The sequence below is a fragment of the Clupea harengus genome, chromosome 3 (assembly GCF_900700415.2).
Source record: "Clupea harengus chromosome 3, Ch_v2.0.2, whole genome shotgun sequence".
NCBI lineage: Eukaryota > Metazoa > Chordata > Actinopteri > Clupeiformes > Clupeidae > Clupea > Clupea harengus.
This window is the reverse complement of record NC_045154.1, coordinates 5,760,138-5,904,316: the sequence shown is the minus strand read 5'-3', so window position 1 is coordinate 5,904,316 and position 144,179 is coordinate 5,760,138. Positions and strand designations below refer to the sequence as shown.

Here is a 144,179-nt window from a genome sequence, read left to right as displayed (position 1 = left end):
TGATGGGCAAGGAGAGGACGCCCGCTAGGGTCCAGAGAGCGATGAGCCAAATGCACTTATGCCGCCTCTGCAGCCTCTCCGTCAGCTGCCGGTTGGTACTTTTGTTCTTCATTATGCTGTGGTGGTGCAGACTCATGGAGGTGACGGTCAGCACACTGGCATACAGGCTCCAGTTAACCAGATAGGAGAACAGTTTACACATCGGCTCTCCCAGAGACCAGCCCCAGAGCAGAACGTAGATCCAGACGGGAATCGTCAAAAGAGACAGAGTGTCACACACGGCAAGGTTCAGCATAAGCTTCAAGGTGAAGCTCATGTTCTTTCCTGCGATTTTGTGGAAAATGGCAATGATCACTGCAATGTTGCTGGGCAGACCCACAGCGACACACAGGCCCAGAAACACCACAGGGGTTAGCTTCTTTGGACCCCAGGTACTCGAGTTGAACGTAGTGGTGTTTAGTTCTATCGCACCTGAGGTGTTGTGGTCGAGGTTATATGTATTCAGCTCCATGATATCCCAGGTACTCTGGGTGAATGTGGTGCTTTCCTGATACATAGTCATATCTGATGGGGAAAGGGGAAAAGAAAATGTCTGTGATTTGTCATTGCATACACCACCTTGATTCCACTCAAGAAATGTGGGACAAAACAGTTCAGTTGGTTATTAAGCTGGCTGGACATTCCTACATTGGAGCTTTTGTTCTAAGGGTGTTTTTTGTGAACAAACTAAAATGTTCAAAACCCATTACTCTATAATGTTGCCTTTCACAGGGTAGAGGTACACAGAAATGTAAAATAATCCATATCAAAACAAGCCTCACAACACACTTTCTCATAGAGGAATATCTCATTTGATGTCCTGTAGTCTATTTCCTGCCAGATGACAGATTGTCTAAAAAATATTTCTTTACAAAGAATCTCAGCAACAGTATAATTTCTTACTTCCGAGAACTGTGATTCAGATTGCCTTTCTACAAAAACATCCATCTATTTAGCCATCATATAGTAATTCAAATATGTGTTATGTGCTCACCTTTATATCCTGTCTTTGCTGTGTGTCCAGTTGCGACTGTCTTTCTTCATGAATTATCTCCGTGTCTGAGTCTCTGCTGTGGCTTCCTCTTATGTGAAGTGGTGTGGTTTGCTCTTCTGTGACTTGGCATAAAAACTATTTTAAGGGAAATCATTTTCAACTAGACATCCGGCATAGGCGTGCATAATATGACCACTGCATGAAGTGAGAAAATGAGAAAGATGTGTTTTTGTGATTAAGTTTCTGGCAACAATAGGCTAAAAAGTTTGTTGTATATCTTATTCTGAGTGAAACTTTAAGGAACTATAGTTTGTTGATGTGGAAGCTGTACACTGACAGGGTGTGAAGCAGTTCCTGTGAGTTACATTGTGATTTTATAACAGATATATTCTTTTTATAACAGATATATTCTTCATTTTGTGATATTTACATGTATACATATGCAACAATATAATAATGATGTAAAATGTATGATTATTAGGTGAAGGCGAGATTATGTTTCTAGATCAGCCTATAATCCTCTCATTTATTGCTGTTACCATTGCCAGTGGTAGCGATAGGATAGAGGAAAATATATATCTCTGTTAAATACAGTCAAAGATTTGATCAGGTGTCTCGCACGGATGTATGGCTTATATGCCATGTCTGTGTAGACTTTATATGTTCTCATGTGATGGTCAAGTTCATCATTACTGAGATCACAACACTAATGGCACAATTTCTCTACATGAGGTGGTGTCATCATGTAAAAGCTGCTCTACAGAGATGCTTGACATAAGATAACAACTCAATGGCTCATAAAATCTCTGCAATCCCCATTTAAAGCAGCAATACGGAGTTCTGTTCCAAAACTAGTAAGCTAACTACCTAAAAGGCATGCAAAAACCTTGCAAACACCACCAACAGCCCAGCGGACACTGATAGAAGCTTGCCAAACATTCACTGGTGTCTTTTGGCAGTATAGCTGGCAATGTCATGCGTGTGAAAGCTTTTCTTCCATTTTTGCAGGGTGTTCCAGCCCGTTACACAGAACTACATAGGGCATATCTTTGATGGCTGACAGGTGTTTATCTGTCCTTCACATGACCATATGCTATCAAAATGAATTTGAGGATGGTACCAAAACTAGTTACCTATACAACCATACCTCAAAAAGTGTCAAATTGTTGCATAGTGTTACTTTAAGAACTGACTGATCAATGTACAGGAGCCACATGCTTTTCTTAGTAAGATGTCCTACTGCCACCTATTGATGTCAAGTGGAACTGTACAGTATTTTCAAATGTGTTACTGCAAAGATACCGATTACTTACCATCCCTTACACAGATTTTTAGCTACTGGACTCAACTCCTGAAATGTACCTCAGTCAACAGCCATCAAACGTTTTAGGTCTTCAACTTCACCTGGATTGAACTCTCTTAGTGGTCTGCACATAAATACATCATGCATTTACACCATAGACTTATAAACCAGTGACAAGCGCCAATTTAACCAGGGACTTAAAATGATGTTTTAAATCGGCGTTTTATGGCAAACAATCAAATGCCAATCATCATTTAAGCACCTTGCATGTTTTATAGGTAAATTACATCTTTAGAAATCAAACTTAGTTATTTACAGTTTAAAGAAAGTAGTTCCCAGCTGCAGCAGGAGAACGTGACGCCGTCTGTGTTCGTGTACGATGAGGACTTCCTCCACTGTTCGCCTCATGCCAATCTTCTCGAACTCCTCGCGCATCCGTTGGAACCGAGCAGCTACAGAACTGGCTTTCTCATACAAGGGTTCTTTTGTGCCAAATGTGTAATTCGTAATTCGTAAGAAAGGATAAACGAAATAACGCTGGTATGACACACGTTAGAGGCGTAATCACTTAGATGGAATGAAACAGAGACCGCCTTTATCAACAATAAATGTAAGTTATAAAGTTAGCCTAGCAGCTAACACTTGCCAACTGGCAAATATTACCAGCTAAAAAAGACAGAACCATGCATTCATTTTCATGCATTCGGGGTTTATATTTTTCAATAAGCAGTAACAGGAACATTTACTTATAGGTTGATGGTTCTCTCCAGGGTAACAGGTTTGGCCGGTGGGATGATGTATTTACTTCGAATTGATTGACTCCATGGGGCCAACCAGTTGATATTAGGTTGGGTCAAATTAATGCTACTTATATGTGAACTATTGACTGCACGGAATAATTAGAGAAAAATGCAATTCTACAGCATGTCAGTTCATACTGATTGCTTTTCTCACTGAGGGTAGTCTGATATCTGCCTACTAAGGAAGGTTAAAGATGTTATCAGTAAATCAGTAAAAAGATGCATTGATCTCTCTCTGCCATCACATCCATGTCAGTGTAGCTCTCGTGTCCTCCTAATCATGCAACGGTCACAGTGTTGTCATTATTAATCCCGGACGAGTAATGTGTGTATCCACATACAGCACATCATCGTTTCTCCCCACGAGGTGGTAGCACCATCTAAAAGCTGCTCTGTTAAGGCACTTGACATGAGATAGCATCTCGATGGGTCATACATTTCTAAAATCCCCATTTAAGACTTGAAAAATCAATGTACAGGAGTCCCCTTTCTCTAGGAGCAGCTGTGGTGATGTGCCAGTGCCACCTGTCTTTCTAAATGTGATGTTCCACTGCCACCTACTGGGTACCAGTGGAGTTGTATAGTGTTTTTGATTTGCCGTACTACTGTAGTACCACTAGTGGGCGCAGCTGGTTGTTCTATACCGCTGGAATGGAGACTAAAATGTGCGTCTTTCGTCATACCTTTTAGGGTAAAGAGGAGTTTGAAAAGAATCAGCGGACATTATTAAAGAAAGGGAACATTATGAAACACAACAAAACTCAGCTGGAGCAGCAACAGGTAAGAGATCTGATGTGTATGTACATGTGTGTCTGTCTGTGTCAAGGTGTGTTTAGGAGTAGTATCCATTAACATGCTTATCTATAATAATGATCATATGTGTTCATTTAGAGCAATTCAGTGTATATTAGAATCAGTAACCTGTCTTTAAATAGTGGAAAATTAGTGAAGTTCAAATGTGATAACAGTAAGGACAAAAGCAGTTTAAAGTGTGACTATGTTCCCCACTCACTCTGCTTTGTCATCTTTTCCCTGATGCAGCTGAAGCAGTTTGAGCGGCTAGAGCAGGAGGTGAGCCAGCCAATCAACCACGACCTGACGGGCTGGACCCCTGTGGCACAGCGTCCGCGCAGCAATCTCAGCACCGGCGACCGACAGCTGCTGCTCTTCTATGCCGAGCAGTGCGAGTCCAACATCACCACACTCACCAACATCGTGGACGCCTTCTTCAACTCGGTGGGCAGCAACCATCCGCCCAAGATCTTTGTGGAGTACAGGAAGTCCGTCATCCTGTGGTAAGCCATGTACTCCATTCAAGTATAAATTATATAAGGGTATGTATCTTAAAATCTCAAGACTCCGGAGTTGTAGATCAGTATATTCAGCAACAATTGACGGGCTCACTCACAGCACAAAGATAAAAAAAAGTGAAGCAATTTCACAGACATCTTATGGTTTATCTAATTCTGACACCGTAAATGTTTCAAATGTCAGCAAGAATAGCCACGCTTGACTAAAGGTCCTCTTGTGTCATCTCAACTGCGCTTTCTGTCATGCAAGGATGTCAGTTTTTCACAGGGTCAAACAAGCAGAGTTCGACCCTTCTTATCACCTCTGAGCAAACCAAACATGGACAAAAGGTTCCTTCTTTTACGCATATAGCTCACATATATATAACACATATAACACATATGCAGACTAAGTGGAGTCAGCACCTAATAATCTAAGTTACACACACACAGAAACACAGAAAAGCCATGTTCCTGCCTAAATAAGGACATGTCCTAAATTTCCCTCTGGATAAATAAAGTATCTATCTATCTATGATTCATACAAGGTAACTATTAATACAAGGCACTTGATAAATACATTCTTAAATCATGAACAATGTTTCAAAATGAATTCTATCAATTCCTTAAGGGACTGATAATTGATTGAATTCAACATGGCCTGTCATTTTCACATTAATTGCTTTTCACATCCTGTCAGGTGGTTAACTGCCCAATTCCGCAGAACTTACAGGAGGAACTAGACCAGGATAATGTCACGTATCAACGATGAGCGATAGCGAGCTGCTCTGCTCAATCACACACACAGTGAAAACAGAAAGCAACATATACTCCTATGCTATTAGTTTTAACAAGACCTCTTTTAAAGAAACTACAACTAACTGTACATAAACAGAGGGAATGACTTAAGAGACTTAATAACAAATGAGATTAATAACAAATCAACATACCTTAAAATAATAATGAGTAAGTTAGTTATATGCAACACAATTTGTACAATTTCACACAAAAAAGTACCATCGTAGATGTGGACTGCATAGAGTGTACAGACTAGAATAGAAAAGAAAAGCCTTTATTGTCATTGTATTTGCATACAACGAAATTTGGAGACTATAATTAGACTACAACTTTAAGACAGTTCTCATACCATCAGTCTATCACAAGTTTCAATTCATTCAACAAAATAAGTTTCTAAATTTCCGGGCTTTCTGGTTTTGACGTTGTGTTTTCAGTGGGCATCAGCAACAGCTCATGTTCACACATCATCTCAAAACAAATCCCACTACACCTTACAGGAAAAAAGAACTCAGTTCTCCTAACAGCTTGGTTTTTGTCATACCTAGTCATACTTGTGATTCGCGGGTTTTTGGATTAGATACTTTGCTCCTGTGTGGGCTTTTGCGAAGAGAACTGCAAGAGGACCTTGACGCAACCGCATAGAGAAATGGGTTCAGGCAGCAATTCATGTAAGACAGACTCTTGGCGAAATCCCCTACAGTCTCCTGTACATTTTTTATCACCTTGTACATTTCAGGGTGAGAGATTTTAGTCAACGTGTTGACAATGTCCATGATGTTGATAATATATATTGGGGTCCAAAACACAAAAAACACCACCACAATGCTAACTACAAGTCTGGTCATTCTCCGTGTACTTGTGAGATTGGCCTTGGGTACTTTCTTGTGCAAGCACAGATAAGAAGTCAGCAAGACAGAGGCGGGGATGGCGAAGCCGAACAGAACCTCGTACAGAAGCACAGACACTTTCTCCCAGTCTGTCCCAGACATTTGGCATCTCAGACCACTGTCTTTAGGAACAACGCTCCGTGTTGGAATGATGGGCAAGGAGAGGACGCCGGCTAGGGTCCAGAGAGCGATGAGCCAAATGCACTTATGCCGCCTCTGCAGCCTCTCCGTCAGCTGCCGGTTGGGACTTTTGTTCTTCATTATGCTGTAGCGGTGCAGACTCATGGAGGTGACGGTCAGCACACTGGCATACAGGCTCCAGTAAACCAGATAGGAGAACAGCTTACACATCGGCTCTCCCAGAGACCAGCCCCAGAGCAGAACGAAGATCCAGATGGGAATCGTCAAAAGAGACAGAGTGTCACACACAGCAAGGTTCAGCATAAGCTTCAAGGTGAAGCTCATGTTCTTTCCTGCGATTTTGCGCACAATGGCAATGATCACTGCAATGTTGCTGGGCAGACCCACGGCGGCACACAGGCCCAGAAACACCACCGGGGTTAGCTTCTTCGCACCCCAGGTACTCGAGCTGAACGTAGTGGTGTTTAGTTCTATCGCACCTGAGGTGTTGTGGTCGAGGTTATATGTATTCAGCTCCATGATATCCCAGGTACTTTGGGTGAATGTGATGCTTTCCTGATACATAATCAAATCTGATGGGTAAAGGGAAACAAAATGTCTGTTATTAGTCATTGCATAAACCACCTTGATTCCCCTCAAGAAATGTGGGACAAAACAGTTCAGTTGATTATTAAGCTGGCTGGACATTTCTACATTGGAGCTTTTGTTTTAAGGGTGTTTTTTGTGAACAAACTAAAATGTTCAAAACAGGGGGGCACTGTTGAGCGATGAGGAGATAAGACGCGCCTTGCTGTAGCTCCTACAGATTTCATGTTAAAATTACATTTAAAACAAAACCTATGCAATTTTGAATCTAAAGTTTTTTGGATTTTGCATCTTAAACACTCATAGTACCTGCTGTTTAGTTAAAATGCCGAAGCAAAAAGGACAGTCCAAGGCTGAGTCGAACGACGAAGGAGGCCCGACTGAAGCACTGAACCAGAGTGGAAAGGGTAACCGGGAGGCGAGCGTGCAGAGTGCTGACAACCAAGCGGTATTGGCCGCTATAGCATCACTGCAAGCGGAATTATCCCAAGCCAAGTCAGACATTTGCGACAAAATTGACGAAAAGATTGCTGACGTGAGTACAACTTTGAGAGGTTAAATGGCCGCTCTGAAAACAGAAAGCGACACTGCATTTTTAGCAGTAAATGCTCGATTAGACACCCAAAATGAAAATTTGGAAAGTTTAGGTGAGTCAGCTAATGTTACCTCAGACACAGTTGTGGAACTCGAAGCTAGGGTAAAGCAACTACATAGCCAAGTTGAACAACTTTCAGCAAAATGTTTGGACTTGGAGGGACGGTCTAAATGACAAAATCTGAGAATTGCTGGAGTTAAAGAGGGGGAGGAAAATGGTCAGAAAACCAGGGATTTCGTGGCACAACTGCTTATGGACGTTTTAAAGCTGCAGAAGGTTATGAAGACCAAACGCCTCATTTATCAAGGACAGCAAATTCAAGTTTTAAGAGACTTTCCATCTGAAGTAGTTAAATGCTGAGCTGCCTTCACTCCAGCCAGGAATTTGCTGCGAGACCAGCCTGGAGTCAAATTCGGACTCTTATACCCAGCCAAGCTGAGAGTGACGCACAACAGGAACGAGACCACATTCACAGACCCCAAGGAGGCCCGTCTATAGAAAGGTTTTAAATCTGATACCAGATATTTCTAGTACTAATCTAATAGTTGGTGGCGATTTTAACTTAGTGTTGGACACTTATTTGGATAGGTCTACACAGAGGGTGGAACCTTCCAAGGCATGCAACCTTTTGAAATCTTATATTGAAAACATGAATGTCTCTGATGTATAGCGGATTTCTAATGCTACTGGAAGAGAGTATTCCTTTCATTCCAAAGTACATAATGTCTATACTAGAATTGACTTTTTCTTAGTTGATGGCAAACTATTACCACTTTCCTATAATGCAAAATATCACAATATTATTATTTCTGACCACAGTCCAGTATCATTTTCACTAAAGCTTGGTGAAAATGTGCCTATCCAGAGAAGCTGGAGATTTAACCCCCAGCTTACCACAGATGCAAAGTTCTGTGAATACCTAGAATCAAACATTAAGATATATTTTGAAACCAATGATAAAAATGATACCTCTCCTACACTACTATGGGAAGCTTGTAAGTCTTATTTGAGAGGGTGCATTATTTCTTTTCCAATCTTCTCTCAAGAAGCGCAACAAAGCAATACAGCTAGAACTTGAGAAAGAAATCCATCAGTTAGACATAGAGATATTAATGACAGATTTAGGCAGTTCTATGAAACTTTGTATACATCTGAATCAACTTCTCTACCTGAAACAATGCAATCATTTTTAGACGAATGTGAACTCCCATCACTAAGTCAAACGGACCGCGATGCCTTAGAAGCAGACATTACATGTGAGGAATTACTAGCAACCATTGGGTCAATGAAAAATGCTAAAAGCCCAGGACCGGACGGGTTTAGTATTGAGATATATAAGAAGTTTGGAGGATTGCTGGCCCCCTACCTAGGCAAACTATACACCCAGTCATATGATGATGGCGTATTGCCTCAGACGCTGACTGAAGCCACCATCATTCTTCTCCCAAAAAAAGGGAAAGACCTAGAAGAGGTGGGCTCATATAGGCCAATATCATTGTTAAACACAGATACAAAAATTCTAACAAGACAATGGCCAGAAGACTTAATGCCTTTATGGGTAAGTTGGTACACCCTGACCAAACTGGGTTTATTCCCAATAGAAACTCCTTCCACAACATTAGACGTCTTCTAAATATCATGCATTCTCCCAGACTTCTCAAAAAAGACCTTATTATCCTCACTTTGGATGCTGAAAAGGCATTCGACCGGGTTGAATGGCCATACTTATTTGCAGTCTTGCAGAAATTCAACTGTGGTGAGAAGTTTGTGTCCTGGACTAAGCATACAATGGCCCCTGCGCCAGGATACTCACTAACCGGACTCTTTCTACTCCTTTTCAGCTTGGCAGGGGTAATAGGCAGGGATGCCCACTTACTGTTTGCTAGCCATATAACCACTTACTGAAACCATTCGATCACATCCAGAAATCCATGGCTACAACACAGAGTTGACCAAAAATACAATATCATTGTACGCAGACGACATTTTGTTATATGTTACTCAACCAATGATTACAATTCCATCAGTACTGAAAATATTTAATTTATTTGGTACTTTTTCTAGGTATAAGATTAACTGGAGTAAAAGTGAGCTACTACCAGTACAATTTGAGGATCAAGACTGGCTCAAACAGCTTCCCTTTCATATAATATCGGACAACTTAACCTATCTGGGGATAGTAATTACCAAGAATTATAATGCTCTTTACAAGGCTAACTTCCCTGTGCTGTTAAACAAGCTAGAGCACAATATTCAATTCTGGAGAACACTCCCTATCTCCCTGTTGGGTAGAGTAAATGCTATTAAGATGATCTTCCTCCCCCAGCTACTTTATCTTTTTCAAAACTTGCCTATATACCTTACAAAATCTTTTTTTTAGGAAACTGGACTCTATTATTCTTCCCTTTATATGGAACTACAAGTCTCATAGAATAAAAAAGGACCATCTCTGCAAACACAAAACCAACGGGGGGCTGGCACTGCCTAATTTTATTCTATACTACTGGGCCACCGGAATACGCTCTATTGCACACTGGTTGGATGACACTCCATCACCCTTCGATGGGCTAGAGATGGAACGGGAGGATTGCCTACCATTCTCTATTAGAGCAGTTATGCTATCACCTGTACCAGTCAAAAGAACCTGTTTTAAACACAACCCTATCATTCACGACACAATTAGGATATGGAAACAACTAAGAAAACATTTCAAACTTAATGCAGTGTCTTTTTTGCTTCCTATAGCAGCAAACCCCACCTTCACTCCCTCTGTTCTGGATGGGACCTTTAATACCTGGAAGCAAATAGGAATTTGTAATGTTGGCAACCTGTACATAGAAGGGACTTTTGCTTCTTTCCAACAACTCCAAGAGAAATATAACTTGCCAAAGAATCAGTTCTTCAGATACCTTCAGATTAGAGACTATGTCAGAACACATCTTCCTAACTTTGAGAAGGCAGTGGCAGACAAGTTAGAGAGTTTTATTAAACTGTTTGCTAACTCTCGTTACATAATTTCACAACTGTATGACACACTACAAAGCATGTGCCTTCCCAAAATGGACAAAATAAAAGAGGAGTGGGAAAAAGAGAATGGGGCCGTTATACTTCCTAATGTGTGGGAGGAGAGTTTAGAATACATCCACGACTGTTCCATTAATGCCAGACCAGACCAATAAAACCAATAAAATCCTGCACAGGCTACACTTTTCAAAGACAAAATTGCATAACATTTTTCCAGAAGTCTCACCTTTGTGTGATAAATGTGAGTCCATGGAGGCTACCTTATCACATAGTTATGCTCTTTGCCCCAAACTTCAAGATTATTGGGGTGAAATATTTCGGTTTCTTTCTGTGATCTTGAAGGTTCAGATAGAGCCAGACCCTATTTTAATAATTTGGGGAATATCTGAAGAGCTAAGGAAATTAAATGTAGCACAACAGCGTCTTCTGGCATATGGTCTAATAGCTGCAAAAAAGCTGATCTTACTTCTCTGGAAAAAGAAAGAGGTACCCTCCTTTAAACACTGGCTGACTGACTTGACAGATACTCTACATTTGGAGAGAATTAGATTCATTCTGAAAGACAAGCTGAGGGACTTTCAGAAAATTTGGCAACCTTTGATCTCTCATCTTGATAGAGAAATGAATTGACACCCAAGTAAAATGCACTCCTAGGGAGGGATGGGTGGGTTATGGTAAGGGAAGGGAGGGGGGTTGTGGTGGGAGGGTGTCTGTTTTGGGTGGGGTTTTTATTTTGTATTTTGTATTAAATTTTTTGTATGTTGTGTGATGTTTGTTTACATTTGTCTTCTCTGTTGTTTTTGTTTGTGAAATGAAAAAGGAAACATGTTGCTGTCAATTGCCAATTTCACTGCTGTATGATGTGTTTCCCAATAAACATATTTCAAACGAAAAAAAAAAAAAAAAAAAATCAAAACACATTACTCTATAATGTTGCCTTTCACAGGGTAGAGGTACACAGAAATGTAAAATAATCAATATCAAAACAAGCCTCACAACACACTTTCTCATAGAGGAATATCTCATTTGACGTCCTGTAGTCTATTTCCTGCCAGATGACAGATTTTCTAAAAAATCTTTCTTTACAAAGAATCTCAGCAACAGTATAATTCCTTACTTCCGAGAACTGTGATTCAGATTGCCTTTCTACAAAAACATCCATCTATTTAGCCATCTGATAGTAATTCAAATATGTGTTATGTGCTCACCTTTATATCCTGTCTTTGCTGTGTGTCCAGTTGCGACTGTCTTTCTTCATGAATTATCTCCGTGTCTGAGTCTCTGTTGTGGCTTCCTCTTATGTGAAGTGGTGTGGTTTGCTCTTCTGTGACTTGGCATGAAAACTATTTTAAGGGAACTAATTTTCAACTAGACATCCGGCATAGACGTGCATAATATGACCACTGCATGAAGTGAGAAAATGAGAAAGATGTGTTTTTGTGATTAAGTTTCTGGCAACAATAGGCTAAAAAGTTTGTTGTATATCTTATTCTGAGTGAAACTTTAAGGAATTATAGTTTGTTGATGTGGAAGCTGTACACTGACAGGGTGTGAAGCAGTTCCTGTGAGTTACATTGTGATTTTATAACAGATATATTCTTCATTTTGCGAAATGTACATGTATACATATGCAACAATATAATAATGATATATAATGTATGATTATTAGGTGAAGGCGAGATTATGTTTCTAGATCAGCCTATAATCCTCTCATTTATTGCTGTTACCATTGCCAGTGGTAGCGATAGGATAGAGGAAAATATATATCCCTGTTAAATACAGTCAAAGATTTGATCAGGTGTCTCGCACGGATGTATGGCTTATATGCCATGTCTGTTTAGACTTTATATGTTCTCATGTAATGGTCAAGTTCATCATTACTGAGATCACAACACTAATGGCACAATTTCTCTACATGAGGTGGTGTCACCATGTAAAAGCTGCTCTACAGAGATGCTTGACATAAGATAACAACTCAAAGGCTTATAAAATCTCTACAATCCCCATTTAAGAACTGACTGATCAATGTACAGGAGCCACATGCTTTTCTTAGTAAGATGTCCTACTGCCACCTACTGATGTCAAGTGGAACTGTACAGTATTTTCAAATGTGTTACTGCAAAGATACCGATTACCTACCAGCCCTTACACAGGTTTTTAGCTACTGGACTCAACTCCTGAAATGTAAAAAAAAGTTGTAGTGAGAATATGTTTGCTGGAACATGTCTAACAGTACCTCAGTCAACAGCCATCAAACGTTTTAGGTCTTCAACTTCACCTGGATTGAACTCTCTCCCTGGTCTGCACATAAATAAATCATGCATTTACACCATGGACTAATAAATCAGTGACAAGCACCAATTTAACCAGGGACTTAAAAATTATGATGATGATGTCGACAGTGATACAGGAGGTAGAGAAGTCGTTTAGTAATCAGAAGGTAATCAGAAGGTTGCTAGTTCGATTCCCTGTCAAAGCGTCCTTGAGCAAGACACTGAACCCCTAATTGCTCCTGATGTGCAGTGTGCCATCAGTGTAAATGTAAAATGTGTATACATCCTTGTAAGTCGCTTTGGATAAAAGCGTCTGCTAAATGACTAAATCTAAATCGGCGTTTTATGGCAAACAATCAAATGACAATCATCATTTAAGCATCTTGTAATTTACCTATAAAACATGCATCTTTAGAAATCAAACTTAGTTATTTACAGTTTAAAGAAAAGTAGTTCCGAGCTGCAGCAGGAGAACATGAGGCCGTCTGTGTTTGTGTATGATGAGGACTTCCTCTACTGTTCGCCTCATGTAATTCGTAATTCGTAAGAAAGGATAAATGAAATAACGCTGGTATGACAAACTTTAGAGGCGTAATCACTTAGATGGAATGAAACAGAGACCGCCTTTATCAACAATAAATGTAATGTAAGTTAGCCTAGCAGCTAACACTTGCCAACTGGCAAATATTACCGGCTAAAAAAGACAAAACCATGCATTCATTTTCATGCATTCGGTATCAGGTTTGGGTTTGAAGCACAAGCGCAGACAGCAGGTGAGATGTAACAAAGTTTAATTAACTCAGAGTTCCTTCTTAGTACAACGGCAATATAATCCACAGTATATATGTATATTCCTCTTGACAATACAATCCACAGTATATAGATTTGTTCCCCCTTGATAATATAATCCACAGTATGTCCAGAGTATATCCACCATGGAAAAGGGAAAGTTCTTCTTAGTTTCCTGTGTGCTTCACCGATCAGAGCAGGCAGTGTAATTCCCACAGGATTTAGTACAGTTCACGTCGACGGTAGGCACCAGTATAATCCACAACGGAAAAACAATAATCCAAAAATAGAAACGAAACTCACGTTAGCGGCGGCACCACTAACTCACAGTCACTCAGTAGCTAGGCTGCTACTAGGCTAGCTTAGCCAACGGCAGTTGAGTGCTAGCTCCAACACAAAGGTAACACATTGTAACAACACAGTCAGCACTCACAAAAGATTAGAGAGATCGCCAACACGTACTCACTGTTACTCATGTGAAGGTGGAGGGACACCCAGTGTTTAAATAGGAAGTTGAAATCACCGCGGGTGAACCCCCAGAGCCCGGTGCAGGTGAAAGGTGAGTATTAGAGTATCTAGGAAAGACGTCGCCCTCTAGAGGAGCGGCGACAGTGCACGGACGTGACACCTGTCGGCCCAGGGAGAGAGTTCTGTAACTGTTGAATGAGGGCTTTATCCACAATGAACTTGGCTGGAACCCAGCTACGTTCTTCCGGTCCATACCCTTCCCAGTCTACCAGGTACTGAGTGGACCTCCCGACCGTGCGCCTATCCAGTAGCCGCCGAACGGTATACGTGGGACCTCCGGCGATGAACTTGGGTGGTGGTGGAGCTGGTGGGGTGGGGCACAGGGGGTAAGAAGTGGCTGGGCGTAGAGTTGATCGATGGAAGACGGGATGAATTCGCAAAGAGCGCGGCAATTCCAAAAGGAAGGCAGTTCGAGAAATTCTCTGGAGGATACGGAAAGGACCCATATAACGTGGGGCTAGTTTCCGGGTCTCCCCCTTCAGGGCCAGGCCCTTGGTGGACAGCCAGACTCGCTGTCCTGTCCGGAGTGTCGAACCTGGTCGTCGTCGCTTGTCTGCCTGATGTTTCATCTGCTTCTGTGCCTGGAGTAACGCTCGACGAGCCTGCTGCCAGCGGGTGCGAAGGTGGTTCACCGAGCTGCGTGCTGCAGGAACATCCCCCTTCTCCAGAGAGGCAGGGAACAAGTGTGGAGGGTAGCCCCACATGATTTCAAAGGGAGAGTTCCCTGTGGCTGCACTCCCCTGCTGATTGTGGGCAATCTCGGCCCACAGAAGATTCTGGCTCCACTTGGTGGGATCTTTAGATGTGTAGCACCGGAGGTATATCTCTATACCCTGGTTAACCCGCTCTGTTTGCCCATTTGACTGGGGGTGGTACCCCGAAGATAGGCTAACTGAGGCTCCCATATGACTCCAGAAGGCCTTCCAGAAGTGGGCCACGAACTGAGGCCCCCGGTCGCTTACCAGATCTTCAGGGGGTCCATGATATCGCACAATTTCTCTCACCAGGGCTTCTGCAGTCTGTTTGGCTGTGGGGAGTTTAGCCAAGGCGATGAACCGAGCGGCCTTGGAGAAGCGGTCTACCACCACGAGGATGGCTGTATTCCCCTGTGACGGGGGAAGCCCTGTGATGAAATCCAAGGAAATGTGAGTCCAAGGGCTGCGTGGAATCGGGAGGGGTTGCAAGAGTCCCGCTGGTGGACGGTTGTCCGGTTTTGCAGCCATGCACACGGTGCAGGCTGCCACATACTCTGCCACATCCTGACGAATCTTCGCCACCAGAACCGTCTCCGGAGTAGCTCCTGGATGGCCAGCCAACCATGAGGAGTGTGCCCATTCCAAGGCCTTAGTGCGACAAGACCAGGCACAAACAGCAGGCCCTGAGGGGTCTCCATCGGAGCCTGGATCGCTACTTGTGCCTGAAAAATCTCCTCCTCCAGGAGGCATCGTACAGAAGCCACGACCCTAGTGGGAGGTATAACGGGTTCCTGAGCTACTGGCTCTGCCTCCGCCGTGTGGAGTCGTGACAAGGCGTCGGCTTTACCGTTCTTGGAGCCTGGACGGTAGGTTACCACATAGTTGAAATGACTAAAAAAACAGGGCCCAGCGAGCCTGCCGGGGGTTGAGTCGCTTCGACTGCCTGATGTACTCCAGGTTTTTATGGTCTGTGTAGATGAGGAAAGGGTCAGCTGCACCCTCTAACCAGTGCCTCCATTCCTCTACGGCTAACTTGATGGCCAGTAGTTCCCGGTTGCCCACGTCATAATTCTGCTCTGCCGGGGAGAGGGCTCGGGAAAAAAAGGCACATGGGTGAAGCTTGCCGTCCTCCACTGCACGCTGAGAGAGTATGCCCCCCACTCCAGAGTCTGATGCGTCCACCTCCACCACAAAGGGTTTGGATGGGTCTGGGAGCGTGAGGATGGGCGCAGAACAAAACCTCCGTTTGAGGTCCTCGAAAGTCTTTTGAGCGGCCTCAGTACACACCAGCCGACGGGGACCTCCCCGAAGCAGTGATATGATGGGGGATGCCAGGGTGCTATAATTTTGATTGAATCGCCGGTAGAAGTTGGCAAACCCCAGGACACTCTGGACCTTTCTTACGGTGGTAGGTACTGGCCAGTCCTTGATGACTTGGACCTTCTCGGAATCCATAGACAGACCTTGGGGTCCGACAACAAATCCTAAGAAGGTAGTAGAGGAAGAGTGGAATTCTCACTTCTCCACCTTGCAGAACAAACTGTTTTGTAAAAGGGCTTTCAGGACAGCTCGAACATGGCCTACGTGATCTTGAAGAGATTTGGAAAAGATCAGGATGTCGTCTAAGTATACGAACACAAAGATCTCCAGGAACTCACGTAAGACATCGTTGATTAGGGCCTGGAAGACCCCCGGACTGTTTGATAATCCAAACAGCATGACCAGGTATTCATAGTGACCGCTGGGTGTTATGAAGGCGGTCTTCCACTCATCCCCAGGTCGAATGCGCACAAGATGGTATGCATTCCTAAGATTCAATTTAGTGAACACCGTAGCTCCCTGGAGACGTTCGAAGGCGGTCGACATGAGAGGCAACGGGTATTTGTTCTTTTGCTTGTGATGGTGTTGAGCCCACGATAGTCGATACATGGTCTCAGTCCACCGTCCTTCTTGCTGACAAAAAAGAAGGGCGCTGCAGCCGGAGACAAAGAAGGGCGAATCAGCCCAAGGCGCAGCGCCTCTTGGATGTAGTCGTTCATAGCCCGGGTCTCCGGAACGGAAAGAGGGTAAAGACGCCCTCTAGGGGGAGAGGTTCCCGGCAAGAGATCAACCGCACAATCATACGGCCGATGAGGGGGGAGAGTGGTCGCCCTTTGTTTACTGAAAACCTCCTCTAGGTCGTGATAGAAGGTCGGGACCTGAGCGAGATCAGTCTTGGTAGGAGGAGCCAAGATATTGGCAGTCTGAGGAGCGCCTGCCGATCGAACAGAAGACAATGCGGATGAGAATGGAGATCTGGAAGATGATTCAGGCGTGGAGACGCAGGAGATGGAGGATTCGGCAGGTGTGTTGGCTGGAAGATGGCCCGCCGTGGTGCAGGTAGTGCCCCAGTGGAGTAGAGAGCTGGTTGCCCATGAAAACTGGGGTTCGTGGACCGTTAGCCATGGGTAGCCCAGCACCACGGGGTCCTGCTGAGTGGTGGTGAGCCAAAAGTGGATAGTCTCTTGGTGGCCATCCTGAGTGGACATGATAAGAGGTGCCGTTACCCGGTCCAGCTGCCCAGAACCTAAGGGGCGACCATCCAAGGCCTGGACTAGCTGTAGAATGGCCACTGGCGTGGTTGGAATTCCCAGTTGTTTCGCCAGGGTGATGTCCATTAGGTTCACCGCAGCGCCGGAGTCCACCAGCGCCGAAAGGCAAACTATAGGCGAACTCTTGCCTATGTGACAGAGGCGAATGGGGATGGAAAGGCGGTTGGCGGCACCAGGAGTCTCAGCACTTCCACTCACCAGGGGCCCTGGACCCCCTGACGAGCGTCCTCTTTTCCCAGCAGGTCTGGGCACTGCTGCCGTTGATGACCTGCGGACCCGCAGTACATACAAAGGCCTCTTTGAAGGCGGCGGCTGCGTTCGTCGCGGTTCAGGCGGAAGCGGCCAAGCTCCATAGCAGGTGGCAGGGTTGGTGCCGGTGTCGAACCTGGTGTAGTCGGCCGTGGCAGGAAGGCCGCCATTGGTGCCCGGGTCTCACGGCGATCCAGGCGTCGTTCCTGGATGCGAGCATCCAGGTGGATCGCTAGGCTGATCAGCTCGTCTAGCGTCTGGCCCCAGTCCCGGTTGACCAGTTCATCCTTCACGGAACCCTGCAGACCTCGGTAGAAGGCAGGACGCAGAGCGTGATCTTCCCAAACACTCCTGACTGCCACCGTGCGGAACTCCACCGCATATTGGGCGACAGAACGGTTACCTTGGCTGATGATGAGGATGCGTTGCGCCGCCTGATCTTCGGTCTGCTATGTGTCGAATATCAGGCTCAGGCGCTGCAGGAATGCTTGGCTATCATTAACCTCAGGCAGTTGGCGCTCTGAGACCGCGGTTGCCCAATCCAGGGCTGGTCCCGAGAGACGGGAGATGATATAGCCCACCTTCGCCATTTCGGTGGGGAAGAGATGTGCTTGGTGTAGGAACACCTGGGAGCATTAAAGCACAAAGCCGCGACAGGCATTAGGTCCCCCAGAGAATGGTTGTGGGGCAGAGAGGGTAACCTTGAGAGAGGTAGGAGGAACTGATGGTGCAGCAGAGGTGCTGGAACCTGCCCCACTGCTAGGCTGTGTAGCTGGTGGTGCCGGCGGAGGCCGTGCACATAGAGCCTGCACGGTGGTGGTCAGCTGCTGTACTGCTTGTTCCACACGAGTCAGTCGGGGGCCATGAGCATTTATCAAAACACCCAACTGGGTTATGGCATCTGTGATTTACTGCATGTCCGCTGTGCCTGGGTTTGAAGCACAAGCGCAGACAGCAGGTGAGATGTAACAAAGTTTAATTAACTCAGAGTTCCTTCTTAGTACAACGGAAATATAATCCACAGTATATATGTATATTCCTCTTGACAATACAATCCACAGTATATATATATGTTCCCCCTTGATAATATAATCCACAGTATGTCCAGAGTATATCCACCATGGAAAAGGGAAAGTTCTTCTTAGTTTCCTGTGTGCTTCATCGATCAGAGCAGGCAGTGTAATTCCCACAGGATTTAGTACAGTTCACGTCGACAGTAGGCACCAGTATAATCCACAACGGAAAAACAATAATCCAAAAATAGAAACGAAACTCACGTTAGCGGCGGCACCACTAACTCACAGTCACTCAGTAGCTAGGCTGCTACTAGGCTAGCTTAGCCAACGGCAGTTGAGTGCTAGCTCCAACACAACACATTGTAACAACACAGTCAGCACTCACAAAAGATTAGAGAGATCGCCAACACGTACTCACTGTTACTCATGACGGAGTGAAGGTGGAGGGACACCCAGTGTTTAAATAGGAAGTTGAAATCACCGCGGGTGAACCCCCAGAGCCCGGTGCAGGTGAAAGGTGAGTATTAGAGTGTTCTCCTCTAGAGGAGCGGCGACAGTGCGCGGACGTGACATTCGGGGTTTATATTTTTCAATAAGCAGTAACATGAACATTTACTTATAGGTTGATGGTTCTCTCCAGGGTAAGAGGTTTGGCCGGTGGGCTGATGTATTTATTCTGAAATTGATTTACTCCATGGGGCCAACCAGTTGATGTTAGGTTGGGTCAAATTAATGCTACTTATATGTGAACTATTGACTGCACGGAATAATTAGAGCAAAAATGCAATTCTACAGCATGTCAGTTCATACTGATTGCTTTTCTCACTGAGGGTAGTCTGATATCTCCCTACTAAGGAAGGTTGCCATCACATCCATGTCAGTGTAGCTCTCGTGTCCTTAATCATGCAACGGTCACAGTGTTGTCATTAATAATCCCGGACGAGTAATGTGTGTATCCACATACAGCACATCATCGTTTCTCCCCACGAGGTGGTAGCACCATCTAAAAGCTGCTCTGTTGAGGCACTTGACATGAGATAGCATCTCGATGGGTCATACATCTCTAAAATCCCCATTTAAGACTTGAATAATCAAGGTATAATATGAATAATCATAGGTATTTTGGAGAAATGTCTTCTATCGTTTTTGGCAAGTAACCGTATAATGAGCGGGATAATGTATTGTCCGTCGGTCATTATGTAACTCACACAGGAACAGCTTCACACCCTGTCAGTGTACGCCACTTAGTCTGCATATGTGTTATATGTGTTATATATGTAAGGGGTAATGTATTGTCCGGAGGTCATTATCCAAAAATAAATCCTTTCAGGACGAAACAACACCCCTCCGTGCGCGTCGGGGTGCTGTTCGCCCCGTCGGGATTTATTTTTGGATAATGACCTCTGGACAATACATTATCCCTTACATATATAACACATATAACACATATGCAGACTAAGTGGCGTCAGCACCTAATAATCTAAGTTACACACACACAGAAAAGCCATGTTCCTGCTTAAATAAGCACATGTCCTAAATTTCCCTCTGGATAAATAAAGTATCTATCTATCTATGATTCATACAAGGTAACTATTAATACAAGGCACTTGATAAATACATTCTTAAATCATGAACAACGTTTCAAAATGAATTCTATCAATTCCTTAAGAGACTGATAATTGATGTTATGTAAGACGAATTCAACATGGCCTGTCATTTTCACATTAATTGCTTTTCACATCCTGTCAGGTGGTTAACTGCCCAATTCCGCAGAACTTACAGGAGGAACTAGACCAGGATAATGTCACGTCTCACCGATGAGCCATAGGGAACTGCTCTGCTCAATCACACACACAGTGAAAACAGAAAGCAACATATACTCCTATGCGTCTTAACAAGACCTCTTTTAAAGAAACTACAACTAACTGTACATATACAGAGTGAATGAAGACAGAGCGTGAACACAATTTCTACAATTTCACAAAAAAAAGTACACTCAAAGATGTAGACTGCACAGAGTGTACAGACTAGAATAGAATAGTAAAGCCTTTATTGTCATTGTATTTGCATACAATGGAATTTGGAGACTACAACTTCAAGACAGTTCTCATACCATCAGTCTATCACAAGTTTCACTTCATTCAACCAAATAAGTTTCTAAATCAATTTCTGGGCTTTCTGGTTTTGACTTTGTGTTTTCAGTAGGCATCAGCAACAGCTCATGTTCACACATCATCTCTAAACAAATCCCACTACATGTTACAGGAAAAAGGAACTCCAGGGTGTATATTTATCTATAAAAATATTATTCTGTGGTTTTAATCAACATAACATAAAAAAGGCCAAGCCAAGGTTTGCATTGCAACTGTGTGCAGCACAGTTCTCCTAACAGCTTGGTCGGATGAATGTGTGATACATTTTTGGTCATACCTAGTCATACTTGTGATTCGCGGGTTTTTGGATTAGACACTTTGCTCCTGTGTGGGCTGTTGCAAGAAGAACTGCAAGATGACCTTGACGCAACCGCATAGAGGAATGGGTTCAGGCAGCAATTCATGTAAGACAGAGTCTTGGCGAAATCCCCTGCAACCCTCCGTACATTTTTCATCTCCTTGTACGTTTCAGGGTGAGAGATTTTAGTTAACGTGGTGACAACGTCCATGATGTTGATGATATGTGTTGGGGTCCAAAACACAAAAAACACCACCACAATGCTAACTACAAGTCTGGTCATTCTCCGTTTACTTGTGAGATTGGCCTTGGGTACTTTCTTGTGCAGGCACAGATAAGAAGTTAGCAAGACAGAGGCGGGGATGGCGAAGCCGAACAGAACCTCGTACAGAAGGATAGACACTTTCTCCCAGTCTGTCCCAGACATTTGGCATCTCAGACCACTGTTTTTAGGAACAACGCTCCGTGTTGGAATGATGGGCAAGGAGAGGACGCCCGCTAGGGTCCAGAGAGCGATGAGCCAAATGCACTTATGCCGCCTCTGCAGCCTCTCCGTCAGCTGCTGGTTGGGACTTTTGTTCTTCATTATGCTGTAGCGGTGCACACTCATGGAGGTGACAGTCAGCACACTGGCATACAGGCTCCAGTGAACCAGATAAGTGAGCAGCTTACACATCGGCTCTCCCAGAGACCAGCCACAGAGCAGAACGTAGATCAAGACGGGAATCGTCAAAAGAGACAGAGTGTCACACACAGCAAGGTTCAGCATAAGTTTCAAGGTGAAGCTCATGTTCTTTCCTGCGATTTTGCGCACAATGGCAATGATCACTGCAATGTTGCTGGGCAGACCTACAGCGGCACACAGGCCCAGAAACACCACCGGGGTTAGCTTCTTCGCACCCCAGGTACTCGAGCTGAACGTAGTGGTGTTTAGTTCTATCGCACCTGAGGTGTTGTGGTCGAGGTTATATGTATTCAGCTCCATGATATCCCAGGTACTTTGGGTGAATGTGATGCTTTCCTGATACATAATCAAAAGGAAAGGAAAACGAGTCATAAAAAATAAAAATAAATCTGTTATTTGTCATTGCATAAACCACGTTGATTCCACTCAAGAAAGAAAAACACATTACTCTATAATGTTGCCTTCCACAGGGTAAAGGAATGTAAAAAAAAAAAATCAATATCAAAGCAAGCCTCACACAGCACACTTTCTCAATATTCCCCATTTTCTGATTCGGATTTAAGGGCAATGGGGAAGGCAAAAATGTCAATAGAGGAATATCTCATTTGATGTCCTGTGGTGTATTTCCTGCCATGCAGATGACAGATTGTCTAATAAATATTTCTTCACAAAGAATCTCGGCAATAGCAACATTTCTTACTATAAAGTACTGTGTTTCAGATTGCCTTTGTACAAAATCAGCCACCTATTTAGCCATCTGATAGTAATTTCAAGCTATTGTTTTCTTCACACTCAAGACATATGATTAGACTATGTAAAAATATTTGTTATGTGTATACCTTTATAGCCTGTCTTTGCTGCGTGTCCAGTTGCGACTGTCTTTCTTCATGAATTCGCTCTCTCTTTCTCTTTCTGTGTCTCTGCTGTGGTTTGCTCTTTTGTAAAGTGGTGTGGTTTGCTCTTCTAACTTGGCATGAAGACTATTTTAAGGGAACTAACTATCAACTTTACATATGGCTTAGCAGTGCGTAATATGACCATAAGTGAGAAATGAGAAAGAATAAGAGAAGATATTTTCTGTTCCAAGAAAACTGTGTTAAACTAAGTTTCTGGCAACAATAGGCTAAAAAGTTTGTTGTATATCTTATTCTGCGTGAAACTCTAAGGAACTATAGTTTGTGGATGTGGCCGGCCGCTGTACACTGACAGGGTGTGAAGCTGTTCCTGTGAGTTACATTCTCTGCCCCGCTTAGTTATTATGAGGATGAGTGTGATTTTATAACAGATATATTTCTGTGCTAAATTTGATCATTTTGTGAAATTTACATGTATACATAAGCAACAATATGACTATGATTATTAGTTAAAGGCATGAATATCTTTGACAGCAATACTAAATTTAGAGTAAATGCTAAATATAGGCCTACAAGTATCAACATTTATAAGACAGGAGTATAGGCTACACTTTTTAATGATTTTGTTGCTGTTTCGTGACTTCCGCAAAATAGTTCCTCACGCAAATAGAACTTTCAAGTTTCAGGTGTTGAGTAGCAACACATTACTTGCTGACTTCCAGTTACAATGAATTTCCGTTACGTTAAATGACAGGACTACTAGCGGAATGATATGAAAGATGTGAATTAGAAGCACGACTACAGAGCACGATCAGCAGACGGTCAGGTCCTTTTGGATTCCTGGTCTGTAAAATCTGTTGTGCGGTGGCCGTCTGTTGGTCCCTGTTCTGCACTGTAATGGCTCTTGTCCAAATCTCTAGTCTCTTGACCCCTCTGGTCTCCCAAGTCGAATCCCACAGGTTCCATTGCCATTTGGCCTTCTTCACTACTGTTACCCCTTTCCATTGGGTTGGTCAAAGAATGTTCCCCACAAGAATCTTTACACATCCAACATGCATCGGCATCAACACAAACATAATCAAGACACAATTTTAAAACAGTTACACCTTCTGGCTTTGTGTTTCCACATGAAAAACAAACAAAAGTTCTGCTTTTCTGATCTGTTGTCTTTGCAGTTCCTTGCTATGTGTCCCTCTTTTCCACATGAATGACAGACAATGCCTTGATGTCTTCCCCCTCTGTCTTGGCAAAGTATTGCGATGTGACCCCCTTCTCCACATGCATAGCAAACTAAGTTTTCATACCTTCCCCCACTACCTGGGCAGTGTCTCGCAATAAGCCCATCCTCTCCACATGTATAGCATATGATAACCCCCACGAGATTGCTTCTCCTGAAGCTTTTACCTCTGTGTTGCCAATCAGAAGAACTAGAGTATTCTGGCCTTCTTTGTCTCCTGCTCTGTTGGAAAAGCTTACATTTACATTAACATTTAGTCATTTAGCAGACGCTTTTATCCAAAGTGACATACAAAGGAGAGAACAATCAAGCTACGAGCAATAGCAACCTAGTGTAACAATACATACTACTTCACATAAGAAATAAAAAAAAGTAACTACTGTAAGTGCGAGTTAAGTACTAGTTAGACGATATAGCATTAGAGAAGAGGAGAGGTATAGGAAGGAAGATGAAGGGAGAGCTTACTTCCTATAGCTGCAGCGGGCAGGGATTTATTAGAAGTGGCCTGATTATTGTAAAATGGTGTCATTTCAGCAAGAATTTCATCATAGTCTGAGAGATGAGTCACAAGCATTTCTATGGCAGGGCGAGTCTAGGGATCACTTTTGTTGATCAAAGCAAATTTTAAGCCAACATCCTCAGTCATGAGGTCAGGGTACCCACTGTATGTTTTAAAAGCTTCCTGTAACCTATCTGCAAATGCTGCTGGATGTTCCCCTATCCTCATTGTCACTTCTGCTAACTTTTAACCTCTAGTAGTGCTTTTTTCAGACCTGATTATTTCCCATCCTATTCTTTACTCTATCTGCCAAGGCTCTAGATAATGAAGATGGAAGGCACATGCTCAGTACAACCCAAGAATCAAAATCAGTCAATCTGTAAATGTCAACGTAGGTCTCCAGACTGGTGAGGAACTCTAGAGGATCGTGTCTGCCAGGTTAAAATTACCACTGCTTCTAACTCTGAGGGGGTGAGGCATTTGATGATGTGTGACATCACCTCATCTCCACTTGCTCCGTTACACACAGTTGTGGAGTGAATTGGTGCAATTGGGTATTTAACCGTGGCACTTGAATGTTAGCACAGACTACCCCCTGAATCTGAGTGTTTCTCCCAACATTCCTCATTTCCGGCCTTGCTGCTGCAAATATCAGATATGCAGTTGGAGAACTGGCTATCCTTATGTAGGGTGTTTTTTCTAATGTAATTATATGCAGTTTTCACCTCCTCTAACACCTAACAACACTTCCACTGTTGATTTCAACATGTTGTTATTAGCCTTGAGAGTTCCCATTTCTTTCTGCAACTGCACTTTCTCCATTTTCAAAAGCATGTCATTAATCTGAAGATTTTTTATGTGTGCCGCTCCGTCATTATGACGTGATAAGAGTGAAATATTCTCCTCTTTCAGTCGCTCACTTGCTCTACCTCGTCTAATCTTTTCTTGGTCATGTTGTATGTGGAAAGAAGTCCTTGAAGGCCATTGGCAACTTTCCCTTTTTTGTGTTTCGGTATCTTGGAATAATTCTCGAAAAGGGACCGTCCGTGTTCTCTATTCCGTCAAACATACCCTGCGAACTGTGTTTTGTGATTTACAATTTTGATGAACAATTAGATCTTCCATTTAAAGTTTTAGAAAAAAACATCACCACAAACAACCTCGCTTTTTTTGGCAGTCTACTACTCTCTGTTATCCAACCAACTTATTTTAATACTAGACCACAATTCGTCGGGCTGACTGACTTCTTCAGGTCGTATTTAACACAATGTCACACTCGCCTATACATCGGCTTATCCTGGGCCACAGTACTTCGGGCACAAACCACACTACTTCAGATTTTTTAACAACTAATTTCAGTTAATTTAGAAACAGTTTGCGGTCAGGGCCTCTTTGTTTCGGTTCCTTTAGAAACTTATTCCGCCACAATTCTGTCACCTCACTACTTCGTGCTGATTCAGTTACTTTATAATTGTTAACAAAATGGCACAGAGCTGACTCACAGCCGGACACCTCCTGCTTATTAATGGAACAAAGATTAGAAGCAGATGATTCCCATCCTTAAACCTCCTTTATAGGTTGTTTGTATATGTAGATTTCTTGAACCAGATGAATACTCAAGAATTCCCCTTTTTTTCAGAAATTGCAGGATGGGTGGCCCACCAATTGTAAGAAAAAGGACGTTTCTTTTGTGGTTAATGCATCAATCTGTCTTTATTCCAGTATAGTGCAGTAACGAAGCACGTAGAACATACTCCGGATTCAATGGTGCAGAGCATCTCCAACTCTAGCCATATATGGGCCATTCTACCGAATTGGTGCAAAGTGTGGTCCCACAACAAGAAAAACTATTTACAAAACAATTAAGTATTCAGACATAGATATTTACTAAGAATATGTTATGGTCTATTTAAACCCAAGACATTACATGAGATAGGGATAAGCTAAATATATACAAAATCATCATTTATAGGGTACTTTCTATTGGGAAGTAGCTGTCCCCAACCCTGGCATCTAAATTTCAATGTCTGTAAATAACACTTTTTTTCAATGATCTTTATAATTAAGTTTAAACAGAACTTGGAAGATTTAGATTTATTGTGGGTTTAATTTAAAAAAAAATAAACTATACTCAAAAAACCATAGTTTTCATGTCACTACCGAAACACAGGAGTTTTAGTCCATTGGCTGAGCCTGTTTTTTAGCCACACCCCTGCATTTATAACCAGGCAGTGATACTGCATCCCTATCCCTCATGGCTGAATGGTAAGTAGCTAGATCGCATACTTTTGATATAAATGTGTTCCAAAGTCTGAAAATCAGTGTGTAACCTTAAGAATTGTCACTACCGAACACATATTTTCTTCAATTAAGTAAACTTTTTGGAGTTTTTTTGCAAAGTATTATGTTTGTTTGTGTGTACACCTCTTCAAAGATTTGTTTGCTAGCCATGTGCTTGCTAAAATTATTTATTTATGCCCAAAGTTAGCTAGAATTGTCACTACCGAAACAGTCACTACCGAAACAGTCACTACCAAAACATATGGTAAAGTTTCGGTAGTGACATGATCGTTTCGGTAGTGACAAAATGGAATGGTAAGTAGTTCAATCCCATCATTTTGAAATAAATGTGTTATGTGGACTAAATGGTAAACATGTAGATAATGCTGATTTCTATCTGAAATTGTTCAGGAGAGAAAGAATCATAAGACACCAAAATGCCAAAAGGAAAAAGTGGAGCAGAGAGGCTGAGAGAATACCGACAAAGAGTGAGGGATGACCCAGTGAAACACCAAGAATATTTAAGGAAGGAAAGAGAGAGAAATAAGAAACGAAAGGAAGAAGGAAAGTTGAAATGTATCAGTGATTTATCCAACAGGGAGCAAAAGAAGGTCAGAAAATCACGGAGGAAAAGACAGCAAAAGCACAAAACATTTGTGTTTTTAATATTCCCAACCTAAAGCATGGTATGAGTTAAGATTAAGCAATAAGGTTGAGGAAATATGATACAACCTTGCAAACAAAATACTGTGGTCACTACCGAAACAGTGCAGTCACTACCGAAACACTGGATGTTTTGTAAAAAATAAAGTATACAACTAAATCAACTAAAATGTTATGATACTGATTGGTTTAATGTATGTTCTATTTCATCAATCATCAACTCTGGAATCAATATGATCAGTATTTTGCATTTTACAAAGACATATTGCACTTAGATTTGGATGAATTGTATAAATAGAACTTTGAAATTTGGTAACAATTTCATTTTTATTGATTTCATTGTGAAAACCTTCAAGAAATATTTGTAAAAATACTCTTCAGAGAAGGGAAGGAAACACAATCTGAACAGGTTAATAATGATACGTTTTTACTATAGTTTATTACTATGTTTCGGTAGTGACAATTTTTGGGAGAGGAAAAACATTCCAACACATTCTGAAAATACAATATCAAAATTGAAGGTTCGTTTACTAGATATGTGTACTTTAGATATGGTACAATATATATACGGACAAAGTTTTGGGGAAAAAACATACAAATTTTCAAAATATTTCCAACCTGACTTTGCACCAATTCGGTAGAATGGCCCATATACTGTTTAAGACACCTCCTATGCTTCTAATGCAAGCAGGTCTGGCAACCTTTTGCTGTTCTGTATGATAATCAGGTTTCTCTGACCTGCTGCCTGAGATGGTTCTCAATGGCCTACCCCCATTCCCATACTATGATTAGTTGCAGTCATTCACACCTCAGTTTGCTTCCTGACTCCAGCTGTCTGAGCAAATCCAGTGTGGGGACCTTTCCTTTGTTACCATTATAAGATGATCATTTTGGATATTATGCTGGCCAACTTTTGTTGGTCACAGCAGCTGCTTGATCATTAATCTCATGTTCACTCAGAGGATATACTGCAATTTCTTACAACAAAGAGATGGGAAGACTTTAAAGAAGTAGTACCCTAGCTTGTACCCCTCAACTCTGCAGTAGTCACTGATACTTCTTACAATCATATCAAAATCATTGTCAAGTTCTCAGGTGTTTTTTGTCTACTCTCTGGCCCAACTTGAAACGGCCTGGTGCACTAATCCCAAAGGACGCACGGGACAACTCGTTCCAACTCAGAATGATTCTTTTATTTTTCTCTGTTCGTTTAGTCTGGTTGGCTCATTTAGGTTGAAAACCAGTGGCTCCTCTGGTTGCACCACGAGTAGATCCTTTGTGTTTGTGTGTGTCTCTCTCTTTTGAAATGTTTGTTGAGACCTTTCCCTCACAGGTGCTCCCACTCAAAACAACGAGCAGGCTGCACTGTGCAGCCAGGTGCATTGTGGGACTCGCAGTTTTTTAAGCACAGTCAACCGAAATGTTCATTTCACCTCAACAATCATATCAGTTCATCCAGGGCTGAGGCCAAGCACTGCCACAAGCTAAGGATTGAGGAGCACTTCACCAACACCACCCCCCAAAACAGTGATGCCTCTTTCCCTGACGAGCTTAACAGCTTTTATGCACGCTTCGACAGGAACAACCAGGAGGCTGCCATCAAGACTGTGCTTACTTCAGACAACCAGCCCCTAACACTCTCCTCCACTGACGTGTGTGCCGCACTGAGCAGAACTAATGCACGAAAGGCTGCTGGCCCTGATGGCATCCCCGGACGCGTGCTCAGGGCCTGTGCTGGGCAGCTAGCTGAGGTCTTGACTGACATATTCAACCTGTCACTGGCCCAAGCTGCTGTCCCCACGTGCTTTAAAACCACCTCCATCGTGCCGGTGCCAAAACACTCCACTGCAGTGAGCCTAAACGACTTCCCCCCTGTTGCACTGACCCCCACCATCATGAAGTGCTTCGAGAGGTTGGTCCTGGCTCACCTCAAAACCTGCTTACCACCCACACTGGACCCCTTCCAATTCGCCTACCGCAAGAATAGGAGTACGGAGGATGCCATTTCCACGGCATTACACTCCGCCCTTTCTCACCTGGACAATAACAACAGCTATGTGAGGATGCTGTTCATTGACTTCAGTTCAGCCTTCAACACAGTCATCCCCTCCAAACTGATCACGAAACTCAGTGATCTGGGTATCAACACCTCCCTCTGTAATTGGATACTGGACTTCCTATCCAACAGACCCCAGTCTGTTAGGGTAGAGAACCACACCTCCTCAACCCTCATCCTGAACACCGGCGTGCCACAGGGCTGTGTGCTAAGTCCTCTCCTCTACTCCCTCTTCACCTACGACTGCACACCTGTACATGGTTCTAATACCATTGTCAAGTTTGCAGACGACACAACGGTGATTGGCCTCATCAGTGACAACGATGAGTCGGCCTACAGAGAAGAGGTCCAGCACCTGGCGGTGTGGTGCGCCGACAACAACCTGGCTCTCAACACCAAGAAGACCAAAGAGCTAATTGTGGACTTCAGGAAGAAAGCTGGCACACACATCCCCATCCATATCAACGGGATGGAGGTTGAGCGTGTCGCCAGCTTCAAGTTCCTGGGTGTCCACATCTCTGAGGACCTCTCTTGGACCCTCAACACCTCATCCCTGGTAAAGAAAGCACACCAGCGTCTCTTTTTCCTGAGGAGACTGAAGAAGGCCCATCTGTCTCCTCAGATTCTAGAGAATTTCTACCGCTGTACCATAGAGAGCATCCTTACAAACTGCATCTCAGTATAGTATGTTGCTTGCACTGCTTGCACTGCTTGCACTGCAGCCTCACAGCAAGAAGGTCATGGGTTCGATTCCCGCATGGGGCGCTGTTGGCTCTGGGGGGCAGGTCCTCCCCAGAGTGTACAGTGCTCAAGTGGGCTATCTCCCGGGCCTTTCTGTGTGGAGTTTGCATGTTCTCCCCGTGTTCACAAGGGGTTTCCTCCGCTAATAACCCCAACAGAAAAACATGCAAAAAGAACAGAACAATCCTGTCCGTCCCTGACCGAGACGGACGGTTCACTTGGTCCCCGGGCGCTGAGAAGTTGCCCACTGCTCCTGGAGGATCCTTTTCGATGCTGCGTGCCCTCCACAGACATCTCTTGCTCTGGACAGCCTCAATGGTGGGGAGTGAGGAACTGGTGATGCGTTGGGCAGTTTTCACCACCCTCTGCAGTGATTTACGGTCCGCGACAGAGCAGCTGCCATACAACAAAACAAACAAGGCTGACTGCAGTCAGTTTTTTATTGCACGCACAACTCACAGCAACACACACGTGTTATATATGGAGGCGACCAGGACACACTACACACACACTTATTACACTTTACATATGCACATACTCTGCACTTTTTTCCATTTTGCACTTCTGGTTGGATGCTAAACTGCATTCCGTTGCCTCAGTACTTGTACTCTGTGCAATGACAATACAGTTGAATCTAATCTCAAATGGTTGATGGAAGGTGGGAGTGTGGGCTCGGCTGAGTTGCATGACAGGTCAGGTGCTCTACATCTTGATATCTCAGCCTACCAGTAGAGAGAAGACCAGACCCCCTTATCCTCAATACCAGTGGCGTTTGTACATTAGGGGCACTGGGGCACTACATTCGGGGCACTGCCCCACCAGATCCAGATGGTGCTGTTGTGCGAAAGCTCAATACATCTGTGGTTTGTGGCAAAATATATCTTATTTTATTTAATATGCAAAGTAGCGTGAATGTATTTGTGAATAAACTTGATTCACAAGCATTATAGTCCTGTTTTGGAGTAATTTGATTCGTGTGTGTTTCTGTCTGTGTGCTTGCTCTGTGAAATGCTGCTCTCCGCTGTCCCTCTCTGCTCTGTGGGGCAGCGGCGCAAGCTTAAGACTGTTGCCATGGAAACACCAATGAGCGTGAACCACACAGGCCAAAGTTAACATTGGGAGATGGATGGGGCACTTTCAGATGTGCCCCAACGAAATCTGCCTAGCAACTCAACTCGAATATTGCCAAAAAACCGCGAGAACTGTACCCCGTGACCAAGAAAAATAAATATATACAGTCAGATCATAATCAGACAGATCAATGCCAGTAACGTTACTGCTAGTTAGCTATCGCTAGTTTTCGAGTATTTTGGAAGTGTTTTAATTCAGCCTACAATGAATAATGTAGACTATTTGTTGAGGGTTCAATTTAGTACATTGTCTTTGGAAGAGAAATTAGAAATTAAACGTTTGGGGCCACACAAAAGGATTAAGACATTCACAAGAAACACTATGGGACAGCAGAGACTGAACGCCCTCTCCATGCTTTCCATTGAAAACCCGTTCGTTCATTGACTAGTGGATTTAAACAGCAAAGTCATCGAGAGGTTTGCTCTGAGAGGTTTGCATTGGTGAGTCAAACCTTTTATTTTTTTGGAGCTGATGGATGTATCAATGCAATCTGCAAGGGCATCGTCTTTTTACAAAGTTTTGTTCATTTAGCAGCATGCTGTTATTTGTTTCAGTTGTGCCTTTCGCTTCATATTGTATGCCACACGTGTGCCACAAGCTTAATAAATGAGTCAAGTTATTTGAGCTATGTGTCTCTAATCTTTCTACTTTGTTGCAATCATTTTACTTTAATGCTGTATTATAGGCAACATCTTTGTGTTGCGCTGAGAGCTGAAGCATGTGAAATGTATTTGAAATAGGATTTCTGCTCCCTGCTGGCACTCAAAATGGAGCCCATAGCATATCTTACTTGTCTATTATAGGCCTACTGCTTATAATAATCAGCTACCTCTATTTTTGTGACGGTGACATGACGTCATACAAAATTCAATTTGAAAAAAACTAATTTCAGGCTAAAATCGCCACTGCTCAATACCATAAGAGGCTATGCAAAGGCTTCTATATGTGCTGAAAGTCAATTACACTTACTGGCTGTCTATAGTTCCCAGGAATCCAGTCATACTCCCAGTTAGGCATGAAGATAGCAACAACAATATGCAACCACAAGACCAAACCAAGCTGTTACAATAAACAAATCAAAAGATGAGACAATAAAATGAAATAGTATTCCTACCTATTTATTTTAAGTCAATTCTGCATAGCTGGCTGCTAGCTTCTGTGTTAAAGTTAATGCTAGCGATTCTTATTTGCATACTAATACACAAGATAAGCTAAAACTGGCCAAATCCAAAATTGCCAACATCCCGATTAAGTGACAGACATGTTGATCATAATAATATAATAATAATAAAACTTTATTTATATAGCACCTTTCATGCAAAAGAATGCAGCTCAAAGTGCTTTACAGCAAATACATAATATGCACAAAGAAATTACATGCACATAAAAATAGACATCAAAGAAACATAACTCAGATTTAGTGCAAAAAAAATAAAATTATAATTATAATTATAGAGATATATTTAATCTAACCCCTTAATATCACCAGTAGAGATTTAAATTAAATGAAATTAAATTAAAAGTATTTATATATATATATATAGTGCGAAGTGGTAGCTAGTTAAAGGCTAATGTGAAGAGGTACGTTTTTAGTTTTCTTTTAAAGATGTTAAGCGAGCTGGCTTCCCTGATGTCTATAGGCAGTATGTTCCATAGCACTGGGGCGTAATTGACAAATGCTGCGTCCCCGATTTTCTTACGGCTTTTGCTGGGAACCTCCAATAAACCAGCATTCGATGATCGCAGTGTTCTTGAGGGCAAGTATTTGACTAGGGAGTTTGCAATGTAACTTGGTCCTAGCCCATTAAGGGCTTTGTATATTAGGAGAAGGACCTTAAAGTCAATTCTAAAAGTTACTGGAAGCCAGTGCAGAGCAGCTAAAACTGGACTAATGTGCTCTCTCCTCTTGGTTCTGGTTAATAGCCGAGCTGCAGAGTTTTGAATGAGCTGAAGTCTCTCAGTTGGTTTTTTTGGGAGGCCAGTAAGGATCATGACCTATTGCCAGTGATGTAAACACCAATCATCGGCCTTCAAATGTATTTGCGTGATGACAGACACATAAGTGGACACAGTGGATGCAGCCAAAAAAATCCATCTCCTTTTCAAGCACATTATTCAACAAAAATGAATCCAAAGACACAATCTGCTGTTGTCACAATTTTACTTTCAAGATAGAATGGAAAAAAAAAAAAAATGTATGCACAAAGCGTACAGAGTTACAGCTGCAGGCACCAATGGCTGCAGCTAGTGGAGAAAAAAAACAAGAAAATGACTGTTTGTACAGTCAGTGTTTTAGCTTTCTCTTCTTCTGGTCTCCGACATATCACCCCATTCAGTGCCTGTAGTCCATTAGCCTGTACCGTGTGTTGCTGGAGGGGGTCCTCAAAGGAGAGCGCCTCTCTTAGAAAATCAACTGCAGACACTGAGTAGGGTGTCAATCAGAAACCGGAATCATTTTCTACAGTTTCATTAAAGTTATTGATGTGATTTAATACATTTGGATCAAAGAAGATCTAAAAATAGGGCCCAGGTTAAAAAAATCCAGAAGTTTCCCTTTAAGTAGTGAGTAAAAGTAGCCAAATTAGTTATGTTCCACCACTGATAACAAACATTTAAATACAGCAGAAATAAAGTTAAATATAGCTGCAAGCAGCGATGCGGATTCCTCCAAAGATTGCGAAACCAGGGGAAAATGTATATTCTTCACAATTTGTCACCGTATAGAAAAATCCATGCTGAAGACTTACCAATGGGATATTCAATTTGAAATGCAACTAGAAAATGCATTTCCTGAAGGAAATACCAGTGCATGAAATGCAAAAGTTAAGAAAGGAAGAAGAAAAGAAAGAAGAGTGAAAGAAGGAAAGAAGAGTGGAAGAAGGAAAGAACACACCAGTCAGGATTCACAGTTCAATTTGTTTATTGGATTTTCCGTTGAGGATATGAATAGGACTGTATGGATGTGTGTGTGTGAGGAAGGCTTGGGTGTGTGGTTTCTAGCAGGGAATGAGAAATGATATACAAATCAGCTCCAACATATTACATTGTACAAAGGATGCCACAGCATACAAAGTGCGCTCAAGTCATACAATACAAGATAAATCATACAATGTGCCACATAATAATAACTGTACAACATAGTCTCAGCCTACAAAGGCAATACATAAGCAAACAAACTTAGGAGCATTTCCATTAAGGCAACAAATTAAGGTAGCAAACAATTCTATAAGCACATCTTCCGTCTCTAACTAAATCAAGCTCAGTCCATTGAAGTAATCACCAATACACTTACATTGTTCAGATAACGCACACAGGATGAGCACATGCAACAGCATTCAGGTTCTTTGTGTCTGGGTGAAAGGAAGGGGCTGTGAGCACAGGTGTAGCTTATAAGGTTATAAGGTTGGTGGCAGGGTGGCAAGTGATCAGGGCTAATTGGAGCTGAGTGAAACAGAATGAGGAAATTAACAGGCTGGGAAAGGGGCGTGGCCGTGAGTCTGTGAGGGAAGCGAAAATCTTCCAAACATTAGCGATTAATGCAATTTGCTTTATATCAATCATTTTTGAAGATATGAAGTTGCCTTTGCACATGGGAAGGAAATACCAGTGCATGAAATGCAAAAGTTAAGAAAGGAAGAAGAAAAGAATGAAGAAAGTGTCTTGTTCAAGGACACTTCGACAGGGAATTGAACTAGCAACCTTCTGATTACTAGACGACTTCTCTACCCACTGTACCACAGTCACCTGAAGATGCCTTTGCGCACAGCATTAAAGGAGCAGAGAGTGAGACATTACATCGAAATTCACGCTGGCAACTAGCGATTTGCAATTTGCTTTATATCAATCATTTTTGAAGATATGAAGTTGCCTTTGCACATGGGAACATGTTGTAGTGTCTTCCACGTGCATACCAAGTTTGGTGTTGATATCTGAAAGATTTGCTGAGATATAACTCCACTTTCTGTTTGGCTGCTTTTCTACTGAATTTGAGTGGCTGTACCGGACAAACGGTTGTGAGGATCAAAATTCTATGTAGGTTTTTTGTGAGGCTTGGTCTGAAGATTATCTCTGGTGATTTTGAAGAAGATTTGACAAAAATTGTAGGAGGAGTAAGCTTTCAAAGGTTTTTGAGAAAAGCGCAAATATCAGAAAATCTTTATAACCGAAAATTGGCGCCATTGAACGTTGAATTCGTCTTGATCCAAGGAATCCAATGGTACCTCATTTTTGAAAATTGGTCAAACGGTTCAAAAGTTACAGTGTTAACAAAAGTCCAACTTTGACCCGTTGGTGGCGCTAGTGTAGTCTAGTGGGAGACATGAAACTTGGTGTGAGTGAAGAAGGGACTGTCCTTAATGAGTGTGCCAAATTTCAGAAAAAGTTACCATACGGTTCTAGGGGCTGCCATTGACTCCCATGGTACAAGAATAATAATACCTACAATAACAATAGGGTTCCTCCTGACGGAGGAATCCTAATAACATGTTAAGCATATTTGGTCACAGGCAAAATATTGAAGAGAAGATATAATTTTAAATAAAAAAAAATATTTTATTTTAAAAATGTAAACATTTTAAGATGCCCCTTCAGTAGTAGTACATTAGTGGCACGGCGTCTGGCAACCTAAGGAAAAATCAGATTAAAAAGTACACCTGGCCTTCATTCGTACTATAAAGATGCACACATAATTGGCTAAACTTTGTTGAACTTGTTTGTTGAACTGAGCTGAAGTTAACCTTTTTCTGCCTAAATAGGAGCTTCATAAATGTGGGTTGCTTCTGTGTTTTGGTAGGTCAGATTCTCATTGGTGCCCATCTTTGACCTTATGACGTCCAAAGCACATTGGTTCAGGAACACATACTGGCCCTGTAAACAACACAAAGCACAATCTCCTTAATCAATTATATCTTCATGTTCAACTATGCAGCATGCTAGGCAGCTTAGCGTGAAGCATATTGGGGTCAGGTTAGGTATATCCCACTATCAGCACAGTTATGTTAAATTGCATAAAAACTGTGTAAATAAGCTTTTCAAATAAATCCCACTGTCGGTGTGTGTGACTGGCTGGGTGTCCCTCACCTTTGTCTTCACCATGAACGGCCGGTGCATACGCATGTCATAGACAATGCCAAACACATCCACCATGCCTTCACGCTCTATCTATTCTATATAATGCGATCGAAGGCAATGAAGGTTCCTGTCCTTTTCACTCCACCACTGAGGAAGGTGCAGAAAAACAAAAAACACAGTTACAATTTTAAAATCTCTGTAAATGGTAGCACTGGCTTAGATTTTGTAGTTGAACACAGGAAGAGATGTTAAATTCCTTAAACTATTGATATGGGATTTCCCACAGCAGTTAGACACTGAAGACAGGAGGTGGCAGGTTGTGAATATGTAGCACAGCAGATCGCTGGAGCCAAAAATGAGAAGAATGGATAAATAGATTGATGCATGAAGCCTGGCTGCATACTGTAGATTCTTCTCCCACTATTCTGTTTTAAAATGCAGTATGCAGTAGCATCGCTGAGTTATGCCTGCTGTCTGAGTCATGTGTGTCTGAGTCCCACCTGCAGTGCACCACGGTGGGGGAGTGGAGGGAGTACTGGTCCATGTGCTCCCTCACGAGGTGGCGGAAGTTAATCAGGAGCTCAGTGCTCTCAGGGACGCCGTGATCAGGCCAGGCCGTGAAGTGGAACTGGCGCACAGAATTAGTTTCTGCGGTCTTCACCTGGAATCAGACACAGTGTTGAGTGTGTGATACAGATAGCTGTCGTTTCATCATATTACCATTTTCACTGAGCCATTGAATATGGTTGTGATGGATAGACATAACATAACTCTTCATGCTTAATGTTTTGTCTGTATGTTTCATACCGTTTTCATGACTTTACTTCATCTAAATCTAAATCTGCATGCATTAGGAGGAACTCACATTTTTGACTTCAAAGTCTCTCAGGGTCCAGTCATCAAGAGTGATTTCAGAAGTTGTCTTGATGATGATGTCGTTGTAGTGCTTACTCTCAGCCGGCCAGTACTGTTCACATTTCACCTAGACAGGAGAGTGGGCTAATTCTGTTACAGTTTACACAATGTAAATGACCAGTTCATCGTAATTATGTTGTTTAAAAATGTGATTGTCAGTCATTTGTTGTTATGTTACACAGTGCCTTGACCATTTTTTGCCAATAGATGTCCTCATTTGTACCTTTTCGTTTGTTTTGTATTTGGTCTCTCCTTGGTGTTGATGGTTATCACCTCTGCCTTGTGATTGGGGGTTTTCACCTGTTATGTATTCTTTGTTAGTGAGTTCGTTGTCTTCCTCCAGTTATCTTTGAAATTCCTGGTGATTTTTTTCTGGTGTTTTTTGACCTTTTGCCTGTGTTTACGGATTGTTAGAATGGTTTGTGATTTCGGGAACGGTTGCCTGTTTTTCGGACCCTTACTGGATCTTTAACTGTGCCTGTATTTTTTCCATCACGCTCTGAGGAACACGGTTTTTGGATTTGCCTGCCTGATCTTTTCGACTCAGTTAAGTCTTTAAGTTTACTTACCGTAATCTCTCTGACTGTATTTGGGTTCTACCACTCGAGTTGGTTCAGTGGTTTGTCCCCAGTCTCCCACTGCCACTACCATTGCTCAGAGCCTAATTTGTTGTGTCATTAGTGTGTGTTCATCATGTGTGTTTGCAGTGCGTATTTGAACTCACTTGTCCCTGCTCGTTGCACCTGGTCAGCATCACTATAGTCCTAATGTTCTTCTCCCAGATCATCCTCCAGAAGTCATTCACCGTGGCAAGCAGGGGAGCTGGCTCGCGATGAACTCCTTTCTGGAGTACGCCCCCTGCAAAGCCACACGACAGAGCTCTCAGTTTTACATCAACTTCACTACAAACTATTGACATAGGCAAGGACATAGAGGAAGGACCAAATATGGTTCAAGAGTCACTGGAATGTAGTTTGCATTGATGTATTTATCAAACTGGCTGCCAAGGATGGATAGCTTCACCCTGGATGGTTCATCTGCATGGTAAGAATAGATGGCATTAAAGTATTATCAGCTAAGGTAACAGCACCAGCCTGTAATGTAATGTGCAGACTGTATAATTCATATCATCAGGAGTGTAGTGCTTGCCTTTTAAGGCAAATAATCATCATACCACTGATTTAAATAAATCCTAGTAGTCACATGAATTCAAAGACTTGTCCTAAGCTAGTGGGGGATATCAATACTGAAAATGATTTTTGTTATTAGAAAAATAAGCTGTGAAAAGTTTTGATCAGTCAATTAACTCAAAGTACCACAGCCCTGAAGATTCAGAAGGACAGTTGTAGATGACATGTTTCTATGTCTGTTTTCATCTGTTTCCAAATGTTCACTTACATGGCAGTACATTGCTGTACCGGTTCTTTGAGTTGTTCTCGTATGCACTGGCAGTGGCTGTAGACTGGGCCGTACCAACTGGCTTCAGATCCTGTTCAGAGGAGGAGAAAAAGCTCCTTATTATTTCAGTTCCCTCAGAAGAAACTTAATAGAAGAAAGAAACTATTTGCTTTGAAATCAGCATTGTTCTGAAAGTTCAGGTTTTACTTTGGTTAGTGTTCCACAGACTTTTGAAACTTTGATGTTAGTTTGACTTTACCTCAAACTCTTCTGCAAAGCCACATTTGGTGATGGCAGATTGCTTCTTGGAGTATGCGTCAAACTCCTCAACCGGCACAGGCACAGTACTGTTTAACCAGACAGATAGAAGGGCTCATTATCCCTCTGAGTTATACATGGACATTTTACTTCAACATGCTGTCAAAACACAGATATGCTTGGGTGTAATGCTGTGTAGCTGTGTTTTGACAGCATTTATATATATATACAGTATATTCCTTGGAGATAGTAGGTAAATAGATGGAGACACATTTTTGCTCTGTAACAAACCAAAAGACAGAACAAGAATGAGTGTTATCTCTTCAGCAGCTCAACAGAAGGCTTTCTTTGAAAATGTTGCCAATTATCTATCAACTGTGGAAATTTAACAATCACCTGATGGTATTAATTGGAATGTCAGAAGCAGGTCTTCCAGAAGCTTTCCTGGAAGAAATGGAAAAAATAGAAAATGAACAAGAAAGCTCCTTTATCAGAATCCTTCACCTGATCCCGAAGGTTGAGCAGATGGTAGGATTATCAGAAGCGTAGGTGTAGGACTACTCACCTCTTCAAGAAGATGATGACAGCTATAGCAATAAATAGACAGACGGTCAAGATCCCACAGGTGGCTCCAACAGCCGTGGTGATGACCACTGGGGGCAAAGGTCATTGTTAGGCAGACTATACATCATACACAGAGACTAAAGATAAATAGAATGCCTGAAAAAGAGGATTGGGACATACGTGGGTCTTGTTTAAGATATACAGACTTGTCTGGAAATGTGGATATGGAGCAAATGGAGTCATGAATGTCCACACGTTTATATTTCATCTGCAGGGCAGTACAGATGACAATTGCAAACCTAACAAGAAACAATGGTCAATGGAATGAGAAAAAGAGTCAGAGAAAGAAAGACAACAGATAGATTAAGATAGAATAATGAAAAGTAAGAAAGGAACAGTCTCTCTACTATCATTGCTAATTCCATCTATAACTCGCTCAGCCACTTCAGTACCTGTATGTTTTAGTAGGGGTCAGAGGGCCATTTCTGTATGCTTCCCGCAAAGTGCTGTCTTCTCCCATAATGATAGAGATCTTGTCCATTTTCATTTCATTTTTCTTTAAAACGGCAAGGTAGTTTAAATCCTGATTTTTCTGCCAATCATCATAAGAGGTAACTAAATCTTCTTTCTTGAAAGCGGGGTTTTCACCTGTGCAAAACAGTGACAAATTACAGAAAGTAAATATTTATACTGGCACCTTGCTTGAACTTATAATATTAATATAAACATGTCATGGGAGTTAATATGCCTTATCAAAAGTTGTCTTCACAGTTGGTGCCCAGTGATAAAAGTGGCATTTTAGCATTATCATCATAAACTGTCAGGAGAGCTCTCAAAATGGTTGATGTTTACTTACAGGAATGTCATATAGACTGGCATGACATACAGAATTCAGTTACAGGTAAAAGTAACATACCACTGTTATGTCTGTTATTTAAATGATTCTCTGATTTTATTTTTTTACTTTATGTTATTTTTTTTATACTTAATTGAGTTGTTTAATGTGTTTTGTTTATTTATTTTGTCTGTTTTGTTTTGTTATGGTTTGTTTATTTATTGTTCTTCTGTGTTATGTAGCCTCAATTAGGGCATTACTGCAAAAGAGCCCTGTGCTCAGTCAATTCTCCCTGAATAAATAATGATGATGATGGTGATTACATTTACATTTACATTTAGTCATTTAGCAGACGCTTTTGTCCAAAGCGACGTACAAGGGAGAGAATAGTCAAGCTACGAGCAATAGAACCTGGTGTAACAATAAATAAATACTACTTTACATAAGAAATATAACAAAATGAAATAAAAAGGAAAAAAAGAAGTGCAGAAATGTAACTGCTGTAATTGCAAGTTACGCACTAGTCGAAGTGCCAGTTAGGACGGGAAGTGCTCTCTGAAGAGTTGGGTCTTCAAAAGCTTCTTAAAGGTAGAGAGGGACGGCCCTGCTCTGGTAGTGCTGGGTAGTTCATTCCACCAACGTGGAACTACAAATGAGAATAGTCTGGACTGCCGTACTTGCACAGACGGCAGTGCCAAACGACGCTCACTAGAAGAGCGCAGCATCCTGGGTGTAACATTTGCCCTTACAAGAGCATTTAGGTAGGTGGGAGCAGAACCATCAAGCACTCTGTAGGCAAGCATAAGTGACTTGAACTTAATGCGAGCAGCTACAGGCAGCCAGTGGAGGTCAATGAGTAGCGGGGTGACGTGTGCCCTCTTCGGTTGGTTGAACACCAGACACGCCGCCGCATTCTGGATCATTTGTAGTGGTTTCACCACGCAAGCCGGCAGGCCCGTTAGGAGGGCGTTGCAGTAATCAAGGCGGGAATTCACCAAGGTTTGCACCAGCAGCTGGGTGGCATACTGGGTTAGGTAGGGCCTGATTTTGCGGATGTTGAATAGCGCAAAGCGGCAGGACCTAGAGACAGAGGCAATGTGGTCCGTGAAAGTCAGTTGGTCATCAATAATGACCCCGAGGTTTCTTGCTGTTTTGGATGGAACAAGAGACAAGGAGTCAATATTGATGCTGATGTTGTGGTGGATGGCCTGTTTGGCTGGAAAGACCATCAGTTCCGTTTTGGCCAGGTTCAGCTGAAGGTGGTGGTTTTTCATCCATGTGGATATATCAGCAAGACAGTCCGAGATCCGCGCCGAGACAGTGGTGTCCTCAGGAGGGAAAGACAGAAACAGTTGAGTATCATCGGCATAGCAATGATAGGAAAAACCATGCGAGCTGATAAATCAAGCAGGACGAGAGCTGAGGATTGAGCTGCTGCTCTAGCTGTTTTCAAGGCCTCTGTCACAGACAACAGGACTGTTTCGGTGGAGTGACCACTTTTGAATCCAGACTGGTTTGGATCGAGGAGATTGGTGATGATGTCTTTGGACAACAGCTGTCATGATTAACTAAACCATGACCTCTTTCAATCAAAGTTATGTCACTCTTATGATTGGGGTTCAAGTGTGTTAATAGCACAGGCATCAGATGCTGTAGGCTGAGAAAACAAACACATACTCAGTGACACCAGGACACCGTATTCCAGAATAGGTCCATTTGAAGAATCCAGGAAAATGGGATCAAGAATCAGCTGGACTGCATTGTGGCAAAGTGGGTGAACTTCTACATTTTCATTGTCAATCACAACAGGTGGTTCTAGGGAAGGGGAGAGGTGTATACAGTAATCATTTAAATTATCATGATTTCTCATGCACTTATTAACTCTTTACTATCTTCTTTTCCTTCATAACTCACTCCTTCCACCAGTCAACAGTTTAACCAAAAATAGGCCTAACTCTGCCTTACTCTCTTGTCCAACACTGAGTGGCATCATCCACATACAAAGAAGTAATTAATGATTGAGTTAATGTAAAACATGCATTCTACCTGTCACTCCTGTTTTGCAAGTCGTGGTTATCATGCCCCATTCCCCACATCCAACTGTCCAAATAGTCACACTGTATTCTGTGCTGTATGTAAGATCCCTCTCTATGCGGTAGACACATTTTTCATTGCAAGTTTCCTCTTCTCCAAGATGTACATGGACATCAGCATTTGTCTTGGCTTCGATTTTGAATCCAGTGTTGTGTCCTTTAGGGTTTTCCCACTCCAATTGAAGTACAGGTGTATGGTTTTCACCAACACATTTAAGTTGGTTCTCTGTGAGTCCACTAGTATCTTTGAACAGATAAAAAAAGTATACCAGTATATAAAAGGAATTAATTCAAATCGACATAAATCACAATTTAGCGTGAACCATATTTGCTAATCCATGTTACACTACACATTCTGTGGTGTGTTTGAAGTACTCCCATGTGGTACCCTTCAAGATGTGCCAGCTTTATCAATTACACTGAAAACACAGAGAACTACTCTGTTCAGAACACACACATACATCTCTGACCAGCTATCACCCCAGTTCTGCTGTGAAACTGGAAAGTAAATAACTGATTCATACAACCTCATGTGTATTGGGTGTCTCTTGTAACACCTCAGACTAAGATCCTTTCGGTCAAGCCTAGAGAAAAATTAGAGCTCACGAGTGCACGTGGAATTTTTCACCGGTGATCCATCAGTGCTATCAGAAGGAAATGTGGTGACAGTGATGTTGTAACGGGCTCCTGGTATCAGCTGTTCGAACTCAAATTCCCATTCAGATGTAGATTGGGCGAGGTCAATATTGTCAAGTTCATTTATCAAGTTTACTTGATAGTATCCATATTCATAGTGAAATGGGTGAGCCCATTTCCATCTCATGTATGTTTCGTTTACCATATCAACTTCTAGAGATTTTACACTCTCGGGTCCTGCATGAAGATGGAAAAAGTATTACTTAAGCATGTGTATCTTGCAATTGTTATTTATTAAAGGTCCACAGTTCAGGTTGTTTGAGCACAACAGCCAATCAAATTACACCCCTCCCCTCCGTGCTCCTGTAGCAATGTGCTGATTGGCTGGAATAGTGTATGGCTCAGTCCGAGCCACTTTGTTTGTTTCCCATATCCCATTTTGTGCGCACATACAGAGGGAACAGCTAGAGGACCCTGAGGGGAAATTTTTTGAATTTGACTAAATCTGTATTTCACTAGAAGAATTAAGTCCCCACTGTTCCGTGTCTATGAATGGTAATGCTATTAATTAAGGATCATTTCATGCTGTCCTCAGAAGAAAACCCACGTTTAGAAGGTAGTGCAGATAAGTCAGCAGTAGAGTCCTTGGTCAGTGCACACTAACTATACACCCTGGCTTACTGCACTTACTTGTAGTGACATAACTGCAAACAGATTCACTCTGGAGGCCAAGTGGTCCAGTTGTTCTCACACAGATGTTATGTGGTGTTTCTGATGAAAGGCTTGTCAGGTTCTGGTATGAGGCTTTGGTATTATAGTCTGTAGTCCCTGATGAACTTCTAATGATCACGGTGTAGTAAAAACCATCTGAGTCATCCATGAAGAAGGCAGGGGCCCACTCAACAAAAATGGATTTTGTAGTCTTTTTCCTGATAGAAATATCTCTTGGAGGGTTAGGATCTGGAAAAAAGTAGTTTCAAATCCAGCCATCACTTCCTTTGTTTAGTACTCAACACTGTTAGAAGTACAGTGGCTGACAGAGCACTTGATTCATTACTGAATCCTGTTAATATCAGACAGATGCCATATTTTCTGATACACACATCTTTGTATTGAGAGTGAGTTTTCTGATACTCACATGTTGCAGTGAAGGTGACTTCAGATTCTTCACTAAAGGGCCCACTCTTTGTTGTGACAGTGGCTGTGTATTTCTTCCCAGCTGACAGATCTTTAAACTCATAGGAGTTAATACTTGAATCCAGTGGAGGGCTCCTGGTGCTGTTACTGCTGCTGTTCAGGAGAACCTCAAACGACTCCACATTTCCATTAGGACGACTCCAACTCACTGTGATGGAGTTGTTGGTGTGGTCTGAGATGACCGGCTGCACAGTCTCTGGCCCTAGGTGACAGAAATATCCAGACCGAATTACATTGAAGAAGGAGCAACATAAGGCTTTAGGCAACTAACTAGACAAACTGATGAATCCAGGCTGTAACACATGGTGTAAACCAAGTCTAGATCTAGAATCCGATTCCACAGTCTTGCCAAACTAATTCAGAGATGTTTGTAACTGGACCACAATCGCCAGAGAGTGTCTCACTATATAGGCGTCATATCATGAATTATGAATTAACGGTAACACTTTCTATGAAGCCTGCCTCTATAAGGCATTATAAGGGCATTAATAATGTCTTATAAAGTAGCTATAAGTCATTGTAGCACTCATTATAACGATGTATATGTCTTTACATTTAAATACAGAGACTAATGATCACATATTTATAGTGCATTATTCTGTCTTCAATTATAACCATTTATAATGAACTGACATAATGTATCATAAAGGTGGTTATGAGTCATTGTGAAAACATACACATAGTTATAATGAGCGCTACAATGAGTTATAGCTACTTTATAAGACATTATTAATTCCCTTATAATATAGGGCCTTATAGAGGCAGGCTTTATAGAAGGTGTTACCGAATTAATTAGTTAGTCAGAGTTGAAGGTTACAGACGTGTGCAGTGTGGTTGCCGCTGATGGGGGGGGTTGCTGACTGAAGAAAAAGAATGTATGATTACAACAAATAGGAAACCTTGTCATAATCCTTATTACAACACATCAGTACTTTATAATAATTATCTCTTCTTCTCATTGATTAACATTTGAAAATGACATATAGTGAACATGTGAGTGTTGTTGCTTCATCAGAGGTCTCTTTGAGTCAGACAAATACCTACCATCAGTCTGGGCCTTTGAGATCTGTGAGAAAAACAAAACAACAAATCTGAATAAAGCACACACCGAATGCACTGGCCCTTCTCCCTTTAGCATGTTCTGCTACAGTCCTCTAGAGGACAATATCAGCTTAGTCAACTCACCTACTTCCTCTTACTCTTCAATCATTAATATAGATGATAATTTCCTCATTCCTATGCAAAACGAAAATCTTCCATTTACATTACATTTAGTCATTTAGCAGACGCTTTTATCCAAAGCGACTTACAAGGATGTATACACATTGTACATTTACACTGATGGCACACTGCACATCAGGAGCAATTAGGGGTTCAGTGTCTTGCTCAAGGACGCTTCGACAGGGAATCGAACTAGCAACCTTCCGATTACTAAACGACTTCTCTACCTCCTGTACCACTGCCGCCCCCTTCCTTTTTCATTCCTCTCCAAAACAGCTGTGTATTGCAAACTCTCGAGTCTATTCTGACATCCTGGATCCATCCATCATGTTTATTTTTTTTTGTCCTTCATTATTATTAGTAGTTATTCATTAATTATGAAACCAATTAATTAATCATTGATTGGATTGTTGTTATCAACGATTCACTTAAAATAGCTTGATTGACTGTTTGCTTGCATTTTTCCCCATTTGTAAGTTGCTTTGGTCTGTCAAATGGCTAAAATGAAATGTAAATGTGTTTGGGTTTCCCTCTATACTTTGCATTTTTCTTTAGGTTTTGGTTTGCATATTTCCCATTTCCTGCAAGTGGACATTCTATATAGAGTCAATTCGTCATGGTAAACCAAATTAATATTAATGTCTAGAAAAGGTCAAACTAAAATGATGCCTGGATGATATGACATGATATGATATATGATATGATATGAATCAGCATACACACACCCACATACATTTTGCACCCTGAGAGGTTTACCACCAATCTTTCTCATTGTTTTGTTTCCTGCTAAGAAAAGCAGATACTTCAGCCATCAGAGCAGAAACACATTGTTTTCCCAAGGTCGCTTAATCTAAGTTGATCAGCCATGATAAACTAAATAGGCCTGTGGCTCATAAACTGCTGATCTTAAGTCAAGTTTGGGGATTGTGTTAGAAATAAAAGGTATTTACTTCACCTTCTTAGATTATCCATTCAATATTTCTTTATGATCATTTCTTCTTAAAAATCGAATGGTTTAATAGCTAATGTGAACTTAATCGACCTGTCGTCTCGTCTCTCCTACACCTGTTCCACTCCAGGACCAGCAAGAGAGCAGGCAAGATCATCGCTGATCCTTCCCATCCCGGTCACCACCTACTGTATTCCAGAGACTCCCATCTGGCAGAAGGTTCAGGGCTATCAAGACCAAAACCTGGCACCACCTGAACACACACACACCACACACACATACTGTATACACATTTACACAAATGCACTACAGCGTAAATTATTCATATATTGCACTATGCTAATTCCAATTCATTGGATCTTAGCCCTGCACATGCCCAACTTATTTATTATTCTATCTTGTAAAAAATGTATCTTTTATTCTTATTTTTGCTATTTTGTTCATATGTTTTATGTCCTATGCACCAACCACACCAAGTTAATTTCCTGTTTGTGTTAATATATAAAATTCTCAGGGGGGGCAATTTTTAATGATTAAGGCGACCCATTCAGTAGGTACATTAAGTTAGCTGATTAACTCATACAGCAATACCTTTTTGTCCACTATTGGCAGCACACAACAGTAATATGTCCCCTCTTGCTACATAGCTAGAGTAGCAAGTTACAGGTGGAAAGCTATGGAAGAAAGTTGCATCCAGGAGCCTTCATAAGCAAACATGATGTGGCTCCACATTAAATGATCCCACTTTTTCATTATCCACATGTCTCAAATGTTGTATGATGTAACATAGCTTAACAGGACACATGATATGTCCAGTAACATCATAAAGAAGGGGTAACATAAGTCAAAACCAACAATATTTATTGACTGATCTTGAAAGTATTGGCTTACAAAAGCAAAATAAGACATCACATAAAAAATCATTCAGTGTTAGTGCAAGAAGCGAACTGTGAAACACACTGTGAAACCTATGAAAAGTGACAGTGGTATATGAAATACAGACCGCGTTCACGACCGCGATTTTTTTTCGTTCCAATTCTTGGATGTAGGATTTCCCTCCCTTTGTAGAAACCTGTTGAATGGATACATTTTGTCTAGGAAGTCCTAATTGTTTTGTTGTCAATTTATCTTCATTAGTACGCCGACTAAAAAGGAGTTTCTGTCAAAGAGCGAATCGAGTTATTGCACTGAACAGGGCAGCCATCTTGACAGAATATGCCTCCGTCGAAGCTGTATGACGTTCGTATAGGCTTTTACGTCCACTACTTATGACACGACATGGAGGGGCGAGCGCTCCCGGAAGCCATAGAGAATGCATTGAGAGCTCTGTTTTGTGAAAAAAAACGATTTAACATGGTAGTCTGTCGCTACACGATGGTAGTCCTTTGGGGGATAGTAGTCCCTCACATTGCGCATGCTCAGACACAAACGGTTTATGGCATAAGGATCAACATAATCGCGCATGCTCAGACAACAAAACGGTTTACAGCATAAGGCTCAACATCAACATCAACATATCTGGCTTGTCTTAACGCATAATGTAGGTTTATTTAACGTAATATTTAATAATGTTGTAAACGGTTTAAACGTCAACATATGGGGCTTGTCTTAACGCATAATGTGGGTATATTTAATGTTATATTTATTTATGTTGTAAACGGCTAACAGCATAAGGCTCTACGTCAACATATGAAACGAAACTGGGGAGAGACTTTTTGATCCTCCACCTCATCTGTTTTGTCCACTGTGACAACATCTTCTTTGTTTTTAAATAAATGGTCATGTTTTAAAAAAACTGGCTTTCGTCGCTTTTCTCCATGATTGAAAACGGATCTGTCGTTGTGACGCATGCGCGGCTTCGCAGTCGACAGTGTCGCAAAATGACGCATGCGCAATGTGAGGGACTACTATCCCCCAAAGGACTACCATCGTGTAGCGACAGAGTCAATTGGAGAGGTCTGGGGCGAGAAGGGGCGGGGCCATTTGAAGCACGACTTTAGGCTGACTGAACGACTGTTACCTGATTCAACAATGACATACAGAGGCAGATCAGACGGTCTAGTGGTAGAATCCGACCGAAAAAAAATTATTACATTTAAATTTACATGTCATTTACGCGACTTACAAGGATATTGCGTTTATACATCAGGAGTTTTTTTTTCCTTTTTTTTTTTCCTAGGCAGTGCGTCGCCCCAATCGCCCTTATGGACAAGCCGCCCCTGTTGGCCAATAAAAAGAATTCTGATTCTGATTCTGATCTAAATCCTTGTTGAAACAAATCCATCTTCATCCACTTCGAAATATAACAGATGAAATTCCATATGAATTAGACTAATGGAAGACTGAAGAATGATATACTGAAAAAGTATGTTTAATGAGTAATGATATTAAACCAAAAAACAAATACACTGACTAATCCGTGGACATTTTTCATGTAAGGGTTAATTACTTCCCCATAACAAAAGCAAGACGGTGTCACTTTTTCGTTAAAAAATAATGAAAGACGAAACTGTTTTCAAACTCTATTTGTACGTATAACATAAGGCTCTGAATTTTTCTAATTTCAGAGTTAAACCTAAAGGACTAAACCAAAAAGCAGGAGGTACCATCTTCCACAATGGTGACTATTACTCCACAGGGCCTTCACTAGGGACCTTGTCAAACATACTCATCTGTTTGTACCGTATACTTCAGGTAAAGTTTGGAACTGAATTCCCTGTAATTGCAAGAGCAGTTAGATAAGTGAGTAGAGTTCACTAGGGAAACTATGGCTGATGGCCAAAACTATTATCTATTAAATAGAGGTCTCTTTTCAATACATTAATATGGTTATATGTAGTGTGATAATATTTTCAGATTAGGGGATGGGAATAATGCCAGTTAAATCCACCAACAGTAAACTGTACTGCTGGTATAGGATTAAATGATCTAGCAGAAGCTGTGTGTGATCACTGCATACAGCGTCATGAGTAATTATCACATTTGAATAAATGTTGGCTACTGAGCCTTTAACTCTAACTAGTAACTTTTCACTGCAAACACATTGGATTTTCTGTACGTCTATTATAATATAAGAACTACAAGTCATTCAACAACCAGGTCTCCAGGAAATGTCCTACCCCCACTAATGTCTCAAATCAAGCGTTCTGCAAACAATTTTGACTTTATGCAAACAGTTGTTTTTGGCTATGTGTGCGTCACATAGGTGTGCATTGGAATGATTTGACAGAGTCCTTCCTATTATTGCCTAATGGACTGTAAGGAGCAAACACCTTCTGTGAGCCCTGTGCACACTATGAGAATGTAACTGCAAAAAGGGGTGTGTTGGAAAGTTAATCTGTATTCAGCATGTTAAAGGAAATACTGTTTACTTGTTTCCTTGTCCAGGGATATATCTGACCATCAGAATTTCCATGGCAAATCTTGAATTAAATATTAACTTAAATATTAAGTATGACCTTTTGGTGGCAGCCATTTTCCTTGCCATTTATTAAGGGTGTCTTTCAATCGGGTCATTTCTCACTGAGATGCTCCATTTCTCATTAGGACTGATTTTTATCACCAAAAAAGGTACCAAAATGTGTGTCTTATTTCTCTCTCTCTGATCCGGATCATTGTTGAGTTAAAGCTCAAAATTGCTGATAAAAAGTTTGTGTATGTGTTATAGCATAGTCAAGATGAACATGTTGTAGATAAAGAGAAATTGATTTGAGCGATGATGCCCCGTAAAATATTTTCAAAATACCTTATTTGAAGAATTTTAGCTTTTTTCACATGGTCCACTTCAAAAGTAGTTGAGGTAGTACTGTCTTTAAGACTTCAAAGCCTTATTAAAAAACTTTCCAATGCATTGCGCACATGCACAAAACTACTTTCTGGTCAAAGTTTTATAAGTCTATAAGACAGTTTCATCAATTTCAGTAATAAAATGTAAATGATCACCTCCTTTTCGTTTGCCATGCTGTTTCTAAAAACACAAACCCAGGCAACAAAGATACCCACACGTCTTACCTTGATGGAGAAGCAGGTGTATATCAGGGTCCAATGCCCGATGCGTGTGAGGAGCTGCTGTAAGTTCATGTTGGATGTTGGCTGGATAGTTGACTAATGCTACCAGTGCTCCTACTCAGTGGATTTTTACATTCCCTTTATCACAGAAATGACAAATTTTGGAAATTGTTTATCAATAATAATTAAAAAATAAAACACTGATAGCAGCTGACACGTGTGATAACCCGCTTCGGGAAAAGTTTTGTCTTCCTACTGGAAGGCACGTGTCCTCGACTAAGCGTCTCTTCTGAGATTACTCAGCATGCCCTTGTGACGCCTACAACACAGCCCATTCTCATTACACTTGTTAATTTATTCACTGCAAATTGCTTCATGTACTTACACTGAATAGCCACAGAGTGGCAGGCATTGCTTGTTGAGACCTGTTTTGTAAGGCCTCTTGAAATGTAAAATGGTTATGGTGTAAGAATCTTTATTAAGCCATATTTATATATAGTTCTGAATGAATCATCCAGGGAAAATACCCATGTGTATGGAAGATCATGTCAGTCATGACAGTGAGATGACAAGAGGTACTGTCAAATTAGGCCGAATCTCATTTAAAAGGTAACATTAAGAATGTTTTTTCTGCAGCGAATCACGACTAATTTATCCCACGGACTATGAGCAGTGCAGCATATTGTCATGAACTGGAATGAAGTTAAGAAAAAATAATTGTGGCACACCTGTTTTAGAGAATAATATTTATTTAATGTCAACATTGTTTTTTTTCTTTCAATTTTACTTCAATGAAAAGGTAAGATTTTTGTGAATATTTTGAGTGAAAGACCAAGAGGATAAACAGCAAAGACATATTTTTTCATAGCCTGTTTTGGTCACATTCACTAAGGGTGGCAATAATTGTGGAGGGCACTGTATATCTTCTCATGTGATGGTCAATTTCATCATTACTGAGATCACATCACTAACGGCACAATTTCTCTACATGAGGTGGTGTAAAAGCTGCTCTACAGAGATGCTTGACATAAGATAACAACTCAATGGCCCATAAAACCTCTACAATCCCCATTTAAGAACTGACTGATCAATATACAGGAGCCACATGCTTTTCTTAATATGGTCTACTGCCACCTACTGATGTCAAGTGAAACTGTACAGTATTTTCAAATGTGTTACTGCAAAGATACCACTGATTACCATCCTTTACACAGGTTTTTAGCAACTGGACTCAACTCCTGAAATGTAAAAAAAGTTTGTAGTGAGAATATGTTTGCTGGAACATGTCTAACAGCACCTCAGTCAACAGCCATCAAACGTTTTAGGCCTTTAACTTCATCTTCACCTGGATTTAACTCTCCCCCTGGTCTGCACATAAATAAATCATGTATTTGCACCATGGACTTGTAAATCAGTGACCACCGCTAATTTAACCAGGGACTTAAAATATATATTTTTTAAATCAGAGTTTTATGGCAAACAATCAAATAACAATCATCATTTAAGCATCTTGCATGTTTTATAGGTCAATTACATCTCTAGAAATCAAACTTAGTTATTTACAGTTTAAAGAAAGTAGTTCCAAGCTGCAGCAGGAGAACGTGAGGCAGTCTGTGTTCGTGTACGCTGAGGACTTCCTCCACTGTTCGCCTCATGCCAATCTTCTCAAACTCCTTGCACATCTGTTGGAACCCAGCACTTACAGAACTGTCTTTCTCATACAATGGAAGGATTGGGAGGATTACTTTAAAAATGTATTCCGATACAATTACTGATTACCTGTTCAAATTTTTATTCAGTAACCTAATCCAAGTATCACAATGTGAGAAGGTGAATTTCCTCCCTTCTCACTGTGGCACGAAAAGGGCTGTTAGCCCTTTAAAAGACTGAACCCCCCCCCCCTTCACAATGGTTGGGTCTGGGCTTCCCCCAGGACAGTGGTAGGCTCCACGGAGAGCTAAGTGGACTAATTAAGCCCAATGGGCTACCCTATGTAAAGGGTGCCTCATGTTCATGAGGGAGAGCCTTTTGAGGAAAGACAGGCATGAGAGGCCGTGAAAGGTTTGAGAACAAAGAAACCACTTCCCTGATGTGAGGTGAAGTTGGTTTCGTATCTAGATGTGTGGATACTGTTTTTGTACCTTGTCTTTGTGCCTTGTTTTCATGCCTAGTTTCTATGCCGTGTTAATTGTGCCTAGTCAATGTGTTTAGTTCATGTGTTTATTTTCTGTGTGGCTAGCGATGTACCTAGCTTCGGGCTTAGTGCCTGGGCCTAGTTTGGGGCCTGGCTTGGGCCTTGAGAAGGTGCCAGTATTTGAGCCTAATCGGCCAAGCAGGTGCCCAGGGTGCTACGCATTGTGTTCCGGGGGGGTACGGCCTGAATGTTTTTGTTGGTTTATTTTGTGTTTGGTTTATTACCAATTTCACCTACAGCACTGTGTTGGGGTTAGTCCCCGTGTAAATAAATATATATATTTTTATGACAACCACCATCTCCTGCACTGTTCTTCCACACTTCACCACCGAGTCCAGTCGCCACATCCCCAAACAACGTGGGGTGACCGTCCGGTCCCTCACACACAATATTAAAGTAATGTAACTTGATTACTTTCCGTGACTTTTGGATTTCATCAATGCTGTATATGCAAATGAAGACAGGAAAGAGACATCAATAGCCCTATCCACTGTATATTGGTGGTTTTCTCCATTTTGATGTCTGTGATGGATATAAATGCTGAAAAACATTGGTCCAACCTTGAAGACAAAGCGATGTACTGCTAGAGTCATAAATTGTGCAACTCAATGGTCACATGCATTTCATGAAGTGGTTGTGCTATCCACAAACCCCTCCCTAAAAGGGCACACTAGCTTTTTCAGATGACATACTTTCTGCATTTGTTCAGTAGTTCAGTAATAACATCTGGTGTGGGTGTCCTACTTATTACTGATGACATGAACTTAGTATGCTACAAATGTACTATATTGTCATAGCTATGTGTTAGACAACAAACTGAGCTCAATACTAAATATGCAAAGCTCTTTTTATGTACCACTGTATTGATTGGAATGTCAGGATATCCTTTTTGGGCATAAATGCGGCATTTCACAGAGATATTTTACTAGTCAATCACACATCATTTGTGACAACACAGAAGAAAGTATGAACCACCCCCACTTTTCTTACCCGTAGTTGAACTCTCACTGTCAACAGTTTTTACAAACAAATACCTTGCATAATTGTACACTTTTTGCCCAATCCTCTTTGCAATATAGCGTGGGCCTGCTGGGCGGAAATGTGAACTAGTTCAGTTTGTTTCCCTGAAGGGAAATGGGCATGAGGGCTGTGTGATTGTGGTTTGATGTGTGCATATACAGCGGGTAAATTAAGTATTGAACACGTCACCATTTTTCTCAGTAAATATATTTTCAGAGGTGCTATTGACATGACATTTTCACCAGATGTTGGTAACAACCCTAGTAACCCATACATACGAAGAAGAAACCAAAACAAATACGTTCTGAAATTAAGTTATGTGTAATAATGTGAAATAACACAGGTATTGAACACATGAATAAAGGGAGGTGCAAAAAGGCATTGAAAGCCAAGACAACAGCTGAAATGTATCAGTAATTAGAAAGCAATCCGGCCCCTTGTCAGTGCAAATTAATATCCCAACTGATGACCTACAAAAAGGTGTCTTATTACCAAGGTGTCTCACAAGAAACATCTCATGATGGGTAAAAGCAAAGAGCTCTCTCAAGACCTTTGCAACCTTATTGTTGCAAAACATGCTGATGGCATTGGTTACAGACGCATTTCTAAACTTCTGAATGTTCCAGTGAGCACTGTTGGGGCCATAATCCGGAAGTGGAAAGAACATCATTTCACTATAAACTGGCCACAACCAGGTGCTCCTGGCAAGATTTCTGACAGAGGAGTGAAAAGAATTATCAGAAGAGTTGTCCAAGAGCCAAGGACCACTGTGGAGAGCTTCAGAAACACCTGGAATTTGCAGGTACAGTTGTTTCAAAGAAAACAATAAGTAATGCACTCAACCGCCATGGCCTGTATGCACGCTCACCACATAAAACTCTATTGCTGAAGAAAAAGCATGTTGAAGCTCGTTTAAAGTTTGCAGCACAACATTTGGACAAGTCTGTGAAATACTGGGAGAATATAGTCTGGTAAGATAAGAGCAAAATTTAACTCTTTGGATGCCATAATGCACACCATGTTTGGAGGACAAACGGCACTGCACATCATCCCAACAGTGAAGTTTGGAGGTGGGAACATCATGGTGTTGGGCTGCTTTTCAGCATACGGTACTGGAAATCTATGGAAAGAACTGAAGATCAGAGTTCATAGAAGAGGCCCACGGAACCTTCAAGATTTGAAGAATGGCCCAAAATCACGCCTGAGCAATGCATACAACTAGTTTCTCCATACAGGAGACGTCTTGAAGCGGTCATTACCAACAAAGGCTTTTGTACAAAGTAGTAAATAAATATCAGTAAGCGTGTTCAATACTTTTTCCCTGAGTCATTTCACATTATTACACATAACTTAATTTCTGAACTTATTTGTTTTGGTTTCTTGTATGTATGGATTTCCTGGATTGTTACCAGAAGCTGGTGAAAATGTCATGTCAATAGCACCTTTGGAAATATATTTACTGAGAAAAATGGTGACGTGTTCAATACTTATTTTACCTGCTGTATGTCACGCCAGCGTTGAACTCTGCTCCTGCCACGCCCACTTCGACTTCAACTCATGCACCTTCGTCTCATCTCACGCACACCTGTCACCTCTCTACTTAAACCCTTCACTCCGTGTCTGACCTTGCATCATCATAAGATGGCTTTCACTTAAGCGTATTCTGTAACCTACCTAAATGCTCTTGTAAGGGCAAATGTTACACCCAGGATGCTGCGCTCTTCTAGTGAGCGTCGTTTGGCACTGCCGTCTGTGCAAGCACGGCAGTCCAGACTATTCTCATTTGTAGTTCCACGTTGGTGGAATGAGCTGCCCAGCACTACCAGAGCAGGGGCGACCCTCTCTACCTTTAAGAAGCTTTTGAAGACCCTACTCTTCAGAGAGCACTTCCCGTCCTAACTGGCACTTCGACTAGTGCCTAACTTGCAATTACAGCAGTTACACTTCTGCACTCTTTCTTTCTTTTTGTTTCATTTTGTTATATTTCTAATGTAAAGTAGTATTTATTTATTGTTACACCAGGTTCAAATGCTCGTAGCTTGAATATTCTCTCCCTTGTACGTCGCTTTGGACAAAAGCGTCTGCTAAATGACTAAATGTAAATGTAAATGTAAGTCAACAGCACTATGTAACCTTAGAAAAGAAAATTAGGAAACCAAGTTTTAAGAATTAAACCTGCCCTCTGCTCAGTGTTTTTGCACAACACCACAGTTTACAAGGCATAGGCTAATACAAAATAAAATCAGCACAGATTTAGAACATCCACAGTATTTTGAATGAATCAAGTGTCCACTTTCTGAACTGTCAAAGATCACGCTGAAACTTCAATTAAACTGCCACGAACATATTTCGGGCTTTCAACTCGCAACCAGCCGCCCAATACTTTGTATCATCCTGAATATTTAGGCAATCACTTATTTTACATTACATATTTATATTTAATTGACATTTCTTTGTAAAAAACTGTTTTCACTTTGACATTTTTTTGTAAAAATGTTTGTCATAAAGCCAACTTATATTGACCATGATTGATTTATAAAACCAATAAAAGGGAAAAACATCCAAGGGGGTGAATACTTTTTCATAGACACTGTATGTGGTCTAGATTACATTAGCCTGTGGTTTGAATGTATGGTTCTCAGCTAAAGAGGCACAGAAAGGCCTGGTCCAATCACAAACTGCTGAATGAGATGCAGTAAAATCAGATCAAATGTAAGGAGAAGGTTGAGGGATTCAGATGAATTAGGGTTCTCTCTGATGTATGTATTAGTTATTAATGGTTGTGTCCATAGTAAGCCATGTACTCCATTCAAGTATAAATTATATAAGGGTATGTATGTTAAAATCTGTTTGAGGTGAAGATATTCACACAAGATAACAAAATCTAATGAGTTGCCTAAGTCAATTTAACAAGGCTGCATGTAGTCAACTTCCTCACTTGCTCTTTTCTATCATCTCTGTTTATTGCCAGAGTCAGAAAAATGTTTTGTGAAAGAAAAAAACTGTTCTGAATTTAATTAATTGTTTGTTGAATGCTCATGCGCCATGGTCTCGCGCTGACCATCACACACTAAATCAGTTGGCTGATCATGTGTTCCTGTTAGGTGAAAATTCACTCAAGTTATCTCAGGACTCCGAAGTTGTAGATCAGTATATTTATTCAGCAACAATTTTCGGGCTCACCCACAGCACAAAGATGAAAGTGAAGCAATTTCACAAACCTCGCACAGGGTTTATATACTTAAGATGTATCTAATTCTGACACCATAAATGTTTTAAATGTCAGCAAGAATAGCCACGCTCGACTAAAAATCGTGTCATCTCAACTGCGCTTTCTGTCATGTCAAGGATGTCAGTTTTTCACAGGGTCGAACAAGCAGAGTTCTTCTTATCACCTCTAGGTGGTGGGCCGAAGCCCCATATCTGTTCAACTTTGTAATTTAAAATGGGACAACCTTGATATTTTCCAGTTGAGGTAATTATGTTATTTCTAACGATAAACCAGTTGTTGTCAGCTAAGATCGTTGCACATTTAGTCAAAACCATAGTATAAAAGTTTGTTAAACTCACCGGCAAACACAGTTGCCTACTAAATCGGTGCAACCAATAACACGATGTAATACTGGCGTAAGAACATTATTAACCAATCAGATGCAGCCACATTGACACCCGTTTCACCCATTACTCAGGTGTAGTTCATATTGACATATTTCGCTGCTGCCGCGACAGCTCCAACCCATTGAAACGGAGACGTGTTGTAAGTAATAATAAAATCAGTATAAGGCCGTTTTAAAACGTGTTTATTTTCTAAACCGTCTTTTTCATACGTGAGTGATGGTGTAAATAGTTTTAGTTCGCTAACGAGCCGTAGTTTGTACTATATAGGCTTGCCTACTGTTAGCTATGCTATGCTTTGTTGATACCTCATTAACCGTTTCTCTGTCAAGTTTAATCAACGTTATTCACCTAGTATGGAGTCGATGGTAGACTCATAAACCACGCAACACAAAACGTTATAGTCTAAGAAATATTTAATCATCAAGGGGGAAAAGGAAAGGGGAAGGGAAAATGTGAATAGGGATATCTTCTGAGCCACGCATCGGGGAAAATGTGAATAGGGATATCTCCTGGCCACGCATCGGGACTTGCATAGGCTCAGCCAAGGAAACAGAAATTATTTGTTGAATGCAGGTCACGTGGGAAATGATCCAAAGATCCGTATCCGAAGACCGAGTCGGAAAATGAACAAATCATTTCTGTTTCCTCTAGCTACCAGTACTGAGCCTATGCAGGTCATGATGATCCAAAGATCCGTATCCGGCAGATGAACGAATCATTGATCCGAAGACTCGGTTGGCACAAGAACTAAACATTGACCTGAAGACACGGTCGGGAGGTGAACGACTCGTTCATCTGCCGGATACAGATCAGAACTGTATCCGGCAGATGAACGAATCGTTCATCTCCCGATCGTTCATTGACCCGAAGACACGGTCGGGAGGTGAACGACTCGTTCATCTGCCGGATACAGATCAGCACTGGTAGCTAGAGAAAACAGAAATGATTCGTTCATTTTGATTGGGTCTTCGGATACGGATCTTAGGATAATTTTTCACGTGACCTGCATAGGCTCAGAAGAGGAAACAGAAAGGATTTGTTTACCTCGTTCATTTTCGCGTGGCTAGGTTTAGTAAGACGTGAATGATATTCCTTCACAAGTAATAATTACAGGTTTCGTTATTTTAACTTTTTTGTACTTTACTTAGAGTTCAGCGTAATAGTTTGCCGTGATAATTGAATGCTAGTGTGATAATAAATGACCACTTCAAATCATCCAGACTGTCATGATACGTTATTTTAATGCAGGAATTTCTCTTACCACCCCCCCCCCCCTGAAATGAACGAATGACTCGAAAAAAGATTTGTTCATTTTACTGAATGAGATTCAAAGAACCGAGTCGGTAAAATGATCCGAACTTCCCATCACTAATATGAACTACACCTGAGTAATGGGTGTTACGCCAGTATTACATCGTGTTATTGGTTGCACTGATTTAGTAGGCAACTGTGTTTGCCGGTGAGTTTAACAAACTTTTATACTATGGTTTTGACTAAATGTGCAACGATCTTAGCTGACAACAACTGGTTTATCGTTAGAAATAACATAATTACCTCAACTGGAAAATATCAAGGTTGTCCCATTTTAAATTACAAAGTTGAACAGATACGGGGCTTCGGCCCACCACCTACTCTGAGCTCACCAAACATGGACAAAAGGTTCCTTCTTTTACGCATATAGCTCACATATATATAACACGTATAACACATATGCAGACTAAGTGGCGTCAGCACCTAATAATCTAAGTTACACACACACAGAAACACAGAAAAGCCATGTTCCTGCTTACATAAGCACATGCTTCATACAAGGTAATTATTAATACAAGGCACTTTGAATAATACATTCTTAAGTCATGAACAGTGTTTCAAAATTAATTCCATCAGTTCCTTAAGAGACTGATAATTGATATTATGTACGTAAGAGGAATTCAACATGGCCTGTCATTTACACATGAATTGCTTTTCACATCCTGTCAGGTGGGTTAACTGCCCAATACTGGAGAATTTACAGGAGGAACTAGACCAAGATAATGTCAGGTGTCACCGATGAGCCATAGGGAACTGCTTTGGATTTTAATCACACACACAGTGGAAACAGAAAGCAACATACTGTATACTCCTATGCTATTAGTCTTAACAAGACCTCTTTTAAAGAAACTACAACTAACTGTACATAAACAGAGGGAATTACGTGAGAGACTTAATAACAAATGAGATTAATAACAAATCCACATACATTCAAATAATAAAGAGTCTACTTGTCTGTCTTTTGGTCTGTCTGTGTGTCTGCTTGTCTGTCTGCTTGCTTGTCTGTTTGTTGCTTTATGCCCCTTTGTTTTCACACTGTATTGGGGTGGGTGTGTTCGGAACGGCTTTAATCACGATTGTAACTACACTGGAATAAAAATAAAGCTGTCCTCCGAAGAGGGGGGGTGGTGGTGGGCCACAAAAAAATATATAATAATAATAATAATAATAAAGAGTAAGTTAGTTATATAAAACACAATTTGAAAAGATATTTCAACACATTTGTACAATTTCACAAAAAAAAAGTACACTTGAAGATGTAGGCTGCACAGAGTGTACAGACTAGAATAGAATAGTAAAGCCTTTATTGTCATTGTATTTGCATACAACGAAATTTGGAGACTATAATTGGACTAGAACTTTAAGACAGTTCTCATACCATCAGTCTATCACAAGCTTCACTTCATTCAACCAAATAAGTTTCTAAATTTCTGGGCTTTCTGGTTTTGACTTTGTGTTTTCAGTAGGCATCAGCAACAGCTCATGTTCACAAATCATCTCAAAACAAATCCCACACACGTTACAGGAAAAAAGAACTCCAGGGTGTATATTTATCCATAAAAATATTATTCTGTGGTTTTAATCAACATAACATAAAAAAAGGCCAAGACGAGGTTTGCATTGCAACTGTGTGCAGCACAGTTCTCCTAACAGCTTGGTTGGATGAATGTGTGATACATTTTTGGTCATACCTAGTCATACTTGTGATTCGCGGGTTTTTGGATTAGATACTTTGCTCCTGTGAGGGCTTTTGCGAAGAGAACTGCAAAAGGACCTTGACGCAACCGCATAGAGAAATGGGTTCAGGCAGCAGTTCAGGTAAGACAGACTCTTGGCGAGATCCCCTACAGTCTCCCGTACATTTTTTATCACCTTGTACGTTTCAGGGTGAGAGATTTTAGTCAACGTGTTGACAATGTCCATGATGTTGATAATATGTATTGGGGTCCAACACACAAAAAACACCACCACAACGCTAACTACAAGTCTGGTCATCCTCCGTTTACTTGTGAGATTGGCCTTGGGTACTTTCTTGTGCAAGCACAGATAAGAAGTCAGCAAGACAGAGGTAGGGATGGCGAAGCCGAACAGAACCTCGTACAGACGGACAGCCACTTTCTCCCAGTCTGCCCCAGACATTTGGCATCTCAGACCACTGTCTTTAGGAACAACGCTCCGTGTTGGAATGATGGGCAAGGAGAGGATTCCCGCTAGGGTCCAGAGAGCGATGAGCCAAATGCACTTATGCCGCCTCTGCAGCCTCTCCGTCAGCTGCCGGTTGGGACTTTTGTTCTTCATTATGCTGTAGCGGTGCACACTCATGGAGGTGACAGTCAGCACACTGGCATACATGCTCCAGTAAACCAGATAGGTGAGCAGCTTACACATCGCCTCTCCCAGAGGCCAGCCACAGAGCAGAACGTAGATCAAGACAGGAATCGTCAAAAGAGACAGAGTGTCACACACAGCAAGGTTCAGCATAAGCTTCAAGGTGAAGCTCATGTTCTTTCCTGTGATTTTGCGCACAATGGCAATGATCACTGCAATGTTGCTGGGCAGACCTACAGCGGCAATCAGGACCAGATACACCACAGGGGTTAGCTTCTTTGGACCCCAGGTACTCGAGTTGAACGTAGTGGTGTTTAGTTCTATCGCACCTGAGGTGTTGTGGTCGAGGTTATATGTATTCAGCTCCATGATATCCCAGGTACTCTGGGTGAATGTGGTGCTTTCCTGATACATAGTCATATCTGATGGGGAAAGGAAAACGAGTCATAAAAAATTAAAAATCTTCTGTGATTTGTCATTGCATAAACCAAATTGATTCCACTCAAGAAATGTGGGACAAAACAGTTCAGTTGGTTATTAAGCTGGCTGGACATTCCTACATTGGAGCTTTTGTTCTAAGGGTGTTGTTTGTGAACAAAATAAAATGTTCAAAACACATTACTCTATAATGTTGCCTTTCACAGGGTAGAGGTACAGAGCAATGTAAAATAATCAATATCAAAGCAAGCCTCGCACAACACACTTTTTCAATATTCCCCATTTTCTGATTCTGATTTAAGGGCAATGGGAAAGGCAAAAATGTCAATAGAGGAATATATCATTTGATGTCCTGTGGTCTATGTCCTGCCATGCAGATGACAGATTGTGTAATAAATATTTCTCCACAAAGAATCTCGGTAACAGTATAATTTCTTACTTCAAAGTACTGTGATTCAGATTGCCTTTGCACAAAAACAGCCACCTATTTAGCCATCTGATAGTAATTTCAAGCAATTATTTACTTCACACTCAAGACATATGAATACAAATATTTTTTATGTGTATACCTTTATATCCTGTCTTTGCTGTGTGTCCAGTTGCAACTGTCTTTCTTCATGAATTCTCTCCTTCTGTGTCTCTGCTGTGGTTTGCTCTTCTGTGAAGTGGTGTGGTTAGGGTTAGGGTGTGTTATGCTCTTCTAACTTGGCATGAAGACTATTTTAAGGGAACTAACTATCAACTTTACATATGGCTTAGCAGTGCGTAATATGACCATAAGTGAGAAATGAGAAAGAATAAGAGAAGATATTTTCTGTTCCAAGAAAATTGTGTTAAACTAAGTTTCTGGCAACAATAGGCTAAAAAGTTTGTTGTATATCTTATTCTGCGTGAAACTCTAAGGAACTATAGTTTGTGGATGTGGCCGCTGTACACTGACAGGGTGTGAAGCATTACCTTGGAAACACCAACACTGAGTAACATTCCTGACAAACAACATGAATGAATAAAATATATATATATATATTCCATAGACAACATTGCAGAACTATGACAGTGAACAGTTTTTGTTTTTTTATTATTATTTCGATGTAAGACATTTAGTGCCGTGTGATTGCAGGAAGATATAGGTGCCAGTCTTCCGGTGGAGGGTCTCTGTATGCTGAGGTCAGTCAAAATGAACCTACAATTACTCAGGTTCCCTTGATCCACTGTACTCCTCCTCACCATGGGCTGATTTCAAAAATCCGCAAGCAACTGTGAGGCCTTGTGCAAACACGCAATCGTCTAAAAACATGTCCATGTCCTCCTAAAATTCACATGTCGGGATCCTTGGCACTACCGTCATCCTCTTCCTGAACTACTCTACTACCACCCCATACCCTCTCTGAACATTGATATAGAAATCAATGTCAAATGAAATACAACAGGTCATGTTTCATGAACGAGCATGCAAGCATCAATGAATATAAATGAATATCTTAATAATTTCTTAGTATTCAATAGAAATCAGAAGTTCTAAAATGAGATAGAAATAGCTTCAAAATGAAAGGGAGATCAGTATCATCATTTGGAGGTAGAGCTTAGTGTGTCATAGTGTAGGGAGGGGGGGTGGGGGGGCAATGTAAAGTCTTGCCTAGGGCAACAACACTGTCAGGGCCAGCCCTGCCCCCAGGATCCATAAAAGCACAGGTTGGCCGAGTGAGAATATTAAAACAGTTGACCAGACAAAATATTGTAATGAAAATCAGGATCAAAGGGACATTTACCTGAGAAGCATAGTCTCCGCCATTCACACTTCTCAGTGTCATTAAAAAGAGGTATTTTGGAGGAAAATTTGCAGGCTTAGTCATAACATCTGCTACCATCTCTTCTGTTGGGCAATATTCAATGGTTGTATTGCCGTCATTGAGTGCTGATCGAACAAAATGAAAACGAATATCAACATGTTTACATCTCTGACGATTTACAGGATTTTTGGACAAAGCAATTGCTCCTTGGTTGTCTTCCAAGATTTTGACTGGTACATATTTACACTCACTATCCATTCCATTCAATAGTTGTATAAGGTATAAGCATTCTTGAGTAGTTGTAACCAAGCCATATATTCAGCTTCACATGTAGATAACGCAACTGTTGGCTGCTTCTTTGATTTCCATGACACAACAGGACCCTTTTCAGTGAGACCTAAACCAGGGGTTCTCAACCCTTCTACTCCAAGGCCCACCTATTTGAATTTGTAACAGGGTGGGGCCAAACAGACACCCCGCTTATTTTAGCTAATCTAAATTCAATTCTAATTAATAAGCGATTGTTATGTGTCACAAAGAGCAACATCAGCACCTGCTACATGTGGGAGCCTATAAATTAATACAAGAAAATCTAACTCTAATCTAATCTGACTCTCAAAATTGTATTGTGCACCAGAAAACAACATAAAACCACACAGAGCATTTTCAGTCAAAAGGGATTTATTATCCAAAAGAGTTTTTATTTGCAGTAGGCCTAGGCCTATTTGTGCACAGCAACAAGCAAGTAAATAAAACCAGAATAGACCCAAAAGATAGGATGCACTCAAAACAAATGATGAAACATGCAAACAAGACCACTCAGCAAATTAAAATAGGTGTTGCTTCATACATGCAAACAAATAGGTTCAAATAATGTTCGAATAAATAGGTTCAAATAGGTCCAAATAATGATTCAAATCATTAAAAAAACAAATGTAATCTGTTGCTGCAATGTATTATCAACATAAATAGCATCAATCATTCCTGGACAGTGGTTCGAGTTGATAGCTCTGGGCTCAACGTAGTCACCTCCATTAAGAACTGACTGATCAATGTACAGGAGCCACATGCTTTTCTTAGTAAGATGTCCTACTGCCACCTACTGATGTCAAGTGGAACTGTACAGTATTTTCAAATGTGTTACTGCAAAGATACCACTGATTGCCATCCCTTACACGGGTTTTTAGCTACTGGACTCAACTCCTGAAATGTAAAAAAAGTTGTCACAAATAAAAAAGGGAAAATTACATTACAGAGGCACCAGTGCACAGAACAAGTGAAGGCTGAGATTAGGCCAGCTGAGCAGTAGAGCAAATAACTTTTTCGAGTACATTTCTTGAACCTCAAACCCTCTGCAAAGAAAACAGAGCACTGACAGTTAGAATAGAATGCCATTTAAAAAGCTATGCCTAAGCTATGTGGTCTTTGACCTTAGTATCACAGACCGGACTATCAGCCTAATGCCTGGTCCATATATTGAATCTTTAAGGGAAGGTGGTTAAAGGCTGAAACAAGTAATGTGAGCTGGATAAAAAAATATACGGTGGTAGATTAGTATCTATATTTCACCTACAGATCAAACATGGAAACCAACAATTTGACATTAAAGTTTTGGTATCATCTTCAAATTCATTTTGTTGGTACAATGATTTCACTATTTCCAAATTTATATTGGAACTTTATATTTTACTTTTGCAGAAGATGGCAAATAATTGTATTTTCACATTCTGTATATCTCCAAAAGACAACAGTAAGCATGTCAGCAAGCTTTCATCAGTGCCAACTGGGCTGTTGGTGGTTTGCGCTAGTTTTACACAAATCTCCTTACTGCTACTTTAAGAACTGGTGTGCCTCAAAATGTCAATATAGCGCTTTCCGTTAAATCAAATATCACCAATTGTATTATGCATCTCTGCTTGCAATACATGCTCAGAGACTGTCAACCTTCCGTCCCTAGGATAAATCAGAGGTTAATTTCCTTTTCTCTAAGTAGAATGGTCCCATCTTTTCCAAAAATGATTTTATTTTTTATTTTGAGTTCGCAGAGATCCTGTATCATCACAATGACACAATATTGCTGAATGCTTGTCACTATGAGGGGCATGTTTTTGGCGAAGGCAGTAACGCAGAAAAATACATAGAAGTGACTGTAATTGGAAATAAACAGTAGCTCCCATGGAATTGTTTATTTAAAAAAATGGAATGACAGATGTACAAAGACGTAAAAGCAAAATATTGCAGTGCACACATTTTTTACTACAAACATTTTATTTTCTCCTGATCAAACATAGAAATACAACGAATTCACAGAAACCAGATTTTAGCACACCAGGATGAAGTGTTTCTTTAAGAGGGGGTGGGGAACAAATTAAAATCCAACTAAAAGCTGAAAAAAAAGTATGTGTAGCAGTGCTGTCTTTCTTTGCTTCCTTTCTTTCTTTTTTTTAGCTTCCAAGAACTCCATTGAGTTTTACAGTACAGACACCACACTCCCACCCCCTCTCACAGAGATGCTCAGTTGGTCCCATACCATCTGTATACCTCAGTTGTAAATAAAGTTAAATCTGTGGAGAAGATAAACAGACATCACAACTGGGAATGACATGGGGCCAAACTCTTCCAGCAAAAATGCTTCCATGGCTATTTGTAGAACCTTTCAGAATACATTAACAGTACAGAGAATCGTAACCAAAAAGGTTATCACACTGTTCGATACAATCTGCCAAGTTACAAACACATTTTATACAGACATGTATACTAAACCAAAATTATTTGACAGCACTGCATAATAGCACTTTTCCCTCCACGTCAGGCCACCTCTGTCAGTCAGGGGAGGGGCTGACATGTTCCACACAAACAAAGTCGTATCAAAAGGTGAACTCCGAGCCAGATAAGAAATTTCTTTATTTGGAGTTCACAGTCATACAGTGGTAGCAATAGCATTGCATGCAGACAGACATTGGGGATTTGGTTCACGCCTTCAGAAGGCTACATGTCAATGCTACAGTGATCAGTTAGATGAGAGCACAGGTGTACCTGCTTAACAGCTGTGGGAGACTGGAGATGATGGGCCCATAGCCAGGAGCATTGTCGTACAGTTCAAACAGAGGTGCTGCCACCAGTTTGTAGTTCTTAGGTACGGCGAACAGTGCTAGAGGGCAGGATGGTCAAAGAATTAATTAAACAATAGATGCTGTCAGCGCAACCTGATATATATACCCTCACAAAAAACAAATGTTGCTACATCTTCTAGCTTATAATATGACAAATCACATGACACAGGAAAAAATAAATATAGAAGGTAAAATAAATAAATAATAATAAAAAAAAGACTGTCTTACCTTTTTCCTGTAGCTGGACCAGGAACAGTTTTTTATGCTCTTTGGGCTTGGTTATATGTGCTGGAATGTAGGGATACTGTAGAACAGGCAATTATGTTAGAAGTTCATCAATGACGTTTAACATGGATCTGGCATAATAGGATTCTATTTTTACCACAGATAAAAAGCAAAGGTCAGTTTACTGTACTATCCTGTAACTTGTGAATATTTGGTACCATTTAGGCCCTCTTTAAAAGTCGGAACCCACTACAGAACTATTGTTAGTAAACTATTGCTACAGAATTTGATTCTGTACCAATAGTTTGAATAATATCGTTTCGGAATGTTTTTTCCCCCAAATGGTTTATTTCCATTGCGTAGCATTAGGTAACATGATGTTTGTCGCGGAGAGGGTCGAAAAAACTGTGGCCTCCCCCGGTGTGGTGCCGAGTCGGCGTGAGTGTAACAGGACACTGCTTGGCACAGGCACCTCTGGTCGCTAAACTCCTTCCAGGGTGTATCTCACAGGGGCCAATGGACCTCTATCGGCGTGCCTCCACGACACAGCTTAGTCAGTGTAGGCCGTATGTTTAATCAATCACTCTGTGACATCATATATTAATTAAAGGTAACGGTGACGCATTTAACAGACACTTTTGATAAAAATGACTGACATTGATATCCTGACTGCGAATCTAACCCGGGTGACCTGCTTGGAAGGCAACAACCTAATCACTGTACCAAACTGAAGCACCAGGGGGTGCGGACTCTCAAGGGACTATTTACACGGATCCATAGCAATAACGGCAATCCCCATGGATTTCATACCAAGTCACCTTGGTAACAGTGCAACACCACTACTTGTCTGGGACATTATAGAACATAAAAACTCTTCTGAAGAATTGTTTTGGCCTTACTACTCTATAAAGCTTTTCTTTTAGTATGTTGTGCATAGTATATCTTCAAATGTCTAACTATATTACTGTTTGACACAAATGAAAAAATCCACTAGAAAACAAACTGACCTGTGGGGGCTCAAAGTTTGGCCTCCACCAGTTTCCAATGCAGTCATCAATCACCCAGTCCTGCTTCACTCCGTCTTGCCTCCCCAAAATCTGACAACCAAAAAAAGTGACAGTTGAGAGTGTGATGGAGTGGTCATATTTTCACTAAGGCCTCAGCTCAGCTATACAACTTTGTGGTGAGAATATGTATGCTGGAACATGTCCAACTGTACCTCTGTCATCAAACGTTTTAGGCCTTCGACTTCATCTTCACCTGGATTCAACTCTCCCCCTGGTCTGTACATAAAGAAGTCATGTATTTACGACATGGACTTACAAATCAGTGACAAGCGCCAATTTAACCAGGACTTAAATTATTACGTTTATTGGCAAACAATCGAATAACAATCGTCATTTAGGCATCTTGCAGGTTTCTAGGTCAACTATATCTCTAGAAATCAAACTCAGTTATTTACAGTTTAAAGAAAGTTGTTCCGAGCTGCAGCAGAAGAACGTGAGGCAGTCTGTGTTCGTGTACGATGAGGACTCCCTCCACGGTTCGTCTCATTCCAATCTTCTCGAACTCCTCGCGCATCCGTTGGAACCGAGCAGCTACAGAACTGTCTTTCTCATACAAAGGTTCTTTTGTGCCAAATGTGTAATTTGTTAGAGGGTACCTGAAAGGATAAACGAAATAAAGCTGGTATGACAAACGGGCGGAATCACTTAGATTGAATGAAACAGAGACCGCCTTTGTCAACAATAAATGAAAGTTAGCAAGTTAGCCTATAAGCTAACACAGGCCAGTTTGCAAATATTACTAGACTAAAAAAAGACATAACCATGCATTCATTTTCATGCGTTCGGGTTTCATATTTTGCAAAAAGCAGTAACAGGAACTTTTACTTACAGGTTGATGGTTCGCTCCAGGGAAAGAGGTTTGGCCGGCGGGCTGATGTATTTATTCCCGAATTGATTGACTCCACGGGGCCAACCGGTGGACGATCGGTTGGGTGGAACGACCGACATAATTGGGGCCAAAGTAATCCTACTTATATGTGAACTTTTGACTGCACGTTATAATTACAGCAAAAATGCAAACTGCTCTTCCAATACTTTTAAAATTGGAGGTCGATTTATCGTACAAGAAAACACACCACTCCACTTGAAACTACATCCGGGTTATTCAGGGGTGCTGCCAGAAATCTTAAGACCGGAAAAAACTATCTGGATTTACGACATGTGCATCTGTGGCCACCAGGGGGACCATTTTAGCGCGAATGGGGGGGAAACTGTCAATCGACCTTATAGACACGAGGGCCTTGTCAACACTTATTACCCTTGGGTCATTATGACCCGTAATTCAATTTATCTTTTCACTCATCTAAATATTTAGGCAAGCATACCTTTACACCAGATGAAGTAGATTATGTAAGGGATAATCCACAATGGTGTGTCCATTTATGGGAAAATAACACACACCCATTGTAGGCAAATGGCACCCAATTTGAACCTGGGGAAGTGTCAAATGTTGTGATACTCGGCTACAATGGTTACATCATAGCTGTTTGCTTCATCCTATTTTTTAATTAGTGAAAAGTTCGAGCAATGCCTTTAAACTGAATGTGTCAGACTAAATTACAATGTAAGGAAATATCAATATCGCCATGGGTTCTGGACAGTTTTAGAAGGAATAAACCAGAGTGCTTCTTCTTTTGTTCCAAACAATTAAAATAGTTGAAAATAATTCTAGCTTGTGGGACCTGTTTTAAAATGCCCTACCACATCCCTTCAAACTGACTGTTGCATTGTTAATCAGGGTAGCCTATGTCATCTCACATTATATTCATTGACATTGATATAACCCAGCACACATAGGCCTACATTCCAGAGAATTTATTTTAGAATAGAATGTACAATGTGTGATCAAAAATTTCCGGGACTATAAAAAGCAAAAACCGTACTTGATTTTAATTTGGCCGCCATCTCCTTCGAGGTAGTCACCTTGTGCAGAGACTCCCATTGCTAATGACATGCCATGCATGTTACAGACAACTAAGTATTTGCTGTTACTTCTGACACATTAGTAAAAACATGGTAACCTTTGACATTTGACCCCTCATTGACAGTCAAGTAAACAATGCAATGTCTTTAGCCAGTAGGCTACAGCTGACATTTGCAATTCATTGTAATCTATATTTGGCGTGCCAGAAAAGCATGTGCTCTGTGCAAGTGGGCTCTGCATATGCAGTAGTTAGCAACTCAGACATCCCGGTATGTTGGAAATCTTAGCTCAGTGGTTTCATCTTTGGTACTATAATGGTGGTACGCCACATGAGTTTTCCTGTTGTCATTACTGTTTACTGCCGTCTGTTCCCATCCTGTTTTGTGGCTGCTCCGAACCAGACTATGGATGTGGGCAGGGTGGATTAGATGACTGCGGTATAGAACTCACTCAACAGCACCTGTGACAGACCATACTTCCTCAGTTTCCGCAGAAAGTACATTCTCTGCTGGACCTTTTTGAGGATAGAGTTTATGTCTCCCACTTCAAGTTTTCATAAATAGTAGTTCTCAGAAACTGGAAGGTCTCCCGCCGATAAGCAGTCATCTTGGATAAGTCCAATGACAGTACAGTCGTCTGCAAATCTCAGCTGGATCCTTAGAGTGAGCAGAGCAGTGGAGAGAGGTCACATCCCTGGGAAGCACCAGTGTTGACTGTCCGTATACCAGAAGTAACTTCCCCCAGCCTTACCAGCTGTTTCCTTCCTGTTAAAGCTGGTGATCCACTGACAGGTGGGGGGGGGGGGGTAGTTTCTTTTAGCCACTCTAATCTCCTTTGTCAGCGAGTTGTGCGTCTTTAAGAACTGTGTAGCAGTGGTCTAGTGTGTTATTATCCCTGGTGGGACAGTTAACTTGCTCTCTGTATTTTGGTAGTTTTTGGTTAATTTTGGTCGGTTAAAGCATGTAGCAAACATGTAAGTATTTACATTAAGGAAAGCCCGGCAATCACCCCATTCCTGGGACTGGCTGATGGACTCAACATCTACAACACTCTATGCAAAGTTTGAGAGGACTCACTCTGATGGCCCATCGCCTGGGCCATTCCTACCACCTCCTGACCATCACCCTACCTCCATCCTTGGAATACGACTCACAGACATTTGACTGGAACAATCTGGCCCTACCCCCTTAAAATGTGTTGCCATCTTTTATTCTACACTTTATTTGTTGTTGCTATCATTTAATTTACTTTATTCTTTATTGTACTTATTCTTACTCTGCCGATTGATAGTCACATTTTTGTGTACATTATACCTTTGGTGAAGCTGCTGTTTCAATGACAGGCAGACAACTGAATGAGATGAGCTGAAGATCTTTCAGTCTTCCAATCAACTGAGGGGGGGATCCATGGAGCATCTCTACTAAACTCAGTGCACTGATTTTGAATACACTACAATTCATGTCGTATTAACATTATGCTTTCCAAACGAAAACTAAACACTTATCAAAGCTAAGACAATCAGAATATTCTGCTCACTTGTTACCGGGAACATTCCAAGACGTACAAAGGAGAGAACAATCAAGCTACAATGGTGGCTGTGTGCATGTCTGTGTGTGTGTGTCTGAGACCCTGTTTACAACATTTTCAGAAGGTTTCCCCTGTCCTTGACTGTGCATCTGTCTCCCCTATGCAGAGACCCCTCCTTGAATACTTGGCTGTCCTTGACAGCCTGCACCTGTAGATACAAACTGCACGTAGGCCATCTCTGCCTGACCGTACTTGACACTCGTCTCTGCACGTAGACCTTCTCTGCCTGACCTTGACACTCGTTTCTGCAAAGCTGCTCCATGTTCACCACACCAGAAGCATGAGGATCTTCAGTGGTGAGAAGTCAGGTCAATTTCAAATAGGGGAGGTCCATATCTTGTCGACTGCAGGCACACGAATGACACAGGCCTTAGTAGGTCAAGGCTCAGCTATACCGTATATGGCATATGAAAAACATAAACTTAATGAGAAGAAACCCCTTTTTGGACGCCTATAGGGTAATTGCCTTTTATCTTCACAGAATTCCGCTAAATGACCAGCAGAGGGCAGCTGACTAAATGCTGCTGGACTCGGTGCATTGCATAGAATTAGAAAGAGTGATTGTTTTATTTTTCTACCGATTATATTTTTTAGAAGAGCGCATTTCATATCTATGACACACTGAAAATCTTTGGGTGCAGCTCTTTTGGGTACGGCCTGGCCCCATCCGTGTCGGGCACTGATGACGTCAGTGGAACTTCCCGGTAGCGACAAGGTTCTCGTTCGGTGGGGCCAGATATATGGAAGTTGTTGTTGTTAGGCTTTAAAGCGACGATGTGAAACACAGTGAAGACACACTGAAGACACGTAAAGGATAATCATGAAGAGGAAAACTATTAATTCACTAGATTGCATAATGAGAAACGATGTAGTCTTTAAAGACTGAAATTTGTGTCCAATAACATAATGTCAACAACGCGGCCCCTCAACGGCATGAAGCGAATCACCGAGCTAACCTGTACAGAGCCTCCGGGAAACAGAGTGTCTCCTCCCGCTAACAGTCAACAACAAGAGGCGTTGACAGTAGACGAGTTCACCGTACCCGAAGACAAGCAAGCTGAGCTAAAGTGCGCAAAGCCCAGAGTGGAGCAGGTTTTCCGAGTATCTTTTACCATTATAGGACTCCTTGACCATACGGGAGCTCACGGAAGTAAAACATCGAGGCAAATCTGGTTGAAGCTAATTGGGAAGAGCGAAAATGTTCTGAAAGCAAAGGTAAAGTGGAGCATTGTAACACTAACTTATATTCAGATTTTTTGTCATTATTCTTTCAACACCATACAGTGTTATGGATATGCTACAGCGTTGGTGATAACTTTGTATTGAGGTAGGTAACAAAGTAGAGAAATGGTTAGCTGACTGACATTCATATTAGCAGCTACAGTGACTGGCTTCACTATGTTAGGGTGGCTTGGATAACGTTAGCTAGTTGGTCAGTTACCTTGCTATCTAGATACATTATGAACGTAACTTTAACTCGCTTACCGTGACAGCAACATCCTTTGGGGAAAAAGAAAACATAGCGTATACATTAAGCTAGTATTCTTTACTAGATAGCTCAAGTAATCCGTTGTTTGGTTGTTATTATTATTCTGCCATTCTAACATTGGTAACGTTTAGCTATTTTGGGGAGTGAGGAATGACTTGGTGTGTAATTGTTAACAAAATGAGAAGATTATTAAACTAAACCTAATGTAAATCTACGTTCGCAGTTACCGAAAGAGAAGCTAGGTAATTCAGTTGTCATATATTGATTCACTAGTGTTCATGTGACCTGAGTTTATAGACAAGCAAGGTTCCGCACAAGACTTGAACTCTCAACCTCGGGCACGGGAGGCTTGTTGGCGTGCTAGCAATGAGGCTAAAACCCATCAGGTAGTAGAGTAGGTAGTAGCGTCTGTCGGAGCGAGGTTTACTCGCTGCACAGCACTGTACCTGCTGGGCACCGTAACATTAATTAAGGATATAAGTTCATCACAGTAGGTAACGTTAATAGGAAATTAACCTTATTAATAAGCCAGTGAAGTCCTAAAACTGAACATGTAGCTAAGTGGCAAATATTAGCGACTGAACAGCTGTTATTTCGTAAGACTGGCAGTGCAAAAGTGATTATCTCTGTGATTGGTGCTACGTTATTGATATTACTGTGGTGTTGTCATTATCATGCTTTCAGTATCAGTTGTGCAGCTACTTTTGTGACTTCAACGTCTGTAGCAATTTAGTTATTGGTTCGCATACACCCATGGCATTTCTTTCGAGTTTCCCGTTCACGGACCGAGGGGAAAACACCCCCAGGTCATCCGTTCACATTCAGGCACATCTGACCTGACATTACTCCCGACTTAAGATGTTTATGACTGCACGTGTCCGCTCGTGCTTGTTTACTTCAGCATGAGTACGTATGAAAGCCGAAAGTCGTCATCGCCGGTGCCAGTAAAACTGTACTGGAATCTCCAGCAGGTCCTTCTGGGCAGGACTGGAATGGAAACCCCAATACCCCGGCTACTCTGTCAGGTCGTTCCCCTTACTCAATGTGACGCTTGTCAAGTTAAACATGCTCGGTTTCGGGCCCAGAATTATGGAGCGGATCAAACAAGGCGACTTTGGGATGATATCTTCTCCCCCCCCCAATTCCACGCAATTGCTAGAGTACTGTGATTGGACAGTGATTAGATTTCCTGCTGACACGATTTCAGTATGTACTTTTCGAAAAATAAAATTAGCCGATAGAGCGTTAGGAGAAAAGCAAAGACGCCTATTCCAGTTTGGTCCTGTATGGCAGGATTTTAGCATGAAATTGTGTGTAATGTTATGCCTTCTCATTGTTTTCCTGGGTGGACGTTTTCTTCACGTCACACAGTGAAAACCAATGCCTCCTTTGCACTGCATTTTCACGTTCCTGTGTGCCGTAAAACCATACGTCATGGCGATATTTTTTCCCTCATCCCAAAATCGTGTTAACCTTTCAGGGTGGCGCGGGACACGACCAGGATTAAGACTAGTTCAGGTCTAGCTCAGCTCAATTAATTTAGTCAAGAATTTGGACACAATATATTTATAGTGGACACGTCTTTCATGTAGTATGTGCAGTAGGTGACCATCAAGAAGCAGGTGATGTATTCTTGTTTTTTAGTAGTTTATATTCATACCTACAGTCGGAAGTTTACATACACTTAGGTTGAGGTAATTCATTAAAACACATTTTTAAACCACTCCACATAGTTCATATTAACAAACTAAAGTGTTGGCAAGTTGGTTAGGACATCTACTTTGTGCTTGTAGTACTTTTAAACAGCTTGGATACTTCCAGAAAATTAGGTCATGGCTTTAGAAGCTGGCTAATTTATATCCTTTGAGTCAACTGGAGGTGTATTTTAAGGCCTTCCTTCAAAATCAGTGCCATTTTGCTTGACATCATGGGAAAATCAAAAGAAATCAGCAAAGACTTCAGAAAAAACAGTTGTAGACAACCACAAGACTGGTTCATCCTTGGGAGCAATTTCCAAACACCTGAAGGTACCACGCTCATCTAATAGTATACACACCATGGGACCACGAAACTGGCATACTGCTCAGGAAGGAGATGCGTTCTGTCTCCTAGAGATTAACACACTTTGGCATGAAAAGGGCTGATCAATCCCAGAACAACAGAAAAAGACCTTGTGAAGATGCTTGAGGAAAGAGGTACAAAAGTATCTATATCCACAGTAAAATCAGTCCTATATCGACACAACCTGATAGGCCGCTAGGGAAGGAAGAAGCCACTGCTCCATAACCGCTATTAAAAAGCTTGACTATGGTTTGCTACTGCACATGGGGACAATTATCTTAGTTTTGGGGAAAATGTCCACTGGTCTGATGAAACAAAAATGTAACTGTTTGGCCATAATGATCATCGTTATGTTTGGAGGAAAAAGCGGGAGACTTGCAAGCTGAAGAACTCCATCCCAACTGTGAAGCACAGGGGTGGCAGCATCAATGAGCTGCTTTGCTGCAGGAGGGACTGGTACACTTCACAAAATAGATGGCATCTTGAAGGAGGAAAATAATGTGTATATATTGAAGCAACATCTCAATACATCAGCCAGGAAGTCAAAGCTTGATCACAAATAGGTCTGCCAAATGGACAATGACCCCAAGCATGCTCACAAATCTGTGACAAAATTGCTTAAGGACAACAAAGTCAAGGTATTGGAGTGGCCATCCAAAGCCCTGACCTCAATCCAATACAAAAATTGTGGGCAGAACAGAAAGGGTGTGTGCGAGCAAGGAGGCCTACAAACCCGACTCAGTTACACCAGTTCTCTCAGGAGCAACACGCTAAAAATTCCGGAAACTGATTGTGAGAAGCTTGGGAAAGGCAACACAAACTGTTTCACCCAAGTTTACAATTGAAAGGCACTGCTTTACTAACCAAGTGTATGTAAACTTCTGACCCACTGGGAATGTGATGAAAGCTGAAATAAATCATTCTCTCTACTTTTGTTCTCGCATTTCACATTCTTAAAGTAATAAAGTAATGATTCTAGCTGACAGGGGAAACATTTCAGGAATTGTGAAAAACTGAGTTTAAATGTATTTGGCTAAAGTGTATGTGAACTTCCATTTTCAACTGTAAATCTCTTCCTCTTTGCAGTAACAGCAGATTTAGTGTGATTTTAAGGTCTTCTTGCCATCTCGCTAGAGAGGCTCCACTTGGATGTCACCAGAAAGCTGGCATGCTTTTTATGGTGCACTGACACGTGATCTGAAACACACATTGTGTAAGCCTTAGTGAAATCAAGGAGTTGCAGGGAAAACATTTGGTCTGCTTATGCTAGTTGCTGGGCTGAATGAGGTTTGTCAGTTAATAACATTGTCAAACTATCAATAGTTTCGGACCATGTTCATCTATTCTCAACTGAGGCCTCTTTGCAAGTTTACTTTGACCTGTATGAAAGTGTTACAAATTTGCCCTCTTGTGAAATAAAGTGCTTTTTGTAAATCTATTTAATCTTGCTTAATCTTCAGCTAGTTAAGATATTGCTTGAATGACAATTTTGCTGATGTTGTCCTGGTGCTGTGTTGGCAGGAGTATGTGAAGGGTCTGTGTGACCCAGAACTGCAGAAGGAAGAGCGCTACCCAGTGGACATGCACTGCATCTTCGCCGGCGCCCGTGGCCTCTTCCTGGAGCGGCTGCTGCTTGACACCAGTGCCGAGGTAGTGCCGCTGGAGCCGGGTCGGCTGCGGGTGCAGGGCCGGGCCGAGGCGGTTGTCATGGCCCAAAGCCGCGTGCAGCAGTTTGTGGCACTCTTCCACGAGAAGCGAAGCCTACCCGGGGAACGCGAGCCAGCCGTCAAACGCGCCTTCAAGACCTTCGTGGAGGAGCGCACGGACAAGTACGCCATGGAGCTGCTGTTGCTGCCCAGCGCTCTGAAGGAAGAGCTGCTGGGATTGGCGCAGAGCCCCACACTAATCATCCCGGCTGGAGGCCCTGGGCCTTCACCCACAGTCGAGCTGGAGCAGGACCGCTCCCAGGCGAGCACGCCCGTCACTGAGCTGTCCCATCGCATCCTGGACGCCAGCTTTGAGGACCAGGTGGCAGGGCAAGATGGGATGGGGCAGCTGACCAACGGAAGACCTACGCACAAGCGGCGATCGTCGGAGAGCGAACAGCGCAACACCAAACGGCAGTACTCACTGGAGCGGAGGGAAGAGGAGCTTGGTGTGGAGAGGGAGACTGAGAGGCAAGCCCAAGGCCCAAGGCCACGTGAGGCTAGCCAAACGCGTGCAAAAACCCCAGTGGCCAAACTCGGCGCAGCATTACTAGACCTATCCGAGAGCGTGCCAGTCGATGCGGAGATGGTGAGCCCTGAGACCAACCTGCGCTGCCTCGTCAACTTCTTCCGCACCATGGGCTACCAGCAGGACGTGGTGGAGCGCGTTGTCAGGGAAACAGGCCAGACTGAGGACACCTTCCTCTTGCTGGAGCGTATCGTCGAGGAGAGCCAACGCGTCAAGAGCCACCAACAGGGGGCTGCCCCTCACACCTCCCGTACTTCTGACCCTTCTTCTTCTTCATCATCATCGTCATCATCATCATCTTCTTCTTCCTCCTCCACGTTATCCTGTAAGCCCAGAGACAAGGACAAAATGTTGGTCAGAGCCATGCCAGATATCAAGGCCAAAGAGAACATCAGGCCCACTGGTGGTAATCTGCTCACCCAGCAGGGAGCAGCACTAAAGAAGAGTGGCGCTACTGGGCAGAACGACGTGTACGAGGTCATCTGCATAGACGACGAGAGCGATGAGCTGATGGAGACGACCCAAGGGCCCAAGGCCAGGACTATAGGCCGCTTCGACCTGTCCTCCGAGCCAAAGCTGGACTACCTTTCTCGGGGAGGTTCGCAGACCATGGGGCCTATGAGGGTGGAGAGTGTGACTGCTCTGCGGAGCTCCTCGCAGTGTCCACCACTCGTGCCGGACACGCGGCCTAGCTGTTCCTACCAGACTATTGCCGGACGAATGCCCCCGGTCCGTGCAGAGCCTTCTGCTCCTTCGAAATCTGCCCCACTCACAGGGGTGTCTCGATTCCAGCAGTCCCTGCGGACTCCTTACCGCTTGGTGTTGCAGGACGAACCAGGCCGGTCAGACCTCCGGCACGTGATCATAGATGGCAGTAACGTGGCCATGTCGTAAGTTTCACCCTCCCCACCCTCCATGGGATTTGTCGTAGCCTATACCTACATTGCAGCTGCACTGATAAGCTTAAATAGCATCTATGTGCTTAAGAAATCAAAACAAATGTTGGCTTTAGAGGCATTTTTATTTAATGACAATAGTAAATGCAAACTGCACTTTTGAATTACTTCCTAGAAGGGCATTTTCTGCTGGAATTAAAGAGTGTAGCCTACTCTACGGTTGTTTAGATTATACCTGTGTGTGTGCGCACATGCACATCCTTGTTACAGTTGTGTGTGTTTTTTTTCTTATGTGAGCCCTGGTGCAGAGCGTGGGTTGCACTTTTGGTGGTGAATTTAGGGACTCTTCACTCAACGCTCATTTACACGTTTCATGTTTCTCTAGAGCCCCGACACCCCTATGTCTTTCATCACCTTTCTGTTTCGTTCTTCACTTGTCTTCCCCAAACCCCCTCCCTGAACCCTTCTTCGCCCCCTCGCTTCGCCACAGGGTGCTTTCCTGGAGGTCACTCTCATTTTGAGTAGACTAAGCAAGGCAGGGGAGAGTGTGTGGGGGTGTGTAGAGGTGGCAGGTTTAGTTCTTGCTGAACAAACCCTTTTGTCACTGGCCTTCCAGGAACTGAGAGCAAACTCTCCAGGTACCTAGTCACCAAAGTACTGACTGCAGGTACTGAACTTGGCCTGGCGTGCAACAGCACTCAGAATGTGAACTCTTCAGCTCCTAGTCCGTATCATTTTAAAATGAAGTCGGCCATGTCAGTTCTGGAAACTTGAACTAGCCTTATCTCAGTTTTCTGCTGTATTAAACATGTCACTGTTATAACATGTTATACTGTCAATGGATAAATCAGAGTCCCTTGACTTCTTAAACGTATTTTCAAGTGTGTTACAGCGCTGCCGCTGACAATGTCAAAGTCTTCCTGTAGTACATCATGTCATAGAAAGAGATAAGGAAGATAAAGTGATAGAAGATAGAACATAGAAGCAAATAGTACTTGATTGAGCTCAAGTGTGTAAAGAGCTTCTGTGTAGAGCTGAGACAATGGAAGTGGTCAGTCAATAGTAGCCAGAAAAATGATCACATTTGCATCCACTGTGTTATGCAGATTCAATCAAGAGAGGAGCTGTGAACAACTGTAAGTACCAAACTTAAGGTTGTCAGGGAAGCTTACCGGAAGCTTAATGTGAATAAACTTCCATCAACCTGTCACATTATACCCTATGCAAATTGGGCGCTAATCCAACCTCTTCCAGCGAATACGTTTGTTGTTTAACTTAGATTTTAATGTGAATATCAAGCATCTCCACTCGATTGGTAAAAATTCACGTTAAAAAGTTGGATGTACCCAGCTATTGACTCAGTTACAGCAGGACCTTGGATTGAAGGTCAAAAATGTGTAAGATGGAAGTACAGACACAGAGTTTTTATTGCATTCCTGGTGGTCGAAGAAGGTTACAGCTCAGGTGGGGTCCCAACAGAACTGATTGACTGAATGAACTCCAGGTGTTCTGTCTGAGACACAAACAGTAGAGCAACCAGTGATGATAAGGCTAATGTATTTCATTGTATTGACTGAATGAATGATTGATTGTCTGGTAGAATGGTTGATCGAGGACAATGCTGAGCAAACATGGCTAGCAATGGCTTGTGGTCCTGTTGACTGAGTAAAGATATAAGAAATCACCTGTAGGCTAACACTGAGGTTATGCGAGTGGCTGAAGCCAATGATAGGTTAGGGGATATGCAAGCTGTGTCATCTCAACTGTCGTCTGAGGACAACAACAGCTGAATGGTGGCTGTCGCTGCTGCTCTGGTGTGACGTATTGCTTCATCCAAACTGCAGAGGGTCACTGCTCAGGACCACATGTGGTGCACCACACAAAGACATGGCGTGCCTGCGGATGTGAGAATATGTGCGTGCAGGGGAGAGTTCGTTTGTGTGAGGTTTTGCATGTCATTAATGCAGTCAAAGATTAACCTCGAAGGCTGGGCAAGGGGGAGTTCTGTACTTGTTTTTTTTTCAGGAGTTTTTTAAGGGTCTTTTTCTTTGCATATAACTTATTTACATTTCCAGATGGGTTATTTTACTATCAACGTCAGTGGCGGTGGATTTAGTAACACTTCCTGTTTGAAATCACTTTCTCTCTGACAGAGGGAAGTTCCCAGAGACCTAGTGTCACCACACCATCTCAATGAGGCCTGTCAGTGTAGTGTTGTTGTTGTTGCCAGGCAGCTGCTATTGCAGTTGCTAAGTGGGTATGATCACAAGTTTTCAATTCTCAAAGCCAGGTTGTTGACCTGCTCGACGAAGGTGATATTAAATAATTCATAGATTCTTCTTGCTGATAATGGCAAAAGTCAAGAGCTCGTAGTCCAAAGCAGTCGGGCTTGTGTGTCGTTCCTGGTACTTTTCCTCAAGCTCTTATTGACCCTATCTGTTCATCTTGGCAACAGAGTGTTTATCTATTCACTCGGATGTTCTGGATGTCCTGTTGATAGGGCCGAGGTGCGTGTGTGAAGAGGGGATTTTTTTTCTGCGGTCTCGGCCCTTTGCGCGGCCCTGTTTGACAGACGTGTGCCGTGGCCGTGCGAGTGAGACGAGTGGAGAATGAGGCCCTAAGGTCATGGTTTCAGGTCATGGTGGGAGAGCCGCAGCTGTGCTGGACTCCATCAAGGGGCCTGTCCCTTGCTTTTGCAGTTTCCCGCTGAGCTTGAGTTTGAGATGAATCCTCTTCCTAAGAGGCGTTTGTGTGGAATACTCCAGGGCAGAGGCCCACTTTTTCCCTAACAGTACTTACTGTCTCCACATTGACCTATGCTCCACCTGTGGACTTTCTAGAAGCTTCTGATGGGATTTCTGATGTAAATTCGGCTCAGTTTGATTAGAGCAGAGGACAAAGACTGTAGCGAAGTTCAGCATAATGACTTAGAATGAGTGTTCATGTAGTTATTTTGTAGTTGTACTTGTACTTATTTTTTCACAGTCATGCTAGAATGATATCCTTTGGTGCCACTATGCCCAAGGTTACTATTGCTTTACACTGATTTTAGGTGCCAGAACATAGCGCAGACGGGAAAGTGCCATAAAAGCCAGAGAAACCCAGCACAATTTGTATTTACATTAAAAAGACAGGATTTGCATAGTTACTTAAGATACTGTGTAAAGTTTATGATGCACTGATTATGAAGTATACAGTGAATTCAACTTCCATTTGTTTTTAGTTTAGTTAAAGTTACACTTCAAGTGAACAGTTGCTTAAGTATGAACATATTGTCACTTGAATGATCTGATGACTAGCTGCGACCTGAGTGTATGTTGACTTTCCTTTGACCTCTACAGCCATGGCAACCACCGTATTTTCTCCTGCCGTGGTATAGCCATTGCCGTGGAGCACTTCTGGAGGAGAGGCCATCGAGAGATCACCGTCTTTGTCCCCCAGTGGAGGCAGAAAAGAGACCCCAACATCACAGGTGAGCCCCTAGGCTAGCTTGGGAATTATGGGTGATGTAGTCCTATGGCACTGAAATGTGGTAAGAACAGTGGAATCCAGAACAAGACTTAAAACTTAGAAGAGGTAAAGGAAAAAAACAAAGGACATAAATACAGACATTATGTTTTTACATCGGAGCTTGACAAATACCAAAACCCCAAAAATTCCAGCTGGTATTCTGATGGTAACCCAACCATACCCTGTAGAAATCTGATTCCTTTAGGATTACTCGTGTGCTTCTTTTAACCAAAGCAGCAGAAAATCTCAAACCCTCCCCACTACAGCTCTTGTTCAGAGATTTATTGTTCAGAGACTCTGAAAGATTTCTGCCCCGGAAAATATTTGCTCATACCGGTCCAGCCAGTTTGCTGACTGACAACAAGGCAAGAGCAGAAAGATGAAAGATAGGTTAAAGGATGACTGTGACAGAAGAACATGTTAAATGTATTAAATTAGAAGCAATTATTTGTACAGTTGTGAGAACAGCCCACCGTACAGTATATGATTGTTTATGGTCTTCTTGAAAGATATTAAACTAATCCTGTATAGGAACTAACTGTAATCCATTGTAGTTTCTTGACTTTCATATATCATTTTCCACCTAGCCACTTCATTTCAGTTGTTTGCATATAATCAATAAATTACATAATGTGGTGGAAATCTGATAATAACCAGTCTAATGTGCGGTCAGTCTTATAATTTGATATTAGTAATACGTTTATTAGTCTTCTGCAGAAGGATCAGAAACACACAAGTGAACAGCAAGCAGTCGTGAGAATCGGATGAATTCTCTCACAGGCAGTGTCTTTTTAACAGTTACAGAGATATGAAGAACAGGGAGTGTCAGCACACTATTTTCTCAAGGACGAAAACAACAACCCCATTCCTTCTGACAATGACTTATGCAATACGCATAATTTCTAATACAGCAATCAGTGACTACCTCCCACAGGTTTTAAGATACAGTGGAGAAATCATAAGTGATGAAAGTAACTAGCCAGTGCCTCCAGACCCTACATCTTGTAGGGCCAGGTTGTGGCTCACACCCTTAGAACTGGGTGTGTAGCACAAAAACTACAATGCAGCAATCCCATAGCTGTACCAGTGTTATGTTGCAGTATTTAGGAAAGGCTGAGTGTGCGCTGCCGCATGTTCTCCTGTCAGGCTCTAAGTACGTGGTCTCATATGCTCCTATCTCGCAGAACAACACTTCCTGGGCCAGCTGGAAGACCTGCGGCTTCTCTCCTTCACCCCGTCCCGGGAAGTGTGTGGACAGCGCATTTCATCCCACGACGACCGGTACGACCCAACGCCGATATCGACTCAAATCACACAAGATCAGATCAGGCGTACTCAGCCTCAAATCACACAAGATCAGATCAGGCGTACTCAGCCTCAAATCACACAAGATCAGATCAGGCGTACTCAGCCTCACATCACACAAGATCAGATCAGGCGTACTCAGCTTCACATCACATAGGGCCAATGATTTTCCGTTTCAAAAAAATGCATTTTCCGTTTCACATTTGGTGAATTCCGTTTTTTTTTTCGTTTCAGCTCATTTTGTTCAACCTGAGGTAGATTGATGGCTTAAAATGAGTGAATAATATGTGCCCTTCTTAGATTGTTGTTTGACAGCATTAACAGAACAGAAGACTAAACATTTTTTGTTTTAAATGCGATTGGGAAGACGAGCGCGTGAATGCGACTGAATGTGGCTTTAGCGGAGATCTGTGGGTCAACCGTTGAAAAGGGGGGCGTGGCCGGAGCAGAGTTCAGCGCAGACGTGACATTTTCTCAGTGGTTTTGTTCTTTAATTAATGTTTGTTCATCGTTGCAATCGTTGTTGTGTTTATTTGAAAGAAATATAGCCTTGCAGCCCAAAATACAGGGGAATTTGGGCGATTTGTATGAACAAAATGATGTTTCCGTTTCAAAGGTGCAATTCCGTTTCAAAGTGTTCATTCCGCAAATTCCGTCCGTTTTCCGTTATCGCGGAAAATCATTGGCCCTAATCACATAAGATAGAATCAGACATCTGAAATCAGGTTAAGACCAGGTCAGGCATACCTTTATCATTCATAGCTTTGTGTTCATCTCACAAAGTATCAAAGCGCACATATCATACAGTCATTTGTGGCGCCCTCTTGGTCTCATCTGTCTGAGTCACCCGATAAGGGTTCCTCTGCAATTGAGATGAGGAAGTAAGGAAGCGGCAGTTTTTACCTGTAAGAGACGCCACAGACTGACTTCCATCCCTTTGCAGGTTTCTGCTCCACCTGGCCGAGAAGACGGGCGGGGTCATCGTCACAAACGACAACCTGCGGGAATTTGTGAGCACCTCAGAGGCATGGCGGAAAATCATTAAAGACAGGTGAGTCGGTGTCAGTGGAACATGACCATGTTTCATTAAGCTCAGCTGGTCAAGCACAGTGTTCGCAACGCCAAGGGCAATACCAGTCAGTCAGTAAGATACCATTTCACATAAACCACAAATTCTGATGAGGTGGTGCAATCGCTAAACATGTCCATTGTGCATATTGTATGTTGGTGTGGATGAACATGTCTGACAAAATGTGAATGCTGTCACTGCTGCAGACTCCTGCCTTTCACCTTTGTGGAGGACCACTTCATGATCCCAGATGACCCTTTGGGAAAGCATGGGCCCCATGTGGAAGTTTTCTTATGCAAAGAGAGCAGGTGTGTGTGTATGTCAAGGCTAGGTACATGTACAACACAGAAATGTTCCTTTTTTGGGGGGTGGGGGATTGTTTGGTGTTTTGAAAGGTTTCGTCTTTTTATAAAAGACAGTGAAAGTGCATAAAAACCCCTGCATATCATAGAATCTCAGTATGTTGAGGATGTGTGATCTTATCTAGATGTGACGCATGAACAGTGATTTAAATCAAGTGTTGAGGTCACTGGTAATCTCCACCCTTACTGCAGAGACATTGCACCATGTTAACCTGTTGGATCATCACCTCAATAATGGTAATAATGTTGGCAATACATTTACCTTTCCCTTTTCTCTCCATCTCGCTCTCTCTTTGTCTTTCTCTCTCTCCTTCTCTGTCTCTTCCACTCTTCCTCTGCTGAAGACCCAGGCCTCCTACCCCTCCACATCAGAAGCCATATCTCTATGCCAACCCCCCTGGCTATGTGAAGCCTCTCCAGCAGCCCAGCCCCCCTCAGCCCAGACACACGTCTCTCTGGCCCCACTCAGGGCCCCCAGGCTGGAACCCCTCGCCCTCCACCGCCCCCCCTCCGCAGCGCTCGGCCTCGGAGACGTCAGAGCTCAAGAAGCAGCTCTACGACATCTTCCCTGACCAGAAGCCACACATCGACCGCATCCTCAGCGAGCACCCTTACATGCGTGACCTGAATGCTCTGTCCGGCCTCCTGCTGGGCTGAGGAACTAGACTCGAGCACCTAAACACTCTCGTAAAGCACGCGCACTCACACACACACACACACACACCTGCGTACAAACTCACTAAAACAAAAAAACAGTAATCACTTTTTTTCTTTTAGAGAAGAGCTTAAAGTTTTTACTTTTGCAGAACGACCCAGTATGCGTTGTCTTTTTTTCATGATTTGGGTTAAAAGATCAGAGGACTGCGACCCACAGGGTGCCATTGTTGTTGTGAAAGTGTTGCTCCTCTTTCTTTATTGAGTCCACAATCAGCATTCACAACGCACCGTGACCACCTCAAGCACAATGTTCTACCACTGCACCCTGTGAACCAGTCACATTTATGGTGAACTGAAAACAAAACAACAAAACTACATTTTTTTTAATGTTGCTGATATGCACAGTCCAAGTGGCATATGTCTTGTTCTGTACATATTTGTTATATAACTTAATGTACCCTGAGGTTGTTTTACTTTATGCTGTTTGGCTGAAATGACTATGGTCAAACTGGATTTGCTGTGTGGATATCTGGGTCCTGTGTTTCCTTTTTAATGTAAAGTTACTTTACAGTGAATCTTTGTATATACGTCAAGAGACATGTTGGGCTAATGAACTATTCTTTGAGTTTACTGCAGTACACTGGGGTTTGTTTTTCCCCCAATGTTGAGTTTCTAAAAGGAGTGGTGAAGCACCACAGGAAATGTAACACTTCTGTTCCCCATTCTATATGTATATACATATATACTATATAGAACATAAACATGAATCACTTTTGTTTAAAGCTTTATGTATGGGTTGGATGCTCTTATTCCTATCTTAGATTACATTGACTGGTATGCAACACTGTTTGTTCTGGAGACTCCCTCCACGTCCGAGTAGGCTTTCATAAACAGAAACAGCGCCACAGCCCTGAAAATTTCCCCATGTTACTTAATAACCTGGCCTGATGTACCCAAACCTATTGTGCAATGCAAGGCAAGCAACACAAATGTGAAAACCATGTGACCACAAGCTCTGGGCTGAACAAATTCCAGTCTGGTTATTTCGAAGTGCTACCACCAGAGGGAGTGGTTGAACCACAGTTTTTCCTTCACCTGCATTCTGAACTTCACTTGGAGATCGTCAATCCCACCCTCTGTTTAAACCTGGATCCCTCTGTGGTGTATATTCATATAAAAATGTGCGCTTCATGGAGCTGTTTCAGTCACTTTTGGATTGGCGACGTCCACACAGCTTTCTTGACCTATGTGTTCAATACCCTACTTTTTTTAAAGCAGGAAATGGTGATTTGTGGTCCTTTACTTTGTGATGGATGTGTCATTTAGGTTGTTTAAAATCTGAAGAAAGGGAAGACACCCACAGACCACCAAGTATGAAGCGGACGTGGTATGCGGTCACTCTGTGGGCATCTCACAGGCTGGCTGTGGAGGATTTCGTTGAGCAGCCCTGCACTGGCTGAGCAGTCAATAAAGGCCTTTTGTTTGAAATGAAGAACAAAAGTCACCCTTGTCATCTATTTCATATGATTTCTTAAGATGTGTTCTTTCTGCCGCCTTGTAAGACTTGGAGATAGGGCACAACATTCAAAACGGTATAGTAAATCGCTAGTGGGGAAAGTGCAGTGCAAAGGTGCAAAAAGTAAAATCTTTTGGTAATATACAACCGTTTCAGCACAATCTGTAAAGCGAGCTGAAACGAAAGCCTGTTAAAAATGGGGAAAGGAAAGTTGCAACATGTCAAAGTTAAGGACATCACGTAGAAAGGAACACTGGAGGGGGCATTATAGGTCTTCAACATTTCTCAGCTCGGCTGACGTCGGCTGACCTTGGTCCATTCCAAGCAGTCAGACCACAATGACTTGCAAAAGACCCCCTATCAAAGCTTACTGCCACATCCACAAGAACTGGCAGGGGTTTTGTAATCCAATTACACAGCGCGCAGTGTGGTGCTGTGACATAACTTGTCACTTTCATTTCATAGCCCCAGCACTGTCTAACTCTATCAATGGAAATATTCCTTATACGTTGCCATTATAGAATTATGTCATGATGGTCTGCAGTCTGTAGTAGCTCTGATCCCCCACTGTCATTGTGCTGTGCAGAAAACAACAGAATAGTAGCTTAACTTTAGAAAACAGAACTTTTCACATAGTTTTTAAAAAGCTGATTTCAGTAGGTATTCTCCAAGTAAACAAATCTAATGAAACAGTCAACATAAAATTGTGCAGAGTGCAAAATGCATTTAGATACTTGAATACACAGCTAAATTGCATTGGAGCTTTACTAATGACTGGCTGTAGCTGTGGCAGCACATGCAGACGTCAGGGATAGTCTCTCTGTTGGAGAAGGGGAGTTCCTGACCTCCACCTATTAGCTCACACATGGATCAAGTGCTTGTTCCTTACGTAACACACATGCTCCACTGCCTGCCTCACAGGTACAGAATTATAGAATTGGGGGAAATAAGTATTTGCCCACTTGCAAAGAAATGCGTGATCTATAATTGTCATGGTAGGTCTATTTTAACAGTGAGAGACAGAATATCAACAAAAACATCCAGAAAACTACATTTTATAACAGTTATGAATTGATTTGCATTTGATCGCGGGAAATAAGTGTTTGATCCCCTACCAAACAGCAAGAATTCTGGCTCCCACAGACCTCTCCCACAGACCCACGAGGCACACAGATTAGTCCTCATTAGGCCTAACAAGGTACAGCTGATCTCAACTGACGACGCATATAAAAGAAACCTGTCCAAAGAATCATACTTCACACCTTCAACCTCACCACCATGGGCAAGACCAAAGAGTTGTCCAAGGACGTCAGAGATAATATTGTAGACCTGCACAAGGCTGGAATGGGCTACAAAACCATCGGCAAGCAGCTTGGTGAGAAGCATACAACTGTTGGTGCGATTATTCGCAAATGGAAGCAACACCAGACAACTGTCAATCGCCCTCGGTCTGGGGCTCCACGCAAGATCTCTCCGGACCTTAAATCCATAGAAAATCTGTGGAGGGAGCTGAAGCTTCATGTTGCCATGCAACCTTAAGGATTTGGAGAGGATCTGCAAAGAGCAGTGGACCAAAATTCCTCCTGAAATGTGTGTAAACCTGGTGACCAACTACAAGAAACATCTGACGTCTGTGCTTGCCAACAAGGGTTACTCCACCAAGTACTAAGTCATGTTTTCCTAGGGGATCAAATACTTATCAAATCAATTCATAACTGTTATAAAATGCAGTTTTCTGGATGTTTTTGTTATTATTCTATCTCTCACTGTTAAAATAGACCAGTTAGGCTCAAATCATGCTTCGTTTATTCACAAAGTTAATACTTCAAAAAGATAACTGTTGTACTAATATGTTCTTCCAAGCTAGGATGAAATTACATACATTCATCCTGAACTTCAGTCCAGCACAGGGTACGCCTTCACAAATAGAACTGAAGTCTTTACCTCATGTTTGTCCTATTAATGCATTACTTGAAGTAAAAAGAAAAGTGTATGGCCAAACACCGCTGTTTTTCACCTCACATCATTTTCCAATCTTCATTTCTGACTTTGTTTTGCTGAGCTCCATTCATACAATCAGAAGTGTCAGATTTGGCATAAAAAAAGCAAGACAATAGTCTATCTGAGATGTCATATGTGGGGTAAGAATGCTTTGCACGCTTTAAGCTGAATTGTGCTCTGCCTCACCTTTGCTGAACACAGATCTTTTAGGAAAATGGAAGCTGAATGTAGGCAGAGAATATGAGGATCTGTGTGGAAGCTCAGAAACTCATGCAGTGGTTTAAAAAAGATGCAATGAAGGAATGTATGGCGCTGATATATCCTTCAAAGATGTTAGTGATGGTGACAATGATCATGATGATGACAATGATGATGAACAAGGTTTTTTTTTTATTGCAAAATATGAAGATGATGATGATGAACAAGGAGTTTGAGGAGACAACACTTGAATACAGTTGTCCATCCCTGCCTTCTCTCTCTTATTCTCTATAAAACAGCATAACACTAAAAAAATCCTGTAATTCTAGGAGGAAAGCTCAAATACCATCAACATTCCAGAGCAGCTCAACATTCCCAGGAGTACTGTTCTCCCTGCCCTGACCATTAGATCTCTGTACCTCTGCCTCCCTCTCTGTGGTTGGCTTTTTGTCATTTCCTAGGTTTCTCATACTCTTCAACAGCTAAACCTGTCTCTCTCTTTCTCTCTCTCTCACACACACATACAAACAACACACACACACACACACACACACACACACACACACACACACACAGACTGCTGGGACAATTTGCTTACATAACCCGTTCACAGAAATCCCTCCCCATCGAACCATCCCCCATCCTCTTGTACACCCTCCATGACATGGTCTAAGCTCACAAAACCACAATGGCAAAATTCACGTCTGCCCAGATTACCAGAGAGAAAGTAATACATCCCTCTAATCTTTCATCATCAACATCACTGGAGAATAGCTCTATATTTCAGAGGGTGTTCTAGGGAGGAAAACATCCTGTTGGTTTAGTGTGCACGAACCCTGTGCAAAGAATGAGACTGATTGTCATCCAATGCAAACCTTCTCTTGCAAGTGGTCTCATCTGAGATTTTCTGAACAGCGGCAGTGTTTGTGGAGATTACCATTAATGGCATGGGCGAAGGAAGGGAGGGGTAAAAGATTTAGTGCTGGTGGGTGAAATGAGCTTCAGAGAGGAGCTTCAGCATTGCAGACAGCATGTGATATTGTTGCAGTCTGCAATGCAATCATCCTGCAATGGGGTCCATCTCAGACATTATACAAACATACATGATCTTGCGTAGGTGGAATGAAATTCCAGCACCAGTCCAGCACAGAGCACAATAATCCCAGTATCTCTGTCACACACACACAAATACATATGAACAAACAAATGATAACAAATTACACACTACCACACATCTTAATGCAAACAACAGAGCTTTTTGTGGGTGTAATCGGCTGAGAAGGCATCCATACTCCTCGTGGAGTTTAGACTTTGTTACCTTTGAGACCTAGAGATGGCCACCATGCCTCTAGTTCAGTGAGTAACTAGTATGGGCTCATCTGACTGGATTCTCAGTTTTGACTGCTCCATGTGTTACCCAGTGGCCAACAGGGAGGGGCCACTCGGCCTCATTCTCCAGCCCATGTCTCCATCTGCTGCGGGCGGAGCTGCAAACACTGATGTAATTTCCTCTTAGTGGCTGAGCTGGCAAATTTTTAGACTGAAAAGAGAGATTTATTGTGAGTGGTTGTTCACTCCACAGCTGCGCACTCTCAAGGATGAATACTCTGGGGCGTACTTTGCTTCTCAAGAATTGTGATTTTGAAGCCTAATCAAAGCTAATTGATATATGGCTTATTGATATGCTTGTGCCTCTGTCCCTGAAGCAGTGTACCTCTTGCGTGTGCTCTCGCATGTGTTTTGTTTCTTTGTGATGAGACACACACATTCACAAATGCAGCCCAATGAAGACACAACAGTTCTGTTGAACTTCTTGTCTTGTCCATTTTCGTTTTCTTTTCTCTGACTACACAGAGCACAAAGAAGTTCAACTATTGCTTTTAGCCTGATTTCATATATGGCATTAGGTCAGTAAAAATGTGAATTGTGAATTTAATCTGCCCAGCATTGAAGCTCGCTCCTCATTACCAAGTACTATATTTGGCACCTTATGCAAATACAACAGAACAGGTGACTGTATGTAATTGGTACAATTGCTGTGTTACCACTGTTGTGGCATTACCACGATTTCTGTCTTTATCTTTAATGTGTAAACCAACTCTGAGCTCTGAGCTTATCTCCACTCACTGCATACTTTTGGGTGAGTCACACTCATTGGAGTGGAGGTGGGCCGCCCATTTCATGACGTAGAGCAGTCCCAAACAGCGGACTCTACATCAGCATCAGCCTTGCAAGGTTCAGTATAATTTTGAACAGTAGATGGCGTTTTGAGCCATTTTCAACCCATAAAATGTACATAATTGAGCTTACAACTAAAACAAACACGTCCTCTTTAAAGCACTGGCTCAGGTACAAGAGAAAACAAAATCAATTTATTGCAATTTATTAATTCAGCAGACGCTTTTATCCAAAGTGACTTACAGTACAGATGTAGATTTTCATTAGTATGTTTGCTCCCTGGGAATAAAACTACGGGTGACAAACAAAGTGATAAAGGAGATCAAATGAGTTTCCTTTATATCATGCTTCAGCAAATCACATCTGATTAGATTACCAGGCTATTCTTAGATAGAGGTGTAAACGGTTAAGAAGGGGCAAATAAATAGACCTATAAAAAATATCAGTAGATTCACACGTATAGATATTATCTCAAACACTGTGGTTGAGCCTGTGCCCTAACAGACATGTCGCAACAGCAAAACTAGTTTAGGCCTACTTTGGTGACGCAAATGCGCACACATTCGTGTTGCCCGAACGCAGACGTTTTGAAGTATAAGCCTACTTCAGTCCTGGGAAAGAAGGGTGTCTGCCTCAAGATGTAGCATTGTTGTTACATTGAAGAAAGTAAAAATAGTTTACATATGGTATTTTAATTGGTAGTTCGTAAAACGCACGGCAAGCTAATAACTTCTCATGATTTTTTTACTGTATGCTGAACTACAGGAGCATAAAAGCCTGGTGCATAGTTAAACTGCCTCTGTTTGAGTCTCTCACAGAAAACTCGTGAATTACAGATAGACATAATTCACTCAAAAGTGAACACATCAACCAAATCACTTTCTCCCCTTACCGTCAGTTCAAAGAATAGGCCTGACTAAATTGATGCATGTGATTGCGTCTTTGAGTGCGCGTTCATGTTTGATTAAAGCTTAGTGTGCGCGTTCGCTGCCTCGTCTCTGCCACTGTCTATGGTCGCTGCTCCCGAGGTGGAAACTATTTAAACAACAGAGTGCGCGGAGCCGACACCGGCCACAGCGGATTATTGGGCCCTTTGTCGGTTTTGTTACACTGTTCAGGGGATAATTTTTCTAAAGGTAAGTTACAATGTATGAGTTGTGTACCTTTCGGTAAGTCTCTGAACAAAACATCCGAAAAAAGAAGTTACACGGCTTGAAACGCTTTCTGAACTGTTAGCTACAAGCGAACGTTACATCTCGATCAAGCTAGTCCAATACTAGCCTACTATCAGATGTGTATCCTAAGTTACTAGCTAGCTAGCTACCTAGCTATCTGATACTTATGTGTAGAATGCCATGCATATATCCTAGTTAAGCCAATATTGGCTAACGTTACCTACTACAACTTGTGGGAGAGTTACATTGCTACTTAGTAACAATTGGTTTTGAACAGTGTAATTATATTGCATGCTCTGGGCAACACCGATGCCTCTTCTAACGTTGGCTTTGACGCTGGCTAACAGTTAACGTTAGCTGGCATCAGCTGACTAACGTTTCAATCCATGTTCGTGGTTTTTATGTACTATCTTCATCGCATTGACTGGCCTTCTTCCCATTTGACGGCTACATAGATGTATACAATGAACCTTTGTAGGTTTACGTGTTTAGTACTTGCTAATGTCCTAGCTAACACCGTACAACAACCAATGGCTAGCAATAACTTGTAGCTAGCTAGTGCATTTTGAGTTGTGGTCGCGGCCTTACTAGGTTGCCAAGACACTGTAACGCCACTTAGCCAGTGTTCCCCCAATAACGTAACGTAGCGAGCAAGGTTATAGTGTTTCAAATGTCGACAAAGTGTAGGTACCTAACATCAGGAACCGCATGGTGAGTATACAATTGAATAAGTCATTGCAATTTTCTCCGCTCGTTGTTTATGTAAGATGGCTATCATTCGCTAACTAAGATGTCTTGTGCTGATGTTCGTAGCGCAGGAGACGAGAGGGTAAGGTCTAATGTTAGCTAGCTCACTGTCTATGCTAACTACCTAGGGGGTGACAGCAAAGTGACAAAACATGACACACGACATCCACGAAGTCAGTGAAATATTCGTGAAATACCAACGGTCTGTTCCTAGATTGATTATGTACTTGTATTCAGCGAGTTAGCATTAGATATAATGGTGTGATCGAGTAGTCCTCACAGAATGCTCGATTCTGCTAACGTCGACTAGCTATTACGGTCATGTTATTGCTTGCATCATTGTCGCAAGTATAACATTAGACATGGAGGAGGCACCATGGTTAGCAAGATGGCTCAATAATGTATCGCTAAATCTACCCCGATAACATACCGCGTCGTCTCAGAGGTTCATCGGTTGCTAACTGTTTCAGTACTATTAAATACTAACAATTTTCATCTAAAGAACTCAATGATTCCTGCCTGATGCCAGTGTATGGCTAAGGGGGCAAGGGAACTCAGCTAGCTACACAGCTAGCTCGCTAAGACTGTAATATATGAAAACTTGGACGCCAAGATGGCGGAGTTGCAGGCTAGCTGGGTCAAGTAACGCTAGTGACCATCTTTGCGAGATGGATCCTTATCAAATGTTAACAGCGTGTTGTTCGATTCTTGTCGATTAACTGATTCTGTATAGGCTAACACATCGGTTGGTTCCATCAGTAATATGTAACATAACAGGGTGAGTAATATGGTAGTTAATGGATGGGTAGGGTACACCGAACTGATCCATGAGATTAAAATCTTTCATTGCCGACGAGGTTGTGGGGTTTACATCGAAAATGAACAGTGGGTGTCTGCCAGACTTTTGACTCCGGGTATTGTACTATATGCATGAAGAGTGATATTTTGAAAATCAAGTCAACAGCAGTGCTACCTGAGCGAAGGAAGGCATGCGTGCTTGAACACTGTGTTCTTGCAGCGACCCCCAGACGTATTAGGCAAATGGGATTTGTCCCCGACTCAACCCAAACACTTAAATTGAGCCGTTTGCGTATCTGGTCAAGCTTCAAGATAATCGTAGAAATTAGACCAGTGTAAAAGACTAATCAAGTTGGTATGTCTTGAAACCAGGCTGCCTAAGCACCTTGACGCTATGTACTGTAGAAGTGCAGGGTTGACCACATCTGGAGCGGGTTGGGGTACCTTCCGCCGTCTGTCACGAGTGGACATAATGCATTTTGTCCAAGCTGGACACACGTTGCTGTTTATCATTTGATGCCACATTTGCCTGCTAGGCTTAAGTTTGTGTGTGTGTGTGAGAGAGAGAGGGTTTCGTGCATCAACCCCCTCATGCCTGTGTTACCCGGTTATTTCGAAACTTTCCCGTGTGTTGATGTAGAGGGATGGCACACATGGGTGCTTCTGAAATGACCGTAGCTGTCTCGCCAGCCGCTCTGCAGAGACACAATGGCCAAAGACTGCAGCCTTGTTTTTTTTGTGCAGGGTTTGTTTTGGTTCGGCAGAATGAATGAAAGCGCTGGTCGTGAGTGTTTGGGGGGTGTGTGTGCGGTGGTGGTGGTGGGGGGGGGGGTGGTGTACTGTCATATGGCACTGCTGTCTCCCTGGCAGCTGCGCTGGGTCAGAGGCAAGCCCTACACACCCGCTCCCTCCCTCCAAATATTGACAGCTGCTCCTTTGAAAAGGAGTTGGTGTGGTGAGGGCAACTGCCCATAGGCTATAAGGGAACATGACTCTTTAGAAACGCTCAATATAGAGCATTAACAGCAGCTGAGATCTCCAGATCCCTCTCTCTAGCTCGCTGCCTCATCTGGCCAACCTAGTCTTCCTTGTGGCACCAGTGTGCCTCCTGGATAATCACTGAGCATAATGCTTGCCTACCATCTGGTCCCAGTGTAACACACGGGACCCTGATTGTATGTGTGTGTGTAAGCTTGCACACGTGCTTAGTGCACACACACATGCTATGATGCTGAAAGCTTCTGAAACCCCCATGTACTTTCTTCTTGAAATCATGTCACAGCTGACCTGGTACTCTGAGATTGCTTGTGTTTGTTTGTTTGTTTGTTTATTTATTTATGAATCTGACTGATGGCTCTTCCTCTCATGTGCCACCCTGCCAGTAAGACTTAAGGGCTGGCCTGTGGGCGGTTGCTGGCTGCTGCCTGCCATGTCACCCTAATGGCTCCTGGAATCCCACAGACAGAGCAACAGGCCCACAATGGCATTTGCCATGTGGAGGCTGCCACAGTGGAAGGCTTTCTAATTGGGCACCTGTAGTTGACACTCTTCAGCAAAGTTTTCTTGCAAATCACACACAAGTCTTTCCTCTCAACAGTTATCTGCCTTGGTTGGTCAGTGATGAATTCTGTAATTTACTCCCACTTTTGGCACCAGGTTTATGTCACTGGAGATACTGTTATGAATACTGAATACAGATTGATATGTACAGCTGTCATGGTCTCCCAGTTTAATTTAGGCCTAGCTGTCTTGACTCAGCACTGCGGTGTGTGTGTGTGTGTGTGTTTGCACAAGTGCACTCCTCCCGTGTCAGCCATTCTTTAGCAGTCTGAGTCTGTGGGTGTCTGTGTGGGTATACTGATGTGTCTTAATGGCAGGTTGTGTTCCAGTGGCTGTGAGCACCCTGGGTCTAGAGTTACAGAACTGCAGCACTAATGCAGGAGGACCAGGCTAAGTCTCTAATGAAATATGGCCTGTTTCATCAACGCATGAGAAATGTGCAGCTTTTATTTATGTTGCTAGGCAAGGACACAAAGTAAGGGAGCGGAAATGGATAGTTGTGGTATATTTGTTTTTTCTTCATCTTTTTGTTATTTTGGTGTGAATTAAGGCGAGCTGCTCGAATAAGGAGGTTTTTGTGGAGATGAATGCGAAATGTATGTGTAGCTTTGCTTGCAGTGCATTCATGCATACCCTCAGGCAGGGCTCGAAATTGGCACCCGCCAAGCGCCAATGGCGTGTAGATTTTTGGGCTGGCGACTAAATTGTGTCCGATACCCCGCCACTTGGCGAGTGACATTGCGGAGTACAGTGCCCGACTACCGCTCCCGTCATGGTTAAAAATAGCTTGCAACGCCAACATGAACAGTGGGAGAGAATTCTAAGAATTTCTATACAACTATAACAATTTGCACGCTAATACAAAGTTCTAATATTTTGAGCGCGAATCAAAAGTTGCAACAGACTAACTTACTTTACCACACGGAAAGGTAAACGTCAGTGGGCTTTAACCGGTCAGCTGTCAGCTAGAATCCAGAAGTTCGTTGTCTCTGAATGATGTTAGCAGCAGCTAAGCAGCTAGCTATCCTAGCCTGTCACCCTACTGGATCCATCATTAAGATAAGTTTTATACTTCCTTGTCAGGCTGACAAGAAAATCAACTATCGATAATATGATTTCGAGCTTGTCTCCACTGATGTTGTGCAATGATATCCCCTGTCCTCCCGTCTCCCGATAAATTAAGCTAACTCATTTTTACCTGCTAGCTATCGCTAGCTAGCATGGGGAGTTGCCATTGACTAGCGAGCTACAAATGTCAGCCAACAATGCAAAATCAAATGATATGGCAGAACAACGTCAATACCAGGCTGTTTAGTTACATTACAGGGAAACCAGCCATCAAGTACATGGAATTGCGTTGTATTATTGTCAACACAAGTTTTTTGTTTTATTTTTCGTTTCAGGCTCTGGGCTCTGTAAAGCGCCTTGAGACAATTGTACTGTTCTGGGGCTATATAAATAAAATTGAATTGAATTTATAAATTATTTAAAAAAGTAAAATTAGTTGATTTTGTTTAATCCATTCTGAGAGTGATTAACAATGATATTAAAATCATAGGTAAAGGTTGTTTTAAGTCAAACAATGTCAGAGTAGGTCTGAAATGCCAGGTTTAATATTTTGGCCTGTAAAAAATATGATTGGCTGGTAATTTATTTCATCTACCAGCCATTTTGGCTGGTAAGCCAAAAAGTTAATTTCGAGCCCTGCCCTCAGGCATGAATTGTAACAATTTTTAAGGTTGTTAGTTTTTTACAAAATTGCATGTTAATAAATAATTTTACATTTATTTATTTTGGGAGAATTTGGATCCATCAGTGGTCGTAACTAGTGTTTACTTCCTGGTTTTAGATCAGATGGCTTTTACACCAAATACAAACCGCACTGGAGTTCAGGTGAACCAGACCCCTGTTTTTTGGCGGACTCTGGTACGGTCCCTAGGTGCGCACCCAAGTTTGGAAAACAGCTTTTACATCAACGAAAGGAACCAAACCAAGGAGACCCCGCTCCACACCAAAAGCTGTAGTGTGAAGGCACCTTAAGTGCGTGTGTCCAGGTCTATTTTCTCCTTGTTGAGAATGTGCATCAGTGATTTAAGAGAATGAGTAAGGATGTATGCTCAGCTTGTGTGTGCATGTAGGGTACCTGATCTGATCCGATTCTCTGTATATAGCTGGTCATTTATTTTGGTGAAAGTGTGTATTGGTAGATGGAGCAGTGCATCTTTCTGCCCATTTGGATGAGACAGAAAAGTCACTTCTGGCTATTGCAGCTCTCATGTTGGACAGCGTCTCTTAATGCCTTGTGCGTGATGGGGCTGTCCACCAATATATGTGTGTGTGTGTGTGTGTGTGGGGGGGGGGGGGGGGGAGGGGGAGGGAGTTGTTCATTGTGGAATGTTCATTGTGGAAGGAAATATTTCGAGTGTGTTTGTAAAAGTGTTTGTTTGTGAGGGAGGCAGGGACAGAGAGTGTGTGTTGGCATCATTTAGTGAGGCCAGGGTGGCTCTTTGTTTCCCACTGTCTGGTCAAACAGGTTGGCTGTGTTCCTCAATCTCCCCTTCCCAACCTGTCGGGTAGGAAGTGGGTGTAACCTGTGCCCAGCACTGAGGAAAAGACCATCCTTGCAGGTGTGTCCCTGTTTCTGTGTGCATGCACATCCTGTATTCTTTAATCTTCTCATGAGGCCTTACAAAGCACACACTTTACGTACTGTACAGGACTGCATGAGAGGTTGTTTGTGTGTGTAATCATGATGGTTTTCTGACCCACAGACTGTTCTTGCGTGTAGGTCGTGGCTGTGACCTGCCCACTGCTGTGACTGGCCTTAGTTGTCTCAGTATGTAGGCTAAATGTCGTAGTATCTCCATATGTAGGCTAAGTGCTGGTTTGATTTTAGTGCAGATATCCCTTGGTAAATAAAGGTGTAGACCTAACCACAGCCTTCTTTATTTTCTTGCATGCAGATTCTATTTAGCTCTGTCTCTGTGTCTCTTGCTTTCTCTTTCACACTCTCTGACTTGCTTCCTCTCTGGTGGACAACCATGGCCTTTGGAAGCCTGGAGCTCTTCAAATGGACCATTTGAAATCAACCTGCTGGATTCAACCCCTTGTGTGATCCCAAATGACTGGAGCAGAAGGACGTTCCCTTTGTGTGTGTGTGTGTGTGTGTGTGTGTGAAAACAAAGTGAGCAGCACTAAGCTGTGTTTATTACCTTGTGGCTTTCAGATGTTAATGAGGTGTGTGTCTGTGCATGGATCAAACAAGGGCTGAAGAGGGCAGCTGTGGAAGGTGTTTGTGTCTTCTGTTCTGCTCCTCGGTGTTGTTGGCAACTTGCATTGAGAGCATGCCTGTTCGGTGAGCTCCATCCTGACAATGGGCAATTTGAGTAATGAACTTTTAAAGATACGAAGGAAGGTTCATTCTGAATGAGACAAGATCGCTCTCCCCCCCTTTCACTGGACTGGATTATGACCATTAGTCCGTTAAAACTGTGTGTGTAAGAGTGAGTGTCTGGACAGAGGAGGGGTAGTGGTTTTGTGTATGGCCAGGGTGCAGTTGGGAGGCAGATGGTGTGAATGGAGGGGGGGCTCTTTAGGGTGTACCCAGCTGCCTCGCTGAAACCCCTGGAGTGTGTCAGACTACACCAGAGCAGGCCAGACCAGCCAAGCATGCACTTGCTAACACCCTCTGGGAACAGTTCATGGCTAGCCTGAAACTGATGGGGGGGGGGTAGTATCACCATCAATGGTGTTGTGTGGACCAGTGAGACTATATAGAGTTGATGGCCGGCCTGTTAATCAACTGTATTATAACTTTGTGTGTATGCACACATGACTACATGGTTGTGTTTGTGTGCATTTGTGTGTCTCGGGGCACACGTGGTTGCTGAGCAATCCTCCCTTAGAGAGTAGCATGTGGATTGTTGTAAGGTTTGGGAATTCATTAATCGGTGTTGAGAGTGCAATGTATTTTGCCATGTTATTGTGTGTGTGTGTACGTGTGTGTGAATGATTCTCCAGAAGTGTAAGTAAATGTGCCAGCTCTGAAAAAATCATTCCCACTGTGGTTTCCTGATCAGAGCTGACCATACACACTGGTGGTCACCCTCTGTCTAAATGACTGGCTAATGTGTAAACCTTAGCCAGTCCTTTAGACAGAGGGTGACCACCAGTGTGTATGGTCAGCTCTGATCATCAGAGGAGGTGAGGAGGTGACGTCAGCCTGGGACTTGAGAAATACTGACGTTGTACCTGTGGTCACTTAACAGTTTATGCCAAGCCGCTGAATACTATGCTCAACAATGAATGTAGTTTTCTGCTTTCTACATGATCATCATCACATTAATTAAATGGCGATCATTTGCTTACAGATGCCAGAACCAAATATGGGAAAAACAGACCAAACGCTGGCTTAAGAGTAAAAAAGTAGAACCAAGGAAAACCCATAATGGTTTGGCAGGTATGGATTTGAAATGAGCTGCTGCTTTAGCCATGGACAAAGCTTCCTACCCGTGAGCTTTAGACAGCCTTCTAATGTAACCTGACTGCGTGTCAGAGTAGGGCCAGACAGGTCCAGCCAGAAGTACTTCAGAAGAGTCCTCACTTTGGAATCATTGCTGTGTGTGTTGGGGTGCCCTCTGCAGGGAATCTGTGTTGTGAGTGTGTTCAGGGGCATCTTTGCTGATTGGCTGTCTGGTAGCTTGTGTGTGTGTGCATGCGTCTGTATTAGTAGCCCATATGCTGTGTGTGAAGGTGGAGTTATGGGGGTTTGTAACTTGAGCTGGGCTGGTCTCGCGCGCTTGAAAGCTGCCCCCCCCTCTCCTCTCTCTCTCTCTCTCCACCCCCTGTGCCTCAGCCTGCCGACTCCAAGCTGACATTCCACTTCTCTAGCACACACATATATACATACACACACACACACACACACACATTTTCCCTCTCCAGTGTCCTTACACTGTCCACACACTTGTAAGACAGCGCAGGGGACCGCACACACACTGGACTCCTGGGAGCGTCTTAGTTTTCTTTTTCGTTCTGTTTCTGTTGTCTGGCGGCGAGCTCAGGATCCTCAGGCAGGCCAGGGAGTGGCTGCAACCGAGCTGGAATGTGCTGCTAGACTGTGGAACAAGCAGCACTGGTCTCAGATGTTTTTTCCTTTTGCGCTCTGAGTCGGTCTCGCTCGCCCTCGCTCTCTCTCTTTCGCTCACTCTCTCTCTCTCTCGCTCTCTCTCCCCTTCATACATTCACCTATCTTCTGTTCTCTCCTTCTCTTCCTCTGCTTTACTATTTCTCTCTCCCCCCCCCCCCGGACCGACATTCCTGAATTACAGCAGGGCTGTTTTGTCCCCCACCTCCTTTGAAGTAGCAGCCCGCCTCTCCGTTTGCCTCTTTTTCCCGGGCTGCACTCACTACACGCTGGACTCCAGCTCACCGGTCTACAGGGGCCTGTTGGACTATGTTTGTGTGATCACCATTCCTGGCCTAATCGGGACGCAGATCTTTTGACCCTTTGACACCAGTGTTTTGTGTGTGTGTGTTTGTCTGCGCTCACGTGCGCGTTGCGATGTGGGCCGGCATCGGGGTGCTGTGCTGTGTTATGGACTGTTTGGTTTCCACGGTGAAGTCGTGATGAGGAGCGGGGCCGGGGCTCCCCATGTCACGTGCCGTTAGGCAGCAGCCTGTCTACTCGTGGAAGGGGGTGCTCAAGCTGTTCACGTGCATCGCCACCCGCACCGCCAGCAGCAAGCCTAAAGGTAACCAGCCACGGCGTGCCGGAAACTAAGTCCACAACACGCAAGGCCTCATCCTTGCAGCCTTGCACCCACATATGCACACAGGCTTTTTCTCACACACTTGCACAACAAGCTAGATGTGTTAATGTCTCTCCCTTTCTCGCACTCTCTTTCAGTCACACACACTCCTCTAGGGTAGTTTCACTGTGGCCCTGTGGATCCTGTGCAAAAGGTGTTTTGTACAGGGAAGCCCAGCCGGGCAACTGTTCTGTTTCATCTCTGTTATATTTTCATCTGCTCTGTTTGTGGGGTTCTAGTGAAGATGCCGAGGTTGAAGCTCTGCTTTATGCATCTCCATGAACAAAGCTCCGGCGTTGCTTTGGCTTGTCTACATTTGTCACTCAGCTTGTAGGACAAAGACTAATGGTGTCATAACAGTAATCTGTGTGTGTGTATGCAGATTCAGAAGGAGTGCGTGTCACCCACTGCTGTAGCCTCCCCTGTACAGGACTGGGCACGTGCGTGCATGTTTGATGGTAAACATTGGAGCTTGACTGTGTTGCAAAGGCAGGCTGAGACTCATCTCCTTGTCTAGGCGACACACTGAAGCTTTCCTTTGGTCGCACACTCTGTATACTCCATCAGCTGTGTTTGGTGGGCTCTGGTCTGTGAGTGTGAGTGAGTGAGATGTGTGTTGGTGATTGTACAGGGAAATGGTTCTGAACATGACCTCAGCCTGCATTTTCTGAGATCCATACAGGATGTGATCAAATATTGAAGAGCCTGTAATGGGACGTGTTCACTGAGTGAGGATGAAAGATGAAGTAGTAGGTTCTGCATGCATTATCAGGAGAAAAAGTGGTGTGTGTGTGTGTGTGTGTGTGTGTGTGTGCTTGCAGTCTTGCAGCACGTTGGATGAAGGCTGGTTTACATTAGTGGAGGGAGAGTTGCTGAAGGAGTGTGTCTAGGAAAAAGTGCTGACATCAGGTCTCCCATCAGGATGGCTGGATCGGTTCCGCTGTGTGTGCGTGTGTGTGTGTGCAGGGTTCTGTTTCTCAAGACTTCCTGGGAAAGAATCGGGGGAGATCAACCTTTACAGTATGTGTGGTATTGCATCAACTGTTCACTGTTGACACATGGTGTATACAATCTAACTAGATAAAAGTTTGTGCTGTGAATGTGGGGATTTGATGCCTGAGAGAGTATGAAAGTGTGTGTTTATGGAATCCTTGGACACTGTACTCGCACACAGACCTCCCTTTGAATGCTGTCTGCGCCTGTAAGCCGAAGCCCCACCTCAGTTTGCATGTACAGAGCACCCGGCTGTTCTTAGTTCCGTGCCTTCCTTTCAGTTTCATGAGTCCGTGGGATCTGCATATCTGATCTGTGGTCAGTAACGCTCCCATCCCCACATATGCTTCATGGTTGTGAATCCCACAGGGCCATGTTTCAGACGCCAATACCTATGAGGAATCAGGCTGTGTGTCTGTCTGACTGGAGTCAGTCCACATTTCTGCCGTGCGTTCGTGCTTGATTGTTTCGCATGTCTGGCCAGTTCTTTGTGGTTGGTGGTGCATGGTTGGTTGGTGCCTCACAGGTTTCCTGACTGAATATGTAGTAGACATTTAGTGAGGGAGAGTGTTTTGTTCTGGTTTGTTTATGCTGTTGTTGAAAAGTAAAATCTCAAGTAGTAGTCTATAACACTAGTCTCTCTCCCACTACACCCTATGGCCATGAAAGAGCCTTGCATTGATGAAAATGTTTTTGAAGAATCATCATGTTTTAATCTTGTCTTTCTCTCTTTTTGTCTCCCTCTTGTTTGCCTCTCGGCTCCTCCTCTGCCACCTCCTCAGAGGTCAACCCATTTCAAGAGAAGACGCGAGCCTTACTTGGGAATCATATGGACGACGGCAAGCACCCCTTTTCTATTTGTCATTGTTGTGATGGGATTCTGTGTGTGGTATGGCTTATGTGTGGCGGCTCATTTCACTCGGGCAGCTTCTTGGATTGGGAAGCACAGGAGTGAAGGCCCTTTAGGATAACACCAGCAGGAGGGGAAGAAGGGACCAGACAGAATAAGTGGTGGGAAACGGATGAGTGGAGGGAAAGGCAGAAGACCAGAGGGCACTAGCTGAGCGTTCTTTACTCCCTAACTAGGGTGTTTGGTCATCTTAATCGCTCTCCGCAGAGAGGAGGGGTATTGATCGCCTCAGTCATATCCCAGAGGCTTTAGACCCTCTCTGCACAGATGGACCATAGAGAGGGGGGGGGGGGCTGTTTATGCACACCCCAAGCAATCTCCATGATCTGACCCACGTCACACTGCACAACACCCATAATGCCATAATCCTGCAATTAGACCCAGCTTCTTGCCCATATTGTGTCTTGGTCACCCTCTTCACTCTCTACCACTTCCCCCAAGTCTTGTGTAATCCCGGTTCCTTCACGTTTTATTGATGACTTCATGAAAACCAATGTTTGCTAACTCTAGTGTATGCCTTAGATCACAGCACTCGTATTCAGGCACTTGATAATCTCCAACTTTTCAACATACACACACACACACAAAAACAAATTTGGTCAAAAGATGAATGCAAGTTAGTCCAGGCTTGCTGCCCTCCACTGAGCTCTTAACCCTCTGAAGTCCGATATCCCTGTGCAGGGATATGGTGGTTTTTATGGGGAATTGCTTTTAAAGCTCAGCCAGTTTTTGTCGGAGAGACATAGAAATTACACCCCCAGAAACCTTGAACCCTTTTCTTTTCAAATTTACACAGTTTGAAACAAATATATAAATAAGCACTTTGTAAGGAGAATAGGACTAGTCTCTTGCACTTTTCAGTCTCTGAGTGAGGTTTCAGCTCCTAACGACCCGCCCATTAGCAAATGACAGCTATTCATATGATAAGGGTATGGTAATTCAGTGATCTCTATTGGGCCATGGTGTGTCAAGAAATCCTGTGGGGGGTACGGGCCACAAAGACATTCCAGGGCCATTAGGTAAGGGCCATTGTTCTTGTCTGAGGTGTCCCAGGTGTGTTTACACCTAACTCATCAATATGCATTAGTAGGGACACTAGTTTTGAAAAGGTACAGGTCACTCTAAAATTATAAATATATAGTAGTGAAACCACACACACTTTCTAAATGCTAAACTCACCTTTGTAAAACTAACACTTATGTTTACAAAGTTCAGAGTTCAAAAGCCTTGCTCCAAAATCTTTACAATGTATTTTTTGTACAAAGTCTGAGCACCTCTGAAAGTATGTTTTTGGAAGGGTTTGTTTAGATTTGATTTAAATTCAATCTTTTTTTACTACATTCCTTTCATTCCCATGTTATTATTGCTGAGGTATTCTAGAATATAATCATACATGCCACTTTTGCCTCAATGTTTTTAGTTAGGTGAAATAAACTAAAATATCAAGGCATGGCAGACTACCTAAGAGAGTGAAAAACAGGCTCGGACTCAGTAGTGTTAACCATAGCCCCCTCCTTCTGTTCTAAGAAAGCCAGACAAACAGTTTCCTGCTGCTATATCAATAAAACCCAGTGCCAAGTCCGTGCTCATTGGCCAGTTCCCACCCACACTACCACTGGTGGTGCTGAGGTCACTTCCTGCTGGATCTGAGGATATCCTCCATGGTTCTGTAGACTGGAAGCACATCCTCCCCGCTGGCACACAGAACCAGCACAAAGCAGCCCTCGCAGTGCAATAATGAAACACTGTGATCCCAGCTAGATCAAACATTTGTGTGTTTGTGTGTGTGTCCGTTTACTCTACCCGTATTATGATCATATTTGTGTAGATCTTTCTCTCTCTATATGTTTTTTTGAGGTGAAATGTAATCACTTATTATGGCAGTGCAAAGCCTAGGACAGAAGTATCAAATTAGGGCTTTTAAGTCTCAATGCCTAAAAGTATGGGTTAAGGCTTTGTTAAAGTACATCAAAACAAGCAAAATACTTCTTCCCCAAGACCCTAAATGGCCATTCTGCTGAAAGACAGGGTATTTTCTTTGGCTTCTGCTGCAGTGGGTGGGTTTTGGGTCATTATTAATATGGACAGTTCTTGAATCACTGCAGTAAGATTTCAACAAGGAAAGACAATGGACTTCCCAGTACATATGTGGTAGAGCCTAGGGGGTTTTGGAAGTGGAATCAAATTGGGGTGGTTTGGAAAGCGTTTAGTGGGACATTTTCAACTCTTCTGTCTCCTGTCCTCATAGATGATAGATGAAAGCAGTGTGTGTGTGTGTGTGTGTGTGTGTGTGTGTGTGTGTGTGTGTGTGTGTGTGTGTGTGTGTGTGTGTGTGTGTGTGTGTGTGTGTGTGTGTGTGTGTGTGTGTGTGTGTGTGTGTGTGTGTGACCCATGTTGAAGCTGGATTGGTAGTGGGGGGGGGGGGGGGGGGGGGGGGGGTATTGTTTTCCGGTCTCTCCAGTCAACGCAGCGGATTAGAGGGAGAGGGAGAGACCCACCTCTGCTCCGGAGTCGAGCCGTAATGACTTTGTTTTTTAAAAAGGCTGACCGTTTGTGGAATGTTGGCGCGCTCCTCTCCCCTCCGCTCTCTACCGAGCCTGAGCCAGAGCGGTCTGATGAGCGCTCTCCAGCCGGGGCTTATTTACGCTCCCCTCCGCATGGCTGAGCCCCACTCGCCCGCCGCCAAGCACTGACAGGCCAGGGGGCTCGCAAAAGGGGGTGCTGAGAAGAAAGGAGGGATTCAGGGAAGAGAGAGAGGGAGAAGAGAAAAAGGAGAGGAGGTCCCATAGGAGGAATACTAGGGTATGGGTGAGGGAAGAGGAGCCAAGGGTTCAGGGGAGGAGAGATTGGATTGTTTGGGACGTGGAGAGGATAGGAATGAGAATGGGGTGTTTTCTGTTTGGTTCCTCTGGAGTTCCTGCACTTGGGTTTAAAATGTCTCTGTGCACAGAGCCAGTTTGGACGTCCAATCATTTTGGGTTTGGTAATGGGCTTCATTTTATAATTTTTTGCCAGCCAGGTCAGACCAGTAACTAGCACAAACTAACATGGTAATACTGATAGGTAGCCTCTTTAAGACGTAACCCACAGATTGGAGCAATGCCTTAAAAAAAGGATTTATTTTTTTAACTCCGAAACATTGAAATGACTCAAGATGTAGCAAGTGTCAAAACGCCAGTACCTCATCACATGTCCTATCTGTGAGCACCAGACCAGACTCACCTGCCTCTGGCTGAAGCGCTTGCCTCCTTTGAAATGACAATACTGATGCTGAGGGCTATTCATTTGAACAGAGCGGTTGACATTGTGGTGCTGTATTGCATTGAATCGGCTCCAGCCGCATGAAAAGTATAGACTAACCGCTTTGCACAAAGCCATGCTAGCGACACCTGGCCCTCCTCAACAACTGGTTCCATAGCAACAGGGTGCTCCTCGGCCACCCATTTGTCGTGTGTGTGTGTGTGTGTGTGTGTGTGTGTGTGTGTGTGTGTGTGTGTGTGTGTGTGTGTGTGTGTGTGTGTGTGTGTGTGTGTGTGTGTGTGTGTGTGTGTGTGTGTGTGTGTGTGTGTGTGTGTGTGTTGTGGTGTGTGTGACGGAGAGTGAGTGAGTGAGCAGGGCTAAATCTGTCCTCGGTTGCTGCTTGTGCTTCGTGAGCTCGCTAAGACGGCTAAAAATATCTGGGCGTCTATCACGGCAGATGTGTTTACAAGCCGGTCTCTTGCTGTGTGCCACCTACACAAGCTCAGTTGCTCCTCCGTCCTCTCCCTCTTGCCTGCTCTCTCTTTCTGGCGTCCCTCCAGTCATGCTCTCATCCCTTCCTCCCTGCCTCCCTCCCTCCCTCATTGTCGTGGGGCAAGTAGTCAGCCAATCACTTTGCAGCTGGGTTCTTGGAGAGGTCCACAAAGTCCTGCCCCTCTTGCAGAGTCTGCTGCAAAGCATCTAGAAAAATAGGTCCACTGTAGAGTGGGTGGGTGGGTGGGTGTGTGTGTGTGTGTGTGTGTGTGTGTGTGTGGTCCCTCCAAAAGTCACAATAACGTCATCCACACACAATCATGTCTGACTGTTTCTGCCTTGTTGACGTGTAGCATGCTGTACTTGCTTCCCTATGGATCTGATGCCTTGTGCTTGCAGTGTGTTTTGCTATGCTTCCCATTTCCCAGTGTCTGTGTAATCTGTAAAAGTGTTTGACAAGTCGTCATGTGATGCTTGTCTTCACCTTTGCAGTGTCTGCTCTGGCTTTGATGTCTGATGCCATCCTGTGCTATAACTATGCTACTGACTCTTGCCTGCAGTGGCTTAAGCTTCATCTGGATAATGTGCCTGTCTGTTGTTATTGCTGCTGTCGCGTGTGTCTGAGTGTCTGTCTCTGTGTGTGTGTGTGTGTGTGTGTGTGTGTGTGTGTGTGTGTGTGTGATTGTGCTGCTGTGCTGTATCGTGTTTGTTCTACTGTGTCAGTGTGTGTGTGAGTGATCATGTCTGTGTGTCACTGTGTGTGTGAGTGATTGTGCTGCTGTGCTGTATCATGTCTGCTGTACTGTGTCTGAATGTGTGCAGCTGTTCAATAAATCTGTAAGGGTGAGTGAGCCACGCCTAGTGTCGGCCTGCTGCAGGGGAAAATTTCAGCCCTGATATCTCCCCACACACACCTCACCACAGCTGGTTCCCATAGCAACGCTCTCGCAGGAATCTGAGTCCACTTCACCCGTCTGGCTCCAGCTCAGCTTTTAAATCTGTGCCTCTCATCCCCCCCCACCCACCCATGCCAGAAATAGCTGTGGGCAGGCCCCGTCACGGCAAACACACAGCTCCATCCCTCAACCTCTCCTGTACCATCAAAACACACAGCTCCATCCCTCAACCTCTCCTGTACCATCAAAACACACAGCTCCATCCCTCAACCTCTCCTGTACCATCAAAACACACAGCTCCATCCCTCAACCTCTCCTGTACCATCAAAACACACAGCTCCATCCCTCAACCTCTCCTGTACCATCAAAACACACAGCTCCATCCCTCAACCTCTCCTGTACCATCAAAACACACAGCTCCATCCCTCAACCTCTCCTGTACCATCAAAACACACAACTGCACTCTACTCTTTAGGCCCCCAGCATTGGCTGCTGTGGTGAGAATGTACTGTTCAGATGAAAGGGGGGTGGGGGGTTGGACTGAAGTTAACTTCCACCCCAACCCCTCCCTGTAGGATCTGAGGGCCCCAGCCAGAGGCACGTCCCTCTGCTATATTTACCCATGTGTCTGAGGGGCAGGGTGACCTTAAGAAGATGGGATCTGTGGGCCTGCACTGGTCTGGGGCTCCCAGTAGTCTCTCCTGGAGTAGCAAGCTCTATTACAGCTGCTGCTGCTGCTGCTGCTGCTGCTGCTACTTTGTTTAAGACTGAGCTTTTAGAACTTTGTTTTTGTCCAGGTGCTCGGTGTTCTCATAACTGATTATTTCTCTTGTCATCTTTACCTCCCTTTTCCTATACCTCTTCTCCCCCTCCCCCCCCCCCCCCACTCTGTTTTCCCTGTTGTTATCTCCCTTTCTTTGCTGTTGTCTTTCCTCTCTGCAGAAATGAGTCGCCAGCCTGCCCCAGCGCTGCCCACAGGAACCTCCAAGAGCACCCCTTCCCAACGCGTCCCCACCCTGTCGGGCACCACCGCCTCCAACAGCGACCTGGCCAGCCTGTTCGAGTGCCCCGTGTGCTTCGACTATGTGCTGCCTCCCATCCTGCAGTGCCAGAGCGGCCACCTAGTGTGCAGCAACTGCCGGCCAAAGCTGACGTGCTGCCCCACGTGCCGCGGGCCGCTGGGCTCCATCCGCAACCTGGCCATGGAGAAGGTGGCCAACTCGGTGCTGTTCCCCTGCAAATACGCCTCGTCGGGCTGCGAGGTGACGCTGCCTCACACGGACAAGGCGGAACACGAGGAGCTGTGCGAGTTCCGGCCGTACTCGTGCCCCTGCCCGGGCGCGTCGTGCAAGTGGCAGGGCTCGCTGGACGCCGTCATGCCGCACCTGCTGCACCAACACAAGTCCATCACCACGCTGCAGGGCGAGGACATCGTCTTCCTGGCCACGGACATCAACCTGCCGGGCGCCGTGGACTGGGTGATGATGCAGTCGTGCTTCGGCTTCCACTTCATGCTAGTGCTGGAGAAGCAGGAGAAGTACGACGGGCACCAGCAGTTCTTCGCCATCGTGCAGCTGATCGGCACGCGCAAGCAGGCGGAGAACTTTGCCTACCGGTTGGAGCTGAACGGCCACCGGCGTCGGCTCACTTGGGAGGCCACGCCACGCTCGATCCACGAGGGCATCGCCACAGCCATCATGAACAGCGACTGCCTGGTGTTCGACACCTCCATCGCACAGCTGTTTGCCGAGAACGGCAACCTGGGCATCAACGTCACCATATCCATGTGCTGAGGACACCTTTTTCGTAGATGCACACTAACAGACAAATGCACACATACAAACACACATGAGCACACACACACACACACACACACACGTACCCACACATTCAAATGCACTTGACAAACACACAGACCCACACAAATGGACACATTTCAAACTAGGACCGCTTGGGTTTTACTGAAAGTGCGGGGGGTGAAAATGAGGATTGGGAGGGTTTGTTTGGCCAACTTGGAAGTTGGAGCTTTATTTTTGTTTGTTTGTTTTTTTTTTTCCTTCCCTACGTCTTTCCGTTGCTGTTGTGCTAGTAGTCGTTGACGCAGCGCTGCCTTGCCAGGCTGGGCTGAGTTGGGCTGGGCCAGGTTGGAGCTGGAAGCAAGCGGACCATGCAGCCCGCTCCTGGGGGAGCTGGATTCACTGACCCCCGCCCCCATCTGGCCAGGCGGTCCACAGGCCTGCTGCACGGGAGGTTGGGTTCAACCGTGGGATGCTCTCGGAGGGGACAGCTCAGAGCAGGTCTCCACAGATTTACTTTAATGTTCTTTTTGTTTTTTTTTGGGTCATTTTGTTTTATTTTGTTCCCTCCCACCCAAAAATGTTCTGTAAAATGTAAATACCTAAAATATAAAACATTTCAGTTTAAAAAATTTACATTCAGAAAGTACAATTTTCGTTTTTATTACTGACAATTTGTTTTTCTTTAAGGTCCTCTGCAGTACTCATATTAACTATATTAATTATGAGATTGTAATAATTATTGTAATTATTTTTTGTTATGTTTAAGAGAAGAATGAAAAGGGTTCTTTTTATTTTTATTTTTTAAATGTTATGTTGTCTTTCTGTGTGTGATGGGTGGGCAAGACGGAACTGAATAGCTCTGTGGATTAATTGTGCTGTTGCTGGTCCTTATCTTGGTTTATTGTTTTTGTTTTGGCCATTAAATAAATCTATCTTTTTCATACCTTTTGCATTACCTTCTACTGTGCCCAGAAGATATGCTTCAACTTTATGATTCTTTTCATTTAGATCAATTTAACCTATGTATGCAGCGAAGGGGAGAGTAGTCACCACACCCAGACTTGAACCTGGGACTACAGGGTGCCAAAACCGCAACGCCAAAGAGCCAGGCTCGATGGTACGGCAATCCAAGCACATACTCATGTGTAGTGACGGCACTCCGTCAAACCCATTATCCATCCATTCCTGGATGTTGTCTGAAGATCCTATTGCAGAACCAGGGGCCTAAACCTGTCAAGGTGATTTACAAAGAAAGAAAAAAAAAACTTTTTCACAGGAAAACCCCTCGAGCAGAACCCAGCTCTGAAGGGGGGGGATGCTGGTGATGTCTGTCTGAGGCGGGTCCATGAAATGACTCAAATGAAGATGAGTTTGGTTGGGGGCGAGGGGAGTTGTGGTGGGCAGGTGCACTGTAGCCATCTGTTTGCCATCTTGCTGGGATGCAGTCCTGACGCTGGACTTCACCACCCGGTCGTACACCCTGTTTCAGAAGCTGTTGTGTCATAATCACCTCACACATCCAGTTGTCGCAGTACAGAGCGTGGATACTGTGCCCTCAAGTCATTTGTGTTGTCTTGTGTGATTTTATTCAGTGTTATCAACCCAACCCCTATGTTGTGGTCTCTGTGGTTATCTGTGGATGACTGCTGAGGCCTCTGTTCTAATAAGCAGTCTGTTTTGACTTGTGTGGTTGGGGGGCCACTGTAGTGATTTGTGGATCGGGCCTATGTACAGTGTGTCTGAACACGTCAGCGTTGACTGGGTAGAGAACTGGCTGGCCTACATATAGAGGCATCTCTGAACATGCTTTTGGCAGACCCATTGGTGTGATCTCTGTATTGACTCTGCTTATTGGATTCAGGTTTGTTTTCTTTAACTGTATTCCTAATTTGATTGATCTTCTGATTTAAGATTTTTCCATCAGATGAATTGGAAGGCTGCCTAGGTGAGTTTATTTTTTTGTATGATCTAACAGATGAGGAAAGAATGTTGTTATAAAACTTTCAATCCGGATTGTAGTAAATACATTCCACAGCATGAAAGTCTAGTTTAATATTTATTTGGTCTTATTAGTAGCATTGTTTCAGAGCACCAAGTCACATGTCATCACTTCGCATTGAAGTTCAGACTTGAAGCAGACAGCAGACTTCTCCCTCCATTACTGAACAATAGTTTGGCAAAGGCACCAGGAACGATGTTCAGTTAGAATATTACTTCACCCTCGCAGCCTGTCTAGCGTCAACATCGACTGCATCTCGCTGAACGGGTGCAAACTCCCAGTGGTACTCCAACATCCAGTGAATCTATTAGTTTAAGGCTAAAGTCTAAGACTGAGGATGACAAATTCAGACTTGTGTCCACCGACACATTACATGGAGTTTTTGGAGCGCCGGGGTATGTGGTTCCAAGTATGTGGTTTCGTGACAAACTTGGGTAAGTCAACCCTAATGTGTAAGCGTTTGGAGTAAACCCTAACGTGAGAGAACCCTCTAATAAAAGAGCCCTATGGCTTCATTCTCCCAGTAGAACGAAAGCCTATTAGGAGGTTTACCACTTAGGAGTTCGCTTACCCAGCTTTGTCACTAAACCAAGTACTTGGAATACCCCCCCCCCCCAGATTAAGTATAGTAGCATGAGTCTTGAATTAGTTTCCATTTCAGTTTATCATCATCATGATGATGAATTACACAAATCTAGTTTTAAAGTAGCACAGTGAAATAAGTTTCAGTCCTCCTGCTGAGGACTTAAGAAGCCAACAAAAAGCTCAGTGTAAATTCTACTCACAACAAAATGAATAGGACCATCAAATAAGTGCTACAACTGCATCTGAGTGGCAGGTAAATTCATGTTACTGAGGTATAGTTCTGTGTGTAAATGAGTGAATTAGCACTTCTGTTTTATTTGCTCTCCTGCAGGTTCTGATGAGTGTGCGCTTAAGTCCTTCATAAGTTTGTCATAGTTGGGATTTAAAACCCCAGTATGAGTGTGTTTGGAAAGTAATGTAAGCCAAGTGGTCTCTCAGAGCTTGCTGGCGAGGTGAGGGTGTGTCAGAGGGTTTGTGGTTGCCGGGAAACCCCCGCTGAAGGCGGCGTTCAGGACTTGGTCCACGCTGCTGGCTGCCACGAAGTCCAGCTCCTCCCTGATGTGGGCGGGGATCTCTTCCAAGTCCTTCTCATTGCGCTTGGGAATGATGAGTCGTTTCAGGCCTGCCCTATGGGCTGCAAGCACTTTGTCTTTGATCCCGCCCACCTAGAGAAGGAAACCACATATTTATCATGAGGTAATGCATGACAAACTGCTTCACCACACCCCAGTGAAAAGCCACGGTGTCACCTGAAAACGAGCCACATATTCTTTCCTAAGCATAGAAAGACTGCCTCCTCTCATGCATAAAACAGCATAGAATTGAGTTGTGTAGGTTGTATAACATATGTTTTTCCAGAAATAAGTTTGACTTCTGACATTTGCTATCCTGTGTCCATGCAGTGCAAGTACATGTCACTAGCATCACCAAGCCATTTTAATACCTGTGTGTGTGTGTGTGTGTGTGTGTGTGTGTGTGTGTGCGTGCGTGAGCGACAGCTGCGTGGAAAGTGGCAATGCTTTAATGGTAGAGGGAACTCACCGGCAGCACCAGGCCTCTAAGTGTGATCTCTCCCGTCATCGCCACATCTGAGCGCACCAATCGCCCACTAAAGAGCGAAGCCAAACACGTCACTATGGTTACACCAGCAGAAGGACCATCTTTCGTGACGGCACCAGCAGGGAAATGCAGGTGGATGTCTGTTCCTTCCATGGGGTCCAGATGACCTGCAGCTGCAAAGTCACACAAGTCAACCTCGTCCTGATACTTCAATGACAGACTGACTGACAAACGGTTTCTGTTGACTTATCCTAAGGATTTTATCAGTTACAAAACTGTTGAGTTTAGCACACAGTCACTACTTTTGAATCTGTTGATACCAAAAAAAACCTTGCCAGTAGTTGCCAGAACTGTTAGTCAAAACACTAGAGGTGAGGTATGAGTCACTGATTTTGAGCAGGTATATTGTAGCACTGACTCAGAGTCTATCAGCTGACTAACACTTAGTGAGCTGTCAAAGGTCTTTGTGACCAGATCTCCTATTTTTCTCAGAGATGTCCTCTATGTGGCAGACAATTTCATTTTTTTTTTTAAAGTGATGACCACAACCACCAATTAGCATTGTGTCTGTTTGTGAGCTGATCTAATTCTGCACTGAATCAGTGTTGGTCAGCTTGTATAGTCTGGCATTGACACACTGTTGGTGAGCTTGTATGGTCTGCCATTGACTCATTGTTTGTGCTGGTATAGTTAACTGCTAACTCACTGTTGGTGAGCTGGTATAGTTAACTGCTGACTCACTGTTGGTGAGCTGGTATAGTTAACTGCTGACTCACTGTTGGTGAGCTGGTATAGTTAACTGCTAACTCACTGTTGGTGAGCTGGTATAGTTAACTGCTGACTCACTGTTGGTGAGCTGGTATAGTTAACTGCTGACTCACTGTTGGTGAGCTGGTATAGTTAACTGCTGACTCACTGTTGGTGAGCTGGTATAGTTAACTGCTGACTCACTGTTGGTGAGCTGGTATAGTTAACTGCTGACTCACTGTTGGTGAGCTGGTATAGTTAACTGCTAACTCACTGTTGGTGAGCTGGTATAGTTAACTGCTGACTCACTGTTGGTGAGCTGGTATAGTTAACTGCTGACTCACTGTTGGTGAGCTGGTATAGTTATCTGCTGACTCACTGTTGGTGAGCTGGTATAGTTAACTGCTGACTGACTCACTGTTGGTGAGCTGGTATAGTTAACTGCTGACTCACTGTTGGTGAGCTGGTATAGTTAACTGCTAACTCACTGTTGGTGAGCTGGTATAGTTAACTGCTGACTCACTGTTGGTGAGCTGGTATAGTTAACTGCTGACTCACTGTTGGTGAGCTGGTATAGTTTCGCATTACTGCGTAGCCAGCTGATGGCCAGGTGGGCAGACTCCTTCATCACGTCGCCTAGCTGTCCGGTCAGAGTCAGCTGCCCATCGCCCTCCATGCGACTGGCCTCCACAAACATGATCTCCCCACCCAAAGGTGTCCAGGCCAGTCCGATAGCCACACCTGGCAGTGTCAGTCTCTCAGACACCTGGGAAAGCAAAGGGGAACAACTTATTAAAAATAGCTATTCCAAAGGGTCCTCTATCCATAAACCTTGCAGTAAGGCAACACTCTGCATCAGGCCATGTTCTATCACCCATCCTCTGTGACGGACTTTCATTGACACATTTGTCAATATGCATGGATGGTGCACAAAGGATAGTTGCGATTCAATGGGAGATCAATGGGAACCCAGCGTTGCGGAGATGAAATGGTATGTTCAATACGTCTAATGCACGCTGTCAATCAGGAAACGAAGTACACTGAAGCAGGCGGAGAGTCCCCTAATACGAGCCCCGGTCACAGTGGGCATGTTTATGAGTTCCATATGAGAGCTTCTTTACGGTTTCTCTCTTTCGCCTCACTCTCCCTCCTAAATCCCTGGGGCATGGTAGGAATGCAGGGCTTCATGTCTCCGGCTGCAGCACTGTTAACCACTCATTTAGTTCGGAACAGAGGTACTTCCAGCAATTCATGGTGTATTTCAGGCAAAAGAAAAGCACCATGAGTGAATGTATAAAACTAGGTTATAGAGCGCTTCATCTGGCACCGGAGACACTAATAAAATAAAAAAAACCTGGTGGAACTCTCTGTTAGATTGATGGATTTGTAGTTTTTGATTTGTGGAAAGAGGAAATGCAGTGATTTAGTATAATGCAATGAAAAAAGGTCCTCCAGAAATTTCATTTTCAGATGGCCAGATAAAGACAGATGGCCAGATAAACAGACAGAGGCTAAGACCCTGGTATAAACCTCAATTACAAAATATATTTTGCTATTGGGCGGTTTTGTAATACAGATACAATAACACAGCGCAAATAAATCCACCTATTCTCCGACCATTTCCAAGAAGCTAAGGGTGGAGAGGTCAGAGCAGCGAGCCTCTGAGCTGTCCTCACCTCCATCTCGAAGAGGGGGGCCCCCAGGATGTCTTTGAGGGCAGTGGGATCAATCAGGATGGGCATCTCAGGAGGGGCAGTAAGGTCGGCAGACTCCCTTTGAGCCTCATCCCCTCCTGTCTCCTTCTCCTCTGCTAATCCACCGCACAGACATGGGGAGAGAGAGACGGAGAGCTTTACAGAAAATATGTTATTTAACAGGTGAAGTATGTATAGAGAGATAAAGGAGGAGATTCAGTCAGGTAGTAAGCTGGGTATAGGACTACCCCGTCTCTTACTACACTCGTCAAGTTGGATCCAGAGATTAGCAACAGAAAGGCATGCCAAGGAACAGGTGCAACCATCAAGACTCCATGGACTGGATGACAAGAGGCACGCATAATCTCTCTCTCTCTGTCTCTCTGTGTGTGTGTGTGTGTGTGCGTGTGAGAGAAACACATGCAATCCTCTGATTGGAGCTGCTGGTGATGACCCTAGAGTGTTTTGAACTAAGCAGAAGGCCTATGCTGAACCCTTCCACTCCAGCACGTCATCACATGCCAGTCTGGCTGGCCAGATCTTACAAGAACAGATAGTCCCTGCACTGCACACGTAACCACACACACCAGTCGGTCTCACCCACACAAACGGTTCATGCATCAAAGCCTTGCAGAACACACACACACACACACATACACACACAAAGACACACACACAAAGACAGTGCCATCTCACGGACACAGACAGGAAAAACAGTTATGAAATCATCACATGCACATTAAAGCAGAGGGGAAAATGGCCCACAGCTATATTTACTTGAATTATTAATCAGACAATAAATATTTAAGCAGATCATTTTGTTAAGCGATGTAATATGTCCTTGAGACCTCGGAGGGAGAGGGAATGAGATGGGTGCACAGGATGAGGCAGGAGGGGGGAGAAGAGAGATAAAGATGCTAGAGTGGTTGGAGGGGGAAAAAAAGGCATGCACCTCACTGATCATGTGACAACTGCCATGAATGCTTCTTGAGCAGCTGGTACACAAAGCAAGGGGTTGTCCTCTCTTTCTTTCGCTCCCTCACTCTCGCTTAGCCCTCCCCCTTCATTGGTCTCTCTCTCTCTTTTAACACACGCACCTTCTCACTACGCTTTGTTCAGCCTGCCAATAATGTCACCGTTACCTGGCAACAGGCAGCCAGAAAAGGAACAAAGACCTGGGAGGCTGAACTAAGGAGTCTCTCTCTGTCTCTGTCTCTGTCTCTGTCTCTCTCTCGCTCTGTGGAGAGGTCAGAGTGAATAGTGTCACTGCAGCAGTCCCTCAAGGCCCGCGTGTGTGTGTGTGTCTGTTGCCCCCCTCCACCCCAGCCTTCTCTCCTCTGTGGCTGTGTTAACTGCCAGTGTGATTTCTCCTGTTACACAAGAGCAGCTGCACCCGCCGGGGGGAGTTGTAGATGGGAGGAGGGGGTGATTTGTGCCACATTTATCCCCACTGCCCCTTAGCGGGCCCCACAGTCCAGTGGGCTGACGGCCAGCCTGCATATGTGTGCGTGTGTGTGTGCGTGTGTGTGTGTGTGTGTGTGGTCTTGTGTGCTGAATGTGAGGTTCTGTGTGCGAATATTGTGCCTGTGTGGTTGCTTGTGCTACATGTGTGGCTTTGAGTTTGTAAGTGTGTGTGTGTGTGTGTGTGTGTGTGTGTGTGTGTGTGTGTGTGTGTGTGTGTGTGTGTGTGTGTGTGTGTGTGTGTGTGTGTGAGAGAGAGATAGTGAAGTGATTGTGCAGAGGTCAGCAGTCTCTCGGCGCCAGGGAATGCCCAAGCATCAGTGTGAGCAGGAACACATTGTCTTTGTATCCAGTTCCAGAGATCACACACGCACACACACTCACACAAGTATAACAGCAACTCACCAAAGGAGGGTGGAGCACATCTCAAATCAGATACACCATGATCACTTTACACACTGGAGAAAACACACACACACACACACACGATCACACACACACGATCACACACACACACACACACGATCACACTCTTTGAGAACATAAAGAGGTTGTTTAGTGATGTCTGTTGTAGTGCTGCAAAGGGCCTGTAGCAGAATTCTCCATGAGGACTGCGCCTGACAGAAACCCTGTCATTCTAAAACAATCGAATAAATTCAAATTCAAATTCAAATACAATGTTCAAACTCTCCTGCACCTGTTATATTAAAGCACTTTATTAGTTTGATGGTGTAGTTCTTTTGTCCTCTCAAGAAAGTCTGTCCATATTTTACAGCTCAACCCTTTCTACGATTACCTTTGTCGAATTGTTTTGGGGGTTCTGAAAGTACACTTTAGTTTTTCTTTTGAGAATGACTGACACATGGATACAGTCAGTGGTGCTCACAGCACAACAAGCAGCACGCTCACCTGCAAGCTGGCCCTGTTGGTGGCTGGAGCTCTCCTGCTTGGACATCTTGTGACCTTCGGCGACCTTGACGGCCACTGCTCTACAGATGGCCCCAATCTTCCTCTCCAATGACCGAACGCCTGCCTCTCTCGTGTACCTGTGCACACCCACACACACATACATGTTACCATACTCAAATACATAATCATGTTCACTGATGAATGATGACAAACACTATTGTTTTGGATTTTCGGGGTACACTGGCAATTACTGTTCTTCAGCTGGAGACTGGGTGAAAAGAAAAGTTACACCAATACTCAATGTTAGACCTCTAGGACAGGACTGGCAAAAGTAGGACACTGGATGGTCCGTACTGAAGGCCGTCACAGACAAGCTATCAGAGGCATACTAACCTGCGAGACGCTGCTTTATCAGCCTGGCGTTATTCCCTATTTCCAGTGATAGACCTTCCCTCTCCTAATCTCTCTTTTTCTGCCTCTCTTTCCCTCCCTCCTTCTCTCAGTTGTTCTCAGTTCTGCAGGAGAGCCCATCTTAGCTCTGCTGTTCCCATCGGTCTGTGTCTTGCCTGGATGCAGGCGTGTAGTGAGTGTATGTGTGTGTGTGTGTGTCCTGGCTGCTTGTTAGAGGCTGTGCTTCATTATCTCCTCCATTATTACTCTCCCCCCCCACTCACAGTCCCACTACTGCACTCCTGTCAAACAGCTGAGCCCTACCAGACAGCTCGAGGGTAGATCTGCTGCAGCAGGTGACCAAGTCACTGTGTGTGTGTGTGTGTGTGTGTGTGACCTGTATTTGACTGTCTGGTCCCTGTAATCCCTCCACGATCCTATTGGTAGGTTAACGAGCCACTTCAGACCCCCTCGGGTCCATATGACACAGTCTGACTGTGTGGGACTGCTTACGACTCTATGAATGGGTGTGTGGACATGAATGGGGCCGTGCCCATTGACGGAATCGATAAGCACGCTTAAGTTGAAGAAGGGACCAGAGAGTTGAAGTCAGGTTTCTGTAGTTTATTTTCGGCGTGGAGACCCCCTCTCAGCTTGGTGCTCAGAGCAAGGCCTACCTGATAGCAGAATGTGTAGGCATTTATACATTTCAGTCAGGTAGAATACAATAGGAGAGGGGATGACCACACCCTTTAGGTGAGAGGAAGGGGGAGACAGTGGGGTGAGGGGTTCACCTATGGGGGGAGGGGGTGATACCATGGCACAAAGGGTCTTAGCAGGAAGGAGCCTATCTGGGGGGGAAGGGTTCACAAGCCACTTGTTCAGGTCTCAGTGAAACAGACAGAGTACACATCCAAAATGAGTTGCAGATACAACATAAGGAGTTAATGTCTTACAACAACAGAATAGCAATATTTCCAGTTCCATCAGTCCCCTATATGAGCATTTATATGCTCACACAAGAACCACCATGCAACAACAAATCAGGCCAGGAAAACATCAATATGCGGTTCCATCACCATGTTAACGACACTGGGAGTGAAACAGTGAATGAATGAGTGTGTTTTACACTGGGAGTGAAACAGTGAATGAATGAGTGTGTTTTACACTGGGAGTGAAACAGTGAATGAATGAGTGTGTTTTACACTGGGAGTAAAACAGTGAAATGAATGAGTGTGTTTTACACTGGGAGTGAAACAGTGAATGAATGAGTGTGTTTTACACTGGGAGTGAAACAGTGAATGAATGAGTGTGTTTTACACTGGGAGTAAAACAGTGAAATGAATGAGTGTGTTTTACACTGGGAGTGAAACAGTGAATGAATGAGTGTGTTTTACACTGGGAGTGAAACAGTGAATGAATGAGTGTGTTTTACACTGGGAGTGAAACAGTGAATGAATGAGTGTGTTTTACACTGGGAGTGAAACAGTGAATGAATGAGTGTGTTTTACACTGGGAGTGAAACAGTGAATGAATGAGTGTGTTTTACACTGGGAGTAAAACAGTGAAATGAATGACTGTGTTTTACACTGGGAGTGAAACAGTGAATGAATGAGTGTGTTTTACACTGGGAGTAAAACAGTGAAATGAATGAGTGTGTTTTACACTGGGAGTGAAACAGTGAATGAATGAGTGTGTTTTACACTGGGAGTGAAACAGTGAATGAATGAGTGTGTTTTACACTGGGAGTGAAACAGTGAATGAATGAGTGTGTTTTACACTGGGAGTGAAACAGTGAATGAATGAGTGTGTTTTACACTGGGAGTGAAAAAGTGAATGAATGAGTGTGTTTTACACTGGGAGTGAAACAGTGAATGAATGAGTGTGTTTTACACTGGGAGTGCTGTGTGTTGTGGGACACAAAGGTTTTGTGCCGCGTGTGTTGCTCCACGTGGGACATGGAGTTTTTGGTCTATGCGTTGTTACATGTTAATGATCACCGGGAAGCAACCAGTCTGGAGGTGTGTGTGTGTGTGTGTGTGTGTGTGTGTACCTGCTGATGATGTCTTGTGTGGTGTGAGGTGGGATCTGGAGCTGTTGGGGTGTGAGGCCGTGTTGCTCCAGCTGATGTGGGATCAGATGGCGGTGAGCAATCTCCACCTTCTCCTCCTGGGTGTAACCTGAGCACAAACCCAGATGTATGCACATGCACACACACACACACACACACACACACACGCACACACATAGATTAGACACAGGTTCACACAAGTGACACACACATTCACACAGCCTCTAAGTTAACCACATGGCCAGGCTCCAATATCATGCGTAATGACAGCCTAATGAACTGTAACCCCAACATATCATCAGTATAGACTGAATAAACAGTAGTCTGGTAGACAGCTCACATATCATACCACACAGAGAGACACATAATTGAACTAAAACACAAAGACCCAAGCCACATCTGAGGCCTTTAGTAGCCAGTGCCTTCAGGGTATTGACTAGCTACATCAGTCATGCGCTGATCACCATCATATCAGCCATATTGACTATCCATCTATCACTGGCACTTAATGCCATATCATGTGACCTCTGTGACCCCTGACCCATGACCTTCTCAGTGCTGACCTGGCACCTGCAGGACCTCCATCCTGTCCAGTAGGGCAGGGGGGATGCTGGCTGTGGTGTTGGCCGTGGCGATGAAGAGAACTTGGGAGAGATCGAAGGCCACATTAAGGTAGTGGTCGGTGAAGCTGTGGTTCTGCTCGGGATCTAGGACCTGAGATCACACACGCGCGCGCACACACACACACACACACACACACACACACACAGACCAATAGTATTACGTTTTGATTCTGCTCAAGACTGACATTGGACATTACCCAAACATACACATGTGGACAAGGACTTTCAAAGCAACAATCCCACAAGACGCACGAACACCCCCCATATTCCTTGACTGCGCATGGAAATGCATTCAGCAAGGGCAGACACACACAAGGCACAATTTACCATCTCTAGTCTGTTCCTCTCCACCCTCCTTGTCTAATGTGTAGTTCCATCTGTGAACACGTGCTCCCCCTCTCTCTCCCTTTATTTCCCTTCATCTCCACCTCACCTGTCTTTCAGCGGGAGAACTGATACCGTCGACTTTTCGATTCTCTTCTTGAGATAATTCCCTCCTGCTGGTTTCAGGTACGTGTGTGTGTGTGTGTGTGTGTGTGTGTGTGTGTGTGTGAGAGAGAGAGAGAGAGATTGGGGGTTTTGGCCTCTCAGATCTGCAGAGGAGATGCTTGCCTCACTCCCTGGCTATGCCAAATTACAAAACTTAAGCACATCAACAGGTAAGAGGCTTAAAGCTGTCGAAACCACAACACACACACACACACACACATTGCTGTCAGCATCTGTTTGAAAACAATTAAGCATCTTAAAAGGCAGAAAGGATAAAGTGGAGGGTAAATGACACATAAGAGTTTAGTCAGTGCAGGTGAGTCATAGTCTGGCTCTTTAAAGGGTCTTGTGAGAAAGTTGATTTAAGACTTAAACTTAACTGCATCAGTCCATGGTGGAGACTCTAACTCAAACAAAATCATACAAGCACACAGGTATATGCCCTGACACACACTCACGCATTCATAAAAATGAGACACACACTCACACATGCTCTCTATGCTGAGTCTACACCCTTTGCTTAAAACACACAACTACCCCTACCCATCCCGCCCCCAAAACCAAACTAGATTGTTTCACTCTCTGTAGCATGTGTGTGTGGGTCTTTGTGTGTGTGCGTTTCACTCTGGGCATTATCCCTAATCCCTTTCGCTCTCCCAAAAGCGATTCTAGGACGCAGGCCACTAATACTCACACTGGGTCGTGCTAATTCCACTGGGAGCAAACTGGAGCACAGCACAGAGCCAGGCAGAGCAGCAGGGAACAGGTACAGGAGCAGATCCGCGGGTCACGGGCACCATTTCAACCGGACCCGCGGAGAGCCCGTCACGCCCCTCTGTTTACTATTTTACCGGCAAAGCCGCCAGATGTTTCTGAAAACACCCATCATCCTGCCGGTGCATCCCGTTTGTGTGTGTCTGTTTGTGTGTTCAGAGTCCGAGATTTCCTCTCCAAACATTCACCCCTCCCTTCATCAGCCCACTTTTTGGCATCCATATAATCTCTGAACAAATCCATCTATTTCTGGGTTATGCCCTCTTCCCCTCGTTTCCCAAGAATCCCTCAGCTGACATGTTTGGGCTGGATGGCATGCCAGCATTTCCTGCAACTCAGCATTAGAGAGACTTAAGGAAAGAATGTGCTTTAAGTTCAGTGCCAGACCAAAAGGTAACTTGATGTGGAGAGGTTTCAGATCAGTTTTCAGTTCAGACAGTAATGAGACCATCATATAACTATTCATATAACATCATATAACTATATCTATTCAGTGAGCCAGTGCTCATTGCCCTCATAACTTTGAGAATAGACTGAAAAGTTCTGCTTTCTGCATGGTCATTCCCCCCTCCGCGCGGTGCTCTTCCCCTGGTTACTTACCCTAGGGGCATATAGAACCACTGCTTGTAGGTCTCTACCTGTCTGACCTGTTGTATCTGTTGAATTGTCTGATCAGGTTAAGCATGTTTGATGTGCACTGAGAGATTTTGCTACTGTGCATCTACTGGGGAGGCTGCAGTTTCCTCTGACCTCCAGCAGGGCGGCGGCAGGGTCTCCCTGCAGGCTCTTGCCCAGCTTGTCCACCTCGTCCAGCAAGAAGACCGGGTTGTTGACGCCTACAGTCTTTAGGCCATTAATGATCCGTCCTGGCATGCTGCCCACATAAGTACGCCTGGGTGAGAAAGATAGGGAATAGGGAGGAGATAGAGAGAGAGAAAAAACAACATAGGTAAGAGAGGTAGAGAAGGGAAGACAGAGATAGAGAGATAGATTGAAACAATAAAAGGAAGCTGGGTGATGAGGCAGCAGTTTGGGAAGCTACTGTGGAGGAGCAAGGAACAGGCGGGAACAGGATGCTCCTGTGCGGTTACACAAGAGCAGCCCTGCGTCAAGTTAAGCACACATGGGAGGGGAGCCTCACACACACACACACACACACACACACACACACACTCACACTTGTGGGCCTGAGGTAAGTTGATACAGACAAATTCGGTTTGGAGATTAACATAATGAGAGGACTTTGGACTCTGCTGCAAACTTCTGCACGCCAAATGCAATTCAATACCATGAGTCTGTTAAGTATTTGCATACAAGCCACCCGCCTTGCCCTGTTTAACTCTCCCTTCATTTCCCTCAGCTACACAAAGACTAGATGGTACATGACAGGCCAAAATGAACACATCACCGTTTTTTTTTTTGTATCTCCTGAATTCACAAAGCTCAAAGATATTTGGGTTTAGTCTTTGTGTGTGTGTATGTGTGTAGGTGCTTGCATGTGTGTGTGTGTGTGTGTGTGTGTGTGTGTGTGTGTGTGTGTGAGAGAGAGAGGGCTGATCTCTGATCCTGCTTGTTGGAACACAGACATGCAGCTGAGGCAGATTCAGATGGAGTCAGGGCTGATGGTGTCAGATGTCATTTCAGGCTTGGAGCTGTGTGTGTGTGTGTGTGTGTGTGTGTGTGTGTGTGTGTGTGAGTGAGTGAGAGATGGAGAGAGAGAGAGAGAGAGAGAGAGAGATTGCAGTAAGGAGGTGAACCCAGCTGACAGACAGGAACTTGCCAGAGCCTACAGGGCCATGATGTCATTGACTGAGTCGCCGTGGCGACAGGAGATCAGAGGACCATCAAGGATGACATCATGCAACCTGGCTCGCCACTCAACCTCTGAGGGGGGGCTCCTCGTTCCTGTGGGGGGTATGTCATGTCTCGCCCAGAGATACAACCCCACCATCCCAAACACACTCCCAAATCCTGTGTGTGTGTGTGTGTGTGTGTGTGTGTGTGTGCCTCACCTGCTCCACAGTCTCACACTCGACTCATTATCCCCGCACAGTCCTGTTTGACACTAACACACTTATTTCATGGGCAATGGAAAGTCAATGGGCCTGGCCAAGCCAGCTTCTATTTCAGTGAAAAATCATGACACTGTTCTTCTGTGCAGGATGAAGATGGATGGCTTGGCTACTGTATGGCTTGGCCACTGTATTTTCCAGACTATTCACCGCACCATATATAAACCACATTATAGGATTTTATGTAATTGTATAAAACAAAACCGTGTATTAACAGCGGTTTATTCAACATTATGTCATGCCATGTAATTACGGTGTATTTTTGCCTTTTATCGGTGAGCTGATTTTGAGAGATTAAACTTTTTAGCAAAAAGCTCCTGGTTGCTATGGGTAGCTAACTAGCTAAGGAAACTTTTAAACAACCTTTAACAGTTTAAATGGCAGAGGACACAAGCCAAGGGCTCTGTGGCCCAGAGTGGCTCCAGCTCTGCAGTGCTGCCCCCTGCTGGTCACAACCTAAGCCACACCCATACCCACCTGTGGCCGCGGATGTCGGACTGGTCGCAGACGCCACCAAGAGCGATACGGTGGAACTCGCGGCCCAGGGTGCGGGCGATGGAGCGGCCCACGCTGGTCTTGCCCACGCCGGGTGGCCCCACAAAGCACAGGATGGGCCCCTTGAGGGTACTCTTGAGCTGCCGCACCGCCAGGTACTCCAGCACGCGCCGCTTCAGCTTCTCCATGGCGTAGTGGTCGTTGTCCAGCAGCACCCGTGCCGCCCGGATGTCCAGGCAGTCTGACACACACACACACACACACACACACACACACACACACACACACACACACACCCAAAACAAAACAAATGGGCATAATAACCATGCACATAAGAAAGAAATTCAAACCTTGCACATAATCAATACAAAATTAAAACTGTTGTGAGCAACGTGAGAAAATTAACTTCTAGACTAGATTCTGCCGAGCATCATTAAATTAGATAGATGCTCTGATGGCCGAGCTTCTCCCAGGCCCTGTAATCAAACAATGAAACGATAACTCATGCAAATGTATTAACCAAGCAAGAGACTTCTAGGAGAGACAGGCATCCCAGTCTGCCATGGATTCTGCCTAGTCTAACTCTAACTGACAGCAAGGAGACACGCATACAAGCACACACATCACATAGAGAAGGTTTTGAATCATCCAAAGTTCTCATTAACCTGCTATTAAATAAACACAAACATGCAATTCTCAGACACACCAAGACACATACTTCAACTGACTCTTCTTTAAAGAAAGTATGTACGCATAAGAACACGGATGCGCATCTGTCCCATAAAACATACCAGTATTGGACACAGTACAGCTTTCATTAGCCGAAATATTTCTGGAATGTCTCTGTTTCTCACGCACACTGTTGCACATCCCCCTTGGCGGAGGCTTTAGCTGTGAAACGTACTCCATGTTCTACTGTGCATGCACGAGCTTCAAACCTGGGTGAACGGTCCACACTCAAACCTATTCACATACACGGCATCTGTTTAAGAACTTTACTATGGTCACATACATCTTCCCACACATGTGTGTGTGAAAAAGACTCTCAGAGTTCTCCAAGTTTACAGTTCTGCACAAAATCCCCGCCCACCATGATGGCTCAGTGGCGTTTTCTGCCACCATGAACTTAGAAACTGCAGTCCCACCAGTGGCCATATGACAGAACGGGTGCTCTAACGTACCTGTCTGGCGAGAGGGAAAGACAATCGTGGATCATGACTACAGGCAGGTGCTAGTCCCCCCCGTTGTTGGACAAGCAGGGAAAGTCACTTATCATCGTGTTGTTAATGGGATAAAGAGTTCTCACTTTTAATAGTTCTCTCTTGTGGTCTCTCCCGCTCATGTGTGTCAGGTATTAAGTGTTCATACACACAAGTACAAATACACACACACACACACAAACACGGAGTATTTCACACACGGATATATTCTGGTATTGAGAAATGGTATGCAGTATGTCCAGATGTGTGTGTGTCTGTGTGTTTTAAATTATGGGTGGTAGCCAAAGACATGTGCGTTAAAAATTCCTGAAGAACTGCACGAGAGATGGGAAGAGTCTGTGTGTGTGCGTGTGTGTGTGCGTGTGTGCATGAAACCGCAAAGACGGGACGGGTGAAGCAAATGAGACGAGAGAAGATTGAGGGACGGTCAGCCATTTCTCCATTTAAGGCTACATCAGCCCCAAGGCATGGCCCGCATTAGGGAGGTGCAGCTAACATCAATATGTGGTTTCTGCTGCTCCCAAACGGGACTGAATGGTAATGCAACTGGAAATGATGGCTACACTGTTAAAACACACTACAAAAACATTCCTATACAATCATATTACACTGCTGTTATTACAGCCCCCTTGTGGTGAGTCGGATGACAGTGCAGTTATATTTTAATGCAGCCTTACTGGAGCTTAACCAACACAAACTATGCACAAAATTTGAAATATGCCTAAATCAATGCAAATTCTGATTCTTTAAATACACTCACACACAGAAGTGATAAAAACGGCTTTGGGTTTAAGATTATTATAATTGAAAGATTTGTAATGTGGTAATCATTGTAATTTTTCAGTCAGAAGCTCCCATAATTTCATTATTTCAGAACCCCCCCCCCACACACACACACACAAACACACACACACACATACATACATAGACACGTACACACACGCTTGCACACACACAATGGAAACAATGCTTATTTTCAACTTTTACAACTTTTTTTTCCAAGTTGGTGATAAAACTCTTGAGACGGTACACAGCGGTCACCCTGGATGGGCATAACATATTTCAGACAAACGTTTGTTTGCAGACACAATGTACAGACACTTTTTGTTTGTGCCTGGGCCAAAGGCCACTATGCTCTCTAGTGCAAACGGTGTGCAAACACGAACGGAGGGAGGCCCCCTACCTGTGGTGCTCTTGCTCCAGGGCAGCTCCACCATCAGCTCCAGGTAGTTCCGCGTGAGAGCATACTCTGGCATGGACTGAGGCATCTTCTTTAGCCTGGACAAACATCAGACAGAGAACATCACACCACTGCTGCGACATCAGAATACCAGAAACCCAGTGTGGATAAAACAAGGTAAAGTGTGGAGCCTGCCTTTCATGTTGACAAATCCACAATACCATCTTCACAAATCTATGATGATGGAACAATACTTTCAATACTATATGAAGCCAAGGCAAGTGAATGATGATGGTGCACTTCTGCCTAAATCATATTTACACTGGTTTTCTAGCCACTGACTTGACATACAGTACGTCCTCTAGTATGTGTTTTCAGCATAGTTCAAGTGCTGGCTTAGTATGTCAGCACATAGACACTTGCCAACTACACACCAAAAACCCTCTGTCCCATTTAATGTAATGTCATGTAGTGTGGTTACCAGTGTGGTTCTTTGAATTATTGTCATCAATGAAAAACAATAAAACTGCATGTGAAAACTTTGAGTGGTTATATTAAAGTGGCAGCGATCTTGGATTTGGTGGATTGCTGATATTCTTTTGCCTCTACACCGCTCTCTCTCCAACACACACACACATATCCACACAGGATTAAATAAATGCAACAGTATAAACACATACACAGATCTCCACTCACCGTTTGAGCTCTTTAAGACACACACGTAGCGCAGGCTCTGGCATGTTGGCCCCTTTGACCTTTCTCTCCAGCACAGTGGTGTCATCTCCATCATCATCCTCTGCCTCCTCGTCCAGGAAAAACTGGCGACCAGGAAACACTCCCCCCTTCCTTACTGCCAGCACCTGAGAGAGAAAAAACAGAAGAGCGTGAGAGTGTGATAAGACATTGATTTAGATGAGACAAAGAGAGAGAGAGGACAGAGGTCACAGAAGAGGAAATGAAGGGAGAGGTGTATTGGCAAGACAAGAGATAGAGTACACGATCATTCACATCCGGCCCACCTTCTTGTCATCATCTGATCTTGGCTTCCTGGTCTTCTGCAGAAGTTTTAGGCCCTCTATTTGCCTGGAGAGCAGAGGAAGAGTCTTCTTAAAGCGCTCCTCCAGGCTTACTGCATCCAGCACCTGCAAAGACACACAAGCACAAACACTCATTATAAGAGACACAAATAAACACATGCAAGGACAAATATAGAACAAACATTCCTAACTAACTCAATACAGGCAGACAGATTGTGTAGATATGTACTGTTGTGTTTCTGATAACCCATTACCAGACATACACAGACACACCTACAACCTCTTCGGGTCATACCTGAAGCTTCTCCTTGTTAGTGGTGCGGATCATGGAGGCTAATACATCAGGCAACGTCTCTCTGGGGAGACTGTCCAACATTCTTCTCAACTTGGCAACCACTGGCACGGACATGTCCAACATTCCAACCAACTACAGACAGACAAGATATATACACTTTATCAGTAGGGTGTATCTAAGCAATTAGTCATAAAACCTGAATACAAATATATCGCATAGCCAAAACAAATAACCACATGTTACAGATAAACTAGACAGGCTACATCACATTAACATTAGTGGACACCATGCCACAACTCCTCACCAGGATAGCTTCTAAAGCTCATGGAAAAGTCAAAAGAGATGTGAGAGGTGCCCACTAAATACACAACCCACACCACACCCACACCAGCCTCAAACACCACCACCCACCTGTACTGCTGCCTGGTAGAACCTCTCCCCGAGCTCTCCCAGCTCTCCATCCGGGGCATTGGGGAGCTGCTCCAGCTGGTCCAGTTGCACCACCTCGGCCAGAGGGAAGGGATGCTCCTTGAGGAGCTGGGCAACGCGGAAGCGGCACAGGCCGGTGATCAGCAGCGTGTAATGGGGCTTGGGCCAGTTGCTGCCTACCACCTGCACCGCCAGCCCCGCGGTGCCAATGCTGGGGGAACACACACACAGCTCTGGTCAGGGTCAAGTCAACAGACCTCACTGCTTCTGTCTCATCATGTGCTCTGCAATAGGCAACACAATGAGCCAGTGCAGACACTACCTCAATTCTTGAACCGTTTAAGTCAATGATGAAGCGAGCGTGCATGATTATTGAACTTTTTGATTAAGAAGCATGACATGACAGCCAAGCCTTCTCAAGACTTTCCCTCTAATCCACTCTACCCACTCTGCTTAAAACATGAACTTCCAGTGTACTCTGCAGAGGAGGAGGACAAGAGGGGATGGGAGGAAGGAGGAGGAACGGAAGGCTGTGAGGAATCACAATGACGAACAGACAATCCACACATGGGTCTCTTTATGTGGCAAACACTAGACTTACACGTGATTATATAAACTGTGCCATATATGACGTAACAGTTCAAAGTTCATAGGACGGTTCAAACCTGGCATTTTTATTGACTCTGCCTAGTCTCGTCTCTCAGAACATATAACACATTATTGTCCAGCGCAACAGAACGGAGGTCTAGTCACAAATGAACTTATTTATAGACACGTTTATTTACACGTCCATCTATGCTGCTTGAAATGTAGGCTATCAGGGTCACCTGTGTTGCAACGCTAATGACAGAAGATTAAAGTCCAGCCAGACTCTTCGACCTTTCCAGAACATTACAATTGCAACAACTGCAATCGTGTCTGTAAAGTTCTCGTATCCGATACATTTCCAATTACAAGCGCTCGGCCAAAAAATATTTTTCAATGGGAGTAGCAGTGACAGCGTATACAGTCTCTGTCTCTGGTTAACACTTAGTTTCAGTTAAAAACATCGCCAATATGACAGTCGCCTTCCACCTGTCTGTCCGACAAACGTGTTATGAAAGAGTTATGAAAGATTAGCTAGCTGCTAACACAAATCGAAGAGTAGCACCTGTGCAGAGTGGGGAGCTCCTCCGAGTCGTGGTCGGGGTCTTTCGTGTTTGGAATGACACCAATGATTGTACTTTTGAGCGAAGTCCCCTTCAGAAGTCTGCTTTTTACCAGCTGCATGTTTCTGGCTGTGTCTACGCTGATTCGCATTGTGGCACCAGGTAACAGCACTCCTTCGTGGGTCAGCAACAGAGGTAAGCGAACAGGAATCTGGATACCACCGCTTGAAGACATTATTGGCTATTTTAACCCGAAAATAATTTCCACCGTTTATTTACTTCTTTAATGTCTCTTGGTATCGGGTGACCAGCTGAGACAAATGAAAACACAGAACGTGAACTACGGCGCTTGCACTAGGACAAACTTCATCGGAACGAGATTAACGCAACTCTACGGGATCCCAGCCAGCGTACGGAACGTACAGTTCAGTACAGAACACCATACAACGCACGAGCGCGTGCGCGCACACGCACACGCACACGTAAAAGCACACGCACACGCTTTCATTCAAGCAAAAAGCAAATCAAATGCCTGTAGCAGTTAGTGTAATGTACAGCGAGTCAAATTATAATGACCTAGTGTTAAACAAACGTTATGAAAAGGCTGAAAATAAACATGAGGCACGCGAAGGTGATATGACAATTCATTTTTAATTCATGTAACATTTTGAACAGTCTTTAAAGCGTAAAAAAATAAATAACTAAAACTGTATGGACAACTCTTAAAGAAAACATAAAATCATGAGCTCTCTTTAGTTCAACAACACACAAGAACAATAGCTGTTAATTTTCAAATGCAAAACATCGTTTTGTTTAAGCTGCTCAAGAAGAAAGTCCAGAGTTAGAAGCTTAAGTCATGAGTTAGGCTACTGGAGGGAAATTCCTGACTCTGCCAGCAAGTCAGCAACATCTGTATGTAATTTACACAGGGGGAAAAACAAACCTTTTGAGACATCCTCACACACTAACATGACTGAGCAGTGATGAACAGCACGATTATGGCACTTACAGAGGCATCACAATAGTAAAACTGGTGTGATTAGACTTAATTAGAAGGCTCACTTGTATAGAACATTAACACGGTTAATATAAATAATCAGGAAAGTTCATAAGCCTTTCGAGCTGAGTGAGCAAACATGTTTTCTTGATTAATTAATGTATTACAGCAACATTTGTGTTAAGTCTTGTATCAGTGGTGTACATCTAACAACAAAGACAAACATTTCAATTTGGGGAAAAATTCAAATAAAATGTGTTTGAAAGACACTTGAAATGGGTTTTCATGTAGCACATTTGTAGTGTGAATGCAGACAAATGCGCGCCAAACCAAACAGACTGCTGTAGAACACTGAATTCCAAAGAGGCATGGTATCTTATGTCTTGCATGCATATACTGACCATTAATGATGACATACTCAACCAACTGTGGCATAATTACCAGCATGCCAGTTTTTGTGACATACATGACTGAAATAACAGCCCATAGTCTTCTGTCTCCACAGCATTACATAATTATTTGAATTTTACTGAAATTTTGAATCTGACAATTGAACTGATTTAATGACATTTCTACTGATACCAATGTAATTTTCCATATTTATTTTTCCTATTGAATTGTAAACTTAAATCTAATGTCTCAATGGCAAGTCATTGCGTGTATAAAATCCACATAATAATATTCTGCTTAAGTTATTTTTCCATATTCATTAGCATGTTTCAAAGTTAAAAGTCTATTAACAGTGGCCTATGACTTTTAAAATGATCTTAGATGTACGTGTCACCAAAACATGAAACACTACTGCAGGTTTTCAACTCTTCTGTGAAATGATTGTCTGTTGGAACTGCAAGACATGTGCAGGCTATCATACAGTACACCCAGAATGCCATGGCAGTGATCACAGCAGTGATCTCTTTCATACTGTTCCCAGCACTGGTGCTTCCCAACATCATGACTGTGCAGAAAAGGCAAGGGGACGCAAAACTATTGCAAGTGCAGGGCTCATAAAGCAGCTGTCTTCTAGTTCTTTGGAACCCCTTGATGCTGGGCCTTCTTCTCGTTTCTCCAGTGAGCTCGCTGACAGTCTGAGAAGGGTGAAAAAAAAAGAGAGAGAGTATTACACCACCCACACAGACACTCTCTAACAAACACATTCCATTCAGCACAGTCATACACTAGTGACTGCCACTGTCACAAGACTTACTGACAATTTATCTTGGCTGGACAAATAAGTAAGTAACACCCCCTAACTGAAGCAGGAAGTATGACTGGGATCCGAATCAAGAAACACACACACTTACAGGCCTGGCCCAGATAAGATGTAAAAGGAATGCAAATGTTCCTAGCCATGATTCAAGAGAAACTTCTGGGTCTTATTTTTAAATCTTTTTGGGTCCACTCTGTTAATAAAGACAATTAACGATCTTCCAGTCTCTGACGTAGCACCCCACTTAGTTATGGAGTCAATAGTTTCAAAATTCACAAATACATGTCACGCGATTCACAAATGTAAACGCTGTAATCCATGAATGGAGATTCAAGGGTATGATTGCATGTGAACACACTGCATTACATCTGTGCACTGTCCAGTTATGTGGACTAGTACCACTTCCACACCATAATGGACACATGCATACAACCAATTACATGAAGCACAGAGTTGGGGTGAGGTCCAAAAGTCTGAGACCTTACAGTTGCTGGGTGACTGCTTTTTTGTATCTACTTTTAACTTTTTAAAATCCAGAACAGACATAGAATGATGATTGATACTATTGCAGTTTGCTTGCTTTTTGTTGATAACTAATGTCGGTTAATGTTTGATAATAGCCCTCAGAGCTAACATTAAACTAGTTAAACCAGAGACGTGGTTAAACACCAATAATTGTTATTCTGATGTAAAGCCTATTTTCAAAGTGTCATGTTAGTGGAAATACTGTAAATCACTGAGATTCTCAAAGATGGACAATAAACTCTTGCTATGGTACAAGAGCCACTCTAGCCATTTCTGGCTGACGTAAATAGTTACTTATGTCGTCTATTCTGTGTTTGATTTACAGGGGGTCTAGTTACACCAAAAACAGATGGAACAGCGGAATCCCCCCTCATGATAGAACATAACACCTGCTTTTTAAAACCAGGCCTGTTATGTTGTAAAATAAAAATCTATTGTTTGAAGTCTTGTGTTGTAGTCCACATCACTGGACACTGCACAGATGTAATGCAGTGTGTTCAAATCCAATCATACCCTTGAATTTCTGTTCATGAATCTAGCTGCATCTTGAAAGTCTACAAAATGAAAGAATGCAGGGATGCGTCAGTCTGTAAATAAATGTAACATCATTTACATTTGTGAATCGTGTGACATTTATATGTGAATCACAAAATACATTTGAGAATCGTGCAACATTTATTTGTGAATTTTGAAACTCCAGCACCACACGGTATGCAATTGACTACAGGGTTTAATGGGGTGCTTCGTCAGAGACTGGAAGAAGAGAAAGCTAAAACAATGACTGTACAGTCATTTTCTACAGTTTCTTTACCGTTATTGAGGTAACCAGACACAGGTGTATCTCTGTAGGGATCATTTCCATGTTGCCAGACCCATATAACAACATTTATGAGCCTGTCAGTGGCAAAACAAGCTGTTTACTTTGTCGTGCTGGCTTGCCTCATAGGATTCCATTGTATAGCTGTTTTGCAGTTGCCGGTTTTGGTGTTCATTAATTAATTGATCTTGGTAAAAGTTTGGACTCAAAAAGATCTAAAAATAGGGCCCAGATTGAAACATCTGACAGTTTGTCTTTAAACTACACTAGAACCTTAGACACATGTTTGTGATGCACTGGTGTGTGGTGGCCCTGTCCCAGCATGTGCCTGCTCTGCATTGCCAAACTTCCAACTTGCCATGGCAAGCCCTTTTTGGGGTGGGCCACCACTCACACCACTATGCAGTTTAGTAAAGAAACAGCACAGATCCTGCTTCCTGTAGGTTATTAGGGAAAGTGGCAAGTCCTTAGGAAGGGGCCCATGAGTGTCTTTATCAACTGAGGCCATCGGCCTAAACAGACAGTGCCTGAGGCAGTCCATCTGGGATATGTTTCAAATGCACACTGTGTCACGGGGGCTCATTAAGCTCAGACTTCATTGTAGGATGATACATCGTCCTCTATCTCCACAATCGCTTTTGTCAGCAAAAACAAAAGAGTGTGCATGTACTAATCCTCCTTACAGAGAGGTCACACAGAATGCAAACATGCCTGTCAAACCCGTTTGTTAGTGTTTTTTTTTTCTTCCTTAGAAAAAAACATACTTCTCACCAGCCACCAAGAGAACATACAAGACTTGTTGACAGTATTCAATAGTGAGCCATTACTGTTATATTAAAGAAATTACCTTTTCTAGTGTCTATTACTTATGTAATAAACACTGTAGAAAGTGCCCTAAATAAGTATTTCTTAGGTAGTACATACTAATAATCTCCACCACTCCCCTGCCCCAATCCTGGATCTACTCTAACCCTAGTGCATTTTGTATTAATAAAAACATGTATTAATGTAACAAGTATGTTGGGGCACATACATGTACACCTATAAAACCTAAAACAATGTTTTCAGAGGGTCTTGTGAAAGTCTTATTCCACACTGGTGTCTCATTAGGAGAGTAGGTTGTGTTGTTAAATTGCGAGATGGTAATTATAGACACTCACAGTTTGAAGAAGATGGGAAGCAACTGCTGAAGATACAGTGCATGGTTTGGTAGCAGTTGTCCAGCAGGGATTTTGGTGTGGCCACATTCCACCGTTTTCCCAAGGAGCTCCCTAAAGCATCCCAGATTTGTTGTATTCGTTCTGGCGGATCCCTCTGAGTGAGAAAGAATAAAAGCACTTAGAATTCACACACACAAACACACACACCTTTTGACTTCCAGGGTTTCTGCAGGTTTCAACAAGTACAATTTTAGACTTTTTAAGACTACTTACTGCAATTTGAAACCTATTTTATGTCAATACTGGCAAAGAAGTGTAAAGGATATGAAAGAAAATAGGAGGCCAAGAATTACTTGCAAAGTATTCATTCATTGATTGTACACAGCACTGCGTGTTCGCAAGGGTGCGTGTATACACAACAATGAAGCTACATTGTTGAAAGTTTTAGCAACTGTTAACAAATGTTTAGCTACAGCCTAGCACCAAACTTTTTTTCAGATTCCATATTTTCAATTTTTTTCTACATTGTTTTTAAAGTTAAATTATTTAATTGTAATCAGATGTACAGTATGTCCACTACTTTGTCATCTAAACATTTTCCCCAAAATACATTTGAAAACAATACTGAAATGAATGTGACATTATACAACATTAACTTAATGTTAACATACTGAAAAAATGAAGGCCCCTCAAAATCATATTTAGGCCATTAAAGACATTTAATCTTAAAGAAACCCTGGACTTCCTTAAAGGTCACAGACATAAGCACCACATGCAGTCAAATGAAAGGACTATTATCATGTCAGTACATGTTCTTATCGGCTCTTAAGATAACCTTTTCCTTAACAGCAACCACAGTCTTTTACAATAACAAGCACTACAATAACAAAGACAGACATCAACTTGAACACTGTATGGTGACTTAGACCCCTGTAGTAGGCGTGAGTCATTGGAGTATGAGCCGGATACAGGGCAGGAGGGTGAGTAAAAGATGAGTCGTGTCTGAGGCTGTGGAGTGTGGTGATTAATAAGATCTCTGACCACGCTACCTACCCCCTCTGGGAATATTTGCTCCACGCTGAGGAAGAGCGTCTCCAGGTTAGACGTGAAGTTGTAGGAGGGGTGCTTCTTGGGCAAAACGCTTGTGATCTTCTTCAGAATGCCCAGGTTCACCCTCAACCACGTCACCTGCAGGTCCACGTCTTCTAGGCCCTCCACATTCCTCCTCTGTGCCAAAGCCAAACATGAGACATTACAGAGAAAGTAAAGAAAGTGAAATCAAAAAAGGAGGAGTGACAGCTGTACAGAAAATGAGGATGTCAAAGTGAAGTGAGGAAAAATGACAGAGAGTGAGAGAGAGGGGAAAAAAGAAAGAAAGAGGGAGGGATAGAGAGAGTGAAAGGATGACTAAGTCAACAAAATATTTGGGTCAGTCAAACAGACTCACCAGCCTGCTGACGTTTTTCAGCTTGAAGATCTCCTCATAGTGAACCCGTATGGTGTAGTTAATGGGCATGTTGTGCCTCTGAAAGTCAAAGAGGATTCATGGCTGGCATGAGTGTTTACCCTGCATTAGTTGGTATTCCTCATACATCAAAGGAAAGTATTTTCCATTTGCTGCTGCAAAACAGCCCTCCCACTCAACCCAACTCTACCAGACATAACCAATTCAACTCTGGCCCTTTCCCTTTTCCCACTTCTTCCTGCCACATTCTGTCTATCCAATGCATTCTTACCACAAGTTTGTCATCTGTCCGTTCTTAATGCCTTCCGTTTGCAGATCTTAACAAACCACCATCTTACCACTATTACTACTTAGATTTCAAGATGTGGATGTTCTGTATTATGCACACCAGCTGAAACATAACAGGTTGCCTGTAATACTGTAATATGCTGTTGTTGCTGCAGTACCTGTGTTCAACTGCACCAGGTGCATTAATACATTAACATATTAAAGGAGAACTCCTATTTTTTAACCCTATTTTCCCATCTTTTTACCAGGTGCAAAAACGATCAAATTGGTCCACTACTGAGTTAGAATACTATAACCACCAACCACAAAATGGTTATACAATGTAATCCTATGGGGCAAGGATCCACATCAATAGACCTGGTAGACCTCTGTTTGTTAACCACAATAACTGTAAAAGAAACTGTAGAACATGATGTAGAAATAATGTTTCAACAGTTATTAGTTTACCTTTCAACAGTTTCTTTACAGTTACTGAGGAAAGCCAAGATCATTGTAATGTATCAGACACTTCTAATAACATCATCATCAACATTTGACCCGGATGCTTGCCACATAGGATTACGTTGTATAGCAATTTTGTGGTTACAGTGTTCTAACTCAATACTGGACCTATTTCATTCGATTTTGTCCCTTTTTGTCCCAGCCAAAAAGATGGAAAAATAGGGCCCAGTTTCTTTTCCAGTAAAACTCAAGAAGACAACCCCCCCTTTCTTCTTACCATGAAGTGTATCCTTTCTTTTACACCCAGACTGTTATTCACCACAGTCAAGGCTTTGCAAATGGGACTGGTGCTTGTTGAAACTGACTGTGTCAAAACCAGACCTGCAGAAAACAAAATAGTACAGTCATTGAAGGTAACAATGTTTAATTTAAAGGTGCTATATGCAGTGTTAGCATTTCTTGCTTCAGTGCTAGCATTTCAGCAACTAAGTGCAAGCATTTCTAAACTTAGCCAGCATAGGAGTCCACCCCTAGTTTAAGTGTCTTCATACTAAATAATTGTCAGGTGGGGAGGCCTGTGTCTTTGGAAGTTTTCTGCTGCATTAAAACAGCCAGATCCTTTTGAGATTTTAGCTACCTGGGGCCCTGTGTCCAAGAGAGCATTTTATTTCCTCAGATCACATACCACCAATTATTTCTCAAAAGTATTTTAAGTCAAAGCTTAAAAATGAAAATAATGGGGGGGGAGCTGTGGCGCAAGCGGCCACCTGACCACCCGGGTTCGAATCCGACTCGCGGCCATTTCCCAATCCCAATTTTCTCCAGCTAATTTCCTCGCTGTCCTGTCCGATTAAAGGCAAAAAGCCCAAGATAAAACAAATGAAAATAATGCCCAAGGGATTGCCTAGATAAACAATTAGCTTGTTTACCGTGTATTAGATATTCATGTTTGTAAAGATTCCACTGTGAGATTATCACTGGCTACACAATGCAACACAATTGACACAGAAACAGTGTGTTATGAGCCATTTTGCCTTTGACATTTTGGCATTACATGTAAATGTAACTACAACCTAGGCAGTTATGTAAAATGACACAGCCCATCTTACAAAACCACACAGCAAGAAGGTATGGTAGAGTGGTACAGTGTAGTATGCCAAAAATGTCACAACATGCCTGCATTTGCCTTGTCTTTATACACTAACCAAACGTTCCTGAAGTGCCCACAAGGAGAAAATGGACCAGAAATAAATACTGAATAAATACCTACAACCCATGAAAGCCACAAAACAATAACCTCCCTCCAGATCCTCTACTGTAATCCCACATGTGGTTGAGAAGTGAGAGACAGGCGCTGCACGAAGTGGTCAGGAACAGCTCAACAAAATGGTCTTGTTAAGTGGACTAGCTGCATGGGAAAGACAAAGACTGACCCCGAGGGTATTGACTCTGACCGGCAGCATTTAAGTGGCGGCATCTATTTTCATCTGATTACTCTTTCCCATTCTTTTTTTGTCACGATAAGTGCTTGTGATGGCACACTGCTGTGAGCAGAGAGAGAGAGAGAGAGAGAGAGATAGAGAGAGAGAAAGAGAGAGAGATGCAGACCGACAGAGGGGCAGTCAACTGTCATTCCGCTGCACACTGCCATGTGGTTGGCTGCAGTGGTCAGGAAAAGGCGGGAGAAAATTCAAGTCAGCAAAGTGGCCGAAACCAACCACCACACTTTGCTGGGGCCAGGCGAGACAGTTGTGCCACAACACCCCTGTACAACTCCCCATGTTTCCCCCTCTCCCCCTCTGTGCTTCCCCTGGCTTTTTTCAACATCTTTTTTTCTCTCTCTCTCTTGCCACATCTCTTATCATTTTCCATCGTTGGTATCACCTCTCCATTTAGAACAGGACGTGGTTAGTCCACTGAAAGGTGTTTAACCACCGTTTTCTTTACTAATACCAAAAAACGAACATATGTGCACAGTGGTCTTCCCCTGTCTGTAGCTTTCTTTTTCTCTGAAATATGTAGAAGATTCTTAGTCCTTGTAGAAAAGGTTATTTTAGCATGACTCTTGTAATCTCAAATATCTGCAAGTAAATAAAGAAATTAATAATCATAAACAGTAGACCACACTGAGTTAGAGGTCTTCCATCTTCCCAGTCATAATGGTTGCATACCGACACCAAGCCTGGAATCCCACACCAAGATGTTGAAGGTGAATCTGGCATCTGCTCCAATTCAACCATGTCTCTTTTCCACCACCCATCATTCCTCCTGACATGTTGCAATAATCCCTCACCTCCCTTTCCCTTTCCCTCTCTCTCGCTCTCTCTCTCACACACACACACACACACACACACACACACACACACACACACACACAGAGAAAGGCTCTCTTACCAAACACCCAGCCTAGGATCCATGCTCCTGATCCGGCCATTCTTCCAATGTGGTTTACTCTTCTCTCAGCAGGTTCTCCTGGATGATGCTGGGAAGTGGTTGTTCCTTCTCAGCACAGCAGTTTGCCAGGCCCTCTCTCTCTCTCTTCCCTGCAGCTTCTGCAGACAGATGGAGACGAGAGTCAGAGATCACATTGAGCCCGCAAGGCACTCTTCTCTCCCTGACCTTCAGTGGGCCAGCCACGGGTCACACATGTAGCTGCGCGGGGAGCAACGCTGTTTCTTCCCTCTCTCTTTCTCTCTCTCTCTCTCTCTCCTTCCTCTACTAAGAAACTGCCCAAAGGATGATACAATTGGTCATTGCACTGCAAGAGTTATAGACATCCAGCCATCTTCAGAAAGTGCTGGGAGAAACGTTTAGCTGTGTTAAGAAAACACTCCCCCTAAAGTCTGAGTCAGAATGTTGCTTCCTTATCAGCTAAATCTTCTTCTTCTTCTTCTTCTTTTGTTGTTGTACAAAGTTTGTTTCAAGACACAGATACACTTTCAATACGTAGTGAATGCACTTCATACTTAATAATCTAGTAGAGATACCTAAAATATTAACTTAGTATGGTGTAACTGAAAGTATTTGAAATTCACTCGACAGCTGAGGGCATTGACTCCTCATCATCTAGCCGGTGTTCTACATTCAACATACCTGTTTTGACTAAGCTCCCTTCAGAGATAAGATTTAAAGGAGTGTCTTTTACGTTGCTTCGATCAGAACTCTGTTAGGGACGGAGACAAAAGAGGCTCACGGCGAATACAAATACAGAAACGCTTCTAAATGATACGTTATCTTAAATTAATGAAGTTGTAGGCTACAGGTTGTCAACACTGCTGCTAGATCTGCCATTGATTGCGCATCGAACTCTGACCATAAGATCATAATTGCACTATACCACAGAGTGTTTAAGAAATTAAATCTATGACCTCGGTGAATTAGCTGGTGGTGAATGTTTGCGTAAAAGGTCCAGGCGCTCAATCTGGATACGGCATGAAAGTGAACATCGAAGAACATCACATTAAAAACATATTTGAAAACCAAAAAACAACAATATACATACCCAACCTGTAATGAAATATTCACAAATACATCCTTGGGACGTCCGCTGAAACCAAACGAAATCTGCACGTTGAAGCAGCGACGTGCTTACAGAGGCATGCTTGATAGTCGCATTACATGCTAACCCCCCTGTCAACGAAGCACAACTGCAGACCCGAGTTGGAAATTCCCGACTTGTCTCCACCTCTGTTCTCAACAAATGTATCGATACCACTTAATGCTGAAAAATACGCACTTAACCCACCAGCCGATAAACTAGAGCCAGTTAGGGGAGGTGGAAGCAATACGCATGCAGGTTGCGCTGTCCATGTGATTTTATACGCTGGTCAACTGACGACTTACTTTCACTTTCGGCTGTTTATTAATTATTTAATAGTTGCAGTTATCAACTCCCTGATACCTATTCCAAACGGTGTCATCCATCCGGAATAGTCCATTCTCTTGCGTCGCAGGCGCATTTAAACAGTTTGGCAAGTGAATCATGGTACAATAATTCTATAATTGAGCGAAAAGAGAATACCAGCACAGCATCCTTTCGCCACAGTGCTCTGATTCTAAAAAACTAAGTAACTACCGGCGTATTCCCTGAACTTCAGGCAATTATGTTAGAGTCAGTGACCGCAGGACTGGATGTAGCCTACACACCACCATCAGGTCAATTGCCTTACCAATGCACTCATCCCCTCTGCGGCAGGCTGTCCCGCCGCAACGCCTCCACCAAACCATTACTGGTACCCTACGTCCTACAGTGGTTTCTGAGGTGAACAAGAATGATAAGAATACGCTTATATACTTCTGAGATGAACATGATAGCTAATTGGTTTGGGAAAGATTCGTCCTCCTAGGACAGCAGTTTTGCGAAAGTCTAACCTAACCTGGGCTACTGATGCCTGATTCTGCCTCCAACCCAGCATCTCTATTTCTTTTCTAAGGCGCTCTGATCTTTTCCAGGTCCACTGCACAGCATGCAATCAATTGCAAATGCCATCAATTGACAGGCTGCGAAGTCCAACTCAGATCGATCCATAGTTGCCATTAGCAGTTAAGCCCGCTCAATTCCTTATACATTCATGAAAATACTCCTTCTAACCTACAAAGCCCTAAAAGACTTTACCAATTTAGCTAAGGAATTAGATGTCCCCTACTGCCCACCAATACCAATTTGCTCACAGTGCCCTTTTAGTCAAGGGCGTAGGTTTGGTCTCTGCATTGGTAGGGACACTACGTGGCAGAGATACCTTTTCAGACAACTAACTAATCCTTCAAGTTATGATCTGTCAAAATGTAACGCTACTTGTGCTACCATCTGCACCCCATCCCCCAAAACATGGTCAAAACACCATATGCTCAGAGGGAAAATCCCAACGGAAGGAAAATAACGGCGGTGACCCAAAAGTTATCCTTATCAGCCGTGAGCCGTCATCAGTCATCCAGGACCAACCATTTCTCTCAGGACGATCAGCTGGTTTACCGCTTCCCCCCGTTTCCTAACATTTCTGCATAGCAATTAACGTGGACATATGGACAGTTGAATTGAACATTAGTAGGGGATAGACAGAGGTTAGACTCAGACCATAACATGGGTAATCATCTAGTCCATAACATCCTGACAGTAAGGCACCAGCTATGGCATCTGTAAGATGGAGTGGGTCATAAAGTCCCTGACATATGATGAGTAAACATGTGGTAGAGCAGAGTAACTCTGTGTCTGTGTGTGTAACTTCCTGCTCCTTAATTCTGATGCTCTTCTGTTGTTTCTGATGTAGCAACAACTCAATAAAGAGCTTCCAACTTATACAGAATGCTGCGGCTGGCACACTTACTACCACAAAAAATATGAACATATCTCACCTGCACTTGCCTCTCTGCACTGGCTCTTTGTCAAAAGCAGAATTGATTTCAAAATACTCCTTCTAACCTACAAAGCCCTAAAAGACTTTACCAATTTAGCTAAGGAATTAGATGTCCCCTACTGCCCACCAATACCAATTTGCTCACAGTGCCCTTTTAGTCAAGGGCGTAGGTTTGGTCTCTGCATTGGTAGGGACACTACGTGGCAGAGATACCTTTTCTGATAAATCACGTTGTAGAGATGCCTTTTCTGATAAACCACATGGCAGACAGGCCAGGACAAGGTCACAGGCCATGACAGGGTCACAGGCCTTCAGATAGGCGCTTCTGAGAGGCCATGATGAGGCTCAATGTGGTTCATTCTGATTAGGTAAGTAAGAACAGGGGTACAGGGAAGAAGAGAGGTGGCTAGATCTATAAAAAGGGCTCGGGAACTTTGTCCTGAGTTAATCTGCCTGATTGCTCTTGCCTTAAGCTTAGGGTTTTGAGATGCTCCATGGACCAGCTCAGCAGCAGTTAACTACTCTGAAATAAACCATTCAGTACCTGTTTGCCTTGAGAAGTTTCTTGAGAACTCTTAGCATTTTCCACGACAATTGCAGACGCTAGGGATAGATTTAATGCAAGCAAAAGTTACATGCTCTACACTAACAACTTTCAAAACATGTTTCCATTGTAGAATGGGTGGCGATGTTAGGTTAGCAGGTTTGCACTGTGTAGATAACTAACAACGACCTGGGCTTGATAGCTACTTACTCTCTGGGTGGTGAACAAACTTTGGATGTGTCTTTTCTTTTTTGGTGGCATTTTCCTATCTACAAAGCACAAAAGGGTCAAAAATATCAATGCTGAGACCAAACGAAATACTAATGTGAGGCTTTATTATTTCCTGGCTTATTTAGTAGCTTCCCGTATCAGACTACTGCCAGCTCTCTTTCTGCAAGTGCTGCAAACGTGAGCCTCTTCAGCCAATGAAATGACAGCATCTTGTTCTCGCAGGCTTGAGGGCGCCTTGGAAAACTTGGACATTTATTTTTCACTCTTCTGGGCGACGAACATAGTATAGAAAATAATACGAATGAGTTTGCAAATATATAGTGCAAAATATTTTTTTCTTACAGGCAATTCAAATTAACTAAATATTGGTGGGGACAATTGTGTTTTCCCCAAACTTTGGTCGTGACTAGTCCCTATGGACTATATGCAAACCTACGCCCTTGCTTATAGTTCCAAGAATAACAATAGGAGGCAGGGCCTTCTGCTGTAGGCCCCCATACTATGTAAAAAACTTCCCTTCACTTCCACCCTTTTCATCTTTAAATCTATGTCAGCCAACCATAACTAAACATAACTCTTAAAAAGTAAACCTATACAAAGTTCCCATACACCTTGCTTGGCAGCCTCTCCCTCTCGTTCTATATCATATTATGCTAATACTGATATTGATAAAGTGGCCATATTACCTACTGTTAATTGTTCTATTTATCTCTTTATCTGTTCATCAAATTGAAGTTTACTAACCAAATGTTCTCTCTCTTATAGCGTGACCTTTGCTCGCAAATGCAGATGGCTGTGAAAACATTGTTCCTCACCACCATATCCATTAAGTACATATAAGCATATTAGGCAGCCGAGCTTTATCTACTCACTTTGTCTTCAAGTCTCCACTGTGGGAAGCTGCTGTAGTCTCTCCACCTGATCTACCCTCTGCCTATACCTACTCACCCCCACCACAATGTCACGCACTTATTCTACCCCATGCTCTATGCTAGCCTTTACCTGCAATGTAAATAATTGTCACCATCAACATAGTTTTAGGAGATTCAGTGGAAACAAATGTCTAGACTTCACACCCAGCTCCGAGCCAAACTCCACTCTTGTGTTAAAGTGGGCAAGAGGCTGTTAGGGGGGTTTTATGACCATCACTTGATTACGCTACTTTTTAAACTATGTTGACTGTATGTGTACCTCTATTTATCGGACAAAGTTTCTTTTTACTTTCTTTTTGCCTGCATCGTGTCAGAATGCAGTGGGAGGTAGAATAGTTTGTTGGCTCTTTTTCAAGCACCTCTCCTGTGGAATGATGCTCCTTCTTCTGCTCAAAGGGGACACCCTCTTTCAAAAATCTCAACGTGAAACTTTCCTCTTTTGCAAATCCTGTAGTTACGCTGCTAACTTTTTGCATCTGCATGTTTGGTAGAAGTAGTTTCAGCCCGCCCTGTGAATGAATATTCTCATTCAACTGACACACTGACACTCAAGGAAAGTCTACATGCTGGACAAAGGGCCCTTGCTTTCTACCTGCGCTTGTAGGCTACATGTTGGTAGATGGTTCTGCCTCTGAAACACCGGTTATCGCTTCTCTAAACTAGTTTTTAGCAGAAACAGCATCAATCATCTC

At 43.2% G+C, this 144,179-nt stretch overlaps 7 protein-coding genes across 14 annotated transcripts in view; 3 read left to right on the top strand and 4 right to left on the bottom strand.

Annotated features, from left to right (window-relative positions):
* The window catches only part of LOC105904481 (neuropeptides B/W receptor type 1-like), a 2,402-nt gene extending 1,245 nt beyond the window's left edge, over nucleotides 1-1,157 (bottom strand). Inside the window, exons 1-2 of the mRNA XM_012832370.3 lie at nucleotides 1,034-1,157; nucleotides 1-564 (exon numbers count right to left, since the gene is read on the bottom strand). The exon at nucleotides 1-564 is cut by the window's left edge and continues 1,245 nt beyond it. Coding sequence (XP_012687824.2) covers nucleotides 1-562 — 562 coding nt within the window. The 5' untranslated portion in view covers nucleotides 563-564; nucleotides 1,034-1,157. The remainder of the gene's footprint in view (nucleotides 565-1,033) is intronic.
* bcar1 (BCAR1 scaffold protein, Cas family member) overlaps nucleotides 1-4,870 on the top strand; it is an 83,270-nt gene extending 78,400 nt beyond the window's left edge. Inside the window, exon 7 of the mRNA XM_042707496.1 lies at nucleotides 4,178-4,870. Coding sequence (XP_042563430.1) covers nucleotides 4,178-4,435 — 258 coding nt within the window. The 3' untranslated portion in view covers nucleotides 4,436-4,870. The remainder of the gene's footprint in view (nucleotides 1-4,177) is intronic.
* Nucleotides 4,871-65,207: 60,337 nt separating this feature from the next.
* nudt21 (nudix hydrolase 21) lies at nucleotides 65,208-68,590 on the bottom strand. The gene is made up of 7 exons (XM_012832420.3): nucleotides 68,271-68,590; nucleotides 67,837-68,037; nucleotides 67,594-67,657; nucleotides 67,382-67,471; nucleotides 66,378-66,453; nucleotides 66,073-66,187; nucleotides 65,208-65,600 (listed from the first exon to the last, which is right to left on the bottom strand). The coding sequence occupies exons 1-7, from the start codon at nucleotides 68,387-68,389 to the stop codon at nucleotides 65,579-65,581; spliced, it is 687 nt and encodes a 228-aa protein (XP_012687874.1). The 5' UTR covers nucleotides 68,390-68,590; the 3' UTR covers nucleotides 65,208-65,578.
* A 3,037-nt stretch (nucleotides 68,591-71,627) lies between these two features.
* Nucleotides 71,628-86,028, top strand: n4bp1 (nedd4 binding protein 1). The gene is made up of 7 exons (XM_031564374.2): nucleotides 71,628-72,167; nucleotides 76,024-77,627; nucleotides 80,975-81,105; nucleotides 82,328-82,424; nucleotides 83,392-83,499; nucleotides 83,724-83,825; nucleotides 84,224-86,028. Exons 1-7 carry the CDS (start codon nucleotides 71,859-71,861, stop codon nucleotides 84,534-84,536), a joined length of 2,664 nt encoding a protein of 887 aa, XP_031420234.1. The 5' UTR covers nucleotides 71,628-71,858; the 3' UTR covers nucleotides 84,537-86,028.
* Nucleotides 86,029-91,410: 5,382 nt separating this feature from the next.
* Nucleotides 91,411-109,792, top strand: siah1 (siah E3 ubiquitin protein ligase 1). 4 transcript variants are annotated; one of them, XM_012832408.3, is made up of 3 exons: nucleotides 91,412-91,565; nucleotides 102,295-102,351; nucleotides 107,993-109,792. In XM_012832408.3, the coding sequence occupies exons 2-3, from the start codon at nucleotides 102,342-102,344 to the stop codon at nucleotides 108,841-108,843; spliced, it is 861 nt and encodes a 286-aa protein (XP_012687862.1). In that variant the 5' UTR covers nucleotides 91,412-91,565; nucleotides 102,295-102,341; the 3' UTR covers nucleotides 108,844-109,792. The 4 variants fall into 4 exon arrangements, with proteins under 4 accessions (XP_012687864.1, XP_012687862.1, XP_031420233.1 ...); XM_031564373.1 differs by lacking the exon at nucleotides 91,412-91,565 and adding an exon at nucleotides 92,297-92,315; XM_012832406.3 differs by lacking the exon at nucleotides 91,412-91,565 and adding an exon at nucleotides 100,122-100,462.
* Nucleotides 109,793-110,892: 1,100 nt separating this feature from the next.
* On the bottom strand, nucleotides 110,893-129,929 carry lonp2 (lon peptidase 2, peroxisomal). 2 transcript variants are annotated; one of them, XM_031564371.2, is made up of 15 exons: nucleotides 129,529-129,929; nucleotides 128,361-128,589; nucleotides 127,950-128,081; nucleotides 127,637-127,759; nucleotides 127,314-127,477; nucleotides 126,621-126,715; nucleotides 124,200-124,458; nucleotides 122,401-122,542; nucleotides 120,328-120,478; nucleotides 119,747-119,873; nucleotides 117,304-117,440; nucleotides 114,916-115,049; nucleotides 113,798-114,005; nucleotides 112,475-112,665; nucleotides 110,893-112,098 (listed from the first exon to the last, which is right to left on the bottom strand). In XM_031564371.2, the coding sequence occupies exons 1-15, from the start codon at nucleotides 129,759-129,761 to the stop codon at nucleotides 111,868-111,870; spliced, it is 2,556 nt and encodes an 851-aa protein (XP_031420231.1). In that variant the 5' UTR covers nucleotides 129,762-129,929; the 3' UTR covers nucleotides 110,893-111,867. The 2 variants fall into 2 exon arrangements, with proteins under 2 accessions (XP_031420231.1, XP_031420232.1); XM_031564372.2 differs by having other exon boundaries at nucleotides 114,916-115,046.
* A 229-nt stretch (nucleotides 129,930-130,158) lies between these two features.
* Nucleotides 130,159-140,974, bottom strand: il34 (interleukin 34). 4 transcript variants are annotated; one of them, XM_031564367.2, is made up of 7 exons: nucleotides 139,934-140,974; nucleotides 138,821-138,978; nucleotides 136,704-136,807; nucleotides 135,680-135,757; nucleotides 135,286-135,459; nucleotides 134,233-134,386; nucleotides 130,159-131,608 (listed from the first exon to the last, which is right to left on the bottom strand). In XM_031564367.2, exons 2-7 carry the CDS (start codon nucleotides 138,858-138,860, stop codon nucleotides 131,544-131,546), a joined length of 615 nt encoding a protein of 204 aa, XP_031420227.1. In that variant the 5' UTR covers nucleotides 138,861-138,978; nucleotides 139,934-140,974; the 3' UTR covers nucleotides 130,159-131,543. The 4 variants fall into 4 exon arrangements, with proteins under 4 accessions (XP_031420227.1, XP_031420226.1, XP_031420228.1 ...); XM_031564366.1 differs by having other exon boundaries at nucleotides 139,929-140,973; XM_031564368.2 differs by lacking the exon at nucleotides 139,934-140,974 and adding an exon at nucleotides 139,520-139,544.
* Nucleotides 140,975-144,179: the final 3,205 nt, after the last annotated feature.

Excerpts from the sequence above, each read along its gene's own strand:
- nudt21 (XM_012832420.3), bottom strand. The coding sequence starts at position 68,389 with ATGTCGGTCGTTCCACCCAACCGATCGTCCACCGGTTGGCCCCGTGGA. Across the intron at positions 66,454-67,381 it reads CAAACTTTGAGCCCCCACAG|TATCCCTACATTCCAGCACA; the intron begins GTCAGTTTGTTT and ends CCTGTTCTACAG. Across the intron at positions 65,601-66,072 it reads CTCCCACAGCTGTTAAGCAG|ATTTAACTTTATTTACAACT; the intron begins GTACACCTGTGC and ends TCTTCTCCACAG.
- n4bp1 (XM_031564374.2), top strand. The coding sequence starts at position 71,859 with ATGTCAACAACGCGGCCCCTCAACGGCATGAAGCGAATCACCGAGCTA. Across the intron at positions 82,425-83,391 it reads ATTTCATCCCACGACGACCG|GTTTCTGCTCCACCTGGCCG; the intron begins GTACGACCCAAC and ends ATCCCTTTGCAG. Across the intron at positions 83,500-83,723 it reads CGGAAAATCATTAAAGACAG|ACTCCTGCCTTTCACCTTTG; the intron begins GTGAGTCGGTGT and ends TCACTGCTGCAG.
- siah1 (XM_012832406.3), top strand. The coding sequence starts at position 100,363 with ATGTCACGTGCCGTTAGGCAGCAGCCTGTCTACTCGTGGAAGGGGGTG. Across the intron at positions 100,463-102,294 it reads CGCCAGCAGCAAGCCTAAAG|AGGTCAACCCATTTCAAGAG; the intron begins GTAACCAGCCAC and ends CCACCTCCTCAG. Across the intron at positions 102,352-107,992 it reads TGGGAATCATATGGACGACG|AAATGAGTCGCCAGCCTGCC; the intron begins GCAAGCACCCCT and ends TCCTCTCTGCAG.
- lonp2 (XM_031564371.2), bottom strand. The coding sequence starts at position 129,761 with ATGTCTTCAAGCGGTGGTATCCAGATTCCTGTTCGCTTACCTCTGTTG. Across the intron at positions 124,459-126,620 it reads CTGGAGCAAGAGCACCACAG|ACTGCCTGGACATCCGGGCG; the intron begins GTAGGGGGCCTC and ends TGTGTGTGTCAG. Across the intron at positions 112,099-112,474 it reads TTAGAGGCCTGGTGCTGCCG|GTGGGCGGGATCAAAGACAA; the intron begins GTGAGTTCCCTC and ends TTCCTTCTCTAG.
- il34 (XM_031564367.2), bottom strand. The coding sequence starts at position 138,860 with ATGGCCGGATCAGGAGCATGGATCCTAGGCTGGGTGTTTG. Across the intron at positions 135,460-135,679 it reads TGAAAAACGTCAGCAGGCTG|AGGAGGAATGTGGAGGGCCT; the intron begins GTGAGTCTGTTT and ends GCTTTGGCACAG. Across the intron at positions 134,387-135,285 it reads AGCAAATATTCCCAGAGGGG|AGGGATCCGCCAGAACGAAT; the intron begins GTAGGTAGCGTG and ends TTTCTCACTCAG.